The sequence below is a fragment of the Cervus elaphus genome, chromosome 20 (genome assembly GCF_910594005.1).
Source record: "Cervus elaphus chromosome 20, mCerEla1.1, whole genome shotgun sequence".
Classification (NCBI taxonomy): domain Eukaryota; kingdom Metazoa; phylum Chordata; class Mammalia; order Artiodactyla; family Cervidae; genus Cervus; species Cervus elaphus.
In genome coordinates, this window is record NC_057834.1 from 127,088,693 (window position 1) to 127,232,353 (window position 143,661).

At 42.2% G+C, this 143,661-nt stretch overlaps 4 protein-coding genes, 1 long non-coding RNA gene, 2 other non-coding genes and 1 pseudogene across 11 annotated transcripts; 6 read left to right on the forward strand and 2 right to left on the reverse strand.

Annotated features, from left to right (window-relative positions):
* The first annotated feature begins 228 nt into the window (after positions 1 to 228).
* On the forward strand, positions 229 to 338 carry LOC122678515. Its single transcript, XR_006336178.1, has one exon. It is a non-coding gene; the product is annotated as a U6 spliceosomal RNA (small nuclear RNA).
* Positions 339 to 7,985: 7,647 nt separating this feature from the next.
* Positions 7,986 to 8,057, reverse strand: TRNAA-UGC. Its single transcript has one exon. It is a non-coding gene; the product is annotated as a tRNA-Ala (tRNA).
* A 7,578-nt stretch (positions 8,058 to 15,635) lies between these two features.
* RHBDL2 (rhomboid like 2) lies at positions 15,636 to 69,812 on the forward strand. Of its 4 annotated transcripts, none has more exons than XM_043875600.1 (9): positions 15,636 to 15,866; positions 16,547 to 16,625; positions 38,338 to 38,603; positions 41,430 to 41,578; positions 43,270 to 43,382; positions 58,555 to 58,655; positions 60,254 to 60,314; positions 68,414 to 68,475; positions 69,240 to 69,812. In XM_043875600.1, exons 3-9 carry the CDS (start codon positions 38,358 to 38,360, stop codon positions 69,417 to 69,419), a joined length of 912 nt encoding a protein of 303 aa, XP_043731535.1. In that variant the 5' UTR covers positions 15,636 to 15,866; positions 16,547 to 16,625; positions 38,338 to 38,357; the 3' UTR covers positions 69,420 to 69,812. The 4 variants fall into 4 exon arrangements, with proteins under 4 accessions (XP_043731535.1, XP_043731536.1, XP_043731537.1 ...); XM_043875601.1 differs by having other exon boundaries at positions 16,550 to 16,625; XM_043875599.1 differs by lacking the exon at positions 16,547 to 16,625 and having other exon boundaries at positions 15,638 to 15,866.
* On the reverse strand, positions 23,995 to 76,538 carry LOC122676410. Its single transcript, XR_006335579.1, has 3 exons — positions 76,248 to 76,538; positions 25,916 to 26,008; positions 23,995 to 25,071 (listed from the first exon to the last, which is right to left on the reverse strand). It is a non-coding gene; the product is annotated as an uncharacterized LOC122676410 (long non-coding RNA).
* On the forward strand, positions 46,370 to 48,883 carry LOC122676407 (annotated as a pseudogene).
* Positions 73,719 to 75,635, forward strand: GJA9 (gap junction protein alpha 9). Its single transcript, XM_043875595.1, has one exon. It carries the CDS (start codon positions 73,996 to 73,998, stop codon positions 75,535 to 75,537), a length of 1,542 nt encoding a protein of 513 aa, XP_043731530.1. The 5' UTR covers positions 73,719 to 73,995; the 3' UTR covers positions 75,538 to 75,635.
* Positions 76,539 to 76,734: 196 nt separating the features above from the next.
* Positions 76,735 to 83,697, forward strand: LOC122676408 (MYC binding protein). Its single transcript, XM_043875603.1, has 5 exons — positions 76,735 to 76,868; positions 77,063 to 77,135; positions 80,840 to 80,888; positions 81,079 to 81,208; positions 82,454 to 83,697. Exons 1-5 carry the CDS (start codon positions 76,785 to 76,787, stop codon positions 82,496 to 82,498), a joined length of 381 nt encoding a protein of 126 aa, XP_043731538.1. The 5' UTR covers positions 76,735 to 76,784; the 3' UTR covers positions 82,499 to 83,697.
* A 3,041-nt stretch (positions 83,698 to 86,738) lies between these two features.
* Positions 86,739 to 109,499, forward strand: RRAGC (Ras related GTP binding C). Of its 2 annotated transcripts, none has more exons than XM_043875598.1 (7): positions 86,739 to 87,091; positions 88,822 to 89,025; positions 89,980 to 90,179; positions 92,628 to 92,742; positions 93,700 to 93,842; positions 95,535 to 95,683; positions 109,343 to 109,499. In XM_043875598.1, exons 1-7 carry the CDS (start codon positions 86,855 to 86,857, stop codon positions 109,450 to 109,452), a joined length of 1,158 nt encoding a protein of 385 aa, XP_043731533.1. In that variant the 5' UTR covers positions 86,739 to 86,854; the 3' UTR covers positions 109,453 to 109,499. The 2 variants fall into 2 exon arrangements, with proteins under 2 accessions (XP_043731533.1, XP_043731532.1); XM_043875597.1 differs by lacking the exon at positions 109,343 to 109,499 and adding an exon at positions 99,658 to 101,205 and having other exon boundaries at positions 86,744 to 87,091.
* Positions 109,500 to 143,661: the final 34,162 nt, after the last annotated feature.

A 143,661-nucleotide genomic window follows, 5' to 3' on the forward strand; every position in this document is an offset into this window, starting at 1 on the left:
TTTACAGAATCTGAACACCTTTGGAAACAAACATGATGCTGTGGCCTAGGCAAACAGGGCGGAACAGAAATAACACTTCTTAGTCCGCTTGTTGAACTCAATGGGGATGTGCAGGCTTAATATGAAGTGACATAGCCCTGCCACAGAAAGTGCTTCTCCAAGACAGACTAAATTTCAAGTTCACTTAGCTGACATGAAATCTGTGGAATTCAGGTAAACAGGTAGGTGTTGCTCACTTTGGCAGTATATATACTAAAATGGGAACAATACAGAGAAGATTAGCATGGCCTCAATGATACTCAATGATTTTTGTGCTCAATGATGACACAAAAATTCATGAAGTGCTCCATATTAAAAAAAAGTGAGGAAGATTGCATTAGTCAGAACAATCTAAATGTTCTGCAACCAAATGGACCTTAGTTCTTTACTTACTTCAAAATATTTAAGCAAATGATCTAAATGAGAAAATACTATAAAGCCTCTTCCAGAAAAAATTTATAAAGATCTTTTTAATTGACCTTGATTTATACTTGATTTTTTTCCCCCTTAAACACACAAGCACAGAGTCTCCTATAAGAAAGGATTATTAGCCTTAATTTGCTTGAGGACACTGAGAGGTTAATAGAGCTTCCCAGGTGGCATTAGTGGTAAAGAACCCACCTGCCAATGCAAGAGAGGTAAGAGATATGGGTTCAATCCTTGGGTTAGGTAGATCCCCTGGAGAAGTACATGGCAACCCACTCTAGTATTCTCGCCTGGAGAATCCTGTGGACAGGAGCCTGGCTGGCTATAGTCCATATGGTTGCAAAGAGTTGGACATGACTGAAGTGACTTAGCATGCACGCCCTCACTGAGATGTTGATAGACTTTGAATTTCTAAGTATCTTCCACTATATTCCATTTTGCATGTAACTTGCATCCTATCAGTCTAGTAAAAGTCTTTTTTGTTTTGTTTTAGTTTTTGATTCTTCAACCACAAACTTAAAGAACATGAAATGTAGAATAGATGGAATCCATTTCTGCTTATAGATAATCTGACAGAAAATGAGGACAGAGCCATCGTTTAAGGTGTAATCAAGACAGAACTTCAAGGAATCCTTGAACAATAGTAACTTGCCAAGAAAATTCAAGACACCTTCATTAACTCTCAATATTCTTTATTCTTTAGTCCCATTCAATTGTATGTACATATTATTTTCCAGATTATTATGTCATAGACTGAGGTGAGAGGGAAATATTTGTTTTCCAACAATATAGTCCAACAACTTTGGTAGCTAGGCTCCAAGATGGTACCCAATAATCCTCTCCTTTTGATACTTATTTATTTGTTATTTAAAAAATGTTACAACCAAAAGGTATTAAGAAGCCCAAGTGTCTGTCCATCAACTGATATATGGATAAAATATAGTAATTCTATACAAGGGAATATTTTTTCAGAAAAAAAATTTCCCAGTTTTATTGAGATCTGATTGACATGTAATACTGTGCAAGCTTAAGGGACATAACTTGATAATTTGGTATGCCTATATATTGCAAGGTCTTCCCTCATAGCTCTGTTGGTAAAGAATCTGCCTGCAATGCAGGAAACCTGGGTTTGATTCCTGGGTTGTGAAGATCCCCTGGAGAAGGAAATGGCAACCCACTCTAGTACTCTTGCCTAGATAATCCCACAGGCAGAGGAGCCTGGCAGGCTACAGTCCATGGGGTTACAAGAGTTGGACACGGCTTAACAACTAAACCACCACCGTATATTGCAAAATGATTGTCACAGTAATTTTGTTAATAATTTTGTTAATGATTTAGTTAACATCTCTTAAACTACATAATTACTTTTTGTGTATGTATGGGAGGTGGGAATATTTAAGATTTACTCTCAGTAACTTTCGTGGCCTTGTGATATTCATTCTCTTGTGTTCTTCCGCTCCACGTTTAATAAAGACTGACTTGTGAGATCTTTAGAGTTCTCCCAAAGTGATAGTATGAACCTACTGAGCGGAGGTCATAAAGTAGGTCTTCTGCTTTTTAGTCTCTTGGGTAACTTGCTTTTGAGGAACAAGTCACTATTTTATGAAGATTCTAAGTAACTCTGGGAGATACTCACATGGAAAGGAACTGGGACCTCTTACCAACAGCTGACACCAACTTTGCCACTTGGAAGCAGATCCCATAACCCCAGTCAAGCTTCCAGATGACTACAACTTTAGCTGACATCTCAAATGCAATCTCATGAAAGATTCTGAACTTCCCTGCCAAATTGCTCCTGCATTCCTGACCCACAGAAACTGCAAGATGTAATAGTTTATTGTTGTTTTACCCCATTAAATTTTGGGGTAATGTGTTATATAGCAATAGATAATTAATATAATCTCCATTTTCAAGAATAATGACAGAAACCCTCAGGAAAGCAAGGACCTCAGGCCGGCAACTATAAGGAACTGAACTCTGCCAACACGCAGTGAACTTCAGATGAGATTGTATTCCTTTTGGACACCTTGATTGTATCCCACTTCAACACTGTGAGATACTGAACAGATGACTCAGCTAACTTGTACCCAAACTCCTTACTCATGGAAACTGTGAGATAATAAATTTGTGTTGTTTTAAAAAAGAAGAGTAATGGTAATCAGGGGAGCCTAGCCGTAATGTGGTCTGTAACAGTATAACAAAATTGCTGTCTCCAGATTTATCCCTAAAGATGTATTAAACAACAGTACATTTATTTTTGTAAGTAAATTTGGGGAAAAAATATCCTATTTAGTCCACAAAACTACTCCAAGAAGGCATTGCTAGTTTTAGGGGATGAACTATTTAGCAGATATTATGAGAAATGTCACAGGAAAGAGGTCTGACAAGCTTGGGAAGTGCTAGGTGAAGCAAAGCTGAACAGACTTCTCTTTTGATACAGGACTTCTTAGAGCCTCATGATGCTGACATGCACTATGACTCTTCAAGGGAGGATTATAATATGAAACACTTCCTTTGCTTAATTAACCAAGGGACCCCTTTTTTGGGAATCATCTAATGAGACTAAAATTCACGGAATATACTTGGGACACTGGCCAAAGAGAAATGACCCATACTGTACAATTCCCTATTATCAATATTGTCATTCAGAACCTTCAGAGATAACTGTGTCTGCTTCGAGTATACAGAACAAATAGAAGTTTAAATTTTTTCTTGTATAGTCTATAATAGAAAATAATCTGAAAAAAAATAAAAAAAATTAAAAAAAAAGAAAATAATCTGAAAAAAAATGCATATAAAACCAAATCACTTTGCTGTAGAGTTGAAACAACATGGTAAATTAACAGTACTTCAATTTGTAAAGAAAGCTTTAAATTTTATAAAACTGTAAAATATGGCAATAGAAAAATGAAATCATAGAACTCTGCAAAGAAAATAGAGATATTATGAACAGCCTGGGCTTCTGTGGTGGCTCAGATGGTAAAGAATTTGCCTGCAATGGGGAGATCTGGGTTCAGCCTCTGGGTTGGGAAGATTCCTTGGAGAAGAGAATGGCTACCCACTCCAGTATTCTTGCGTGGAGAATTCCATGGACAGAGGAACCTGTAAAACGTCTTTTGCTGGGCAAAGACAGCTTCTTCAATAAATGGTGCTGGGAAAACTGGATAGCTACATGTAAAAGAATGAAATTAGAATACTTCCTAACACCATACACAAACATAAACTAAAAATGGATTAAAGACCTAAATGTAAGACCAGAAACTATAAAACTCTTAGAGGAAAACACAGGCAGGACACTTGATGACATAAATCAAAGCGAGATCCTCTATGACCCACCTCCTAGAGTAATGGAAATAAAAACAAAAGTAAATAAGTGGGACCTGATTAAACTTAAAAACTTCTGCACAACAAATGAAACCATAAGCAATGTGAAAAGACAACCCTCAGAATGGGAGAAAATAATAGCAAATGAAACAACCGACAAAGGATTAATTTCCAAAATATACAAGCAGCTCATACAACTCAATGCCAGAAAAACAAACAACCCAATCAAAAAGTGGGGAAAAGACCTAAACAGACATTTCTCCAAAGAAGACATACAGATGGCTAACAAACACATGAAAAGATGTTCAACATAGCTCATTATTAGAGAAATGCAAATCAAAACTACAATGAGATATCATTTCACACCAATCAGAACGGCCCTCATCAAAAAGTCTACAAACAATAAATGCTGGAGAGGGTGTGGAGAAAAGGGAACCCTCTTGTAGTGTTGGTGGGAATGTAAATTGATACAGCCACTATGGAAGACCATATGGAGATTCCTTAAAACCTAGAAATAAAACCACCATTTGACACAGCAATCCCACTCCTACGCATATACCCTGAGGAAACCAAAACTGAAAGAGACACATGTATCCCATTGTTCATTGCATTTACAATAGCTAGAACATGGAAGCAACCTAGATGTCCATTGACAGATGAATGAATAAAGAAGTTGTGGTACATATACACAATGTGATATTACTCAGCCATAAAAAGGAACACATTTGAGTCAGTTCTAATGAGGTGGATGAAGCTAGACCTTATTATACAGAGTGAAGTGAGTCAGAAAGAGAAAGAGAAAGATCATTTTCTAATGCATATATACAGAATCTAGAAAAATGGTACTGAAAAATGTATTACAAGGCAACAGTGGAGAAACAGATATAGAGAATAGACTTATGGACAGGGGGAGAGGGGATGAGAGGGTTAGATGTATGGAAAGAGTAACATGGAAACTTACATCACCATGTGTAATATAGACAGTCAACAGGAATTTGCTGTCTGGCTCAGGAGACTCAAACAGGGGCTCTGTGTCAACCTAGAGGGGTGGAATGGGGAGGGAAATGGAAGGAAGGTCCAAAAGGGAGGGGATATATGTATACCTATTGCTGATTCATGTTGAGGTTTGACAGAAAACAGCAAAATTCATAAAGCAATTATCCTTCAATAAAAAACAAATAAATTTAAAAAATGTCTTTTGCCCATTTGTCTGTTTGGTTGCTTTTCCTTTCATTCTCTTTGATGAAAAGCCATTCATTTTAAAGTGGCTAGATTTATCAATCTTCTCCTTAATAGTAAGCATTTATTTACATCTTTAAGAAATTCTTCTTAGCCAAAGTTCTTAAAGACACTTTGTTATATTTTCTTCCAAAAGTTTAGACTTTTTGCCTTATTTGTTTCAGTTCTTTGTATATTTGGAATTTAATTTAAAAATGCTTTTATTTTATTTGTTTGGCTACAGCAGGTTGTAGTTGCAGCATGTAGAATCTTTGGTTGCAGCTTGTGAATTCTTAGTTGCAGCATGTAGGATCTAGTTCTCTGACCAGAGATGGAACCTGGGTCCCCTGCAATGAGGGCATGGAGTCTTAGTCACTGGACCATGATGGAGGCCTTGAAAAAATGTTTTTAATATTTTCACTATTTATAGTAGTAAGCATTGGAAGGATTGATGTTGAAGCTGAAACTCCAATACTTTGGCCACCTGATGTGAAGAGCTGACTCATTTGAAAAGACCCTGATGCTGGGAAAGATCGAGGGCAGGAAGAGAAGGGGACAACAGAGGATGAGATGGTTTGATGGCATCACCGACTCAATGGATATAGGTTTGGGTGGACTCCGGGAGTTGGTGATGGACAGGGAGGCCTGGCGTGCTGCGGTTCATGGGGTTGCAAAGAGTCGGACACGACTGAGCGACTGAACTGAACTGAACTGAAGCTCCTAATGGTCTTTGAAGGTCCTTACCACTTAATATTCACACCCTTGAGTAGTTTCCTCCCTGAGGGAATCAGGGCTGATTTCTATGATGGTAGTAGTGATGATGTGTGACTTTGAGAGTAGATTATAAAAGGCATTGTGGCTTCAACCTCAGTACCTTGGGATGTTTGCTCTGCGGTAAATCAGCCAGCAGGTTGTGTGAACTCAATCAGCCCTGTGAAGAGGTCCACAAGGAAAGGAATGGAGGCCTCCTGCTAACAATGTGTACCAACCTGCCAGCAAGATGAGTGAGACACTTAAAGTGCATCCTCCAGCCCCAGTCAAGCCTTCAGATGACTGCAGCATCATTAGAGATTCTGAGGACCATTCAACAAGGCTGTTTCTGAGATTAAATGTAAGACATAATAACTGTTTGCTGTTAAAACTGAATCACTAAGTTTTGGGGAAATATATAGCAGTAGGTCATTAATACACTATTTAAATATATTATTTCTCTGTAAGTACTACTTTTGCTGCATGTCAAAAAATTTGACCTGTAATATTTTGGTTTCAAATATTTCCTTTAATTTACTTTTTAAATTGAAGTGTAGTTGATTTACAATGGTATGATCTATTTTCTAGTTTCCATGATGATTTCTTCCTTGACCATCAATCATTTGAAAATAAGTTTTTTAAATTTCCAGATTTTTAAATTTATCTTTTTGGTATTTTTCTTTCATATTTTATTATTCTGCTAAAATACACATAATGTGAAATTTGCCATTTGAAGCAATTTTAAATATATGATTCAGTGGTATTGGTTATATTCACCATGTTATAAAACTATCACCATAAAACTAAGATCATGGCATCCAGTCCCATCACTTCATGGCAAATAGAAGGGGAAAAAGTGGAAGCAGTGACAGATTTTCTTTTCTTAGTCTCCAAAATCACTGTGGATGGTGATTGCAGCCATGAAATTAAAAGATGCTTGCTCCTTGGAAGGAAACCTATGACAAACCTAAACAGACTATTAAAAAGCAGACATCACTTTGCCGACAAAGATCTGTCTAGTCAAAGCTATGGTTTTTCCAATAGTCATGTACAGATGTGAGAGTTGGACCGTAAAGAAGACTAAGCATCGAAGAATTGATGGTTTTGAATTGTGGTGCTGGAGAAGAGTGTTGAGAGTCCCTTGGACTGCAAGGAGATCAAATCAGTCAATCCTAAAGAAATCAACCCTGAATATTCATTAAAAGGGCTGATGCTGAAGGTAAAGCTCCAATACTTTGGCCACCTGATGCACAGAGCTGACTCATTAGAAAAGACTCTGATGCTGGGAAAGACTGAAGGCAACAGGAGGAGGTGGAGGCAAAGGATGAGATGGTTAGATAGCATCACTGACTCAATGGACATGAGTTTGAACAAACTCCAGGAGATAGTGGAGGACAGGGAAGCCTGGTGTGCTGCAGTCTATGGGGTTGCAGAGTTGGACATGACTTAGTGACTGAACAACAAAACATCAAGAACAAAGAGAAGACTTAAAAAGCAATGAGAATCCACTGGGTTGTACACTTAAAGATGGTTAAAATGGTAAATACTATGTTACGTATATATATATTTTTTATTTGTATAAACCTAACTTCTTTTTTTTTTTTTAATTTTTTATTAGTTGGAGGCTAATTACTTCACAACATTTCAGTGGGTTTTGTCATACATTGATATGAATCAGCCATAGATTTACACGTATTCCCCATCCCGATCCCCCCTCCCACCTCCCTCTCCACCCGATTCCTCTGGGTCTTCCCAGTGCACCAGGCCCGAGCACTTGTCTCATGCATCCCACCTGGGCTGGGGATCTGTTTCACCATAGATAGTATACATGCTGTTCTTTTGAAATATCCCACCCTCACATTCTCCCACATAGTTCAATAGTCTGTTACGTATATTTTATCAAAAAAAGTTTTGAGAAGCTTAACTAAGGTCAGCAGTTCTAAATCAAAACCTTCACCAATCTCTGTAACTTGCAGGCATGTGTGTGTGTGTATGTGTGTGAGCACGAGCATACTCAGTCAACTACGTCCAACTCCTTGTGACCCCATGGACTGTAGCCTGCCAGGGTCCTCTGCCAATGGAATTTTCCAGACAAGAGTACTGGAATGGGTTGTTATTTCCTACTCCAGAGGATCTTCCTGAGCCAAGAGATCAAACCTGTATCTTGTGCATCTTCTGCACTAGCAGGCAGATTCTTTATGACTGAGCCTCGTGGGAAGCCCAAAATATGGAGATGCCGGGGATTGAACCCGGGGCCTCATACATGCAAAGCATGCGCTCTACCACTGAGCTACATCCCCTGACTAGCTTTTAGTATGGTGAATTTCAATATGGTGAATATAGCCAGGGATCACGCTGCATATACCAGTCCTTCCAGTTACCCTACTGTTGGTTTTTCTGGCAGTCAAGAGTTCCTAAATTTCTCTAAGTGAAATTAAACAAAGGAAAATGCCCAGGATTTTCAGACTCTCTTGTTACTTGCCTAGACTTCCAGTCATTGCTATTTGCTTTTTCTTGGTTGTAGTTTTAATTCCCTCTAATTTATTGCAACATATTAAACATAATTAAATTATAGCTTATAGTTCAAAATAGCAGTATCTCAGTACTTTCCTGGTGGTCCAGGAGTTAAGAATCTGACTTGCAGTGCTGGGGACACAGGTTCAATCCCTGGTCTGGAAAGATCCCACATGGCACAGGTCCCCACCCACATCCCACTAATCCTGTGTATCACAGGTATTGAGCCTAAGCCCCAGATCCTGGGGGGCCGCAACCATTGAAGCCCAAGTGTCTAGAGTCCATGCTCTGCAACAAGAGAAACCACTGCAATGAGAGGCCCAGGCACCACAACGGAGAGTAGACCCCACTCACCGCAACTAGAGAAAGCCCATGTGCAGCAATGGAGACTCAATGCAGCCAAAAATTTTTTTAAAAATTTTAAAAAAATATATATTTCTGATCTTTATGGGTATGATCCTCTAGCTGGTTGTTTCTGCTTGTAGGGATTTGTTTCTTCGAGTAGTCAGAGACTTTTTAAAAAAATTGTGAGTCATGTTGAAACTTTGTGGGAAATATTTGAGGACTGAGTTTAATCATATTCTTCAAGAGGAAGTTTGGGTTTGCTTCTCCCAGCTGTCTCTCTGTCCTGCCAATCCAGAAACACTCTAAATTTTCATCTTGGAGTGTTCGGTTCATACAGATAAGGAGAGTATGTCCCTAGGTAAACACATATAAGTGGAGGCATGGGATAGAGAATTCTCAGGAGAGGCAGTTTTGTGTTTATTTTTCACTCTTCTCTGATCCGCGTGAGGATATGTCTTCAACCCCACTCCCACTCTCCCAGTTTTTGTTTTTAGTTTGCCCGCTGCCCACTGAGGATATTAGTGGCTTGGGTGCTGGAGAGGTGACTCAGCCTTGCCCTCTGACTTTATTTTCTGCTCTCTTTAGGCCCAGGATGGGCTTCCCTGTAGCTCAGCTGGTAAAGAATCCACCTTCAATGCAGGAGCTCCCGGTTTGATCCCTGGGTAGGGAAGATCCCCTGGAGAAGGGTAGGCTACCCACTCCAGTTTTCTTGGGTTTCCCTGGTGACTCAGATGGTAAAGAATCTACTTGTAATGTGGGAGACCTGGGTTCGATCCTTGGGTTGCAAAGATCCCATGGAGGAGGGCATGGCAACCCACTCTAGTATTCTGATCTGGAGAATTCACCACAGTCCATGGGGTCGCAAAGGGTCGGACAAGACTGAGTGACTTTCACTTTTACTTTTCCATACCTCCATGGTCCATGAAAACACAGATGCTGAGTCACTAAGAATCTGTATATGACATCGGTACAAATATGACTCTCACACTGGCTTACTCCTGTTTTCTCCTAGAGACTCCTCACATTCCAGTCTGGGTCAGTCATGCATTAAAAATATTTTCTTTTCATTTTATCTAGTTTCTTTTGTTTGTTTTTGCTTTTTTTTTTTTTTTTTGAAGTGGAAGTCCTCAGTCATGTCTGACCCTTTGCGACCCCATGGACTACATAATCCATGGAATCTTCCAGCTCAGAATACTGGAGTGGGTAGCTGTTCCCTTCCCCAGGGGATTTTCCCAACCCAGGGATTGAACTCAGGCCTCCCACATTGCAGGTGGATTCTTTACCAGCTCCACTGTATTAGATTTTCTGTACTTTTTCATAGATGAGTATCTTTTTAACAGTTTATTTGTCTTTTAGACATAGAATGCTAAAACCTATAAGGGAAGATCTCTTATTGGGAGACTTCTCTTTGCAGTTCATCTAACCTGTTTAGGCAAGAGCTCAGCATTCGGGAAACATGCTACTGGGAATCCGGAGGAATACGAGGAGTAGCTTGTTGCAGCCTGAATTATACCACTTTTTGTTAGAGCCTGACACCCTGGCCTTAGAGTTGTCCGGGTGTTCATGCTTCCTACCTCCAGTGACTCACCTGTACTTTTACCAATCGCTATGGATCGGACAAGGAGCTTGGTAGCCAGAAGCCAGAGAGACATGTCCTGACACCTGCTGGTGGCTGAGGGAGTCTTCACCTGGGAAAGGTGGGAACCTCATTTTTGGTGCCCAGTTTGAAAGTTCAACAAACATTCATTGTTTCCTACTTCGTGTCAGATTTGGGGCATAATTGCGTGGATACAAAGATGAAACAGTGAAGGTTACTGTTCTTGAAGAACTCATAATCCCAGGGCATACTTTTTAGCAGGGAGAGAGAGACACACACACCTAGGTATTGTAACTACATTGCGGTAGGTGTTATGGTGTGTGTGAGAAAATAGAACCTATGTGTGGGTCTCTGCAGCCAGTTCCTGGCTCAGCTGCTGAAACCCTTGTAGTTTCTTAATAGATAAGAGCATCTTTCTTTCTAATGGGGCAACTCTGAGTGGGCTCCTGGACGGGAGCTGGTCACCAGAAAGACCAAGCTATGGTTAGAAGCTTGGAATTTTCAGCCCTGCCTCCACCCCCACGTCTCCAGTGAGGGTAGAGGGCTTGGAAATGGGAGTAAATAATTGATCACGCCTATACAAGTAAGCCTCTGTAAAATGCCAAGAGCATGGGCTTCTGAGAGCTTCCATGCTGGTGAATGCAGCCAAATACTGGGAAGGTGTGTGCCCTAACTCCATGGAAACAGAGGCTCTTGCTCTTGGGATCCTCCCAGACCTCATCCTGTATGTCTTCACCTGTCTCTTCATCTGTATCCTTTATCATATAATTTTTTAACAGACTGGTAAATGTGTTTCTGAGTTCTGTGACCCACTGTAGCAAGTTAATCAAATCTGAGTAGAGGAATGCGGGAATGTCCAATTTGTAACCAAGTTGTTTAGAAGTTGTGGGTAACCTGTTATTTGGGACTGGCATCTGAAGTGGGGACTGTCTCATGGGACTGAGCCCTTCATCTGTGCCATGTAACACTCTCTTCAGGGCAATCATGTCAGAACAGAGTTCATTGTAGGACACCCAGCTGGGGTCATAGAGAATTGCTTAGTGGTCACACATTTGGTGACCAGAAGTGTCAGAAGTTGTGTGGCAAGTTCAGAGTGCCATAGAAAAGATTTGTTAACTCCGCATCTCTTCATAAGGAACTCTCTGTAGCTCCCAGGCTTACTTTTAGTTACAGCTATAAGCAGAGACAAAGTGGAGTCTCCCTTCCCCTATGGACATTTTTAGGAAAAGGAAACAAATTGACCCAGCCTGAGTCAAATGTCCTCTTTCTGAGGACACTGAAAAACCAATGCAACAAATTCTGGGTGCAGATTACATATACGATAGCCAAAGTTTTGAGGGATGAATGAGGAGGAGCTGGGCGTGGTGAGCTGGAAAGGTGCGTGGCCCTTGCCTTCCTATAGCACCCAAACCCAAATCAGTCCTACCATCCTACTACGTTCTTTGCCAGAGCAGCAAAGCCCAGTCCTAAACACTGGGCTGCCTGGGAATTCCCAGGCAAAAGATCTAGATCTCATGATGTTGGTGGGATGAGGAGGGATGGTTCTGGGTATGTTACTTTACAAAGAAGAAGCCTGGTTCACTGACCTCGAGGGGCCATGATCTTTATATACAATGGAATACTACTCAGCCATAAAAAGAATGAAATAATGGTGTTTGTAGCAACATGGATGGAGCTAGAGATTAACATACTGAGTGAAGTAAGTCAGAAAGAGAAAGACAAATACCGTATGATATCACTTATATGTGGAATATAAAGCATGACACAAATGAACTTCTTTGCAAAACAGAAACAGACTTGCAGACATAGAGAGCAGACTTGTGGTTGCCAAGGGGGAGGGGATGGGGGTGGAGGGATTGAGAGTTTGGGATTAGCAGATGCAAATTATTACATGCAGGATGGATAAAGAAGGCCCCACTGTATAACACAGGGATATTCAATATCTTCTGGTAAAACATGATGGAAAAGAATATGGAAAAGAATGTGTGTGTATATATATATAAGTATATATATATATAAGTATATATATATATATATAATCACTTTGATGTACAGCAGAAATTAACACAATCTGTAAATCAACTATACTTCAATAAAATACATTTTTAAAAAGGGAATGAGTATGATTTTGGTGAATTCACCACAGTGCAGGACCAGGCTCTGAATTTTGCAGGTTTAGAAACATGAGCTTGTCAATGTTTCAGAATCGACATGATTTGTAGGTACTGATCCATATGAATGGGGTTCAACAGCAACCAATACACAAATCCTAAACAAGAATTTTACAAAATGTATTTAAGGGCATATCAGTCTTCCCCAGATCTGCTTTTCAAATACCTTTTTGAACCCCAACTGAATGCTGAACCCTGTCCTGGGTGCTAGGGACACAGAGATCAATTAGATACAGGCTTTGCTCTCTGAGAGCTCCCTAATTTAAGTGTTTGTTGGGTGTGGGCAGACACCTTCCCTCTGTGAAATCACACAGCTTGAGAAACCAAGTCATAGTCAGGAAGCAGCTTGTTGAGGGTGAGACAAGAACAAGGGAGATTGGTTGGAGGCTGGACTGCACTGTGGTGTCTCTGACAGCCTGGGTCCCGCTTTACTTGGTGGGGAGAACTGGATCCTGGAGTTGAGTTGGCACAGCCACTGTTCCCGTGCAGTTCTGCAACCCAGCACTGCCACTGCTGGCCTCAGAGGCTCTTTGCACTTGTATGGCTGCCCATAGTCCCTTAAAGCAGGACCTTTTCTCTGTAGACGGTTCCCCTCTTATGGAAAATCTCCCCCCAGATCTGGGAGCTGAACAGTGTTGGTGGCATTCCCCAAGAGTCTCATCCATTTCCCACTGATCTTACCATCATGTCACTTAGGACAGCAGCTGCCCTGAGGGCCCCTCAGCCTTGCTTCCTTGTTAATCTGTGTTGTTCTTTTTATTTAAGGGCGCAGGCTCCGGAGTGCATGTGCTGAGTAGTTAACAGCACCCAGGCTTGGTATCTTTGTTTCCCGACCCCAGATCAAATGTACATCGCCTGCATTGGAAGGCAGATTCTTAACCCCTGGACCACCAGGGAAGTCTCCACGTATATGTGTTGTTCTGATTAGACTCTCCATACTCCTCTGTGAGCCTCTACATTACTTTGGTCGAGTTTCTCTCCTCCCAATAGTTTTTTCAAACATTTGACAATTCCCTTCAATCTTCCACCCAACCTTTATCCCTCTAACAGGTGACCGTGCCACCTACTTTAGTTAGGAAATAGGAGTGGGGTGCCACTCCATTAAGCTCCTGAGGAAAGGCTCAGCTATCCATCTTTAGTGCTTTGGGGCATCTTCCAGGGCCACCCCTCCTCACTTCAGCTTACTTGCTCTGTCCACTCCAATTTGCATCTGTTTTTCTGGCCTTTCTGCTCAACCCCTATAGTGGGGCCGTGTTCCCTTTCCAGCCAGTTCATGTGTTGAAGCCCCAAGCCCCCATGTGATGGTACTGGACATGGAGCCTCTGGGGGGTAATTAGGTCAGGAAGGTGGAGTCCTCATGATGAGATGAGAGCCCTTCTGCAAAGAGATGCCAGAGAGCTTGCTTCTCTCTGCTTTCCACCAGGTGAGGACCTAGAGAGAAGGTGACTGTCTGCAAACCAGGAAGAAGGCCCTCTCTAGATACTGATCTGCCAGCACCTTGATCTTGGACTTCCCGGCATCCAGAACTGAAAAATGAGCTTGTTTAAGCCAGCCAGACGGGAATTTGTTTTTAACTTCTGGCTGCACCCTGCGGCTTTTGGGACCTCAGTTCCCCAACCAAGTAGCCAATTCATTGGAAGGTGGAATCTTAACCACTGGACTGCCAGGTCCCTATAGTATGTTGTTACAGGAGCCCAAAGTGACTCAAACCCTTGGCGCTCACTTCTGGCCATTTCCTCTTTATTTATTCCCTCTTTATTTATTTGGCTGTGCCAGGTCTTAGTCACAGCATGCAAACTCTTAGTTGCGGTATGTGGGATCTAGTTCCCCGACCAGGGATCAAACCTGGGCTCCCTGCATTGGGAGTGTGGAGTCAGCCACTGGACCACCATGCAAGTCCCCTTTCCTCTTTCTTTCTCCTACCCTATGCTCTGCATGTCTCTTGGTATTTCCTAGGGTCCTGTCTTAGATTCCCTTTTCTCCTTTCTCTGGTTTCTCTCCCTGAGTGACCTCACTCACTCCCAGGGCTTCAGTTGCTATTTCTGTACCACTCCTAAATATCTTTTTTCCAGCTGTTTGGTTCCCCTGTGTGAGATAATAGGGGAACTATTACCTGGTCTCTGTCCCAGGTTCCTGGTTTAGAGAGAGCGCCTAAAAGTCTTGTAATTTCCCAAGTGATAAGAGCGCTGCCAGCATCTTTTTGTTCTAATATTTGGTTTTTGACTCTGTCCCTGACACAAGGCTCTTAAAACACTTGTAAAACTTCTCAGTCCAGATAAGAGCACAATGAACATCTTTTGTTTTAACGAGGTCACTCTGGGTGAGCTTCTGAATGGGAGTTGGTCACTAGAAAGACCAAGCCAGGCAGTGTTAGAAGATTGAAATTTTCTATCCTCTGACAGGACAGAGGGGCTGGACATGGAGTTAATAATTGATCATGCCTATGTGAGGAGGTCTCTATAAAATCCCAACATTAGGAGTTCAGGGAATTTCCATGTTGGTAAACACATCCACCTACGGTTAGGGTGTTGCATCCCAACTCCACGAGCACAGACACTCCTGTGCTTGGTAGTCATCCAGACCTCACCCTATAGATCTCAGGAAGGGAACACAGGAACCTCTGATGTGTAGCTAAGTTGGATGAAAGTTGTGGGTGACCTGGGGACCTACTTCTTGCAATTGGCTTCTGAAGTGGGCAGCAGTCTGAGCCCTTCACCTGTGGGATCCGACATTCACTTCAGGTAGATTGTGTCAGAACTGAGTTAAATTGGAGGACACCCAGCTGCTATTGCAGAATTGTTTGGGGTGGGTTAAATCCACACATCTGGTGTCACAGTGTTGGATGGTATTCCTATGTGAGTAAAGAAGAAACACAGAAGGGAAGACCGTTTTTTCCTTAGACCCCCCCTTTCCCCCACCATCCATTTTCTGTCTGGTTCTGTCTTGCTCTGGGTCTTGGGGCGCGGACCCCTGTGGGATGCATCAATAAGTTCTCTTGCTCTCCAGCATCTTTTTGAGAAGGAATCAGGAAATAAGAAGGGGGGAAAAGAAAGGGGTCCTCCGGCTGCGGTCTTTCTCCAGAGAGCTGCGAACGCAGAGCAAGAGACCCGGGAGGGTAGGACTAGGAAGAGGATTGGAGTTCAGGGCCGGGGCCAAGGAGAAAGAGCAAAGGGGCGGTCACAGGCTCCCTGGCTAAAGTCCAGACAGGCGGAGCGAGAGGGCTCTTTCATCCAGGGCCAGCCCAGGGCTGAGGTTGCCGAGCTGGCTGGCCCAGCCCAGGCCCTCTCCGGGCTGGGAGGGGATTTCCTCGGGATCCCTCCCCCGGGGGCTGGGCGAGCGGGAACCTGTGCGGAGGATTTTAATTTGAGGAGCGACCTAGGAGTGTCTGGCAGGGCGGGAACTTCAGGACACCTGAGGCAGCCCCTTGGGCTGGAAGGCAGGGAGCAGCCTGTCCTGCCTGGGTCGCACCTTGGCCTCCCCAGGTAAGCTGCGGGCGCTGGGAGCCATCGATCCGGTCCCTCCGTCGGGCGGGTGGAGTGGGGTGGGGGGGGAGCGCCCGAGGCCCAGGGCCGACCGAAGAGTTCTCCCTTGGCAGCCTCCTTCCGGAGGAGGCTTCAGGAGTGTCCGCTCCTGCTACTTTCATTTTAAAAGTTGGCAGCAGGTTGGGCCAGGAGTCAGGGGGCTCTGACTCACCCCTCTCCTCGATGGTAGGAGGACCAGGTAATGCCATTGCCCCTCTGAGCCTTGGTCAATCTCTCGCCTTCTTTCTCTTCCTTCATCCTGTTCTCCTCAGTAACCTGTCCCCAACTCCAGGCCCCCAGAGCTCTCCTCCCTCCAACTGAGCCAGATCCTAGTCCTCCCTAGAATTCTGCCCCAGGGGGCCACAGCCAGGGCCGGGCTGTCTCTGGCTGCTTCCTACCAGCAAGTCTCCGAGATTGTTTCCTCCTTCCTGCTATGGGTGTCTGAAGGATTCTGTGCACTCCTTAATATGTTACTTTTTATTCTTTATTCATGATTCTCCCCCGGGGGTGGGGTGCCGGGGGTGGGGTGGCGGGATGGGGTGGGGCATGGGTGACGTTATGGGTGGGACACACAGTTTCCCTCTGCCTGGGAATAAGAGGACTGAAATTTATTTCACAAATGTATGGTGATCATCTATAAGCAGGTGGCCAGCGTGACAGAGTGGAAACATTTTGGAGTCTTAGAGGCATTTGGATTGATATCCCCGCCTCTTCCTGAAGGTCAGTTTCCTTATCTCTAAATAGTGTTGTTATGAAGAGGACATGAGATGTTGTTGTTGTTGTCGGGACTCCATGGACATGAGATGATACATATCAAACACCGAGTCCAATGCTGGGCACACAGCAAGGCCTCCAGAAACACCTGTGCTTCTTTGACCGCTTCCTGCCATGACCCGCCCTAACTGCCGCCCTTCCCTCTTTATCTTGTAAAGATGTAGCAGACGCCTTTGGCCTTGAAGGCGCTTGAGCCGACCTGTAAACCCTGAGCTGGGAGTGAAGGGGCTGAATAGGGAAAACGCCGCCTGCCGTTTGAGGTTAGAACAGCATCAGGGCTGGGACCTCTAGCTGGAAGGAAAGGAAGGCTCTCCCGCTGTGTTTCTGAAATTGTATATTTAGTGATGGGAACTGTCAGTTCCTATGACCCACTCCGCCTGGCCTCAGGTTACACCTTTTTAAATGGGTAATCTCATTTAATCATAACCCTATTATATTATCCTCAGCCCCATTTTACAGTTGAGAACATGAAGATACAAACAGACAAAGGGATTTGCCTAAGGTCACATGGCTAATAATAAGTAGTGGATCCAGAATTCAAATCTAGGTCAGACTCTGGATTTCTTGCATTTTGTTCAAATCCTTATTGTCCTTCAAGTTTCTGTGTATCAGAAAGAACAAAAGGCCATCAGCCTTCCCCCAGCTTCCTCGACACTGGCTTCTCACTTGCTATACATCAGTTTATCTCCTGCTCTGGGCTGCTTCATCCAATTGGGAAGAGCATAGTCCTCCCCTGATTCATTCATTCAGTCACTCATTCACACTTCATTCATTCATTCATGTGCTCTGTTGGTCCTATGTATATGTTCACAGCTTATAGTGAGCACCCTGTATGTTTCTGATACAGAAATGTTCAAGGAATCTTTTGTGAGTAAGTTAATTCAAACAATCGGATTTGTTCTGTGGGTTCCATAATAGGGATTCAAAGATGAATAAAATAGGTCTTCCCTGGCGACTCAGTGGTAAAGAATCCTGCCAATGCAGGATACACAGGTTTGATTCCCTGATCTGGGAAGATCCCACATGCCGTGGAGCAACTAGGTCCATTCACCACAATTATTGAGCCTATGCTCTAGAGCCCGGGAGCTGCAACTACTGAAGCCCACTCACCCTAAATCCCATGATTTACAAGAGAAGCCACCGCAATGAGAAGCCTGCACACAACAACTAGAGAATAGCCCACACAGCAACAAAGACCCAGCACAGCCAAACATAAATAAATAACTTTAAAAAGATGAATAAAACAGAAGTTCTATCTTCAGGGCTTTCAGAGCCTTGTGGAGGAGACAGTGATAATACAAAGAAGACAGTGGTACCCTAAGGGGCATTTAATTCTTCCCTGTCTGCTTTATTCATTACTGTATCCCTTGCTTAGCACAATGGCAAGTGCATAGTAGAGGCTTAATAAGGCTTTGCAGAGGAAATGTTAGGACAGAGTCTTGGAGGGGGTGTTAGGACTTGGCCAGGAGAACAAATTGGGGAGGGAAGATGTTCTAGCAGAGAGAGATGCTCATGAAAAGGCCTAGTGGAGGGTGGGAGCTAGAATTGCTAGGCTCTCAGTAAGACCAAAACTAGCAGTTACCAGTGGGGAGAGAGAAAGGGATCGGGCAAGATAGGAGTAGGAGACTGAGAGGTTCAGGCTACTATGTGTAAAATAAACAAGCTACAAGGATATATTATATAGCACAAGGAATATAGCCAATATTTTATAACAGCTTTAAATGGAGTATAACCTATAAAAATTCTGAATTACTATGTTGTACACCTGAAACTAACATATTATCACAAGTCAACTATACCTCAATAAAAAATTAATTAGAGGTAACAAGGAAGAAAAGAATGAAGGTGGATTCTCTTACAGACAGAAGATTATTCTGTTTGGCTGATTGATTTGACAGTGAGGACTGGTTTTGACAATTGGATTATATGGCAGACATTTTCCATAAATTGAGCAAGCTAAATCTGTAGCTCCAAGGTTTGGAGGAAGATATATCTAAAGCATGTCTCTAATAAAGACTATGCCAGAAAGTTCTATCTTGCAACTGATTTTAATTTGTGAGAAATAATTTATTGTTGACTTAAAAATGTATGAGAGTAACATAGCTTATCCAAAATTCTTATGGGGCTTCATGAGTAAGACTGTGAACACTACAGGTGTATGGCACACACAACATCATTGGCCAGGGATATTACAGTCAGGACTGATCAGGTGAGGTGAAGTGACTTGTCCGGAGATAAGCAGGAGGCAGAACTGTAGCAAGGACCAGGGTTTTCTAGGTGTGGCAATTCAGTGTTCTTTCCAAATCTCCTCCTTCTTCCTTCTTCTACTCACTTGGTGGTTTATTCAGCAAACAGTAAGCATCATTAGATGGGATAAAAAGGAAAACGTCCTACTTTCCTGGAGCTTATATTCTAGTAGAAAGAGACAGACAACAGATAAACAAACCAGATTTTTATTTTTACTTATTTATTTGACTGCATCAAATCTTAGGCAGTGAAAGGAGAAGAGAATGGCAGAGGATGAGATGGTTAGATAGCATTACCGACTCAACAGACATGAATTTGAGCAAACGCCAGGAAACAGTGAAGGACAGGGAAGCCTGGCTTGTATGCTCCAGTTTACGGGGTTGCAAAGAGCTGGACACACACAGTGATTGAAAACGACAACAACATTGAGTCTTAGTTGTCATACCAGAGATCTTCTTTGTTCCGTGTGGGACCATTATTGATTGTGGCTGTGGGCTTCAGTTTGTCGCAGCACGTGGGCTCCCAAGCTCTGGCTCAGTAGCTGCTTAGTTGCCCCATGGCATGTGGAATCTTCCCTCATAGCTCAGTCAGTAAAGAATCTGCCTGCAATGCAGTAGACCCGTGTTTGATTCCTGGGTTGGGAAGATCCCCTGGAGAAGGAAATGGCAATCCATTCTAGTATTCTTGCCTGGAAAATCCCATGGACAGAGGAGCCTGGCGGGCTACAGTCCATGGGGTTGCAAGAGTTGGACAAGACTTAGCGACTAAACCAACCAACCAACGAATGTGGAATCTTAGTTCCTTGACCAGGGATTGAACCCATGTACCCTGCATTGGAAGGTAGATTATTAACCACTAGACCACCAGGGAAATCCCCAAGCCAGATATTTTTAGATAGTTAAGTGCTGAAAGTGAGTTAGAAGGGGGATGTGATAGAGTATATGGGGTGGGCAGAGGTTGGGCTGCCACTACAGAGAGGCCAGAAAAAGAGCTAGCCTTGAGTGTATGTGCTGGGGTGTGGGGGGTGGGGTTTGGGGGGTGGGGAGGAGAAAGGGTTAGGTAGCGGGAACAGCAAGTGCAAAGACCCTGAGACAGGAGAGAGCTTGGTGTGTGCTTGAGACAGAAAGAAGCCCTTCTGGTTGCAGCACAGAGATGTTGGGAGAGTAGTAGAAGGTTAAAAGAAGGCTGGAGCTAGGTGTTGCAGGATTTATCAGCCATGCCAAGGATCCTGTATTTACCTTGAAGACAATGGGAAACCCTGAAGAATTTTATTTATTTATATATTTATTTATTATTTTATTTATTTATGTATTGGCTGTGCTGGGTCTTTGTTGCTGTGTGTGGGCTTTCTTTAGTTGCAGTGAGCAGGGGCTACTCTCTAGTTGCTTTGTGGGGACTTCTCATTGAGGTGGCTTCTCTTGTTGCAGAGCATGGACTCTAGCGCGTGGGCTTCGGTAGTAGCCACACATGGGCTCAGTAGTTGTGACGCATAGGCCCATTTGTTCCAGGGCATGTGAGATCCTCCCAGACCAAGGATTGAACAGGGTTCCCTGAATTGCAAAGTGGACTGCCAACCACTAAACCACCAGGAAAGCCCCCCACTGAAGGATTTTTAAGCAAACAGTTGGTGTACTCTGACATGATTGTGTTTTGTTTTGGAAGGGGGTCAGGAATGGAAACAGATGGCGATTAACTGAGAGGCTCTTTCAGGTAAGATAGCTGCCGTCCACTCTGGTAGGGGGTGTGAAGATGAATGGTGATCACGGGAAGGCAGAATGGTGTGGAATGTCATGTCATCCTCTAGACCTGATGAGGGGCTCTAGTAACTGTTGCTATATAACAAATCACTATAAAGCCTAGTAGCTTCCAACAACAGCCACTTGATTTTGTCATGAGTCTGTGGGTCTGGAATTTGGGTTTAAGTGAGGAGTTCTGCTGCATGTGGTGTCAGCTGAGATCATGCCCTTGGCTATATTCAGCTAATGGATGAACTGGGCTGGAAGGTCCAAGAAGGCTTCACTCATAGGTCTGGCATTTTGGTGCTCTTCTACGTGGTCTCTCTCTCCTTGTGAGTAGCTTGGACTTCCTCATGGGATGGTGGCCTCAGTGGAGGTCATTCTTCTTATATGATGTCAGACCTCAAAGAGGGAACATTCCAAGAGGAACAGAAGTAGGGCTGCAGATATTTGCAGGCCTGGCCTTGGGGGTATCCGGCACGACTTCTGCCTCATGTTATCAGTCAAAACTAGTCACAGGTCTGGCCCAGATTCAAGGTGGGGAAACAAAACCACCTTTTAGTGGAGAAGCAGCAAGTAATACGCTCCATCTTTAATCTACCAGACTGAGCTTCTGGAAACTGAATAAGCACAGCTGCCCTGATGATACTGACCCACCTTAAAATCTAAAGCACCGTTCAGTAGCGCCCTCTTCTTACCTGAGGTTTTGCTTTCCCCGGTTTCAGTTACCTGAAGTCAACTTCGGTCTGAAAATATTAAGTGGAAAATTCCAGAAATGAACAATTCATAAATTTTGAATCGTGCACTCTTCTGAGTAGCCTGATGAAATCTCAAGCTGTCCTGCTCCATCTGGCCCAGGACGTGAATCATTTCTTTGTCTAATGTATCCTGCCCAATCATCTAGCTGCAGTCTTGGTTATCAGTTGAGGTATGCCAAAGTCACCCTTATTTTACTTAATAATGGCCCCAAAACACAAGGGTAATAGTGCAATTAATTGGCATTAATAATGCCAATTATCTGTGGCAATTCGGATATGCCACAGATAAGCTGTAAAGTGCTTCCTTTAAGTGAAAAGGTGAAAGTTCTTGACTTAATAAGGAAAGGAAAAAGGGAACTTCCCTGGTGGTTCAGTGGTGAGGACTCTGTGTTTCCACTGTAGGGGGCACAAGTTTGATTCCTGGTCAGGGAACTAAGATTCCACAAGTCACATGGTGTGGCCAACAACAACAACAACAAACAGTGGTAAGAAAAAAAATTGCATTCTGAGGCTGCTAAGATCTGTGGTAAAAATCAATCATCTATCTATGAAATTGTGAAGAAGGGAAAAAAAAATTCATGCTAGGTTTGCTATTTCACCTCAAACTGCAAAAGTTACAGCCACAATGTGTGATAAGTGCTTAGTTAAGATGGAAACAGCATTATATTTGTACAATAAGATATTTGGAGAGAGAGAGAAAGATGACAACATTCATACAATTTTTATTACAGAATATTGTTTTAATTATTCTACTTTATTATTAGTTATTTTTGTTAATGTTTCATTTATAAATTAAACTTTACCATAGGTATGTGTGTATAAGAAAAACCATTGTATAGATAAAATTTGGTGCTACCCACAGGTTCAGATATTCCCTGGGGACTTGGAATGTATTGCTGTGGATAAGGGGTGACTACTGTATCCTGTGTTGGAACAATTTATAGATCTTTATTCTCCACTGGGGAATAAAGAGGGCCTGGGGAATAGGAGGTGGTTTTGTTTTTGCTTTTTGGTGTGTTTCCAGAGTGTAGCATATACAAGGCATTCAGGGTATGTTGTCCAATAAATTCACACATCACGTAAGAAGTCATTGGTTGTCAATCATAGCATATATGAGAATCCCCCAGGGAGCTGTTACAACGACAGGCAGATTCCTGGGCAAGACCCCAGCCCAGAATACAAATTTCTAGGGCAGGGGGTTTCAACCTTAGCTGCACATCAGAAAATCCCAATGCCCAGGCCCTAGCTCCAGAGGCCTTAGTTCAACTGATTGGGGGGGGGGGGGTGGGGGGTGAGCTCAGACATTAATACTGCTTTACAATCTCCTCAGACAATTCTGATGTGTAGCCAGGGTTAAGAACCACTGCCCTGGGATTAGAACCAGCCATCTCCACTTGACTTTTTCAGATGATTCTGTAGGTGGTTTATGTCAGGGTGACCAGCTGTCCTTGGTGTGCTCAGGACTGTCCTAATTTTAGCACCCTAAATCACTTATCCCTAGTCCCATGCAAAGCAGCACAGTTGCTTATCATCAATGGACCATTTTTTAAGAAACATTGAAGATGAGGCAGTGAAAACCTTTTTGAAGAACACCTACAAATACCTAAAAAGAGCAGTGATTCTGCCTTCTTACTGAAGGGACTGAAATAGTATCATAATGTTATCAAACAGAGCCAACTCCTTGAATTAAGGAGGTTGGGAGTTTTCTTTCAGCCCTGTGCTCTGGTGGGCTAGGTTATTGCATGCTGCATGCTAAGTCACTTCAGTGGTGTCTGACTCTGTGTGACCCCTGAACTGTAGCCCGCCAAGGCTTCTCTGTCCATGGCATTCTCCAGGCAAGAATACTGGAGTGAGTTGCCATTTCCTCCTCCTCCAGGGGATCTTCCCAACATGGGGATCAGACTTGTGTCTCTTACGTCTCCTGCATTGGCAGGCAGGTTCTTTACCACTAGCACCATCTGGGAGTTTTCCTTTAGCTCTGTGCTCTGGTGGGCTAGGTCATTAGCCTAGTTAAATAGTGTGTCTGTCTTTGGGACTTCTTCCATATTCTATTTCTTAGTGTGCATGAGGCAACTTTGAAAGTCTGATCACAATCAACAAGGAAAATGTGTTGAGAATAGTATGAGATACAACATAAAGCTTTGGTCTTTACAGTATGTATTATCATTACTATTATTTATTATAATAGAAAACAAAAATGTTATAATAGAGTACTTAAATAGCTCTGTGGGGAGGCAGTGGGTATACTAATAGTGGAGAGGCTCAGCATCTAGCCTCAGAAGAATGGGACAGTGCTCTGGCTTTGCTTTTGATGTGCAATCACAGGTACCTCTTTTTGCCTTAGTTGTTCATCTGTAAAATGGGAATAAAAATGGTGTCTTCTTCACAGGTCAGCTAGGAGGATTCACCGAAATACCACAAGTGATGGGGATTCCCTGGTGGTCCAGTGGTTAGGACTCAGTACTTTTACTGCTGTGGGCCTAAGTTCGATCCCTGTTCAGGCAACTAAGATTCTGCAAGCCTTGAGGTGTGGCCGAATGAAACAAAAACAAAAAATAAACTAAAAACCCCACCAGTGAAAGTAGTTCTGTGGATTGGGAAGGGGCAGTATCATGATGGTCTTTGAATGGGAGAGACACAAAGAAATTATTCCACTGAGAGGTCTTGTACATGACCAGAGTCTTGGTCCCCCCACCTTGAACCACAGCCACAGTTGTGGGATTCCAAAGAAGAATCTTTTAACACACAGTAGGCATGCAGAGACCTCAGGAAGAAGAGCATCCCTACCTTAGGTGCCCTCACAATTGAGGGCAAGTGTGTTTTGCTTCAGGAAGAAGGAACACTTTTGGAAAAGGGGATTTGTGATGGTACTTTCCATTTCGTTTTGAAATCTTTTGCCTATTTATTTCAAGTGTATTCTTGGAGATGTAGCGAAAAGAAAACAACCACAACCACAAACCCATAAATTGGAAAGGCTGGTTCTTAATTTCTGTAGCTAAAAAAGCCCTCTTTCAGGCTATAACCACAGAGAGATTGCTGCAGGACTCTGGAATGAGGCATAATGATGGTCTGCAGTATGATGAAGGAGGCTGTTCGTCTCTGTGGCCCAGAAGCCCAATCCGTGGCCTCTCCAATTAGCCAGGTTGCCCGGCAACACCACCCAAAGCCTCCCCACCAGGCCCAGCTGGGCAGCAACTGGGTACACCCAGCATAGTCTGTTGCCCAGCCTTCTGGACACCCCGGCCACATCAAGGCTGGACTCAGCCTCTGCAAGGGCCCGCCTGGTACCAATGAATGGGTGGGGCCAGCTGTTTAAAAAAACAATTCAGATGTCTGAAACCTATTTGTTCGCGTGCAGCTGGGAAAGCAGCACAAGTTAGTGATCGAAAGCCTCTTCTGCCAAAGAGGAGTTGTCCTAAGGTTGGTGGCCTTGGCAGTGCTCTCCTGGGTGAGGTGAAGAAGGGAAGGTGACCCTGACTTAGTCCTCGGGTTCTCAGAGAATCACATCCTTTTTCTTTCCTGGACGTCCTTCTCCATCTTGACTCTTTGCGGCAGTGATGGGAGTGGTGGGTGTTCCCAGTCCTGCTTGCCAGTTCTTCTACAGCTCCCATCTGGGAACTCTCAGGGCCTAGTTGGAATCTGATTGGAGAGCTGGAGGAGGAAGTGGGAGGAGGAAGGAGGGAAGGATGGGATGAAAATACTCAAAACTATGCACACTTCTTGAACACTTGTTACATGGAAATCACAAGGCAGAGGAACACATGGGATCTTTGGAGTCAGATGCCATCAAAGTCTCCTGTTCCAGCCTTCTTCTCACTAGCTCTGTGACCTTGAGCCAGGTACTTGGGAAGCCTGAGTTACCTTATCCATAAATTGAGGATGTTATTATCCCAACTTACAAGACTGTTGTAAGAAGTAAAGAAGAGTGTGCTCTTAAAGTGTTTGGCATAGAACCTGGCACACAGTAAGTGCTCACTATTATGGCAACTCTTAGGATTTCATTTGATTCTTACAATAATTCTGTAAGACACTGAGGGGAGTAGAACTCGAGTCTTCACAGTGCCAAGCACAAGGAATAGTGCTCCCTGAAGACAGGTAACAGTTCTTTTTGTAACCAATACAGCATGGTAGCTCTGCAGTCTCGATGAAGGCTCAGTGGTGGCAGAATGATGACAGTGGGGGGGTGTGCGGAGGAAAAGGATGAGAGAAGTGCTTCTCGGTTTAAGAGAAATAACCAAAACTCTTAGTTAATATGCTGTACATGGAATTCCTCTCTCCTTCCCTCCCTCCTTCCAGTATTTATTTCTTTTTTTTTTTCAATTTGTTTCAATTGTTTATTAACGGACCAGATTACAAAAATAATCCTGGTAGATACCTTAGTTCATCCTTCTAATAAGCCTGTTGATCTGGTCTCCGGTATTCTTTTAAATAAACTTTGTATTTTAGAACAATTGTAGATTTACTAATACATCATAGTTGCAGAGAGTTTGTTTACCTTTTACTCAGATACAAGTATTTTCAAAACACCTTCGATGCATCAGGAACTTTCTGGGCTTGAGGAATACGGCAACAAAACCATGTCAGCCTCCTGTTGGAAGATCACAGAGATTGTGAGATAGAGTGGACCTCTAATAGTACTCACACTTCTGACACCAAATGTGTGGGTTTTCCATGTCAAGCAATTCTGATGCTGACTACCCCACAGACTAAGGACTCAGTCCCACAAAGCTGCTACCTATTTCAGATGCCAGTTGCAAGCCTAGGCTTCCAGGGCTTTTGACCAGATGGCTATAATTTCAGCATTTCTGTCACCTCCCTCCTTCGGTTCCATAATTTGTTAGAGCAGCTCACTGAACTCAGGACAGGACATTACCTACTATCGTCAGTTTATTATAAAGACTACAACTCAGGAGCAGCCAAATGGAAGAGATGCATAGGGCAAGGTATGTGGGAAGGGACGTAGAGCCTCCACACCGTCTGTAAATGCATCACCCTCCCAGCACCTTGAACTGTTCACCTAACCTGGAAGCTCTCCTAACCCATTTGTTTAGGATTTGTATGGAGATTCAATTACATAGGAATGATTGATTAAATTATTGACCACTGGTGGTGAAACTCAGTTTCGAGCACTTCTTCCCATCCCAGAGGTGGGGGACTGAAAGTTCCAACCCTCTAGTCACATGGCTGTTTCCTCTGGCGACCAGTCCCCATCCTCTAAGAATAACTTCATTTACATAAACTCAGGTACAGTTGAAAGAGGCTTATTAAGAATAGCAAAAGATAGTCCTCTCACATCTATCGCTCAGGAAATTTCAAGGGTTCTAGGAGCTCAGTGCCTGGAGCTGGGGAGGAAGACCAAATATATATATTTCTTAATGTATTGCAATGTCATGGTAGATTACAAGATCACTGGAAGGAAATAAGCAGAAACAAAGGAAGTCCAGGCAGTTGGAAGTACACCAAAATTACAGAGCCAGGTAGGCAAAAAGAGCCACCTTGTCGCTGCTGCATGCTCACTGCTTCAGCCTGCATGAAGCACACAGCTGGCATTGGACGCTGGGTACCACACTGACCCCAGTGGCAGGCTGGATGGACACCAGATACTGCTGCCATTGCTTCAAAGTGCACCATGTGAAGAATCTTCCCCACCCACAGCTCCAGTCCTCCACATTTTAAGCAAATGCAACTGATTGCTGAAGCCCAGGTCACATACCTGAGCCTAATAACCTGGAAAAGTGGGTATCGGACATTTTTAGCTTTTGTACTGGGAAGTGGTCCCTGCTGCCCACCCAGATTCATGAAATGAGAAAATTATATAAGCATTATCAAAAGAATACAGTGGAAGTGTTACAGAACCAAACTTGGGTCCACTCACCCACGCACTGAAGCCAATCTACTGACTCTGGGTTGTGGTGAAGGAAAGTGCTGTGTTTATTGCAGGGCATCAAGCAAGGAGTCCAGGGTGGCTAGTTCTCAAAACACCTGAACTCCCTAATGGGTTTCAGCCAAGCATTTTTTTAAAGGCAAAGTGAGGAAGGGGCGACCCAGGGTATGTGATCAGCTGGCACACAATTCTCTGATGAGGTACCAGGGTGGTGCCACGGGGTTAACATCAATCCTTAGGTTCAGTAGGCCTGGGGGCTCTGTGCTCATGGTCATCAGGAGTCAACATCTTTCATCTGGTGGGCGTTTTAGTATCTGCAAAACAACTCAAGAAATGTGCATCAGATACTGCTATCTAGGTACTTTAGAGAGGAGCTGAAGCAGAGGATATGGCAGGGAGGTCTATCCTGGGAAGGCCCCAGAGGGTCCTGCTCAGTTACAGAAGTCCTTAACTTACATTTTTTTGACTTAATTTATAACAAAATTTTGAGAAACACTATATTGAAAATGCTATATGGCATTTTGAGGGACTCCAAGGAGTCCCAGTCCTTCACGTCTCAGTGCAGAAAGAATTCAGTGAGAGGCAAAGTGATAGATAAGAAGTAATTTATTAGAACAGGATGCTTGTGAGGCTTATAAGTGGGCAGGCAAAAGGTGCCCCACCCCAAGAACTTAATGGGCTACAGTTTTATAATCAAAGGAGAAGTCAGAAAGGGAGAAAACCACTTTCTTCCTCATTCTTGAGCAGATGTCATGCTTCCATCGTCACCTCCTCCTCTATGTCAGGTGGGGGAGTCTTTTTTGTCCCTACATGGTCAAGACACTATGACCGTAACTATGATTGTCATGACGCTATGGAAAAATTATCTCAGATCTTAGTACCTTGAGGATCTTTCACTTTGAAATGTTACCTTTCCATAAATTATTGTTTTTTATGTGTGCAGAGAGCATGTCCTAGGGGTCATTAACTTACCAGGCTCACTGGGCAAGATGCAGGTCTCATGCCACCATGGTTTACTGTCAGGGGGCATGTCTCATGCTTCTGTTGTGTGGTTTTGTTGCTAAGCAGCCCTGCTTGGTTTTGTGGTTAAGCAAACCTGCTTTCTTGAGTGATCATTAACTTACAAGGGTCTCCCATACTTTTTTCTTGATTTATAGTCCCCTAGTGGGATTAACTATTTAATTACCAACTTTGTCTCTTTACTCTGTCCCTATCAGTATTCTCAATAGTGAATAAGGGCACCTAAGAGGTCTTTGGGCTTCCCTTATAGCTCGGTTGGTAAAGAATCCACGTGCAATGCAGGAGACCCCAGTTCGATTCCTGAGTTGGTAAGATCCACTGGACAAGGGATAGGCTACCCACTCCAGTAATCTTGGGCTTCCCTTGTGGCTCAGCCAGTAAAGAATCCGCCTGCAATGTGGGAGACCTGGGTTTGATCACCTGCAGAGGGGAAAGAATACCCACTCTAGTATTCTGGTCTGGAGAATTCCATGAACTGTATTGTCCATGGGGTCACAAAGAGTCGGACATGACTGAGCTTCATGACTTTCACTTCACAAGCGGTCTTCAGAAAAATCCCTTGCCAATGTCTAGAGTCTCCTATGTAAATCCTCTTATGGAAATCTCTTTTTCTACAGATACATATTTTTTAAAGGCAGATCACCTATTCTGGGTAAATGAGCACAGCCCTCCCCTTTCCAGTCGTTGGCCAGCACACTGGCTCCATGATTCATAACAAGAGCAATGGTTATACCAGGTAAGGTCAGGAAGTAGAAAAGTTCTTTCCATTTTTTCTCTTTTTGAGAATAATTGCTAACTTGAAGGGAAGGTCTTCAGTTCTTGCATGTAGGGGAACATCTCCATTTTTAACCAGAAAGTTCTGAGTGTTTTCTACTTTTCCAGTATTCTTTTTAATAATCTACCCCAGTTGTTCTCTAAGTGTAGGATGAGAACATTTCACAGCAGTTCCACCCAGTTTTGATCTGAATGTGTGTGCGTGTGTTCGTGTGTGTGTGATTTCAACAGAGTTGACAGCCAATTGCTGCAGATAAAAAGTAGCAGCTGAGGCATATTATCAAGTTTACATTCAAGAAAGCTTAAGAAACCTGCATGATCTTTGCTTAATGAATAAGGAAGCAGTCAATGTAGTAAACAATTCACTCCCTGAGTAACACTGATGAGAGTGACGAAGTAAATAATTGGATAGCTGTAGATGTTTTTATATTTCTGAGACTTATAATGTGTTGTAATCATTGCTGACTTGTTTTGAGATCTTGTGCTATGGACTGAGCCTCCAGAAATTCTGATAATTCGGAAAATTCAGATAATCTATCCCAACTTTGATTTATAGAACCCATGGCGTATATAGGCTACACCCTCATGATTAATGACATGACCCTAGCTTAGACTTGCTTTGTGAGGCCCTAGGGAGGGGAACCTTTGACCCAGGAAGTGCTGGTGAGCAGATTTCAGCACAGTATTAGGAAGCAGAACTATCAGAAAATACAACAACCTGATTAAAGTACTTTAAGGTTCTTTGTAATTTTTCACTACTCTAAATGGTTCTGCTCTGAACATCTTTGAACGATAGCCTTGAGTACTTGCTCAAATACATTTCTAGAAGTAGATTTCTAGAAGTAGAATAAGTCTGTTGAAAGGTATATGAATTTCATATTTTATAGAAACCGCCCAGTTGCCTTGTGAAAGCCTGCATCCATTACACCTCATAAACAGCACCCATTTCCATATAGCCTCATAAGTATGGATCAGTGTTTTTCATTGTTGCCAGTCTGGTCAGTAGTGTTTCCATGGTGGTGAATTGTGTTCAGAAATTCAGCTGTGGGAGCAGAAGGTAAACAGGAGTGGGAGGGACAGGGAATGTCGGATGAGAAGCAGCACCCGTGGAGATGAACCAGAGGGAGGCCTCAATATTCATGCAACATGCGCACAGGCAGGTACGGAAGTCAGAGTGTGATAGTGTTTGAGAAGAGAGATCAAAACAAAAGGCCGCCATCTCTACCAACATGTTCATCTGTTTCTAGAATCTACTACAGTAGGTAGACCTAGATGTCAGATCCCTTTACTGCATGGACCAAAGAAGAAGGTCTTCCCTGGTGGCTCAGACAATAAAGAATCTGCCTGCCATGCAGGAGACCCGGGTTCGATCCCTGGGTTGGGAAGATCCCCTGGAGAAGGGAGTGGCAACCCACTCCAGTATTCTTGCCTGGAGAATCCCATGGACAGGGGAGCCTGGTGGGCTACAGTCCATGGGGTCGCTAAGAGCTGAACACGACTGAGTGGCTAATAAACACATACCAAGGAAGAAAGCAGACACAGAGTGAGCTCAGCTAAACTGAATGTGTCAGATACTTTTGCAACACAGGAAATATATTTCACTAAAGTAACTAAAATGATGGCCTTGAGGTCATAACATTTCTGGAAATTTTGAAGTCTGGAAAAAAGAGAAAAATTGTGGGGGGAGATTGGGGAGCTTGTTTTTCTAGCTTCTTTTGTAGGGGCGTGTGTGTTAGTCACTCAGTTGTGTCTGACTCTTTGTGACCCCATGGACTGTAGCCCACCAGGCTCCTCTGTCCATGAGATACGCCAGGCAAGAATACTGGAGTGGGTTGTCATTCCTTTTTGCAGGGGATCTTCACAACCCAGGGATTTAACATGGGTCTCCCAGATTGCAGGCAGATTCTTTACTGTCTGAGTCGCCAGGGAAGCCCTTTTATAGATGTAAAGTTGTGTTATTAACAATGTGGAATTTTATTTCCTCATGAAATGATCATGTATGACTAGGGCTTATTAACACAATGTTAATCACTCCTACTAGAACTTATTTTTTTAAAAAAATATTTATTTATTTACTTTGCTGCATTGAATCTCAGCTGTGGCATGTGGGATCTAGTTCCCTAACCAGGGATTGAACCCAGGCCCCCTGCATTGAGAGTGTGGAGTCTTAGCCAGTGAACCACCAGGGAGTGAGTCCCTGAACTTCTTTTAAAAGTGCCTTAGTATTTGCATTTAAGAGCTGCTGATCTTAAATCCATACTCTGTTTCGCCATTTATGAGACATGAGACAAACTAGAAATAATCATCAATATTCAAGGAAAATTAATAAAATAATGGATTGGCCAAAAAGTTCATCCAGGTTTTCCACAAAATGTTGCAAAAAGCCTGAATGAAATTTTTGGCCAACCCAATAGTTATCTCTATACACTTAGAGTCTGACCCTCAGAGACTGGGTGAGTATGAGGGAAGAAGCCTTTATTTTCAGTAAAGTTACTGGGAAAATAGTAATAAAAGGGGACTTCCTTAAATTTATTAACTATAATCTATTATAATGTACGACCTTGCCTAATGGAATGCATTTGAAAAAAAATTAAATGTGACCTAATTCCTAGTAACTTGCAGTGTGAAAATAGACCCCAGACCCAGTCCCACCCTTCCTTCTAGCCATCTATCTGCCTATCCACATACCCACTCATCCATCCATAGCTGATAAGACTAATAATTAAGGTGTGTTTACTAAGTGCCAGAAACTGTTCTAAGGCTTTATATGTGTTATCTCAAATAATCTTCCCCAAAATGCTATGAGGTGGCATTGCTAGATGCAAACTATTACGTTTAGAATGGATAAGCAAGGGCCTACTGTATAGCACAGGAAGCTGTAATCAGTATCCTGTGATAAGTCATAATAAAAAATAATACAAATAAAAGATTGTCTGCACGTGTATAACTGAGTCACTTAGCTGTACAGCAGAGATCGGCACGACACTGTAAATCAACTATACTGCAATAAAAAAATTAAAAATGTCATGAAGTAAGTGCTATCCTTATTCCCACTTTTTTTTTCCCCACCTCATTACTTGGCTTGCAGGATCTTAGTTTCCCAACCAGTGATCGAACTTATGTTCCCTGCAGTGGAAGTGCAGAGTCTTAACCACTTTATTTTTTTTATTATTTTATTTACATACTATTTATTTATTTATTTTTAACCACTTTAAAATGGGATCTGAAGATTTCCTGAAAAATTAAACATAGAATTACCATATGATCCAGCAATTCCACTCTTAGGTATATACCTGAAAGAATTGAAAACATGTATTTAAATAAAAACTTGTATCGGGATGTTCATAGCAGCTCTATTCACAGTGGCCAAAAGGTGGAAAAAATCCAAATGCCCTTAAACACATGAGTGGATGAACAATGTGGTTTTATTTATTTATCTATACAATGCAATATTATTCAGCCATAATAAGGAATGATGTACTGACACATGCTACAACATGGATGAACCTTGACTTTAAGTGAGAGAAGCCAGGCTCAAAAGACCACATATTTTATAATTCCATTTATATGAAATATCTAGAATAGGTAAATCCACAGAGACAAAAAGCCTATTAATGGTTGCCAGAGGCTGGAGGGATGGAGCAATAGGGAAGGGACTTCTTACTGAGTATGAGCGTTTTTTCTGGGGTGATGAAAAAATTTTGGAAATAGATAGTGGTGATGGTTGCACAACACTATAAATGTATTTAATGCTACTGAATTGTATACTTTAAAATGGTTAATTTTAGGGACTTCTCTGGCAGTCCAGTGGTTAGGACTTTGTAATTCCACTGCAAGGGGCCTGGGTTCAACCCCTCGTTGGGGAGCTAAGATCCCACATGCTGCTCGATGTGGCCCCCCCACCCCCCAAAAAAAGAAAATTCCAGTGAAAAAACTTAGAGGGTTTCCCAGGTGGTGCTAGTGGTACCACTTGGGAACATGTACCACCTCCAGTGCAGGAGACATAAGAGACGTGGGTTTGATCCCTGGGTCAGAAGATCCCCTGGAGAAGGAAATGGCACCTTACTTCAGTATTCTTGCTGAGAGAATCCTATGGACAGAGGAGCCTGCTGGGCTATACTCCATGGGGTCGTAAAGAGCCAGCCATGACTGAGCATCTGAGCATGTGCATGAGAGGAAGTTTAGCTACATTGGACTAAGCAGAAAATGTCAGTAACATTGGGTACTGTTGATTAAGCACATGCTGATGACAAACAGTATATTCTATCCAGTCTTTCCAGTGACCTTGAAAATTTATTATTATTATTTAGTTTGTGTGTGTGGTAAAATACACATGACATAAAATTTACTATTTTAACTGTTTTTAAGTGTATAATTAATTCACAGCATTCACATTGTACAACCATCACCTTCATCCATCTCCAGAACTTTTTCATCTTCCCAAACCGAAACTCTGTACCCATTAAACATATACTTCTCCATTCCCCCTGCCTCCCACCCCGCGAAGCCCCCATTCTATGGCTCACAGTCCCAGATCCAGGGCTATTTACTGGGGTGGCATATAAAAATAAGACATGGCCATTCCTCAGATCTGTCCAGCCTGTGTACCTGCCCTTTAGCGACCTCGACACTGCCTTTTCCCACCGAGTTAGAGAAGGCCAGTTGCAGGAGGACAGTGTCACTGAAGCGCGCAGGGGGATGCCTGTGGCTGGGTAGTGGGGAAAAGTTAGCCAATGGAATGTGGTTGGGATGAAAGGCAGGGATGAAGGGTTTTCAACAGGAAGCTCAGTTAGTAAAGTGGAAGGTGAGAATTGGGAATATTGCTTGCCTTTTCTTCCCAGATTGTTCAAAGGAGTACGTGAGATTTGCATGATGATGTGCTTTGAAGAGACTGGGCTGCTCTGCACACTTTGTTAGAATTCACATTACAACAGAAGTGGATTTGTTTAAAGGGCATAACGTAGCAGAGCAGTTTCGATCGGGGTTGCAGATGACAAGGTGTTTAGTGGGTACAAACTCATCTTTCAGACATTGACCCACAAGGGAAGGGAAGAAATAGTACAGTGCTTGAGACTTTAGGGTCCAGCAAAGGTCTCATACAGATGGCTCTGTTTTTATTATATATATATATATTTTAAGTTTAAGGTGTACAACATAATGATTGTTGTACAACTTACATATATCATGAAATGATTACCACAGTACATTTAGTGAGCATCCATCATTTCATATAGACACAACATTAAAGAAATAGGAAAACAATATTTTTCTTCATGACTAGAACTAGTGGGATTTATTCTAACAACTTTCATTTATAATGTACAGCAGTGTTAATTATCTTTATGATGTTGTAGTGTTACATCCCCAGTACATATGTATCTTATAACTACAGGAGAGGTAAGAGATGTGGGTTCGATCCCTGGGCTGGGAAGATCCCCCTGGAAGAGTAAATGACACCCCACTCCAGTAGTCTTTCTGGGAGAATTTCATGGATAGAGGAGCCTGGCAGGCTACAGGCAATGAGATCGCAAAGAGTCGGACACAACTGAGTGAGCAGCAGCAGCAGGAATTTGTACCTTTTGACTACCTTCATCTAATTCCCCTTCCCACCCCCACCTTTGGTAGTCACATGTATCTGATGTGTCTGGTCTTTTTTTCTATGACTTTATTTGTTTTTGAAATAATTGACCCACAACACTGTTATTCCTGGTATACAGCATAGTGATCTGTTATTTCTATACTTTTCAATATGATCACCATGAAAAGTCTAGTTGTCATCTGTCACCATACATAGCTATTACACAGTTATTGACTGTATTCCCCACACTACATTTTATTCCTGTGACACTTATTTTGTAACTAAAATGTACCTCTTTATCTCCCATCTTTTTCTTACCTCCTCCCAACCTCCTCCTCTCTGGCAAAAACCTGTTTGTTCTCTGTATCTATGACTCTATTTCTGTTTGGTTGTGTTTGTTCACGTGTTTTACAGATTACCCATATAGATGAAGTCATACAGTATTTTTCTCTGCCTGACTCATTTCTCTTAGCATAATGCCCTTTCAGTCCATCCGTGTTGTTGCATAGCAAGATTTTATTCTTTTTCATGGCTGAGAAATATTCCTCTGTGTGTGTGTGCATGTGTATGCATACCACATATTCTTTATCCATTCATCTATTAATGGGCACTTAGATTGCTTCCATATCTTAGCTACTGTAAATAATTTAGCATTTAACAGAGAGGTACCTTTTCATTTTCTTTGGATAAATGCCTAGAAATGGAATTTCTGGATCTAATGGTAATTCTACTTTTCTTTGAGGAATCCATATACTGTTTTCCATGGACTTCCCTGGTGGCTCAGTTGGTAAAGAAACCACTTGCAGTGCAGGAGACTCTGATTTGATCCCTGGGTCAGGAAGATCTCCTGGAGAAGGAAATGGCAACCTACTCCAGTATTCTTGCCTGCGAAATTCTGTGAACAAGGAGCCTGGCAGGCTACAGTCCACAGGGTCTCAAAGTTGGACACAACTCTCAAGAGTTGGACACAACTTAGCAACTACACCACCACCATGTACTATTTTCCACAGTGGCTGTACCAATGTACATTTCTACCAACAGTGCATGAAGGCTCTCTTTTCTCAGCATCCTGGCCAACACTTGTTATGTTGTCTTTCTTGATAACAGCCACTCTGTCAGGTGTGAAGTGATTCTCATTGTGTTTTGATTTTTGTTTGTTTATTTTTGTCTGCACTGCATGACTTGTTGGGTCTATTTTCCTGACCAGGGATTGAACCTGGGCCACAGCAGTGAAAAATGTGGAGTCCTAACCGCTGAGATGCCAGGAAATTCCCCTTGTTGTGGTTCTGATTGTGTTTCCGTGATGATTAGTGATCTGCATCTTTTCATGTGTCTATTGGCCATCTGTATGTCTTCTTTATAGGAAAAATATCTATTCAGGTCCTCTGTCCATTTTTCCATTGGGTTGTTTGTTTTTTATGTTGGGTTGTATTATGAGCTGTTTGTATATTTTGGATATTAACTCCTTGTCAGACCTATCATTTGCAAATATCTCCTCCCATTCAGTAGGCAGCCTTTTCCTTTTGTTGGTAGTTTTCTTTGCTGTGCAAAAGCTTTTTAGCATGATATAGTCCCATTTGTTTATTTTTGCTTTTGTTTCCCTTTCCTGAGGAGACATATCCAGAAAAAATATTGCTAAGACTGATGTCAAGGAGCAGACTGCCTGTGTTTTCTTCTAGAAGTTTTATGGTTTCAGGTCTTACATTTTAGGCTTTAATCCATTTTGAGTTTATTTTTGTATGTGGTGTGATGCTATCGTTCCCCCATTGTATATTCTTGCTTCCTTTGTCATAGGTTGATTGTCCATATAGGTGTGAGCGTTCATTTCTGGCCTCTGTTCAATTCCTTTGCTCTGTATCTGTTTTTGTGACAGTACCATACTGTTTTGATTACTGTAGTTTTTTAAATTATAGTTTGAAATCAGAGAATGCGGTACCTCCTGTTTTGTTCTTCTTTTTTAAGATTGTTTTGGCTGGGTTATCTGCGATACTAACAAAGCTTAAGCTTCAGATTTCTACTTACACAGGCTTCTTCTAAAGCACGCTAAGTACTTTTATAGTTTTTCTATTTTATAATTTTAATTTTGTTATTTTTTCCAAAGAACACCCCTCCCCCATATTGTTTAAGCTTCGGCATCCACAAAATATGGACCCACTCCTACATAAAGGGCAAAAATCTAGTGAAATCCCATCATGCAAATATCATCATGGTTAATTCTCCAGATTTTTTCCCTGTGTATCAATACATTACTTTTTTTAAAAAAAATAGATTGATTGTACTCTATGTAGTGTCTGGCAACATTATTTTCTTCCTTTAATGTATTTGAGCCTCCCCCATCCCTGCCAGGGGCTCCTCTGGTGGCTCAGTGGTAAAGAATCTGCCTGCAATGCAGGAGACCCGAGTTCGATCCCTGGGTTGGGAAGATCCCCCAGAGGAGGTCACAGCAACCCACTCTAGTACTCTTGCCTGGAGAATCCATTTTTTGACTATGAAAATACTTGATTAAATAGTTCAACCAGGAGTAAAATATAACAGAACTAACTAAACCAAAAGAAGAAAGACGGTACAGACAGCACCATGACACCTGGAGAGGAGGGAGTATGTGGTCCAGGCCTCGCTGTTGCAGACACGCTGCCTCAGTGACTTCTGCATCTGCTTGGTGTCTGTTAGCATAGCTGTAACTACACAATTATTTGTGTGATTTTCTTGACCTCAGCCTCCTCCATGACACTGTAAACACTTTGGGATAGGAATGGTCGCCTGATACATAGTAGGTGTTCAACAGCTATCTGTTGCATAAATGCTTGAGTGTTTGGATATTGAGGATTGAGTTCAAGGGGATACTGGCTGTAGAAATTAGTAGGAACTCAGCCAAGAGTGCCAGATGTCAAAGAGTTGTTGGGAAGATGTGTTTTAGCGAGAGTTGCAGCGCTGCCCCTGGAGGACCAGGGAGCAATGGCCCACTTAACTCATGTGCCGCAACGGCAGCGGTGGCATGTTAGAAAGGACACTGATAATTTAGAAAGAGAAGATGTGGCTTTAAATCTGTTTTTTTGGGGGGGGTAATTTTTAAAACTAAAATGGGTGCCTGATACTTAGTACCTCTCAGCATAGTACCTGATACATAGTCGATGCTCATTAAATAATTTTTGATTTGGAATCAGAAACCAGAGACAGGTGTTTGGCTCGGGAGTAGAAGCAAGATGAAACTAAGAGTTGAGAGGAGACTAGTCAAAACTGAATTCGTTTACGCATGTGCGTGGCTTAGACTCTGAGATGCATTGCCTCGTGGCAAAGTTCTCTTACAGTAATGATTGCCTTGGGAGTCCGTGGCAGAGGGGAGGGAAAGCATGTATGAGGTAGAGCTGCCATCCCAAAGCTCCAGTCCGCCCTTTGGGCGCTGACAGTAGGTAATTCCATAAGTGACTTCTGGGGAGTCCTCTTCCTCAGCTGGGGAGAACTAACTACTTTCTCACAATTATACCTGGATGGTAACGGTATGGGTATTACATGTATTTGGGCAACAGATCTTCAGCCACCTTCTCCTGACTCACTGGGAAGGCACTGGAAACCAATGGTTGTGCCAGAGAGCCCAGGACAGAGCTACGGCCCGAAGACTATAGCGTCATCTGTTTTCCCCTGACAGTCTTGTTCCTTTCAGGTGGAGGAGGACCCAGGACAATGGCTGCTGCTCACGATTTGGAGATAGAAGAGGCTGTGAATCTGAATATGGATAGAGAGATAAAGGAAGAGCTGGAAGAGGAGAAAATGAGAGAGGGCGGGGCAGATAAAGACCGCTTCAAGCCTAGAAAGGTCCACAGGATTGTCTCAAAATGGATGCTTCCTGAACCGGTGCGAAGAACATACCTGGAAAGAGCCAACTGCTTCCCGCCCCCTGTGTTCATCATCTCCATCAGCATCGCCGAGGTAAACATGCCGGGTGGTGTGCACCGGTGTGAGGACTCCGGGGGGGGCTGCAGATACACTGGGGCTTTGGGTCAGATCTAGAGGAAAGACTGGGAAACATGAAGAGAGCTTGGGGGTGGCAAGTGCGGCACACACTGAACCCGACTTCGTCCTCCTCAGAGTTCCGTTCCTGGGTTCCTCCTGCCTTCCCAGGCACTTTCAGTCAAGTGTTGAGTTATTTTTCAAACAACTCCTCTGCCCAGCAGTGACCACAATCGCAGTGGCTTCATTTCATTTTAGTTGGTGGGGGCTTTAGAGATCAAATGATCTCTGGGTTTCCAATTGGTTTGATCTCATGAACCAACTTTGATTGATTGGTAAGGTCTATCAGGAGCTGTATGTTTAAAAGAGTTATAGGTTGCCTCCAGATTTCAGTAGGAAAAAATGGGACTGGGATCTTCTAATGATGTTGGCTCTGGGCAGCATGCAGTGAGTATCAGACTCTGGTCCAGTCAGCTGTTTTGTTTTCCAGAAAAGAGTGGGGTGACTTGCCCAAGGCCACATACTTAGTTATTTGACCAGGACTGGGTTTCTCCTGAGCCTTATCTCACCCATCTTTTTCTCCCACACCATGATGCCTCATAAAGGAACTGACAGGATGGCTGCCTGTGGGATGTGACTTAGGAGCATTGAGTGTGTGTGTGTGTGTGTGTGTGTGTGTGTGTGTGTGTGTGTGTGTGTGTGTGTGTGTGTGTGTGTGTGTGTGTGTGTGTGTGTGTGTGTGACTCAGTCATGTCTGACTCTTTGTGACCCCGTGGACTATAGCCCTTCAGGCTCCTCTCTCCATGGAATTCTCCAGGCAAGAATACTGGAGTGGGTTGCCATTCCCTTCTCTAGGGGATCTTCCGGATCCAGAGATTGAACTCAGGTCTCCTGCATTGCAGGTGGATTTCTTTACCCTCTGAGCCACCAGGAAAGCCCCGACTTAAAGAGTATTAGGAAGTTCCTAATGTTATTCTCTTAGTTCCCACTGATGCCTCAACTTTTTTTAATCAAGGACTATTAGTCAGGGTTCTTTAAAAGAAGCATCATCAATAGGATGTACACACACACAATCTATCATCTATCTATACACATATGTGGAGAGAGAGAGAGAGATTGATTTATTTTAAGGAACTGGCTCATGTAATGTGGAGGCTTGGCAAACTTACTACCTACAGGGTGGGCCAGCAGACTAGCAGCCTGGGGGTGAGCCGAAGTCCAAAGGCCACTTGTTGGCACAATTCCTTGCTCAAGGAATGCTTCTTCTATCAAGACTTCAACTGATACGAGCTCACCCACATTACGGAGGGCAGTCTGCTTTATTCAAAGTCACAGAAACATGTAGGGTGATATTTGACCAAATACTGTGGTTTAGTTACCTTGACATAAAAATTTAACTATCACAGGGACCTGACCTCTTATGGCTTATATAAAGATAAGGCCAAAATGTGGTGTTCCTGAAAGAAGCTTTTGTCAATGCTGTTTTGGTTAGGGCAGACACAGAAACCAGCCCTGATTCACTGAAGGAGGAAACTATTCAAGGGTGTGAATATTAAGTGGTGAGGACCCTTGAGGACCATCTTAGGGGCTTACTACTACAAACAGTGAAATGTTAAAGTCGTTTTTTCCTTTAGAATCAGAAATAAGACAAGAATGCCCATTATCACCATTTCTACTCAATATTTTGCTGGAGGTGATAGACCGTACATTAAAAAAAGAAAAGGGGGAATTCCCTGGCAGTTCAGAGGTTAGAATTCAATACTTTTACTGCAGGGGCCTGGGTTCAATCCCTGGTCAAGAAACTAAGATCTTGCCGACCGAGTGGTGCCGCCAAAAATTTTTTTTAAGGAAATTTTTTATTTTGGAGTAATTTTAGCTTTATAGAAAAGTTAGAGATAGTAAGACAGTTCCTTATGCCCCTTACCCAATTTTTCCCAATGTTAATATGTTACATTTCCATAGTTTTACATTTGTCATATTGATTTATTATTTATTATTATTGTCATATTGATATATTAGTATTAACTAAACTCCAGGCTTAATTTGAATTTTGCCAGTTTTTCCATCGGTAACCTCTTTCTGTCCCTTTTGTACTTTCGAACCCAGGGTATCACACTGTGTTTAGTTGTCACATCTCCCCAGTCTACTCTGATCTCTGACCCTCTCTCAGTCTTTTTTGCTTTCCATGGTTTTGATCGTCTCGAGGAGTACTGGCCAGGTATCCTATACAATGTCCCTCTGTCTGGGTTTGTCTGATATTTTTTCTCATGGTTAGACTGGAGTTATGAGTTTGGGGGAGGAAGACCACATAAGTGAAGAACCCTTCTCATCACATCACATTAGGGAATGGGGGACATCCCCATGACATCCCTGTGACATGAGCCTTCATCACTTGGTTAAGGCCATGTTTGCCAGGTTTTCCCACTGTAAAGTTACTATTTTTCCCTTTCCCTCCTCTATTTTTCAGAAGCCAGCAGTGACCTAATTTCATATTAAGTTGTAAATGAATGGTCAAATGGTGAAGGTGGGAAGAGGAGGGCAAAGGAGGAGGGGAAAGTGGGTGTAAGAAAGATTCTTTGAAGTTGGTCTAGGGCTGCTCCTAATTGCTGGAGGAAGTAGGAGATGCCTACAGTTACATGGTCCAGATATACAGCAGGGAATTGAATTCCTGCCATCTGACCACATGCTGTGGAGCGGCCCTCTTAAGAGCAAATTGTTTCAAACAGAGGTTGTGCCCGTGGGCTTTAATGGGGCCGCTTTCTGCAGCAGGTATGGTTACCTTTAGTGTCTGTCCCTCCCTGTCAGCTGGCGCTGTTTATTTACTATGCTGTATGGAAGCCTCAGAAACAGTGGATCACCTTGGACACAGGCATCTTGGAGAGTCCTTTTATCTACCGTCCTGAGAAGCGGGAGGAAGCCTGGAGATTTATCTCATACATGCTGGTTCATGCTGGGTAAGGAATGACAGTTGAGTCACTGATGTCAGAGGTGACTGTAAGTAACCATAACCCTGAACATTTGTTGGGTACTTTATTAACTTTTTATTTTATATTGGACTATAGTTGATTAACAATGATGTGTTAGTTTCACGTGTACAACAAAGTGATTCAGTTATACATGTACATGTATTTATTCTTTTTCAAATTCTTTTCCCAATGAGGTTGTTACAGAATATTGAGCACAGTTCCCTGTGCTATAGGTGGTATATTATTGATCAGGTACTTTTATATCCATAATCTTGTTTGATGCAACCCTTGGACTAGGCAAGAACTGCTTGTGCTGTTTTATGTGAGGCTTAAGGGATATAGTCATTTGTAGAGTGAGATCTCAACCCATTAGTGTTAACTCCAAGTCCAGTGTACTTTGTATTGTATTGTAACTGCCTACTACTGGTATTTATGTAGGAAAATAAATGAGGAGAGACCAAATTATCACCAAACTAGAATTGTGTCCCCCAAGTTGTGTGGTGTTAAATGTTCCCTTTAAAATGTGAATTGCCAGTGCCTTCCTCCCCACCTCTGCCAAAGTTAAAAACGTAATTCATCAACATTTTGATGGGTGTAAAATAGTTTATTTAGAATAATACAAGCAATAGGTGATGCAGTGCCTGCCTTTCAGTTTTGCTTACAGTCTCTTAAATGCTAATAGCCTTTTATGACCTCGCTCAGAATTCTGATTCACCATGCCCCCTCAAAAAAACTAAAGCATTTTGCTACATAGCAACTAAATTAAGGATTACCGTTATATGGAAATTTGCCAAATGACATTCAGAGAGTTTCCATAGATGCTTGTGGGGTTTGACAAGCAAAATAATGTCAATTTCACTTAAAAATATTTTTCCATGTTTATAAACTATAATAAAAAGCATTTCTACTCAACAATGTTATATACCAAATTATAGTATATTTATGTGAGAGAAACCAAGTTTAGCTAGTGTTACTAGGTAAACATTTTTTTTTTTCCATTCTGGTAAACTTAAAACCTTTTAAATACAGAACTGGGAATGGGAATGAGGTTTCTCCTGCCATATCTGTTTTATTTATTTCTTTGGCTGTGCCAGGTCTTAGCTGTGGCATGTGGGATCTAGTTCCCTGACCAGGGGTCAAATCCAGGCCTCCTGCATTAGGAGCAAGGGCAATCTTAGCCACTGGATCACTAGGGAAGTCCCACCACCTCTGTTTTATTAAAGACTACCCTGAGCTTGCAAGAGATGTTTAAAAACCTACTGAAATTTCAACTCAATATGAGTGAATTAGTATTCTCTCAATATTACTGTGCAACTAAAACAAAATCAAGTGCTGAGGCTGACATGTGATGGCAACTGTCAGCTAAACCCATAACTGCAAGCTTATATTCCATTCCTTGAAGCTTCCTCACTGCTCTCTGTTTGACATTATCAGTAATTATTGTAAAACAAAACTTATAAAGTAAATGTATATTTCTAAAATGTCCTTTTATCTGCTTCACATATTGAAGCTCCATGTAAGATTTTATCTCTTTAAAAAGTCACCTAAAAAAATTAGAAAATGGAATTCACATTAAGCATGTTCTTAACTGGAAACAACATATCAATGCCTGTTAACCTCCCAAGGAAATAACTGCCTGTGCTAGTCATAATGTTTGACAATGGTGTTTGTCTCCGCAGAGTTCAACACATCCTGGGGAATCTTATTATGCAGCTGAGTCTGGGTATCCCCTTGGAAATGGTCCACAAAGGCCTCCGAGTGGGGCTGGTGTACCTGGCAGGAGTGATAGCAGGTTAGTGTTCCGAATATAACACAGAATCAACATCTTTGGACTCTTAGGAGTTAATAAGCAAAGGTAATAAACTTTTAAATCAAGATTTGTGGCATTCTTAATATATGCTAGGGCACCTGGTAAGTTTAGAAGTTAGTTAACTAGAGATAAGCATATTGAGAGGTCTTTGTGCCCATTCTCAGGTACCTCAGAGTCAGAGTTCTGCACAATTGGAAACTGTGAGTAAGTACTTTGGTGTTCAGGTGTATATACTGGATAAAGGATAAAGCCAGAAGGTCCTTATGTCCCAAGACTAATGATTTTGGGAAATAACATGATCAAATTTGCATTTAAGAAAGATAACTTCAAGAGAACACTGAGAATAGCTAAAGGAACCCAAAGACTGGGTAGGAACTAGCATCCTGAGACTAGCAGCATATGCCAATGATCTCTCAAATTGAGTATGCCAAAAATTCATTAGGGTGTGGGCAGGAAATATAAAGAATTCCTATCTATCCATTTATTTATTAGAAACTTCAAAAAATTAAACTTTTTGAGATAATTATAAATTCACACTGTAAGAAAGAAATACCTATAGGTCTCATATACCCTTTAACTAGTTACCCCCAATGATAACAGCTGACAAAACCACAGTACAGTATTCTAATCAGGATGTCCACACTGATACAAAGTACAAAATATTTCCAACATCACAAAGATTCCTCACAGTTTCACTTTTATAGCCATACCCCTTTTTCTTCCATCCCCCTGGCAGCTCCACTAATCTGTTCTCTGTTTCTATAATTTTCTGACTTCAAGAATATAAATGGAAAAAAAGAATATAAATGGAATTTATATAAATGGAATAACATAGTGAATAGCCATTTAGGATTAGCTTCTTCACTCAGCGTAAGTCTCTGGAGAGTCATGTAGGTTGTTGCATATATCAATAGTTTAGTCATTTTTATTGCTGGGTAGTATTCGATGGTACGGATGGAATACTACCACTAGTTTAATTGTTCACTCACTGGAGGATGTCTGTATTGTTTTGAGTTTCTGGTTATTACAAATAAAGTTCCAGTAAGCATTTGTGTACAGGTTTTTAAAAACGCAAGTATAGTTTTGTGAACTTGAGTCTTCATTTCTCTAGGATAAATGCCCAAGAGCAAGTTAGTTGAGTTGTATGGTAGTTGCATATTTAGTTTCTTTAAGAACCAGCCAAAATGTTTTCCAGAATGGCTGTTCCATTTCACTTTCCTCCCAGTACTGTGTAAGCAATTCAGTTTTAAACATCCTCACCAGCATCTGGTGTTGTCACTATTTTTTAAAACATTTATTTTTGGCTGAGCTGGGTCTTTGCTGCTGCACCCAGACTTTCTCTAGTCGTGGCGAGTGGGGGCTACTCTGGCTGTGGTGTGCGGGCTTCTCACTGCGGTGCCTTTTCTTGTTGTAGAGCACGGGCTCTAGGCACGCAGGCTTCCGTAGCTGTGGCACATGGGCTTAGCTGCCGGGCAGCATGTGCGGTCTCCCTGGACCAGGGATCGAACCTGTGTCCCCTAAGTTGGCAGGTGGATTCTTAACCACTGGACCACCAGGGAAGTCCACTCTCACTATTTTTAATTTTAGCTGTGCTCACATGTGTGTGATCTCATCATGGTCTTACCTTGCATTTTCCCTAGTGGCTAATGATGTTAAACATCTCTTCATGTGCTTATTTGCCATTTATGTATCCTCTTCAGTGAAATATCTGTTCGTGAATTTTGCCCACTATCTAATTAGATTTTTTTGAACTGTTGAATTTTGAGACTTCTTTACATATCCCAGACCTAGTCCTTTATAGAATATGTAGTTTACAGATATTCTCTTCAGTCCATAGCTTATGTTTTCATTGTCTTAGCAGAGTCTTTCACAGAGCAAAAGTTTTTAGTTTTGATGAGGTCTAGTTTATCAGTTTTTTCCTTTTATGAGTCATGCTTTTGGTGTCATGTCTAAGAACTCTTCATTGAGACGTAAGTCTTGAATTTATTCTCTATGTTATCTTCTAAAGTTATGTTTTGCACTTTACATTTAAATATGTGATTTATTTGAGTTGGTTAGTTTTTGCATAAAGCATGAGGTTCAGATTTTCTTTTTGTCTGTGAATTTCAGAATAAACTGCTGGAAAAGTCCATTCTTCCTTCACTGAGTTGCTTTTATACCTTGTCAAAAATCAGGTGGTTGTAGTTTCATGGAACTATTTCTGGGTTCTCCTTTTTGTTTCACTGATCAATGTGTCTCTCTCTCTACCAGTACCACACAGTCAGTACCACTGTAGCTGTAAGTCCTGAAATCAGCGAGAGGGATTCCTCTCATTTTTTGCTCATTTACTGATTAGTTGATGTATTTTTCCTTTAAAAACAGTTGGGTGTCTGTTTTTCCTGTGATAACAAAAGGCTTTCACTAGTAAGCTACTTTACAGATGTTGAAAAACAAACACAAAATATGTCCCTTTGAAGACATAATAGTATTTTTCTCTTAAGAAGTGAGAATGTAACTGCTTTTCCAAAAACACGCCTGCTCTGAAAACGGCATTTTGAAAACTGGCTATTGGAAATCATTCCATCATAATGTGGTTTTGCTGCTGAAGAAGATGAAGTAACTCTTTTAAGTTCACACTTAAAAAAGCCAGCAAACACTTTTCTCATCTGATTTAAAATTTCTCAGTGGAGAGTTTTAGTCAATTTTAAACTTACTGATTGTTAACACTTTCTGATTAGTTTGCAAGAACAACTGACTGATGTTAGGGAAGGTGGGAATTAATTGCCATATTACAACAAATTTTTTGGATAGCTAGAATAAGCATAGACAATGACGGGGCTTCCCTGGTGGCTCAGAGGGTAAAGAATCTGCCTGCAATGCAGGAGACACAGGAGACGTGGGTTCTATCCCTAAGTGGGGAAGATCCCCTGGGAAAGGAAATGGCAACCCACTCCAGTGTTCTTGGCTGGAGAATCCCATGGACTGAGGAGCCTGGCGGGCTATAGTCCATAGCCTCATAAAGAGTCAGATGTGACTGAAAAGACTGAGTGTGTATGTGCGTGCATGTGTGTGTGCACGCACACACACACACACACACTGATGCAATTCTTCCAGCTGAAACTGGACATCACTTTTTTAATTTCATATTTTAAGTGATTAATAAAAAAATTCTATGGAAAATAACTGAACTTAAAAGTACATCTTTGCGGGGCTTGGTGGCGGCGGCTGTGGAGCGAATGCAGAGTGGTGCCAATGTGGGGGCCCAGCTGGGCACACTGGGCTACGTGGCCCTCTCCTCAGTCTGGCTCCAGTGCAGCCTCCTCGGGAAGCTGTTCCACTGCTTCGCTCCGGCCATCAGGCTCCAGAGTTGGGACGGCAAGTACCCGCTGTGGCTCATCAAGGAGGTCATCAGCCAGGACACTCAGAGGCTCTGCTTTGCTCTGCCGTCACCCCAGCACATCCGGGGCCTCCCCGTCAGCCAGCACATCTACCTCTCTGCTCAAATCAACAGGAACCTGGTCCTTTGGCCCTACACGCCCGTTTCCAGTGATGACGACCAGGGCTTTGTGGACCTGGTCATCAAGGTTTACTTTAAAGACACCCATCCCACGTTTCCCTCTGAAGGAAAGATGTCCCAGTACATGGAAAGCATGAAGACTGGAGACACCATTTGAGTGCTGGGGCTCCAATGGGCTGCTGGTCTACCAGGGCAAAACAAAGTCTGCCATCTATCTGGACAAGAAATCCAACTCTGTCTTCAAGATGCTGAAGTCTGTGAGCATGATCGCTGGAGGGACCGGCATCACCTCAATGCTGCAGGTGATCCATGCCATCATGAGGGACCCCAGTGATCGCACCATGTGTCACCTGCTGTTTGCCAACCAGACCAAGGACATCGTGCAGCAGCCCGAGCTGGACAAACTGAGGAACAAACATTCTGCACGCTTCAAGCTCTGGTACACGGTGGACAGAGCCCCTGAAGCCTGGGACTACAGCCAGGGCTTCATGAGTGGGGAGGTGATCCAGGACCACCTTCCATCCCTGGAGGAGGAGCTGCTGGTGCAGATGTGTGGACCCCTGCCCATGAGCCAATGTACCTGCCTGGACCATGTGGGCCACCCCAAGGAGTGCTACTTTGCCTTCTGATGGATGGGCCCTGGCCGCTGGGCCCACCCCGCATTCACTGTGCCCTGCCCTGTGCAAGTCTGTGCCCACTTGCTCTACCACTGTTCATTACCACCACTTTCCCTCGCCTCTCCTGCTGTGGCTAGGTTCAGCCTGGCTTGCCCATGCCTGGGAAGTCCCAGGGCTGGCCCTTTGCCTTTGGGAGCAGGGCTCTCTTACAGGTGGGCCGCTTCGGCCACCTTTAGGGCAGGTTCCTGTTTGGGCCTCACCACAGGTGCTTGGGCCTTTGCCCTTCCCCGCCCCACTCTTGCCCCCAACACACACACTACTGGGTAGAGGCTGCCAGCACCATGTGCCCCACCTTCCCCAGAGCATCCCGCACTCTGGAAATAAACATGAAGGTACCGGCAGCCCCTAGCAGCAGGTGCCAAGCCCCTACCCCCTGCCTCGGGACCCTTGCCTCCTCCTCCTACCTGCTGTTCCACCCTGGCAAGGAGCCTCAACAGCCCCTCACTCTCTCTTCCTAAGGCCCAGCAATCACAAATCCACCCCCTGGGAAGAATGACAACCCTGTGCCGGTATAACTAAGAGTGTCTTGGACAGTCACCGTTTCACGTGCATTTGGCTTATTTCTGCTTCAGGGCCACTGCCAGGCCTCAGCATCTGACACTGCGTGGCAGGGGACACCAAAATGTCCCTTAGGCAGGGGCTGCTGGGGTGAAAGCCTGCCCCCATCCCAGGGCCCAGCAGGCCTGGCCAGCAGGGAGTGAGGCTCTCCCTGGGGCTGGAGTGGGAGGAGGGAGCTGGCTGAGGGCCCTTCCAGCTGGCACATGGGCCCTCCCAAAACCTCAGCCTTTCCCTCAAAGACCCAAACCTTTGGGAGGCTTTGGAAGTTCCAAGCAATCGACCTCCGATCATGTGCCTTGGGGTCCTGGGCCGCCAGCCCTGGTGGCAAAGCTAAGACCACGTGTGTTTATTTGTCTGTCCCAGTACCCCCTTCTGGTGCTCTTGCCCCAGGTGGGGGAGATTTAGAGTAGTCTTTTTCCTGAAGGACGTTCTCAGTGGCCTTGACGTTGCTTTAGACCACAGCATGTTAGTCTCTTGCATATCAGCTTTTTCAGAGTCATTTATGAGCAAATATAACATTAAAGTAAAACTCTGCTGAGTTGAAAAAAAATCTCTGCATTTCTGTGGCATGATATTTAACCAGGGTTTTAAAATACAATAATGCTTATTTAATAATGTGCATACGTGCTAAGCTGCCGCAGTCATTTCACTCTTTGTGACCCTATGGACTGTAGCCCACCAGGCTCCTCTGTCCATGGGGATTCTTCAGTCAAGAATACTGGAGTGGGTTGCCAGCCCTCCTCCAGGGGATCTTCCCGACCCAAGGATTGAACCTGTGTCTCATGTCTCCCGCATTGGCTGGAGGGTTCTAACGCCACCTAGGAAGCCCTTATTTAATTAACACTGCTCATTGAAAGATTTTTTTTTAAGACTAATTTTTAGAGCAGTTTTGGGTTCATGGCAAAACTGAGAGGACAGTACTGAAGTTTCCCATTCATCCCCTGCCCCAACACCTGCATAGCTTCCTCCATTATCAACAGAATGGTACATTTGTTACAACTGATGAACTTACATTGATGGCATCATAATCTCCCAAAGTCCTTTAAAACTAGGGTTCATCTTTGGTGTTGTACATTCTGTGGTTTTGGACAAATGTACACTGACATGTATCCATCTATATATAGTATTATAAAGGGTATCCTTTTACTGTCTCCATTGTTTCCTTTTCCAGAATGTCAAATAGTTGGAATCATACACTATGTAGCCTTTGCAGATTGGTTTCACTTAGTAATATGCATTTCAGTTTCCCCCATTTTTCTTATTTCTTGATAAGAACTTTCTGTATCATTAATGAAGAAAAAATAATTTAAAAGTATCATGTTACCAGTATGTCCCATCCTTAAAAATTCTATGTTTGTGATTTTACAAAACATTAAAGTAGTAGTACATACATAAATATGTGTAATTTATAAGTGAATATACCTATACTGGAGAAGGAAATGGCAACCCACTCCAGTATTCTTGCCTGGAGAATCCCAGGGACGGGGGAGCCTGGTTGGCTGCCGTCTATGGGGTCGCACAGAGTCGGACACGACTGAAGCGACTTAGCAGCAGCAGCAGCATACCTATATTGCAGAGGGTGGTTGTATTAGTTTCCAAGGCCAATATGACCTCCTCTTAACCACTCACATCTGTAACAATCCTGTTTCCAAATAAGGTCACATTCTGAGGTGCTAGGGTTTAGGACTTAAACATATTTTGGGGAGGGGGAGGACCCAATCCGACCCATGGCAGTGCTCAAAACTTTACCAATCACAACTGTGCCTGCTTCCTAGAGCAGTGGGGATGGAGAGTGGGAAGCCATGGCAAAGATGCAGTAAAGAGATGGGCTTGGCCAGTCTAGTGACGCAGCTGCCCAACTTACTTCCCTCCCGCCTTTGTGGATGCTGTTGTTCCACCTCCTCCTTGTGTTCCTGCACACGCTCGTTTTTCCTGGCTCCAGCATCTTCCCCCACAGCTGGGTTTCAACCTGTGGAATCAGCTGTGCCCCAGTTTCAGCGTAGAGAGAACGTGAATAACCTGTTCACATCCCCTGCCTATTTTTGCAATACCTTTTGGCAGGTATCTCTTTGCTGTGTCGGTCTCTCCCTCACACTGCTGCTGGTCACCTTCCTCAAACACATCCTTCCTAAAACATTTACAGTGGCTGATAGAAAGTTGAAACATCCAAGAATTTTTTTTTTTTGGGGTGGGGAGGGGAGCTGGGCTGGGTCTTCATTGTGGCAGGTGGGCTTTAGTTGCCATGGGGCAACTAACCCAGGTTCCCTGCATTGGAACATGGATTCTCAACCACTGGACCAGAAAGTCCCTGAAATGTCTGAGATTGCTCTGTATTACCCTCCACCATCTGGCCCCACTGCCTTTATTCTTTTCTCCTTTTTCTTCAGGGAAAGAATATATATGAAGATGTTAGACATGTTTATATAACATAAAACATTAAAAAATCACTTTTGAGGTGTAATTGCCATACAAAATTTTGTATATATTTAATGTATACAACTTGACAAATCTGGAGAAAAGTATACACCCATAAAACCATCACCACATTCTATGCCGTAAACACATCTATCACCTATGAAGTTTCTTCCTGCTAGTGTCTTTCTTGCTTTGCTTTTTATTTTTAAATGAGGGAAGCAGTCTCCTAATACTTTATTTTTACCTTTTGACCCCTTTCACCTATTTCTTCCATTGCTTTGCTTTTTTCCTGGATTCCTTCATATGTAACATAATTCTAGTTTCCCTATCCTTGCTCCCGGCAGTGTGATCACTGAATCAGCAGCACTGGCCTCAACTGAGATCTTGTTAACATGCAGAATTTTGGGGCCCCACACCAGACCTACTAACCAGAATTTGCATTTGGACAAGTCCACAGGTGATTCATAAAAATTGAGGACCACTGGCTTGCACTCCAGACCTGGGTCCCCCAATCTGACTGACCATCAGAATCACCTGAGGAACTTGTTACAACTAAAATTATTCAGATCGCACCCAGATCTACTGAATCAGAATCTCCAAGAACATGGCCCTAGGATCTGTGGGGTTTTTTTTTGCTTTCTCATTTTCCTGTTCGGTGAGGTTTTTTTGTTGCTGTTTAGTTGCTCTGTCATGTCTGTCTCTTTGCCACTCCATGGACTGCAGCCTGCCAAGCTTCTTGCATGGAATTTCCCAGTCAAGAATACTGGAGCAGGTTTCCATTTCCTTTTCCAGGGGATCTTTCTGACCCAGGGATCGAACCTGCGTCTCCTGCAAATCTCCAGCACTGAGCCACCAGGGAAGCCCTTAGAGAGGTATAATCAACATATAATAACTGCTGACCTTTAAAGATTATTTATTTTTGGTTGCGCTGGGTCTTTGCTGCGAGACGCAGGCTTTCTCTAGTTGTGAGTCTTCGTTCTGGTGCGTTGGGGTGACTTCTCTTGTTGGGGGCACAGGCTCAGCTGCTCTGCAGCACGTGGAGTCTTCCTGGACCAGGAACCCACGTCCTCTGCGTTGGCGGGTGAATTCTCATCCAGTACCACCAGAGAAGTCCACTGCTGACGTTTTGATACGTGTATATAACTGTGAAACTATCCACAGTCAAGGTAATGAACATTACTCCCCTCAGAGTTCCTGGAATCTGTGGGAATCACTTCTTCCTGCCTCTCCTTGTCCTCCTCCTGCCTTCCCCTGGCAACCATTGATCATCACAGATTAACTTGTATTTTCTAGAATTTTATATAAATGGAATCATGAAACATGTACTGTTTTTGGTTACTTATGTTATTCAGCATAATTATTCTGAGGTGTGTTCATGTTGTTGTGTATAAACAGATGATTCCTTTTTGTTGCTGAGTAGTATTTCATTGTGGGAAATTTGTTTATTCACTCTCCAGTTGATGGACATTTGGGATGTTTCCAGTTTGGGGTTATTACAGATGAAGTTAGTATGAACACAGTACAGTCTTTGTGTGGACAAATGTTTTCAGTTCTCTTGGATGCTTACCTAGGAACAGAATGGCTGGATTCTATCATAGGGTTATATTTAACTTTTGAGAAACTATCAAACTTTTAAAATAGCTTTTCTAAGATATATCAATAATTCATACAACCTATAATGTGCCCATTTAAAGTGTATAATTCAATGTTTTTTAGTTGATTTACAGGGTTATGCACCCATTATCACAATCCAAATTTAAAACATTTTTGTGCTCCAAAGAAACCCTGTAGCCATTAGCAGTCACTCCCCACTCCTTACCCCAAATCCCTTCCCTAGCCTTAGGCAACCACTAATCTAATTTCTGTCTCTTTATATCTACCCATTCTAGACATTTCATATAATGAAATAATAAAATATGTGGTCTTTTCTTGACATCTTTTTAAAGCATAATGTTTTCATCCTTCACCCATGTTGTAGTATGTATCAGTACTACATTCCTTTTTATTGTTGGATGATATTCCATTGTATGGATATACCACATTTTCTCTATCCATTCACCATTTGGTGGACATTTGGGTTGTTTTCACTTTTGTCTATTATGAATATATTCTGTCAGGAATATTTGTGTACAGGTTTTTATGTGGATCTCTTGTGTATATATATTAATATCTGTGAGTGGAATTAAGTCATATGGTAACAAAGTGTATAGTTTTACATCCCCACCATAAATTTCAGCTCCTCTATATCCTCATCAACACTTGGTATGATCAGCCTTTTAATTTCAGCCAATCTGTTAGGTATATAAAGGTACTTCATTGGGTTTAAATTTGCATTTCCTAATGACAATGACGGTGAGCATCTTTTAATGTGCTTAGTTGCTACCCATACATCTTCTTTGGTAAAGTATATGTTTAAATCTTTTGCCAATTTGAAAATTGAATTAGGGACTTCCCTGGTGGTCCAGTGGTTAAGAATCTGCCTTTCAATGCAGGGGACACGGGTTTGAGCCCTGGTTGGGAAACTAAGATCCCACATGCTGCAGAACAACTAAGCCGCAACAAACCACAGCTAAGATCTGACACAGATACAAACAAATATTTTTAAAAATTGATTTACATTCCTTATATATTCTAAGTTCTTTATCAGATATATGACTTTTGGATATTGCCTCCGAGTCTGTTGCTTGTTTTTGCTCTTAATAGTATATTCTGAAGACTCAAATTTCTGAATTTTGATTAAGTATAATTTATCAGTTTTTAAATTTTAGGAATTATGCTTTCAGTGTCATATTTAAGAAATTTTGCCTGATCTAAAATCACAAAGATTTTCTCTACATTTTGCTCGAGAAGTTTTATAATCTTAGACTTTACATATAGGTACATGATCCATTTTTTATACATGGTACAAGGTATGGACTGAAGTATCACGTTTGTGCATGTAAATGTCTAATTGTACCAGCATCATTGGTTGAGAAGATAATCTTTTCTTTAATGAATTGCTTTTGCCTCTTGTCCAAATCAGTTGTCCATATATATATATATGTGGGTTTATTTCTGGACTTTCTGTTGTGTTTCCCTCATATATTTGTATATCTTTACATCAATTCCATTCTATCTTGATTAAGTAGTTTTCTCTTAAGTTTTGAAATTGGGACACCTCAGTGCTCCAACTTTGCTCTTTTTCAAGTTGTTTTGGTTATTCTAGGTCCTCTGCATTTCCATGTAAACTTGAGAATCAGTTTGTTAATTTCTATAAGATTGTCTACTGGGATTTGATTTGGATTGCAATGTATCCTTAGATCAACTGGTGGAGAATTGACATTTTAACAATATCAGAGTCTTCCAACTCACGAACTAGGTATGGACTTCTGTTTATTTAGGTCTTTCAGAATTCCTTTCAGCATCTTCTTTAGCTTTCAGTATTGAGGGCTTGCACATTTTTGGGGTCATATTTATTTCTACATTTCATATTTTTGATGTACTGCAAATGGTAGTACTATTTTTAAAATTTCTATTCCTGATTTTCATTGCTATTACACAGAAATACAGTTGATCTTTTCGGTATTGATCTTGTACCCTCTAAGCTTGATAAATTCACTTATTATTTCTAGTAGTCCAATAGTTTAACTGTTAAACAATGAACTTGTAAAGAGATTTAAGTAATAAAAAAATCTTGTATATTTGCCCATGTTCTTACCATTTCTAATGCTCCCTTATCCTTTGTGTAGCTTTATTTTTTCATCTAACATCTTTTTCCTTCTTCCTGAAGATTTCCTTTAACATTTCTTATAGCATGGAAATGCTAGTCATCAATTATTTCAGCCTCTGTATGTCTGAAAAAGAAAATCTGTCTTTTGCCTTCATTTTTGTAATATATTCTGAGGTTTGGAGTCCTAGCTTGACAGTATTTTCCTTTCTTTACTTTAAAATGGTGCTTTACTGTTTTCATTTGCATTGTTTCTGATGATAAATCTCTCGTCATCCTTATTTTTGCTTCTCAGTATGAAGCCTTTTACTGTTAAGACTGTCACTGTTTTGAAGATGTGATTTTGTTACGCCTTGTAGTTTTCTTCATGATTCCTGTGCTGGGTTTGTTGAGGTTCTTGGATCTGTGCGTTTATAGTTCTCATAAAACTTTGGAAAAAATTTGGCTATTATTTCTTCAAGTAATTTTTATCTGCCTTCATTCTTCTTTTCTGGGGACTCCAATTATGCACTTATTATTATAGATATTATGAGGCTGCTTGAAATTGACCTATAGCTCATTGATGCTGTATGTATTTTAAAAAATATTCTTCTTTTTTTTTAACCCCACGGCATGGGGGATCTTAGTTCCCTGACTAGGGACTGAAACTGTGTCTCCTGGAGTGGAAGTGGTGAGTCTTAACCACTGGACTGCCAGGGAAGCCCCTGTGTGTTTTATTTTGGACAGTTTTATTGCCCCATCTTCATGTCCACTAAGCTTTTCTTTTGCAATGTCTAATCGGTCAATCAACTCAACTACTTTATTATTTCATCTTAGATGTTGTACTTTTCATCTTTAGAAATTTGATTTGAGCCTGTTTTATTGCTATTTAACTTTTGAACACATTGACTATATTTGAAATAATTATTTATTGCCCTTATTTGCTAAATCTTACACCTATGTCAGTTTTTTAAAATTACAATATAGTTGATTTAAAATGTTATGTTAGTTTTAGGAGTACAGAAGTGATTCAGTTGAACACACACACACACACATTCTTTTTCAGATTCTTTTCCCTTATAGGTTACTACTAGATATTGAGTATAGTTCCCTGTTTTATACAGTAGGTCCTTGTTGGTTATCTATTTTATATATAATAGTTGTATATATTAATCCCAGACTCCTAATTTATCTTCCCCCTTCCCTTTTGATAACCATAAGTTTGTTTTCTATGCCTGTGAGTCTATTTCTGTTTTACAAATAAGTTCATTTGTATCATTCTTTACAGATTCCACATATAGACAATATCATGTACTTGTCTTTCTCTGTATAGCTTACTTCATTTAGTATGATAATCTCTACATCCACCTGTGTTGCTGCAAATGGTATTATTTCACTCTTTTTTATGACTGACTAATATTCCATTGTGAGGCTTCCCTGATGGCTTGGTGGCAAAGAATCTGCCTGCAATGTAAGAAATGTGGGTTCAATCCCTGGGTCAGGAAGATCCCCTGGAGAAGGAAATAGCAACCGACTCCAGTATTCTTGCCTGAGAAATCCCTTGGATAGAGGAGCCTGGAGGGCTACAGTCCAGTGGGTTGCAAAAGAGTCAAGACATGACTTAGCGACTAAACAACAATATTCCCTTGTGTATATATATACCACATCTTATTTTATCCATTCATCTGTCAATGGATATCTAGGTTGCTTCCATGCCTTGGCTATTGTAATTAGTACTGCAATGAACACTGTGGTGCGTGTATCTTTTCAAGTTATCGTCCCCTCTGGGTGGGATTGCTAGATCATAAATAAGTTTACTTTTAGGTTTTTTTTTTTTAGTTTTGGTAGGTTTTAATTGATTTTTCTCTCTTCAGTATGGGTCACAATTTCATGCTTCTTTGCATGTCTTGAGTTTTTGTTTGGATGCTAGACATTTTATCTTTGGATGGTGGGTATTATTGTATTCATGTAAGTATTCTTTAGATTTGTTCTGTGACTCAGTTAAGTTACTTGGAAGGAGTCTGAACTCTAGCTGCTGAGCTCTATATAGACCTAGACTCTAGACTCTATCTCATCAACCTGAAGTTTACTGTTATCTGCCTAGGTTTCCCCTTCATGCCCAGCTACCTGCAGTTTCTCTCAAGGCAGTAAGCTGGGCAATTAGTCAACTCATTTATTTCTTGTTTCTTAGGGTTCATTGTCCCTTGTTATCTGATGTCCAGTATCTTTAAGACCACTAGTTCATATATTTTGTCCATTGCTTTCAAGCAGGAGGAAAAATCTTGTCCCGTTACTTCATTTTGGCCAGAAGTGGACATCTATATTTTAAAAATAAATTTCTCATAACTAAGATACAACTACCCCAGCTCTAGCTTGTAGGTTAACATTTGAGAACAACTGCTTTAACCCTAACGGACTGCTTCTCACTGATCTTTAGTAACCCATATAACTTTGTTTCTATGTCTTTGCTTTTCCAGATCCCTAAATCCTGGCCTTCTTCCCCCTTTTTTTCCTGTCCAAATCTTAAAGTGTCTTCAGAATTTAATCAAAATGCTGTCTCCCCGTGTGTACCCCAATGTTCACTGCAGTCCTGTTTACAATAACTAGGACATGGAAGCAACTTAGAAGTCCATCGGCAGGCAAATGGATAAGAAAGTTGTTGTACATATACACAATGGAATACTACTCAGCTATTAAAAAGAATGCTTTGAGTCACTTCTAAAGAGGTGGATGAAACTGGAGCCTATTATATAGAGTGAAGTAAGTCAGAAAGAAAAACACCAATACAGTATATTAATGTATATATATAGAATTTAGAAAGATGGTAACAACGACCCTATATGTGAGAGAGCAAAAGAGACACAGATATAAAGAACAGACTTTTGGACTCTGGGAGAAGGCGAGGGTGGGATGATTTGCAAGAATAGCATTGAAACATGTATATTACCATATGTGAAATAGATCGCCAGTCTAAGTTCGATCCATGAAACAGGGCACTCAAAGCTGGTGCGCTGGGACAATCCAGCTGTGGCTGATTGATGTCAATGTATGGCAAAACCCACCACAATATTGTAAAGTAATCAGCCTCCAATTATAATAAATAAATTAATTAAAAAAAAAAAAGCTGTCTCCCTCCTCTCAGAGTAGCAGGGCCCCCACCTTTCTGCTCAGAAAGTCATTCTTTCTTAAGTGCTTCCATAGCAAATTTATCATATTAAAAAAAAAAATCACAGTAATTATTAGAGTCTGCATTTTTTGATAACTGTTTGATCATACATTTGTGATTTCTAAGGTCAGACACTTCCCCTTTTTTGCATTAAGTAGCTACTTTTTAATGAGAACTTTTTAAAAAAATTATTTAATTTCTTTTTGGCTGCGCTGGGTCTTTGTTGCTGGGCTTTCTCTAGTTGTGGTGAGTGGGGAGTTGGGGGTACTCTGTAGTTGGCTTCTCATTGCAGTGGCTACTCTTGTTGCAGAGCATGAGCTCTAGGGTATGGCATGTCGGCTCTTCTGGGACCAGGAATCGAACCTCTGTCCCTGCACTAGCAGGCAGATTCTTAACCACTGGACCACTAGGGCAGTCCTAAAGTAGGTACTGAATTGCACTGTATCTTAAAAAATGAAGGAGGGACTTGAAGGCAAGGGAATGACAGAACTAAGCAGTATAGAGAACACTTCAGAGTTCGCATAAGGTGGTTTTAAAGACTTATTTTGGTTCAGACAAGGTAAGATTGAATTAGCAAACAGAATTTCATCTTGCTTGGTGAAACTGATTGAATGGTATATTAAGAAGGATTCTGAGACTACATCTTGACTCCATGAGAAAGCTAGCCCATAGATAATAAAATATTGGAATGTCTCAGGTATTTTGATAGTTTTGGTTAAGCGTGTAGGATATTTTGAAACAACAGCTAACAAGTATATAACACATGTCAGAGTATTCTAATCATGATGTACATGTAAACTCGTTTATTTCCCCTGACAACCCACTGAAGTAAGTTTTATTTAACACCTCCATTTTTATAGAAAGGGAAACAAAGGGAGACATTAAAAAACTTGCTCAAGTCACACAGTTGCTAACTCTGGCTTCAGAGTATTTGTTTTTGTCACTGTTATATTGTCTTCATATTGAACATTTAATGTTTCATAATAATTGAGAGAGATCACATGGCTATACTTTTCTAGTATGGAAGGAACAAAGTGAATTTGTTGTTTGTTAATATAATGGCCCAAGCTTCCCCAACTTTTACCTTAGATTAGAAAGATTTATCCTTCATGATTCTTATAGTCATGTCTGAAATTCTTTGTGTTTCATTTCTTTAGGATCCCTTGCCAGCTCCATCTTTGACCCACTCAAATCTCTTGTGGGTGCTTCAGGAGGAGTCTATGCTCTGATGGGAGGCTATTTTATGAATGTTCTAGTGGTAAGAATTTTGGGAAACAAATCTATGGACCTTAAGAAATAATTTTAAATAATTACTGGTATTTGGTTCAGGGACTCTTGTTTATCAATATTTACTAAGCACACATCTTCCATCTGACCACAAGAGTTTTCCTTTCATCTCTGATCTCAAAAGTAATAAATACTAAATAATGTTCAAAACTGAAAAACAGAAAAGTCAAAGCCCCCAGTTTAGTATCTGTTACCAGTCTGATATACATCTGTTGAGATGTTTTCTGTATGTATTCAAAATTCTACCAATAGTAACACTACAAAAATGGAACTACCCTTACATTATTCTGTATCTTAACATAAAGTATCCTATCTACTCATAGGATACTTGAGTAGGACACAGAAATCCACCTCAGTCTTTTCAAGTGCTCCACAGCACCTTCTATATAGTAGCCCTACTTGTTCAATTTTTAATTGAAAGAAAAGATTCAGGGTGATGACAGCTTTTTACATTTCAAAACAATGCTGTCAGAAATGTTCTTTCCCCTGTCTTTTTGTAATTCCTAGAAGTGGATTTACTGGGTGAAGGCTTTACATTTTTATATATAAATGCCTCCAAAGTTGGCATACCATTTTACACAACCATGATATAGTATGTGAGATGCCAATAACTTAAAAACAGGATAAAATCCTGATTAAATTATCCCTTTAACCATGTAGGTGTGCCTTAAAAATACTCTAAGAGGAAAAATTTGAAGCAATTAAAAAACTGTTCCAAAACTAGAAGTCATTTAGAAAAGTGTTTTTCAAACTTTGGGTTGCATCACATTAGTGGTTGTGAACTCAGTTGAAGGGACTGTGAAAATCCTTTTACACAAAAATTTCAGTATGCATCATGTGTAATAAAGAGTAAGTACTGTTTGTGTGTGTGCTGGATTGTTAAGTAAATTGTTACTGTAGGTCTTGGTCACAACAGTTTGAAAATAATTGATTTTTAATTAACACAGATGTTTTAGCATCTCCCTCTGGGAAGAGAGCTAATAACTTTAAAGGGAAGGGACAGGTAATTTGGGTTGAAGTGGAGGTGTCTTTCTGAGTCTGCTTGGTCCTCTAGCAACACATGAGGGTAATGCAAGTTGGTCTGAGGCTTTTTGAAACTAAAATTAAACTGAGTGTTTTTGGACCAGTGTTTTAAATTTTTTAAAGATTATCTTAAAAAAAAATCAAGGTAATGCTCAAATTTTAGCTGTTTTTGCTAACTCCTACTTAGAAGGAGGGTAAAGCTGTATCAAGTGAATATTAAACCAAAAACCTGGAAATATTTTCACCAGATTTAGTTTGACAGCATCTATTAACTATTTGTGACATATTAAGAGTTGATTTTTTATTACTTATAGAGTATTTCTTGCTATATCAAGGAACATCATGTTTCATTTTCACTCCAAAGTATATTGGCATTGTACTTCCCAAATACATTTGAAAACAACTGTTAACACCGGTGCTTTGATTGGCAAACATCTGACACACTTTATTTTAAATGAAAAAGCAGATGGAGGGGGCGTACAGTTGAGATTTCCTTTGCCAATAGATAACTTATGTTATTATTACTGTCATTTATCTCTTTGTAAGAATTTTAAAGAAATGATTCCTGCTTTTGGAGTTGTCAGACTACTCATCATCGTTCTTATAAGTAAGTGTGTTTTGTGAATACTTCACATCTTCAAGTTTATGGGTTCAACCTTCAGAAGGCCTTATTTCCCAAACACATCCTACACATCCTGATGGACATGTAGGATGACCGTTAGCCCAGAGTCTGAAACAGTGGTTCGGCTACTAGCCCGAAGTAGAAAGATATGAGTGGAATTTTCACAGACCCTTGTGGGTGGTTCTTAGAGGTGCCTGTTTCTGGGGTGTGGGGAGTTAACAGAGTAGGGCTCGAGGCATTCCGTCCACTTCATCCACAATACCATCACTTATATTTTTATTTTTTAAAAATTTTTATTGGAGTATAGTTGCTTTACATTGTGTTACTTTCTGCTGTCATTTATTTTTTATTAAATTAAAAAATTAATTATTCAACTTTACTTATTTTGGTTGTGCTGGGTCTGTTGCCACGTGGACTTTTCTCTAGTTATAGGGGGTGGGGGCTACTCTCTAGTTACAGCGCTTGGGCTTCTCATTCCAGTGGCTTTTCTTGTTGAGGAGCAGGAGCTCTAGGATGTGCGGGCTTCAGTAGCGGCAGTTCTAAGGCTCCAGAGCACAGGCTTAATAGTGGTGGTGAATGGCCTTAGTTGCTCCATGGCATGTGGGATCAAACCCGTGTCTCTTACATTGGCAGGTGGATTCTTTACCACTGAGCTACCAGGGAAGCCCTATTTATTTCTGACTGTGTGGGCTCTTCATTGTAGTGCGAAGGCTTCTCTAGTTGCAGTGTGTGGGCTCAGCTGCCCTGTGGCATGCGGGATCTTCATTCTCCTACCAGGGATCCCACATTCTCTGAATTGGGAGGCAGATTCTCACCCACTGGACAACCAGAGAAGTCCCTGTCATTTATTTTTTATACACTGGATTTTTCTCATTCATAAACTAGATTCTGTATACGATTTTGTTTGAAAGGGAAAACTTAAAAGCTATTCAGGTTATCCATTTTCTTCTTCAATTTCTACATTTTCAGATTAAAAACAGAACTGATCTAGGATGTAAGCATGGAGCGGTGGCTGAGGACTGAAGACCTGAGCAGAGGTGGAGGAAGAGAGGGGTCAGGGAATCGGGGATGACTGACATGGCTTTGGAAATCTCAAGAATGGTAGTGGGGAACGACATGCTCAAGGAGCTTAGGAAGCCTCATTCTGGAGAAGAGGTGGAATTTAGGTGGGTCTGAAAGTCAGGATTTTGGATGATGGCAGGCCATACAGAGCAGAAGCAAACAAGATCAAAGGCAGGGCTTGTAACTTGTATTTCCCAGCCTGCTCCTGCTGCAGTTCTATCTGCACAGAGGGTGTGGGGAAAAGGCTGACCTTAAGGCTCAGACTTGAAGACAAAGACAGAAGTGACATTTGATACAGGCTACTTTTGGCTGTCAGGGCTTCCCAGGTGGTGCTAGTGGTAAAGAACCTGCCTGCCAATGCAGGCAACGTAAGAGACGTGGGTTCAATCCCTGGGTTGGGAAGATACCCCGGAGGAGGGCACGACCCACTCTAGTATTCTTGCCTGGAGAATCCCGTGGACAGAGGAGCCTGGTGGGCTACAGTCCATGGGTTGCAAAGAGTCTGACATGACTGAAGAGACTTAGCACACGCACATGCAATGTTGGCTGTCCACATAGTAGGAAAAAAATGATCCTGCAAATTGATATCGAGTGTTCCAAAAAGAGACTAAGTTTAGTTTATGAATGGCATAATTATAAAACAGTATTTCACCCAGATAGAAAAGAAGTGACTTGTTTGTAGTTTATACCATAGCATATATAATGTTTTTCTCCATAGACATCTCTGAGAAATTTAAAAAGAGGGGAAGTAGTCAGCACAGGAAGGAAGGCAGATGTCTGGGAGTTAGTTAAGAGGAGTCACTGTGTGGGCTGAGCTATATGAGTTGTTAAGGGTCACAACCAGAACCAAGGAACAAGCCCTTAGACAGAAAAATATTCTTATACAAGTTACCTAGGTTTTCAGTTGATCTGTTTCAAATAATGACTTTTGTAAAATAAGCCTCAAACTCTCAGTGGGGAAATGATTTTAATTCTCTAATACTCTTTAATGGTGGAGTAAAAACCCTTTCCTCATGCACAAAGTTATCTCCAAATACAGTTTATGTAACATTCCGTCATTCTTGAGGTAAGTAATACAGTCGCTGAATAATGTGTTTTTTTTTTTTTTTTGCAACTGACTCATACATGTTTATTGAGCTAAATCAATAGGGCACAAAAGAAGCTCAGAAACTTTCCCACAATACAGAAAAAATTATGGGCTCTTATCATATCCTACAAACACAGGTAGGACAGCTAACATCAACCTTCCCCACATGCCATTTTTTGGCCTGGTTGGGGTTTTCCTGGTGGCTCAGCTGTAAAGAACCTGTCTGTCAATGCAGGAGATGCAAGATGCGGGTTGGATCCCTGGGTTGGGAAGATCCCTTGGAGAAGGAAAGAGCATCTGCTCCAGCATTCTTGCCTGGAAAATTCCATGGACAGAGGAGCCTGGCAGGTTACAGGGGTCCTGCCTTTGGGGTCCGAAAGAGTCAGACACAACTGAGCATGCATGCAGACACACCTACAACAAACTCCAGATTAATGAAACACAAATACATTTTAATTTTAAACACGTTTCCTTGGGAAAATTTATAGCTTTTTTTTAAAAAATGGTAAATATTATTCTTAATTGTGAAGGACAGTTGGCCTTAAGGACTTCCTTCATTAAGCACCAATTTTTAAATGTGTTTTCTAACAAAGCAACTGAGCTTCCCTGGAAAAAGTTCAGGACATCTCGATTTTCATCCTTCAAAAAACCCAAATAAAGGTAACTCCCTTAAAATGAGTGTCAGGTTTTACTGAAGATAATGATTTGGTTTATTGGAATAAGGGCTTCTTTTCAGGTGGGAAGACAGGTCTCAAGTTTAGAGACTGCAGCAGTTTATAGGTAAACTCCCCTTGGAAGCAGAAAGGGCCAGGCAGATACAAGTCAGAAGGCAGGAGACAAACTGAATGGAGAAACTAACATGCTAAGAGTTACATAGTTTTTGAAAGGAGGCCTCCTACTGTGAAAGTCTAGACCACAGTAACTGTTTCTAGTAAGTCTTCCTTGTGGTGGTTTTCTTACGCTTTCCTAGCACTGTATCTGTTATTTACACTCCATCAGGAAATGCAAATGACTTAAATACAATAATAGCCATATTTATAGCATTTGGTGTGATAGTCATTTACAATTAAATTAATATTGAGTACTTCCTCGACCTCAATTCCTACCCAGTGACTTCGGGGTCAATATTATATTGAAAGGGAAGCTAGCCAGAACACATGGTCCTGATGCTATTTTCCCAAAGGCAAGGACTAGGTCTTTCGGTCTCCTAGGACACTCACTAAGTAGAGCATAGGGTATTGGGGGACGGGTGTGGAATGTGACAGTTGCAGGACATGTTTCCAAGCACACATGTAGGGCAGAGTTCTTCTAACCCAAGAAGCCTGGAAGGTCCTTTAGCATCACCAACATGACTTATTTAAGGAATGTCTAAGTTCTGGCTCTTACTGTTCCATTATTGACTGTGGAATCACTTCCTTTCTTGGGCTGTCTTCTGTATTCCTGATGGTAATTATGAAAGGGTTAATGGGTAGGCAGGTCTCACTAAGGGGGCCAAAGGTCCCCAAGCTGCAGAAGGAGAAAAATGGCAAAGGATTTTTCTACATTCCTTTGCTCTGGCTTTAGCCAGGTAGGAGACTCCTTTAATTCTGTTGCAATCGGCTGTTCCTCAAAGTTACTTTTTCCCAACCTTGAGGGGCTGATTGCCCAACAAAATAATACATCTTACTCATGGGAGTGTTTTTCTTAGGCTATGTTAATAAAACAATGTATCTTGCTTGGAGGTCTGTTTTCCTTTAGTATCTTGCCTGGAGACATCTGGGTCCAGAGATGACTCCCCTTGCATAGATATGTTTGTTGTGGGAGAGACTGCACCCGGTACAACTCTCTGAGCCTTGAGGTGTTTCTTTTATCTATGATCAACTGCTTGCTAAAGCACATAAGATGACTTGCAAAAAACTGGAAAGGGGCTACTCTCCTGCCCCCTTCTGATGTCTATGTGAGAAGCTTTCTCTATCTCTTTTATACTTTAATAAAACTTGGCTACACAAAAGCTCCAAGTGGTCAAGCCTCGTCTCTGGCTCCACATCAAAATCCTTTCCTCTGGAGGCCAAGAATCCCAGCATCGTTCACGGCTCAGAGCCACAACCTTTCATCTTAGGGGCTCGCTCGGGATCTTCAAGACAAGGTGTAAGCTTTCATCTTTTAATTTGGGGTGATTAGGTGGGTGAGAGTGAAGCCCCCACAGTCAGACGGCTTAAGGTTCAAATCCCACCACTGCCTCAGAGCTATGTGGCCTTGGTCGAGTACTTAGCCTGTGTGTCTTGGTTTCTTTATGTATAAAACACCAGGTCTTTCCTCACTCGAGGTGGTGCAATAGCAGTAATTAGTTTGTCTGCCTGCTTCTGTCTTTGCTACTTTAGAGTATGACGGCAGCAAGAATCAGCTTTTAAAAATGTGAGTCAGGGGGTTTCCCTGGTGGCTCAGTGGTAAAGAAATCGCCTGCCAGTGCAGGAGACACGGTTCGATCCCTGATCAGGGAAGATCCCACATGCCATGGAGCAACCAAGTCCACGCGCCACAACGATCGCGCCTAGGGGGCTGCAACGACTGAAGCCTTGAGCCCTAGGGCCTGTGCTCAGCAAGAGAAGCCGCTGCAGTGGGAAGCCTGTGCACTGCAACTGGAGAGTAGCCCCCACTGGCCGCTCATGCATCAATGAAGGCCCAGTACAGCCAATAAATAAATAAATAAAAACTATTAAAAACCCAAGTCAGACATGTCACTTCTGTGCTCAAAAGCTTTGGAAGGGTAAAAGTCAAAGTCCTTACGAGGGTCCATAAGACTCTACGTGATCTGCCATCTGCCATGGTTTGATCACCTCACCTACTTGAGTCCAGAACCATCTGCAGGTCTTGGTAAAGCACAGACTGTCGAGTCGTACCTGTAGAGTTTCTGGTTCAGTAAGTTTGGGGTGGGCCTGAGAGTTTTCATTTCTAGTAAGTTCCCAGTGAAGCTGGGAATCCCCAGTGGGAAAGGGAACCATCCTTTGAAAACTGTCGATGCCATCAGATCAACTGCTTTGGTATTCCTCACACACTCCAGGCACGGCTGGTCCTACCTTAGGGACTTTGTACTTCAGTCTGCCTAGAAGGCTCTTTATTTTTTTAATTAATTAATTTATTTATTTCTTTTGTCATACATTGACATGAATCAGCAATAGATTTACACGTATTCCCCATCCCGATCCCCCCTCCCACCTCCCTCTCCACCCGATTCCTCTGGGTCTTCCCAATGCACCAGGCCCGAGCACTTGTCTCATGCATCCCACCTGGGCTGGTGATCTGTTTCACCATAGATAGTATACATGCTGTTCTTTTGAAATATCCCACCCTCACATTCTCCCACAGAGTTCAAAAGTCTGTTCTGTATTTCTGTGTCTCTTTTTCCTTTTTGCATATAGGGTTATTGTTACCATCTTTCTAAATTCCATATATATGTGTTAGTATGCTGTAATGTTCTTTATCTTTCTGGCTTACTTCACTCTGTATAAGGGGCTCCAGTTTCATCCATCTCATTAGGACTGAGTCATATGAATTCTTTTTAACGGCTGAGTAATATTCCATGGTGTATATGTACCACAGCTTCCTTATCCACTCATCTGCTGATGGGCATCTAGGTTGCTTCCATGTCCTGGCTATTATAAACAGTGCTGCGATGAACATTGGGGTGCACGTGTCTCTTTCAGATCTGGTTTCCTCAGTGTGTATGCCCAGAAGTGGGATTGCTGGGTCATATGGCAGTTCTATTTCCAGTTTTTTAAGAAATCTCCACACTGTTTTCCATAGCGGCTGTACTAGTTTGCATTCCCACCAACAGTGTAAGAGGGTTCCCTTTTCTCCACACCCTCTCCAGCATTTATTGCTTGTAGACTTTTGGATAGCAGCCATCCTGACTGGCGAGTAATGGTACCTCATTGTGGTTTTGATTTGCATTTCTCTAATAATGAGTGATGTTGAGCATCTTTTCATGTGTTTGTTAGCCATCTGTATGTCTTCTTTGCAGAAATGTCTGTTTAGTTCTTTGGCCCATTTTTTGATTGGGTCATTTATTTTTCTGGAATTGAGCTGCAGGAGTTGCTTGTATATTTTTGAGATTAATCCTTTGTCTGTTTCTTCATTTGCTATTATTTTCTCCCAATCTGAGGGCTGTCTTTTCACCTTACTTATAGTTTCCTTTGTAGTGCAAAAGCTTTTAAGTTTCATTAGGTCCCATTTGTTTAGTTTTGCTTTTATTTCTAATATTCTGGGAGATGGGTCATAGAGGATCTTGCTGTGATTTATGTCGGAGAGTGTTTTGCCTATGTTCTCCTCTAGGAGTTTTATAGTTTCTGGTCTTACATTTAGATCTTTAATCCATTTTGAGTTTATTTTTGTGTATGGTGTCATTTATGATTAAAACTCTCCAAAAAGCAGGAATAGAAGGAACATACCTCAACATAATAAAAGCTATATATGACAAACCCACAGCAAGCATCACCCTCAATGGTGAAAAATTGAAAGTATTTCCCCTGAAATCAGGAACAAGACAAGGGTGCCCACTCTCACCACTACTATTCAACATAGTGTTGGAAGTTTTGGCCACAGCAATCAGAACAGAAAAAGAAGTAAAAGGAATCCAGATAGGAAAAGAAGAAGTGAAACTCTCACTGTTTGCAGATGACATGATCCTCTACGTAGAAAACCCTAAAGACTCTACCAGAAAATTACTAGAGCTAATCAATGAATATAGTAAAGTTGCAGGATATAAAATTAACACACAGAAATCCCTTGCATTCCTATATACTAACAATGAAAAAACAGAAAGAGAAATTAAAGAAACAATACCATTCACCATTGCAACAAAAAGAATAAAATACTTAGGAGTATATCTACCTAAAGAAACAAAAGACCTATACATAGAAAACTATAAAACACTGATGAAAGAAATCAAAGAGGACACAAACAGATGGAGAAACATACCATGTTCATGGATTGGAAGTATCAATATTGTCAAAATGGCTATTCTACCTAAAGCAATCTATAGATTCAATGCAATCCCTATCAAGTTACCTACGGTATTTTTCACAGAACTAGACCAAAGAATTTCACAATTTGTATGGAAATACAAAAAACCTCGAATAGCCAAAGTAATCTTGAGAAAGAATAATGGAACTGGAGGAATCAACCTGCCTGACTTCAGACTCTACTACAAAGCCACAGTCATCAAGACAGTATGGTACTGGCACAAAGACAGAAATATAGATCAATGGAACAGAATAGAAAGCCCAGAGATAAATCCACGGACCTATGGACACCTTATCTTTGACAAAGGAGGCAAGGATATACAATGGAAAAAAGACAACCTCTTTAACAAGTGGTGCTGGGATAACTGGTCAACCACTTGTAAAAGAATGAAACTAGAACACTTTCTAACACCATAGAAGGCTCTTTAAAGGTCAGCATGGCTTGCTCCCTTATCCTCATCAAATGGCGTATTCTCCTTGAGATCCTTCCTGACTCTCCGGTTAAACACCACACCCTGCTCCCAGCATTCTCAATTCTCCTCTTTGTGCACTCTCTACAGCACTAAGCACCCTTTGACAATACTGTATGTTTTACTTATTCACTTGCCTTCCCCAGCTAGACTTTCAGTTCCATGAGGCAGTCTGATCTTTTCTTGGCAGTATATCCACCACCTAGAATAGTGGCTGGCACATGGGTGATCATTACTAAATACTCGTTGGATCAATGCATCTATAAAATGAGGTAATGACAGTACCAATTTCATGGCATTGTTGTGAGGATTAATGATACAAAGGTAGTACATGTAAAGTTCTCAGAACAGTACCTGGCACAGAGTAAGTCTCAATAAATGTTACCATTGCTAGAGGGGAACCAAAAATAACTGGTACGCTGTTGTGGAGATCCTGGGGCTTCATCAGGCTGTTTTCCCTTTTAGTTGTGTCGGACATGGGATTTGCTCTCTACAGACGGTTCTTTGTTCCTGCAAATGGGTCTCCGGTGAGTTCAGTTTATTATTTTTTAAATGAAAATTTGTTTACCTATGATATCAATAGCTAAAAAGGGTCACAAAATAGGGGCAGCAACAATTCAGAGATTTAAAGCTGTCAGATTTCCATATGGAAGTTAAGAAAATTCCTGAGCAAACTGGCCTTTGGGGTATCCTTTTCACTTCTCTCATAGCCCAGATAATTGGCTCTAGTTCTCTGTACCTGCTATACGGGTAGCTATTCCAAAAAATGGGAGTGAAGGGACTTTACTGTCTATGGAGAATAAAATGCAGATTGGAAAGCAGCAATGATATGGGTCCAGATGAATTTATAATACAAAGAAAACTGACAAAGATTTCCAGTTTTATTGAAATTGGTTCCTGAATTTGGTAATTTCTGAGTATTTGTGTGTGTTATTACCTGTGTTTTAATTCAGACATTCCATTTGTGTGGGATAGATTATGCTCCTGTAAAGAACCCTCACTAATCTCAACTCTTACTCTCTTGGCTGGCCTTGTACAGAACCATCCTAAATGTAATGATGGCCTCAAGACAGACAGGATGGCTGTTGTGTGTACCCAAGAGTCAGTGAAATGACATTTCTTTTAGCTTTGCATGATGGGGTTTTGTTGTCTCTTTTGTCTCACTACCTTGCTGTTCAGACTTTAAGACTCTTTGACTGGGATGGTATTTGTTCTCTAGTAAGAGAGATGCAGCTGAAATATACAATTACGATTTTCTTCACTTATTTTCATTTTCCCCTTTTCTCCCAAGGTGTCTTTTGCAGCTCACATTGCAGGTGGATTTGCTGGAATGTCCATTGGTTATACCGTGTTCAGCTGCTTTGATCAGGCACTGCTGAAAGATCCAAGGTTTTGGACAGCGATTGCAGCTTATTTAGCTTTTGTTTTATTTGCTGTGTTTTTCAACATTTTCCTATCTCCAGCGAACTGACGCCCTTAACACAAACCAGTGAATAAAAAGGGCCATCTGGGGGGAAAAAAAACAAAACTGGAGAACTCTCTATGAAGAAACAGAGAAGTCCCAGCAAACGCTAACAATTTGATAAAGAGAACACCCCTGAAGTTGTCGGTTTCAAAGACTGCTTACAAAAGGGGTTACGGTTTAAGGAAGAAGCTCTTCTGAGGGAATGAAGGGGAAGAGGAAGAGAGAAAAGGGAAGGGAAGTGAGAACCAGAGACTGGCTCTTTTCTAGGCATGCCATGTCAAGGGTATGCATTCTTTAAAAGAACTTGCTCTTAGGAGGATATGGTATAGAGACTGCCTGATAGAATCCACAAATAATGTACTCTGCTGATAATAAAAACTTTTCATGTCTGTCAGACTACTGATTATCACTTTCCATCACTGTTTGAGTCAATAGGTCACTGTTTGGGGTGCTTTATGTGCATTATTGCTAATCTTTTTAACAACCCAGAAAGGCAGCTGTTACTCTGCATCTTAGAGAGGAGGCTATGAGAACTCTTAAAAAAAAAAAAAAAATCAAGTAATTTGTCTAAGAGGGGGCAGGACTTAAAGGTTGCAAATGACAGGGCTTCCCAGATGGCTCAGTGAGTAAAGAATCCATCTGCAATGCAGGAGACACAGGAGACGTGCATTTGATTACTGGGTTGGGAAGATCGCCTGCAGGAGGGCATGGCAACCCACTCCAGGATGGAGAATCCCATGGACACAGGAGCTGACGACAGTCCATGGGGTCACAAAGAGCGGGCCATGACTTAGTAACTAAACAAAAAAGATGTGCTATTGTTTCCTTAACCATTCCTCTTACTGAACACTTAAGTTGCTGCTGATTTTGTACCATTACCAACACTGCTATGTGATCACTCTAGTATGTATGGTGTGTCTTTGAGAATGATTGAATGAATAGATATTTCAAGCATCCAGAAGCAGAAATGTTATGTTACTTTTGATAGATTTTAACTACCTCTTTTTTTTTTGGCTGTGCCACACAGCTTGCAGGATCTTAGATCCCCAACCAAGGATTGAACCTGGACCACCACAGTAAAAGTTTTGACTTCTAACCGCTGGTGTGTGCTAAGTTGCTTCAGTTGTATTCAACTCTTTGCAACCCTATGGACTGCAGCCTGCCAGGGTCTTGTGTCCATAGGATTCTCCAGGCAAGAATCCTGGAGTGGGTTGCCATGCCCTCCTCCAGGGGATCTTCCCAACTCAGGGATGGAAACCCGGTCTCCTGCATCTCCTGCACTGCAGCGATTCTCTACCGCTGAGTCACCAGGGAAGCCCCTCTAACCACTGGATGCCAGGGAATTCCCTAAATTACCTTTTAAATAGTTGTATCCATTTATATTCTTACTGATATTACATGACAGTAACCATTTCCTCATACATTTGCCAAAAGGTGGCTTTATAAATCTTGAAAAAATTTAATTTTGATTAAAAAATAATATTTTAATTCATATGTAACACTAATGAAGCATAGCATTTAAAAATTTATTAATTTACTTATAATTTATATATTACACATAATATATAATTTATATAATATGTAATATACAAGTATGAATATATATATATTTCCTGATGAAAGGGTTGAATTTAAACTGAAAAGTAGCTATTAGATGGCAAAGAAGCCCAAGGAAGAAATATTTATCTGCCATCGCCAACCCACCAGGTCAGTACTCTGGAGATCTTTAATGACCTAAAAGTGCAAAGTAATTGTTAATAACAGAAAACTAGACAGAGAAACAGGATTCATCTAACTATGAAATCGGACATGACCCATTGATTATTAAGACTGATGACTAAGAAGTTATTATCTAGTTAGGTTATTTTGGTACTAGAAACATTGTTTACGTTACCAAAAACAGTGATATCTTTCTGGGTCTCCAGGGGGCAAAGTTACCATTAAAAAAGCACACATGTCTGGCATTTTAAATTTGACATTTCTGAATAATAGAGGAACCATTTATTCAGCTTAATTTGGGGCTTATAGTTTTAGTCTTCTAAACTGTGCTGTATTAATTAGAAATATTGGAAATATTCTTTCTGTGGGCTGCCCAATAAGGTAGCAACTAGGCACATGTAGCTGTTTACATTTAATTCAAATTAAATGAAATTAAAAACTGTATCTCTGTTACACAAGCCTTGTAGAAAGTACTCAATAGCTATGTATTAATAGTGGCCATCTGATTGAACATGCAGACAGTACTCCAACACTGCTGCAAAAAGTTCCACTGGATTTAAAAAACTTCCATTGGGTGGCGCTGTTTAAGAAGCAAGAATGAAGGCAGGGAGATTGAGTTTAGCTGATGGCTGACTCACTGCGCTGAACCAAACTGAATCTGCTCTACACCTGCAAAGGGACACATTCAGAAAACACGATGAAGATGGCTGTGGTATAACTTTTAAGCGTGATCTGCTTCAAATTTACCTAAATCAAGAAAGGTCTGTGTTAATCTCTCTGTCTTAGCTAACGAAGAGTCATTTGAAATATTTTTTTCTTTTGAATTTTATGGTACTGTATCTGTGTATATTAGTATTCATGCTATTTGCTATGAAAGCTTTAGGACCTAAGATTTGAAGCTACATAACAGTACTTCCTCTTTCAGAAAATACTATGCACTTGTCCTTTCAGAAAAAAAAAACAACTTTAATTTTCTTTGGTAATTTTAAAAGTAAAGTGCTCATGGTAAAAGAAATTAAACATATATATAATTATAAAAAATTAAGTCAATTATTATCATTCTACCCATAGATAATCACAGTTAATATTTTGATGAATATCCTTCTTAGGCTTTATTGTATGCATCTCTACATATAAGTAAATTTACAATAATGGGGCTCTATTATTCTGTTTTATAACCCGAATGTCACTGAAACAATATATCCAATGTCTTTTTATATTAGTATATATTTATTATCTCTACTGGTTGCATAGTACCATACTGTGGATGTATTATTATTTATATGTACAATACAGTCTTATATTGATAATTATTTTGGATAGTTTCAAGTTATAATTATTATAAACAGCAATAAGAATAATATCTTTGCTTATATTTTAAAGTGCTTTTGACTGTGGGTCAAAGAGTATACTGCTATTAACATAATAAAATCAAATACAAAATTTCTCTATTTCAGGAATACAGCTCAATTTTAGAAGGTTGATGCTTTTGCAACTCTTTTGAACTATATAAAGCTTTCAAAAAGGAACTAAAGACTCTAGAACTTGTTATTTAAAAAATCAAAACTTTCACTATTTGACATACCTAATTTAAATAATTAAAATTATAAGAGAAAATAGGTGATTTCTTAATATATCTTTCATAAAAACTTCAAGTGTGTTTAGAGAAGAAAAATAAGTTTAGTAGAACAGTTAAGAGGTGACTTTAGAACCACATTTATCTTTGAATACCAGTTCTAGCTGTGTGATCTTGGGTAATTTAAGGTGTACCTCAGTTTCCTCATCTGTAAAATGGGGAAACAATATACCTAGCTCACAGGAGTTTTGTGATGGATATATCTTGTAGCTATAATATCCCATTATGTTGTTTGATTGTGTAACATTTCCCTTTCTATGAGGAATACAGGACATGCATTTACATATCAAATGAAAATGAATGAAAACATTCCCCCATTTTTTTCTTTCCTTTGAGATGTATTTCCTCTTAGATATCCCAGGGTATCAGCTCTAATATGGAACCTACTGGCTGATAATCCAAGCATCTAAATTATAACTTGCCCTAATGCTCGCTCCACAAAGCAAGCTATATGTCTTAAAAGGGTCAAATACTGTTGTAATGAAAATTTCTATAATACTACCAACATACCAATGATCCAAGCAATATATAATAACATCCTCATAATAATTTTTCATAGCAAAGTACAGTAATAAATAAATATTCATAAATATTTTTACTGAAATGATTTCTGAAAATGCTCAAAAACGGCAAGAAGCTAGAATTTAGACACTTAAATGTGGATTAAAAAACTGATCTAAATTCTTATAGCAAGAGCCAGATCTGTTTCCTTCAGTTTCATAAAACGCTGTACCTTACTGGATTATGAAATGAAACACATGCCTTTTTCTTTGTACTGACATTGGTCACAGCTTTCATATTAAATAATCTTAATAAATAGGTTTGTAAGATCAAGTCAGTAGTCTCAGGAACCTCTCTAAGAATTCTCAGGTTAAAATAACAAAGCAAAAAGCCCAGTAAGACTCCTTTCTTCCAGGAACTCCTATAATTCTATTCTTCATAGAGAATACATACACCCCTCCTCCAGGTATCTTTTTTCCCCCCACTGCATTATAAGGTCTAAATGTAAGTGACCTCCTATTCTTGACATCTTAAGCATATTCTTGGTAACATATTATTACAACTTTCTAGGGAAAAAAGAGAGCAACCAGCATGCTGAAAGAGTGATGCTTTGTTCATATTTTGGCCACAGGTTTGCTTAAGAAATAGCACACGCTTCAGAAATGGAAGAATGTATCTGCCTCCTATTTGGTGGGGTTCAGAGATAAGATGACTGACTAAATAAACATGGGGGACTGGAATTTCCTTGGAGGCATCCTGGAGGAGGTTCACATCCACTCCACCGTGATTGGAAAGATGTGGCTCACCATCCTGTTCATATTTCGAATGCTTGTTCTGGGGGTAGCAGCTGAAGATGTCTGGAATGATGAGCAGTCTGGCTTCATCTGTAACACAGAACAACCCGGCTGCAGAAATGTATGCTATGATCAGGCCTTCCCTATCTCCCTCATTAGATACTGGGTTTTGCAGGTGATATTTGTGTCTTCACCATCCCTGGTCTACATGGGCCATGCTTTGTACCGACTAAGAGTTCTGGAGAAGGAGAGGCAGATGAAGAAGGCCCAACTGAGAGGTGAACTGGAGGAGGTAGAGCTTGAAACACCTGGGGATCGGAGGCGACTGGAGGAAGAACTGTGTCAGCTGGAGCAAAGGAAAGTAAATAAAGTTCCACTCAGAGGAACCTTGCTTTGCACTTACGTGATACACATTTTCACTCGCTCTGTGGTTGAAGTTGGGTTCATGATTGGACAGTATCTTTTATATGGATTTCACTTAGAGCCTCTATTTAAATGCCACGGCCACCCATGTCCAAATACAATTGATTGTTTTGTCTCTAGACCCACAGAAAAGACGATATTCCTATTATTCATGCAATCCATAGCGACTGTTTCACTTTTCCTAAATGTTTTAGAAATTTTCCATCTAGGTTTTAAAAAGATTAAAAGAGGGCTTTGGGGACAATGTAAATTGAAGGATGAACATGATGAATTTTGTACCAAGTCAAAACAAAACCTTGCCAAATATCAAAACACATCTGCAAACTCACTGAAACGACTCTCTTCTGCACCTGATTATAGTCTGTTAGTGGACAAGCAAACACACACAGCAGCGTATCCTAGTTTAAATCCCTCTGCATTTCAGACAGATCCTGATAACCATATTGGAAATGATGACAAAGGCATTTTGGATGAACAGGAAACTCTACTTTCTGAGATGTGCACATTTAGTATGGCTTGTGGTCATCTTCAAAATATCAGCTCAAGTAATAAAGAAGACACTTATAAACTATCTGGAAAAGAAGTTAATGGTAACCAGTTGAGGGGAAAAAGAGAAACTGATGGCAAAGACAGCAAAAGAAATCACTACTTGAAAGGTCACTGTTCTAGTCCAGGTGATGCTACAGAGCTTAACAACCACGTGGGACAGTCACCCCAAACAGCTTTCTCTCTGCCAGCTAACTGCACCTCGAAACGGAAGTGGCCCCGGGCTACCCGGGGTCCCTCTGCAGAAAATGAAAACCAGGCATTACCTCCTAAAGGTAACCTCAAGGGCCAGCTCAGGGAGAGCACAACCAGAACCCTTCCTCCTTCACAGGGAGACTTTCAACCACCTGACATTCCAGACACTCCTGATTCTTTGGGAGGGCTGTCCTTTGAATCCGAGTTGGTCAGAACCTGCAGTAACCCTACGGCTTGTACTCCAAATCATTTAGTGTCACTGACAAACAACCTCATTGGAAGGCGGGCTCCCACAGACCTTCAGATCTGAACATCCGTTGGCGCTTAGACATTCTACATATTACATTATCACAGAAGTAGACTAGTGATGGTGGAGCACAGAAAAAATAGATAGGGCAGCTCTAAAGACCAGCTGTTTATACAAACGACTACAAATCCATTTTAAAAAGGGAAAATGGCTCTAGTTCTGAACTGGGAAGGATCAGTTTCAAGTTTAAAGACACAGAGTTACCAAATCAGGTTTACTTTTTTGTGGGTTCCCTTCAGAAAAACACTGATTTTGGGAAAATCTATGTCAGAATGAAAGCTAAATAGAACCAGGTTTTTCCTTGAAGGGAAAACAGCCTTCGGAGATTGTTCTTGATCTATGTAATTCCCTCTTTTAGTTATTGATCTTATTTCTGGACACTGATTAAACTTTGTTTGCCCTTGCTTCTTAACTTAGTTTCCTTATGGACTGCAACCCGATGTGTCCTGGATATAATCATCATGTTGCTTCTAGTAAATAAAATGTTAAAAAGATGTCGCTTTCTTTTACCAGTTTATAGCATCGTGATTCAGTGCCAGGATCCGAGTCTTGGCTCTACTACACTGGCCACCTAACCATTACAGTTTACTAACAGTGTCTACCTTACGGGGATGGTGTGAGGATTAAAATAAGAAACACAGGTGTTTAACGCGCTGCCAGGCATACAGTAAGCGCTCAAAAGTGCTAGCTATTATTATTACATTACTGCTCACCCTCTGGAGACCCACATCAAGTCGGCCACAAAACAAGGAGACTCCAAACGTCAGAGCTGGAGCCCAAACAGACGATTCTAAGCAGTCTTCCAGCCATTGGAAATGCAAGGGTTGCCCTCGACGGTCGCGCGCCCTCTTCCAAGACGAGAGTCTACAAACCAGTATCGGCCGGCTGCCACTGCTCCTGAGGTCCTAGTTGAGACGGGTCCGCCCACTCTCGGCGTTAGGAGTGAGTCCTCGCGCTCCAGGGCTCCGCAGGCCCCGCCCCCTGGCGCCACGCCCGTCTTCGGCCCCACCTGGACACTCGCCCCGAGTTACCAAAACCTAGCCTCCAACTAAGCAACCAAATCTTGGCGAGGACCGGAAGAGGAAGGAGAGGCGAGGCTTCGCTAACCAGAGGGGCGGGTGCACGCAGCCTCCCTCGGCTCATCTCAGTATGGGGCATTCAGAGCGTCCTGGTCGCCATGAAAACAAGCCACACCCCGGCGATCCCGGCCCGGGGATCCCAAGTGCGCAGGCGCCCGTGCCCTTCCGCGCATGAGCAGTGCTGCTCCGAGCCCGCCAGCCACGGTCTCCGGCGCCAGCTACGCCGCTGCCGCTGTCACTATGGCCCATTACAAAGTGAGGGGGGCGCGGCGTGGCTGGGGGCGTGCGGGCGGTAGCCAGCCGCTGGTCGGCTCGGGTGGGAGTGGGGGCGTGCGCGCAGGTTTGGGGGGCTTGAGGTAGTGAGGCGCAGGCGGCGTTGCCGGACTCCCAGCGCCTTCTTCCTGCTCTGGCCCCCGGGCTTCGGCCACTGACCCGCCGTGTCTCCTCAGGCCGCCGACTCGAAGCGCGAGCAGTTCCGGAGGTACTTGGAGAAGTCGGGGGTGCTGGACACGCTGACCAAGGGTGAGCATGGGCCAAGAGAGGGTTCCTCATGCCGTCGTCGTGTTCCTCATGCCGTCGTCGTGTTCCTCGGCGCGGTGCCCCGAACGGGTCGTGATGTGGGGCAGGAGGGGAACAGGAGGGACCCACCCCGGGTCCAGCGAGGTGGGCCTCGGGGGTCAGCGGGGACCGGCGCACGCCTGGCTGCCGGACGCTGCCCGGGTCGGGTAGCCTCACCCTCCCCGTGGTGAGTAAAACTCTTGCAGCTGTTGCAAAGTCCCTCCAACTTCCGTTGCTCTGCCTCTAGCCGCCGCAGTGAGCATGTTGCTAGAGACCTTGGGAGAGCCCAACTCCTCTCTCCTGACAATTTTTCCCGAGCCCTCCAAATCCTGTACAGAAACATTTCCCCTCGAACAAAGGACAAATGGGGAAATGACCAGATTTGAAAGCAGCTTATAAAGTAGCTAAGTGAACCTAATCCCTAAAATAGCTCTTTGGATGTGGCTTTTCAACTGAACTCCGTTTTGTAGTCTATATCAACTCCTACATTGTGCATATTTCATAATTAAAGTAGAATTACAGTTTAAAGAACGTGACGACACATCAAAATGGTGCTATTGTTTTCACTTTTTAAAATGAAAGTCGTTACACTGTATCTCTTAATCTATAGTTCAAGATCTAAGTAGATGAATAAGGTGATTGACACTGGACGGTTCCAGGAGCTAGTGTGGGTACTGCTTATTTCATCAGCTAGGCTGTAAGGCGAATGCTGTTATCTATCACTCAGCTCACTGACTGGGCCTTTCAAGGGTGTGGAACAGAAGAGCTGGCAGGGATGATGATTTCGGTCCATATGAGAAGTATAGTTTAAGTATCTGGAAATACTTTGGTACCTGCTCTTTGTCCAGAAGCAAAAGTTAGGAAAAAACTCTGGGAGAATAACAACTCTGGGTCTTAGCAGAAAGCAGGGCTTTTAATTCTCAAGCCTGGGTTGGTCATTTTGAATTGCTACCTACCTTAGGTTCAATTTCCTATCTCTTTGCAAATTTCAGTCAACATTAAGGGAGTGTGAAAGTACTGTGCTGTCATCCTGGAAAGTATCACACTATTAGAATTTCATGGACCTCCCTCTCCCCTCAAAAAACTCCACAAGCACATTTCTTTAATTTATTTCGCCATTTTATTCAGGTGTCTGTTATAGGCACTGAGTATACAACGGTGGGGGTGGGGAAGCCCGTGCTCTAAATGAACTTATATCCTAGTTGGGGAAGACAGATAATAAACACAGAGTGTCAACCAGTGGTCAGTGTTGTGAAAAGAACGTTGCTGACAGAGTGATGGGTGTGGCATTTTACCTAGGGTGGTGGGGGAAGGCCTCTCTTAAGAAAGTAACCTTTGAACAAAGACCTGAAAGAAATGTGCTGTTGAGTTTCAGGAAGTGTAAGGAAGCCAGAGTGGCTGGATGGAGTAAATGAAACATACATTGGTAAAGGGTAGAGAAGTGGCCATTGTAGGAGGTAAATGAAGATATTAAGGCTTGTGGCCATACCTGGATTTTCCTTCATGAAAAACTAAACCTTTGGAGGCTTCTTTTCCCTCGCTGACATCTATTGGTATTCTCCCTCAACCTTCCTGGGTTTTCAGTTTCTTAAGTAATATCAGACAACAGAGTATCTACTGATGATCTATTTAACATTTGATTTTGTGTACTTCACACAGATTTAACATATAATTTTTATCCAGCTTATTTCCAAGAGGATTTGAAACTCCTTCTAACATTAAAACACTATAAGGATGGCTAAAGATAAGTCATTTAGAAGAAAAGGCATTTTAGTTATCTTGAGCACTGTATCAACCTCTAAAAATCCGGGCTGCTAAGACAAAAAGGGAAACACTGGGTATAGAGTTCTTGTCTGTTTAAAAGGAAGTATATTTCATCTATAGAAAAACACAGGAAACTTGACATTTACATTATGTTCTGTAATTACCAAACTTGTAAGTACCACTGTCAGAAATTTAGAAGCTAAAAGAAAGGGTAGGAGAAAAAGAGGAAGAAAGGGTAAGAATATTTATGTCTTATAAAATTAGAACTTGGTAGGGATCAGTGGGAATTAATGGAAAAAGAAACATAGGGTTGAGTATATAGTTTGAAGAAAAAGGTAGTAAGTAGAGGAATACAGTGTCCTGTAACACTGAAAGAAGAGGGAAAGAGAGGAGAGGGTAGTGGTGAAATAAATAAGCCAATTTCTCAAAAAATAGTGCTGTAAATACGTTTAAAAGTTTAACTATCAGAACTTAATGTAAGTTGTTTGTAGTAGTTGAGCATTTGATTTTTTTATGATGTCTAAATTATTTTGATGTTATTAAAACTAAAAGAGCAAAGCATGTTGGTTTACAGGAGTTCTTAACTTGGGGCCTAGATATGCATGTTTTTCGTATATAGTTACAGCTTTTGGTCTTTGATCAGATTGTTCAGTTTTGTGCACAAAAAACTTAACCACTGATTTAGAGAGATTTTTATCTGAGTTACTACTCAGATCCTAGAAGGAATGTGTTCAGTAGACTATGAAAAAGGTAGTGCTGACATGAATTACTGGATATGAAACCACTAAAGTATGTATTTTAATTTGAGCACTTTGATTACTGGTAGTTTTTGGTTGGTGGTTATTTAGCATGTAGTGTGTGAAACTTCATTCTTGAAGTGTATTTTGGATTCAAAGCTTTCTTCCAAAAATTAACCACAGCCTTATTGATTCTCTAAAAATTTTTCTCAAATGTATCTACCTTGCTTTCATCCCTCTATTACTCTAGTACAGGTCACTTCTCTTTTTTTTGGTGGTGGTGGGGGATGCCACGTGGCATGCAGGATTTTAGTTCTCTGACCAAGGATCGGGCCCATGCCCCCTGTAGTGACAGCTTGGAGTCCTAACCACTGGACAGCCAGGGAATTCCCAGGTCACTCTCTTTTTAAACTGATTAGCATGTTGTTGTTTAGTTGCTAAGTTGTGTCTGAGACTCTTGCGAGCCTATGAACTGTAGCCCACCAGGCTCCTCTGTCCGTGGGATTTTCCAGGCAGGAATACTGGTTGCCATTTCCTTTTCTAGGGGATCTTCCCCACCCAGGGATTAAACCCCATCTCCATTAACAGGCCGATTCTGTACCACTGAGCCATAATTGCTCTTCTTGCGTTTAAATCGTTGTCCCCCTTGTTAGCCTACTTGACTCCACACAGGAGTCAAGAGTGATCCCGTCACTCCGCTGCTTAAAACTGTTTTAATTATATGCCATTTTGTTTTTAGGATAAAGGTCCTATTGAACTTGCAGGATCCTCCAGTCTCCTCCCTAACCACCTTTTCAGCTTCCTTTCAGTTCACAACTCCATCTAGCCACATTTGAATTTTCAGTTCCTGAATACATTGTTCTTTTGCCCTTGGCCTTCCCTTTTTATCTGAAACCTTCATTGCCTAGGTCTTAGGTCTTATTTCCCTTCCCTGGGCTGAGTTAGGTGTTCTTCCAGTGTGCTCCCATTACCCTTATTGATGCTTGATACTCTTTTGCACTAGACTGTAAATACGTTGAGAACAGGGACCTTGTCTGTCTTGTTCACCATGGTATGTCCTAGCGATGTGTGTGGTGTATAATAGATGCTTAATATTTACTGAGGTATGGCATATAATTTTGGCCATTTTAAGACTTTAATTTTTTTTTTCTGCTTTTTGATTTGCAGTATTGGTAGCCTTATATGAAGAACCAGAGAAACCTAATAGTGCTTTGGAGTATCCTTTTCATTTTTCAAGTCAGAAAAAGGCCTTTATTCTATTGAAAAAGTTACTTTGAGTATTTGGATTTTGATCTCTGGGTAAATATTGGTGGTAGGGTTGGGATGACTCTCATCAGAGTTATTTCAATAGAGGGCTATTTCATTAGTTTTAATGAGCTCAAGTAAATCCTTAACTTTTATATTAGTTTTTTAAAGCATCACTTAGGAGCTGCTACCCCAGAAAATCCAGAAATAGAGCTGCTTCGCCTAGAATTGGCAGAAATGAAAGAGAAATATGAAGCTATTGTAGAAGAAAATAAAAAACTGAAAACAAAGGTAAAATTTTTGAAAGAATTCATGTTAAAAATAATTTCACCTTTAATGATTATATGATCAGAACCTCACTAAAATGGACAGTAGAGGAGGGAGGAGGGCAAATATCAATCTCAGCTAACTGCAAGGAGTAGCTGATACCCTGTCTAGAAAACCACAAGCAAATTGTAAACAGGATGAGCAAAGTGTGGTCAAGAAGAGGTTCTTGGGAACCTTCATCAACAAAAAGATGAATTTACTGGTGAAGAATACTGGTTTGTAAGTAAATGGAAATTTCTGGGAGTCTTAGGCAGTTAAGTAGGTCAGTATGGGGCCACTGCTTTGCGAATGGCACCCCTCAAGACTGTGCAGTGCATGATCTGTATAGTTATGTGGTGGCCCTGACATGTGTTAACTGTAAACTTGTTTGCACTTAAGCTCTGTACATTTGTTTGCACTTAATTTTGTCTAGTGCTGAAGTTTTTTCTTTGTTTAAACTCCCGTGAGAATTTTCATAAACTTTTAGTCAACTAAGCCTTTGAGGTTTTACTGCATTCTGAATCACATTTCACATGACTAGGCATTTCTCATAATGTGTTTTATCTTCTCAACAACTTTGTGAGATAAATGACACAGGTACACAGACCATTTTATAGGTGAGGAAACTAAAGCACAGTGAAGTCTAGCTTCTCAAATCTGACAGCTAATTGGAACAACTCATATCTCAGTGTTCTTGCAGTAAACCACAGTTCGGTATAAGAGATCATTCAGTATCTTAAATTAGCCAAGATTCCAGTGTATAAATACTAGATAACTTTTTTGGCATCTTTTACAGTCAAAGACATTAGCTGCTATTTCATTAACTGGCTAGCTTAATATATATCACATGCTTATTTTTTTTTCCTACTTTCTAGAAGAAAGTTTTCAGTAAACTTATGGTGGAGAGGAAGAAAATACCTTTACTATATAAGCCACAACATCTTTGGGAAGATATGGATTATTGCATAGCAGATGTTTGTGCAGTGCAGTCATGAATGAGAATTAAATTTTAGTTTCCCAGTAATTTTTAAGGTTTATACAAAAAAAACTTTCACTAGGTTTGATTGTATTAAATATTAAAAAAATCACTGGTTTAAAAAGGCTAGGATTTTATAAACTGATTCAGTCATTGAACAAAGTAGTTGACTCATTTTGTTACTGTTAAAAGTTTTCTTTTTTACCCAATTTAGAATAAAATTCACCTAAACACCTCTGTCTTTGCCCCCATAGCTTGCTCAGTATGAACCACCTCAGGAGGAGAAACGTGCTGAATAGGATTCATCTCAATTGAAAAGACACTGAAAAAAATGGTTTTGTATGACTCGAATAGTTTGTACAGTATATAATCTTTTCTGAACAGATGCTATAGCACTCTTTTAAATATGTTAAATTCACCTATCACACGTTAACTGTTATAAACACATATACTTAGAATCACCAATAAAAACTCAGTATAACTTTCTTTGGGTCTTAAAAAAGCAGGAGAATCAAAAGTGCATCCTGAAAGAAAAAAAAAAAATCTATAAACACAGCCATCAGATTCATTACCTTAAAAGACATTCTATCAGTCTGACTAGGAATGATGGTACTGGTTGTATTTTAGCCAAGGAAGTTTAGCACGGAGCTATTCCTTGGTTTAGCTCAGGATTATGAGCACAGGTACAGTCATTCTTTAAAATGAAGATGACACTGTCGTTTTATATTCTCTGTAGGCAGCTGGAGAGATCTGTGTGATACACGATGCTATTTCATGAGGATCTGTCTCATGAATCTTCTGCTTTGTTTATACTAGGTGGAACGAATGACTCTTTGCCACCACTTTGCCTTAGATGACTGTGTGTGCCAGTGTGAACTCTGACACCACCTTTCCTTCTATGCAATCATGCCCTATCTGATAATGTTGCCTTGCTTTACTGTGCTTCCCTGGGTCCCAGTTGCACATTGGCCTTTCTGTGTTGTTTTTCAATTTCCTGTAATAGCAGTTGCCCTGACTGTAATTTATATAAACTTAAAGAGAATCACACTGTTCCCCCTGCCTGCCTTAGTTGCTTAGCGGAACACAGAACAGAGGCAATATAAAATTCTGGGTTCACGCACAAGCCTGGATGACAAGGGGAATGAGCCATATATTGTGGAAAATTATAGTTTGTGGGTATAATTATATAGTGCTTTTTTCCCTCAAAGTATTTTTCTAGCTTTGAATTCATTTTATCTTCATTATCCCTGTGAAGTAGGTAGGCAAGTGTGAGGGGAGGTGGGGTGCTGAATCGTTAGGCCAAAGACTGATATGAATACCAATTATTTACCAATTGTAGAACCTTGGGCACATTAGTTAATTACTCCAAGACTCACTTTCCTCATCTGTTAAATGAAAATAATATCTGTGCTGCCTACCTCACAGGGTTGTTGTGAGGGTCAAATGGAATGTATGTGAAAGATTTGTAAATGGTAAAGCACTATATTCTTGTTTGTTAGTCCTTTTTCCTTTCTTGGAAGACCTACAGTCAGATGTTTTTGTGTTCCTCATCACTTATTTTCCTTATTGATTGACCAGCATTATTAAGAAGTAGCCCTATTTCATGTATTCTGTCCCCAGTGTTATAGAAATGTCTATTTTTTGGTCAAAACACACAGAAAACAATACAGTGAAAGCTGGTTTTTAACTAGCAAAAGCCTCAGCACCTGCTAGAAGCTGTGACCAAGCCAATTATAAGGGCATTTTAATCAGTCACATTGGCAGGAATGTGGCAGTGGTCTGTCTCTTCCAGTCACAAGTTTGTTTTTGTAGGGGAGTCAGATACGGCTGGAAGAACACTTACTTGAATTGGTTTATCTTTTACCAGTTTGAGTGCTTCCTACAGTGACAGCTGTGGGCTGAGTATTATAAAGATGAATGACTTGAAGTTAACTATGAGACATGTGTATAATCACAATGTGGGATAGGATGTGCTAAGAATGATAAATAATAATAAAACATGGCCTCATGGGGGGTTTTGGAAGAGAGGGAGACATGACTTCTTTAAGCAGTTGGTGTGATAGTCCCTTTGTGGACAGGCAAGTAGAATTTTTTTCTGGCAGCCAACCCTCATTTGCTTTCTTCCCTAATGAGACTGGTATTAATATTTATGTAAATCAGGTGATTGCCTCCTGTGCCATGGCAATGGCAACCTGTGGGTTGGATAATCAGACTTTTGGGGGGAACTGACATGCTTACACTGCTGTATCAGTCAGTGCTATGTAAGAATTCAGGGTGAGCCTGGCCTCTGCAGGTCCTCTTCAACATTTCTATCAAGGATCTGGATGAAGACAGTACACATGATGCTCAATGGAGTAAAAAAAAGGATCCGATCTGTTCAGTTCCTGCTGTTCCAGCTGCCTTATCTGTAAAATGTAGATTTCATATCTTGCCTATCTCACAAGGTGTTATAAGGATCAAATTAAATGTAATGGATGTAAAAAGTATCTTGCAAATTGTAAAGGACTACACAGGGGTCAGATGGTAGTAATGCTAATTCTCTAACTGCCACAGAGTTGGAAGGGCTGGTGAGTAGACTATATGAGATTAGCTTGAAAATGATTCACAACTTGGGAGTGCCTAAACTTCACAGCCTAAACGAAAAAGTTGAGATATCAAGTCTTACGTTTAGGTTAAAAATGCAGCTGTACAGGCTTAGGCACTTAGGGAGCGCTGCCAAAGTCCTGGTTCCAGTGACTGTTAGTGTGAACCACTTACAGTCTGTATATTTTTTTTTTAATTCCATTCTGGAAAGCATTAATAGAAATATTGTCCAGGTGCTAAACAGTCACCCTGAAGGCTCTATTGGTCCTTATTGTGTTGTAGGTGTCAGACATTTGATGGATGTTGACCAGCTCAATTGCATATAAATGTGGAGAGTACGTTTGAAACCACAAAGCTGTATTGTCCAACATGGTGGCCGCTAGCCGCATCTGGCAAGTAAAATTAAAAATTTAGTTCTTGAGTCACACCAGCAGTAATTGAAGTGCTCAATCCACACTGGCTACTATGTTGAGCAGCATAGATGTGGGACATTTCTGTCATCATTACTGGAGAAGCCCTGGCTTAAGTATGTTTTAATGTGGAACAGAGAAGACAGTGGGTAATGAAGACTGTAATCCAATATCTGAGGTGCTGTCATAAAAGAGATGACCACTGCTAATAGGCTGTGGTGTATAAGCTCCAAGGAGCGATTTTTGGCCTGAATAAGAGACTTTCAAGCCAAGTTTTACCACAGTGGAGTTGTTTGCCTATTGAGACAGTGCCCTGTCTTCCCTGGGCTCTACTGCAATGTACACTGCAAATCTTTCATGCAGCGTCAGAGACGCTGTACAGTGGATTCTTTTTAGGTGAGAGGTTGCACTAGATGACCTCTAAGGATGTCCTACCTTTAACTTTGAGATTCAGACAAAACCAACTTTCAGATTTGCACACCTGCTTTCCCTTCATAGTCAAAAAAGTTTCCTTGAAAGACCAATACCACCACCCATGTCCACTTTAAGAGGAGGGCCCTCTTTGGTTAAATTTCCAATTCTAAAGCCGCCCTGTGAAGAGTAAAATTCCTCTTGCTTTCCCATATTTTGGTAACAAGTATTTGTTCTGGTTTGCTTTCATTATTCATTCCTTTGGTCTCTGATCTGAAGGAGGTCACACAAGATGCAATGTTCCACGAGGTGATGGAATTACTAAAGAAGTAGACACTGGGTGGGGAGGAGGGGGAGTCAGATCCTGATGAGTGTGAAACAGTAGCAGTATTCATTGTCCGTGATTTGCTGAAGAAAGAGCGTAAGACATTCTAGCTTGCTAGCATTTGCTTTCCTATCAGGGTCCAGCTACCTGCTAGAACAAACTATCTCACCGATGACTCTACCTTGTTTGAGGTTTTGCCCTCACTCTGGCTAGCTCCTCCTCCACCTTTGAACATCCCAACCGATGCCATCCTTCCAGACCTGTTCAGACGCCAGCTCCTTAAGAGATGCTCTCACCCACCCATGCCGAGCATTTTTATCTGCACCTTTGACCTTCCCACTTCCTATCTCATACAGAAGCTACTTACTCAGAGGTCCGATCTCCATTAACCTTGGGGCAACTTGAGGGCAGGCAGGGTCCAAGGTAGGTCCAGTTTTGTGCCCCAGGACTTCGCGGGCATAAGTATTGGTTGGGCAAGCACAATAGTAGGAGGAGGATAATCAATTCTCCCAAGTGCCCAGAAAGCGTCACTCATTGCGTTGGCCTCCGGAGTCCCGAAGAAGGCAGAACGGTGAGGAGCAATGCGCGTGGCTGGGTCGGACCGAAGTGCGGGCTGGGGCGGAGGGCAGAGGGCTCGGCCCGGCCACCCTCCTCGTGACTCCTCCTCCCCCCTCCACGGCTCCGAGTCAGGTGATTCCGGGCACGTGATGGGCACCACCTACCTTGCTGCTCCCGAGTGGCAGCTCAGGCGACCAATGAGGGGCCGGGATCGGGCGGGGAGCCTATGAGAGCCGGACGCCGGGGGGCGGGCCGCACAGCGGCGGCGGCTGCCGGGGGCGGTGGCGGCGGCGGCGGACTGGGGAGGCGGCGGCCTGGCTTGGCCTGGCCTGGCCTGTCAGGGCACGGGTGGCGGCGGCGCCAGCACCATGTCCCTGCAGTACGGGGCGGAGGAGACGCCCCTCGCCGGCAGTTACGGCGCGGCGGATTCCTTCCCAAAGGATTTCGGCTACGGCGTGGAGGAGGAGGAAGAGGAGGCGGCAGCCGCGGGCGGCGGGGTTGGGGCGGGGGCCGGAGGAGGCTGTGGCCCGGGGGGCGCTGACAGCTCCAAGCCGAGGATTCTGCTCATGGGCCTCCGGCGCAGCGGCAAGTCCTCCATCCAGAAGGTGAGTGGGGCCGTTCGGGCCCTCCGCCCCTCCCCCTCCCTCCCTCCCCGGGGGCGCCGGGGGCCAGCCGGGAGGGGAGGCCCTGAGGAGGGCGGCGGCCGGGGTGGCCGGCTGGGTTGTCCCAGCGCGCTTTCTCTTCTCCTCTGGGAAGCAGAGCCCGGGCGCGGTCGCGCCGGGACCCCGATCTCGGAGTCCACGCCCAGGTCAGCCGAGGCCGAGTGGATCCCCGCGCTCCCCGAGTGGCCGGAGCGAGGCAGGTGCCCGTGGCCTCACCTCCTGGGACCTCACTTCCTGGGACCCAGCCCCTGTGCCATTCACGAAACTGAGACTTGCTCCCCGGTTCTAACTCGGAGAACTTTTCCACACTCCCTCCCCGACCCCGGCTGTGTGTGTGCCTCTCACTTCAGGTGACCTGAGTTTGCAGGGCTTCCCAGGTGAGCCCCAGGCAGCAGCGTCAGAAAGAGTTGTGACTAACTCCTTGGCCTTTGTAATGCCTGCTCTTGTTACTAGTACGAAGGAGACTTCACTGTGGCATTCCTTAGTGGGAATGGGGGCTGTTCTTCCACCTGTTTTAGTACTTTTAGCCCGGTGAGTATAATTAGTAGTGATTTCCCCCTGTGTGTGTGTGTGGCTACAAAAGTCTTGAGACCTGGAGAATATTTACAGACCTTTGTACATGTGCTTTCACTTGGGAAGTGGCAGGGAAGGATGGAGGGCTATTCGCTTTTTTAGTAAGGGGGAATAGAGGCAGGGTTGTCGACCTCCATCAGCCATTCGTCTTAAACGCAAGGTGAGCTGGCGATAAAATGCCAGATACCTGGCCTTTTGCTCTTTTCACTCTGTGGCAAAGATCTCCAAAATCAATCTCTGCGTGATATTCTGTAGACATGATGATTTTAAAAAGTAGCCTTCCAAATGTATGGGATTACTGTGTTTTACTTATCTTTTCACCATTACAGCAAAATTTGAGTACATCGATGGCAGGTTTTAAGCAAACTGATTTTGATTCGTTACATTGTTTCTCACCGTCTAAACCTCAGGAGTAACTATCCCTTTTTCTCATCCAGCGAATAGAGAGGGGGAAATTAGTTCTGTGTTGAAATTGTGTGGATTGTGATAATTGTGATTCTTAACAATTGCGTTTATTTTTTTTATCATGGGAGCTGTCTTTTCCTTGTCAGGTCCCATTCGTCCCCTCCTCACAAATATTCCTTCTCTATCAATATGCCTTTTCCTATTTGGTATAATTTGCCTTTGTTTTATTTCTTCCACAAGACTGCAAACCCATGAAGGACAGGGTCCAGTCAGTTTCTTTTCTGACTATTCATTAGAACCTGATGTGGGCATTCTGATAAATTTTCAATGAACAAAACTTCTTAAACTTTAGCTATAAATTTTCATAATCTTAGAGCAGATTTTGGCAGAATTTATACAATGTAATGGGGAGAAAAAAAAACTGAGGAGAGACATTGCTACTGCTAGTATTGTATACGAACAAAATAGAAAAGTTTTAGCTTTTCTGGGTGATTTGGTTTTAATAATTTGGTGTGTTCTGTTCTGTTAGAAGTTAGAAGATAGTGAATACCAATGGATACCCCATTCACTTTTCATCTCTTTTAAACTTTTTGCTATAGGATCAAATTTTTTATGTTAATTCCGGGTGGAGTTTTGTACTTACTTTAAATACAAAAGTGGAAGAGTCATTAAATTGTCTTTTTTTCTTTTAACAGGTGGTGTTTCATAAAATGTCACCCAATGAGACCCTCTTTTTGGAAAGTACCAACAAGATTTACAAAGATGACATTTCTAATAGCTCCTTTGTGAATTTCCAAATATGGGATTTTCCTGGGCAAATGGACTTTTTTGACCCAACTTTTGACTATGAGATGATCTTCAGGGGAACAGGAGCGTTGATATATGTCATTGATGCACAGGTAGTTGGAAATGATGATGTTTACTTTTCTTCTCTGATGGCAGAAGATGTAGGAACAAAGGAAGGTTGTTTATCTTGTCATGTGCTTCTTACAGCTTGTTTCTTTGCCACTAGATTTCCTAACTGAGAGAGATGTACCTGCAGAGGTGCTTTAGGAGTAAGCATGCCTTTCTTCTGCAAGTACAGAATATGAGATGACTAGGAGATAGGATTTATATTTCTTGAGTTCTAGTTAATGAGCAGTGTTCCATTTTTGTTAATAGTAGATACTGCTATATTTTTATTAACTGTTGTAATGTTGTCACCCACTGAAAAGGTCTTATCAGTGCCTGTAATGAGGAATGTGAGAACTGAGTCAGTAAATATTAAATGAATAGTTTCTTTAGTTGTCCAAATTCAGTTTAGCTCAACTAGCACTTATTGAGGGCCTAGCAAGTGGGAGACACTCAGATAAATGGGACATGTCTCTATCTTTAACAATCTTAATTTTTTCTAAGCTTAAGCATTAGCTAGGAATGAGTTCTGAGGTACAGATTCTGTTATGAGTGTGTTCATACATATGACCTAATTTAATTTCTTCACAGTGTTGTAAGGTAGGTATCGTAATTACAATTCAATGGCTGAGTAAACTGAGATCACAGAATTTAAGCAACCTACTTAAAGTCACACATCTAATAAATGGCAGAGCTGGGATTACTTAAAAAAAATTTTATTGGGAAGAAGTGTCCATTTTCATTTCCTTTTCTTATCAGTATTAAAAATTATAAGCATTAACTTGGTAGTTGAATTCTTTATCAAGAGATTGAAGATCTATTTAGTGGTATAAGTTAATGTAGTTGTTTGAATACTTATGAATGATTAGGGTAATATATACTCTGTGGTTGGGGAAAGAGGTGGTTTGAGGCTTTCCTAACATAAGATTTCTTTTTAAAAAATATTTTGTTCTGACTTACAGGATGACTACATGGAGGCTTTAACAAGACTTCACATTACTGTTTCTAAAGCCTACAAAGTTAACCCAGACATGAATTTTGAGGTTTTTATTCACAAAGTTGATGGTCTGTCTGATGATCACAAAATAGAAACACAGAGGGACATTCATCAAAGGGCCAATGATGACCTTGCAGATGCTGGGCTAGAAAAACTCCACCTTAGGTAACAACCTGTGTGTTTGATATGGGAGCCCTGAAAAGTGTGTAAATGTATTCCCATCTCTGTCATTACAAACACGTAGCTCTCTGTTACTGGTATACCCTTCCCAAATGTGTAATGTTTTTGATCTCTGTTGAATTCAAGCAGTTTTGGGAGCCTGATGTTATTGAGAAGTTAGTTCCCCTGCTTTTTTTGCATTTTCCCAGAGGTTGAAGTCATGCAAGGTCTGTTTCTGTAGGTGTGTTTACAAATTCATCTCAAGAGACTGGAGTCAGGCTATTTCCTCATGGCATTAAATCTGCTTTGGGATTCCCCTTTCTTGTTTTCATTCCCCCCCCCCCCCCCCCCCCGCTTCCTTGCCTCAGTTCAAGGAATCTCACATTTGTTGTAGAACTCTGTAGCTTGATCTTTCACAGTATCTCTCTCAGTAGGAAGAGCCTTTTAAAGAGGGCACATTTTAAGTGTGGATTCTAATGTTTCTTGTTTATGTTTTTTAAAACACTTTATGCTTTTATGAACCTCTAAAAATTGGGTGAAGTGATTGTATCCATGAAATCTGCTTAGGGTTGCTATCAAGTTAACTGCTGATTTGTAATTCTCATTGCAAAATTAATATTAAAGAACACTTACTAGATAAGCTCAATGGTTTGTATGCTTGTATTTTAAAAATATGTGAGAATTATTTCCTGCATCTTATTTTTTTATGGTTTAGGTAGAAATGAGTAATAAAAAGTACCCAAGAAAATGTTCTTTTGATGGTACAAAAAACTTAAAGGGGAAGCAGTGGAGAGACAACCGTAGCTATTTCCTTATCCATGGTCTATTACAATGACTTCCCTCTAGGCTTAAGCCAACCCCCATCCCTACCCTAATTTTCCTTGGGGCCTCTGGCTGCAAGATCTTTTTGTTACTCTCCTAGGAAACCACATAGAAAAGTCCCATTGACCTTTAGCCTGGATTAAAATATGTACAAGTAATTCATGCTTTTAAAGAAATTCAGCAGTATTTGTAGGAGAAGGTGAAAGTATCTTCCAATAAAATTCCTCAGTCTTATTTTTCTACCATGAATGATGGATTTTAAGCTATGATTGTCCTGTGTTCTTCAGGACCCATAGGAACCCTTCTGATCCTCTTAGCATCATGTCCGTGTCCCTTTCCAGAGCACCCACCTCAGTGGTATATACTATCCCTTTTTCCAGTTCTCTGTGGGGCCCAGGGCCTTGTTAACAGCATTAAACTTTTATTAATTACTAGCAGACCTATGGATGAGGTTCTTTTAATTTCCAGTTTCCAGAAACTCAGCTTCCTAGAATGCCCTGTACCTTGGGAGGTTTTTCCTGTCCCCATCCACCTCCAAACCTCACAGTTCCTGCAGGACCTTCTTACATTGCTGACCTAAAATATTCCTTTACCTTAGTGCCTGTTGGATAATCTTCCATTGTTCTAACACCTAGATTAGAGCCCCATCTAAGATAGGTTCTTAGGTGTACTCTTTGAAAGTATCTTTGAATTATGGTAAAAAGTGTGGTATAAACAGTTCTGTCTCTGACTTTGTTATCTGTGTTTATAATTACGTAATGGATACAGCTGCGTAACTAAAGAGTATACTTCCTGAGTGAAAAGCAAGTAGAGTTGACCACACTGTTTAAGTTGTAAAAGCCTCTCTCTCTCAAGTACGTGTTTTGTTAAATCTACAAATTTACTTCTTTGTGTATCCTTTTAGGCCTCCAGATAGCTGTCCCTTCTCTCTAGAGCTCCTGCTCTCATCTTCCTTAGCATGTTATTTACATAAATTCTAAGTGCCAGTTTTATTCATTTGTTTACTCAACAAATATTCATAAATACTCTACAGGGCAGTGGGCATGCAGCTTCGAGCAAGGCTGACGGCCTTTATTCTCATGGAGCTTACATTCTGATGAATGAGACAGCTCAAAAGCACATAAACAAACATATAGTGTAATTTTAAGTACTCATCAGTACTATGCAGAAAAACAGGGGGAAGAGGTTGAAAGCAAAGGGTACAGGAGTATGATTTTAGGTAGGGTCAGGAAGGAACTTTCTGAGGAGGTAACATTTTAGTAGAAACCTGTACTGTATTCTTACTTAATAAATGTCACCTGTCTCCTCTAAGCTTTCTCTTGTTTTTTGGTCAGTTGTGGGCTTAAGAAACCAAGCTTTTTGGATCAGATTGCAAGGACTTAGGTGAATGTTCAGGTTTCTGAGCACTACCTCAGTTGCCCTCTGTGTAAATGTATTAAAGGGATGGAGAGCTACAAGCCAGGTGGGAAAATTGCATATGTCATCTTGAGTGAGGGAGATGGTGCACAAAATAGGCTTTATTTGAACTTACTGAAATCAAATGTGAAGAAACTTAAAATTTTATGTATTGTGATAATTGTTGCTGGACTTAAGATATTTTTCAAATTAATCAAACTATGTTGTGTCTTTCAGCTTTTATTTGACTAGTATCTATGACCATTCAATATTTGAAGCCTTTAGTAAGGTGGTGCAGAAACTTATCCCACAGCTACCAACCTTGGAAAATCTATTAAATATTTTTATATCAGTAAGTGTGCTATTTAATATTCACTGTCGTTTCTGGTTCTGTTTTTGTTGAATATATTTGTATTATCAAATTCTCCAAAAAATGCCTTGAATTAATCTGAGTCAAGCTTAAAGACTAATGATACAGTTAAATATTAAATAAATAATAGAAACATTTAAAAAAATGGCTTGAGTTATTGTCTAAAATTTTCCTTAATACTCACCTTTTTTTGTCTTAAAAGGCCCTGATGAAAATTTTTTCATGCTTTTCTTAATTAAAAATATCTTCGTGATCTCTTTTCCTGAAGGAAGAGTAGAAACTGGGATATACTGGGTGTTGGGAATTAGACTCAGTTTAATCTCTGCCTTATTGGAGGTCACATTGAAAAATTGATCTTTGTTAACTGTAATCTCAGTGTCATATTTCACATTTCTTATTTTGAGGATTCAGCTTAATTAAAAAGGATATTCTTCCCATCAGTTTAGCATTCAGCGATCGTGTTTTCCAAACACTGCTTCGAAGGACTCCGTGTGTAGTGACCCCAACTCTTTGGGCTTTTGCACTATGCTAGATGTTGATGTGAAACATTGTTTGCTGAGTGCTCCATCAAACCTTCCTGGTAGCAGGATCGTTTGAATCAGAGATTGATTATTGTCAAGAAAAGGATTATCAAAAATATAGCATGGCTTGATTTTTGAAGGATTTTTTTGTTTGTTTCTTAGAAAGTAATTCATTTAAGTAAAGAGGATGAAAGAAGAACAAATTTGAGTGTGCTATTATGTCAGTAAATCAGAGCAGAGAAACAGTTTGACTTTTCTCCTTTGGATAAGAGAATTGTCTCCTAAGCAAGTACTGTTTATTCTTGGTATTGGATTGTATTGTTAAAAATTCTCTTTGATGTTAATGATTCAGGATCTTTGATAAGTTTACGAATTGTGATTCTTTAAAAAATGAACACTTGATTTTGTTTTTTTCAAGAATTCAGGTATTGAAAAAGCTTTTCTCTTCGATGTTGTCAGCAAAATCTACATTGCAACAGACAGTTCTCCTGTGGATATGCAGTCATATGAACTTTGCTGTGACATGATTGATGTTGTAATTGATGTGTCTTGTATATATGGGTAAGTTGTGTTCGTATATATTTTTGTAAGATCTCAAACAAGTGGAAAACCACCAGTTTGACTTGCTGGGGGGATTAATTTCTGAGGCATCTAGCAAGTACTGTATGAAGTAGAATTGTTCTGACCATAGTGCTTCAGTTTGGAGCATAATTTCTCTGTGAGTGGACTGCTGGGTCTTACTGTTTCCGAGTGGATGGACAAGAGCAGTTGAAAAGATGTGACTAGTGCCAGACTTAATTATCAGTGAAAGTTTCACCTGCTTTAATTTGGGGGGTTTGTACTGTGTCTTCCTACTACTGTGACTTTTCACTACTGTTAGATCAATAAACTAGACTAATTTATTTAAAACACTGAACAACACGAGTATGTACTGGTTCCTAATTTGATTTCAGGCTCTGTGGAACTGAGGAATCCTTAATCTTTCAGAGAATACAGAAACAAGGAATGTTTGACTTATACATCTCCATTTCTAAGAAGTCTCTAAAATATAAACTCTTCTTTTATGCAAATTAACCACATTTTATACAGAAACTTGTAAAGAAATGGTTTTGTAGAATAGTTCAGAAGACAAGTGAAAACTTTGGTGGATTTACTAATAATCATTTCAAAAGCCAGTAACCTCTGCAGCCTCTAATAGTGATGGTTCGTCTTGTATGTTAATGTCAGCCCTCCCAAGCACTGTCCTGGTGCTCTGACATTACCTTTGCTTTTTGATACCTGTGTCCTTGATCTCTTGTTCCTCTGTGTTCCACCTAGTCTAAATTCCTCTTTCATCTCTCTGTCCCTACCCTGCACGTTGGTCTTTCTACCTAACTTGTCAGTATCATTCTCCAGCTGCCTCGGGGTAGGAGAATGCTTTTGTCTTAGCTCTTCTTTACGTGTCTATTCTTGTTTTCCATTCCTGTCAGTTTTGTGATTACATGCTTGCCTTTGTTTTTATTCTTTCCCCAGCAAAAATGTGATTTTTGTCTGTAGATCATGCAGAAAAGTTTCATGTTCCCGTTCCTAATTTTAAAAATAGATGAGCAGAATGTATTTTTTATAATTAAAGAATCAAATTTAGTTGTAAATCTTATTTTCGGTATAAGGCACATTGTAAACTGCATTACACATGATAAAGTGCATTATAAAAAAGAAAAGAAACAGCCATTACTTCATTATTATTAACCTGTGTGTGAAACTGTATGCTTTATTGAAGTTCAGTTTGTTGTTTACTTGGCTCTTGATTTGTGTTTTTTGAAGGGGGACTCCATATAATTCTGACAGTCTAATCTGATAAATGAAATAGCTTTCAGACCCTGTAAGGCTCACTTTGCAGGCATCTGGATTCCACAGTATCTTTGATAGACCATATTTACTTTAGTTTTTGTACTTACTCCTTTTTCACTACTGACAGTTTTCATATTTCAGGTCCTTCTTTATTTGCGGAGGGTGTCAGCACTGATTAGTGTGAGGGAAAATTAGAAGTGTGCTGCATTCCATGCATCCTAGGTCAACAAGGTGGTGTGAGCATGGAATGGTTATGCAGCAGGGGCTGGGCACCCACAGCTAAACACGGCTTCTGTTCCACTGTGGTCAAGCCAGCATGTTTTCTTAAAAGATATTTAGGAAACTGGGTAGAAAGCCTTGTGCAAATGTGATAAAATGCCCAGTTGGGAAACCTATAATGAGCAATACTTTGTATTAAAACAGGTTAAAGGAAGATGGAAGTGGAAGTGCTTATGACAAAGAGTCCATGGCCATCATCAAGCTGAATAACACAACTGTCCTGTATTTAAAGGAGGTGACTAAATTTTTGGCACTGGTTTGCATCCTTAGGGAAGAAAGTTTTGAAAGAAAAGGTAATGACATTTTAAAAACCGTCTTTATATAAAGGTCTTTGTCATAATTTCTTAGGTTCTGGAAAACAAGAGAAAACATTGTTGCAGTGTTAGAGGATTTACCAGTTAGTTTGATCCCCTGGAAAAGGGCATGGCAACGCACTCTAGTATTCTTGCCTGGAGAATTCCATGGACAGAGGAGCCTTGCGGGCTACAGTGTGTGGGTTCACAAAGAATTGGACATGACTGAGTGACTTAACACTTTCACTTTCATGACGTTTTCAACTACTTTTGTGCCTTTCCCTCCATGTACAGTCCATGCTTTTTCCTGCCTTCTTTTGGTCTTTTATTTTTAAATCACATTTTTTATTCCAGCCTCTGATTTCACGTCCTTCTGTTACGTGTCTGCCTGTATTTGGCTTCCACCTGAACCAGTCTGCTGAGGTGGTTTGAGAAGTTAGCAGGTCACCTTCTTGCCACATTTGGTGGCCCTTCCTCTTCAGCCTTCCAAAGCATGTGACCCTATCATCCAGTCCTCCCAGCTCTCTTCTCTCTGCTTTCCCAAAGCAGAACTCTTTGGGTTCTTCTGTGTGTCTGTTTCTCTGACCACCTGTTTCTTCTCTTTATTTTCTCTTTTTCTCAGTTCTGAGTGCCCTTCAGAGCCAGGGCTTCTGGCTCACTTCTTCACTTACTCTCCTGCTCAGCACATCACATCTCTGGCTTCAGTTAATCTCCGTGTAGTTGACTGAAAAATTCACCTCTCCAGCTCTGACTTGGGCCTGTTTCCATCCCATGTTTGAAACTGTTAGTACGGCATCTTCACTTAAATATTTATCTTTCCATGGTGTCAAAAACTGATGAATATTTTCCCCATTGTTTCATGACTCTCCTGGCTACTCTACTTCCGTTACTAATTATGCCTTTTTTCTGGTGTCCGTGCTTAGCTGTGTGCAGTCTGGTGGTATAATTGCTTCTGAGGCCCTTGCACAGCATCTCACAGAGGGTGTTCTTTGTTTTCCTTTTTCCATTCTTTTCTGTGGTTTTCGTTGAATCTTCACCAAATCTTAACATTTGTTTCTTGTGGAACTTTCTATGGTGTCCTATCCATTTCCACTCTTGGTGTCTCCAGTTCAAGTCCTCACCCATCCAGGCCTAAGGTGCTGCATTCAACATATTTATTGAGGGCTCCGTCTGTATCGTCTTTTATTCTAAAGGCAGACTAGTTTTCAGGATATTCCTTTTATCATGTTATCTAACTATTGAAGGATCTATAGTAGCTCTGTTACTCACTGAAACAAGTTCCTGTTCTGTCTGGGTTTGTGATATTAATTAATATTGAATGAGTTAATATTATTTCACTGATGCTCATATTAATGAAATATTTTAGATATACAAAGTTTTTTTGATAAAACAAAAATGTATATATTCCCCTTGAGCTTAAGATCTGAAACGTGACCAATAAATATTTGTCTTTTGTGCATTTCTCATTGAAACCCTCACTTGTGCTCCACTGAATGTAGCGTTTTCTTTTTCCTGTGTCTGAATTAGTCTTTTACTTCTTATCTATCCTTAAACTATATAAGGTATTATGTATCTGTGTAAACTATGTCAAAATGTAAGTCTTCTTCTGCAACTTGCTTGTTTCTCTTCATTCAAGATTGGTTTTGAGGTTTATCCATATCAATAGCATATTGCTTCAGTTCATTCTTTGTCACTGTGGAGTGCGATATCATAGTTTATATTCTTTTTGCTGTATGTTTAGATGATTTTTAAGATTACAAATAGTTTTGCAAGAAATGTTGGTGAACAAGTTTGCCTTTGCGCGTACGGGGAATTTCTCTATTATAGAAAGTATTTAGGAGTGGAGTTTATGGAGGGCATACACATTCAGTTTCATTGTTGTTGTTCAGTTGCCCAGTCTGACCTTTGTGACCCCACGGACTGCAGCCCCCCGGGCCTCTGTGTCCCTCACCATCTCCCAAGGTTTGCCCAAGTTCATGTCCCCTGCTCAAGTTCATGTCAGTTTTATTAGGCGTTATTGAATTGCTCTCCAAAGTGGCTTTATCCTTTTCACTCCAGACAGTGCTTTGTGAGAGTTTCTGTCACTTCATGTCCTTGCTAATGTTTAATGTTCAGTTGTTGTCAGTCTGGTAGGTGCGAAACGATGTCTCATTTGGGTCTCATTTTTTCTCTCTAATTACTGGTTAGAGCAAGTGTCTTTTTCATTGCAGGTCCTCTTTCATGTCTGTTTAGGCTTCTTCTCTAGTAATTTATTTGTTCCTATACTTTTATCTTTTTTGTATGTCTTAGGAGTTTCTTACTTTTCTCCATTCTAATCTTTAAAAATTTAAAAAAACTTTTGGTTCCTGGAAATTTTCAAGTAAACATAAAAGTTGAGCAGCACAGTGATTCCATGTACCTGTCTCTGCTTTCAGAGTCATGAACACATGGTCAGTCTTATTTCCTGTATATCTTCATTTTTTTTAATCCTTTGTTGTGGAAACTGTCAAGCATAAAACAGAGAAAATAATGTAATGAAGCCCTTCTTCTCTATCACCCAGATTGAACAACTATCAAAATCATAGCCATTCTTATTTCATCGCTATACCTTTCTCCTATTGGGTTATTTTGAAGCAGATCTCTAACATCAAATCATTTTGTCTGTAGAGATTTAAGCAGGTATCTCTAAGAAGTAGTGCTCTTTTTGAAGCATAATAGTATTACGACTAATAGATGTTTAAAAAAAAATAACTGATTTCATATCATCATCACATATCCACACATTGTTCAGGTTTCCTTGATTGTCAGTTTAATTTTACCATTTGCAGAGAACTCAATTTTAATGTAGTTGAACTTATCAAAACCTTTATTTTTTCCTGAATCTGAAGAACTCCTTAATTTGACTCTGACCTGCTTCTTCAGACTCCACTCCCAGTACTTCTCCCAAGAATTGTCTACTCCCATCTCCAGTCAGACCAGCTTCTTTCCTGTCTTCCACCTGTGTGCTGTGTTCTCTCAGTGCAAACTCCCTGCTGTTTTCTTGTGATTTTGCTCCTCTTTCCTGCCTATTTAAATCTTGCCCATATCCTCAGAGCCTTGTCTCCACCCTGAAGTTTTCTTGGCTGCTTTGGCCTTGCACTTGACTCTCCTGCCTATGGGCTTCTTCCCCATCTGTAGTCACTTTACCATCAGATGCTTGTGGTTTGTTTCTTGTGTGTTGTCTTTCTGTCCCGGTATGCTCGAGGACCCAGGTGCTTCTCTTTCAGCTCTGCTGTTCTCAGCACTGGCTACTAGTTTCAGGTTCTTCTTGTGATGTGGAAGGACTTCTGGATCTCCAGCAATCTTGTGCAAATTCTGGGCACTAAGGAGGATTTAGGGAGGAATAGGGAGCTCTTCCTTTTAAGGAGGTTCCATGGAAGTCTCACACACTTGTACTTTTCTTGGTGGCCGGAATTGGTCATATGTCCATATGTACCTGCAAGGAACCCTTTGACTAAAATCTGATTTGGAAGCCAGTTCATAAGCAGAAAAGGACAGAGTTGCCCTCCCTCCCCTCTGAGATAGGGGAGCTGGCTTCCTGAGACTCTGCCCTATGGGCCTTCCTGATACCTCCCATCCCCATGGCTTTACTGAGCAGTTTGCCCAACTATTGTTCCAACTGTTTCCTTCAGCTTTTCTTTGCCTGCCCCAGAGACTTGTAAAAGGAAAAACTTGATGTATCGAAAGTATTTTACTTTCACTTTAGAGTTCATTGTAAATTTTCTTAGCAAATTTGTCTTCCTAATTGCTTTTTTATTTACCCTCTTCATTCCCAGGCCCAGAGGTAATCAGTGTTAACAACTTGGGCATATGCTTTATCATGCTTCCATTGTAGAGAATTTCTCAATTGGATGTATGTTTTAAAATACATACCAATTATTTCTTTCCGTCACCAAATGTTTCCTAGCAGATAGTTGACATTCAGGGTGCCTGATCTCCCTTTTTCTCTCCTGCAGGTTTAATAGACTATAACTTCCATTGTTTCCGAAAAGCTATTCATGAGGTTTTTGAGGTGGGTGTGACTTCTCACAGGAGCTGTAGTCACCAGACCAGTGCCCCCAGCCTGAAAGCGTTGACACACAACGGCACGCCACGAAATGCCATCTAGCCTGGACGCCAGCGATCGGGGCTCTGTGCCAGCTTATTCTTCACTCCAGGGTCAGATGCCACGTGCGACAGGACATGGGAGTTGCCGCTAATGGGAACCTGGTACCTGTCCCTCTAGAGACAAGGGGTAGAGTTTCTCATTTGGATGAAAACCCCTTCAGCCAGTGGTGTGCAACTGAAGCTACTATTTCTTTAAAAAAAAAAAAAAAAAGCAAAAAAGAATTCCAGAGACCACAGAAGTGTGTGTCTTTCTCCTCTTGGGGGCCCTACTTTAAGTAGTTGGGATGTCTTGGACCTGGAGATAACAGCCCTTAACCTGTCCTTACCAGGGAATGTTGCCATCAAATACCAGTTGAAAATAATAGAAAGAACTGAATTTTTATATGCTTCACTTAGATTTTCATTTGAGTAGTCTCTAAAAATCCTGCCTCGCTTAAGTTCTAACACTGCCTCTCAGATTTCAATTTTGGACCTTGCACACCTCAGACCTTCTAAATGCATTTGCTTGCTAACTCAAAAGACACATGGTCTGACTACAGCAAAAAAGGACATTCCTGTATTGGTTTCTGAAGAAATGAGAAAATTTTGTGCTGCATCAAGTCTAGAGCAAGTCTCCAACAGTGGCTGCTGCATTCGTTCCCTCTGAAGTGTTGAGGAGCAAACTTTGAGACAGAAGAAAATTTTGCACCTGTGTTTTGGATACCAGATACCTGGGTTCCTTCCCTCACATTTGATAAATGATTCTGATCACTGTTTTAAAAAAAAGGGAATTAAAAAAGTTGTTTCCCCCACAATCTCTTCCTCCTCTTAGGAGGAAAACTCATCGTGTCATTGAAATATTTAGCTCATTTTTCTTTAAACTTGATACCAGTCCCCACATACCTTTTATTCTAAGCTGTTGAGATTCTTTTAAGAATTGCTGTTTTGTTGACCCTGAATGACCCAAAGGCACTGGTGGACTGTCCACTGGGGGTTGAAGAGAGCATATGACACCATGACATGTGTTGTTAAACATACTTCGTCTCCGGTGTTCCGACACCAAGTGTCCGCTGTGGTACTTTCTTCACCTAGGATGTTGATTATAATTGTCTTTTTTGTTGAAGGTTGATACCCTTTTCATTGACTTAAACTTACACATTACTTTTACTCCACATGCCCAGTTGTTACGTATTCCAAAGCCACTGGACCACTTGAGTACGTAAGTGCCACTGTTGTATGAAGTGTGTGTTCAGGCCTGTAAACCCCACTGTGTGACTTGGCGTGCTTCCTGCAGGCGACTCTGACTGTTGAGTACTTACATGGACCATGGTGATATCCAAAAGAAAACGCTTTTATATTTATAGGTTATTTCATTGAACTATATAAAATGGGTATCAATAAATGTATTTACTCCAGAATCAGTTTTTTATTTGCATAAGATATGGAGGGTTGGGGCAATGAAATGTTGGCTTGTCCCACTCTGATTTTATTGTCCATTTCTTCTTTTGTTGCCTCATATGGTTAAGATGCTGTATGTTTCAGGACTTAAAGTTCTGTCCTGATGCAAGGATTTCATGCCTTGTGTCCAGACATCTCTCTTTTGCCCATTTCTGTTTAGGAGATCTAAACATAGGTAAAAATGCGTCTTTTGGTTGTGGTGGTTCACGGTGGGGACTATCCAGGGCCTCTCATAATTGATGTATGCTATCTAAGCCAGGAAGCATGTGAAGGAATGAGTTAAGTAGAGCACATTATACAAAATATGTGTTGATTGCAGTTGAATTTTCATTTCTTCCAGTTTCTGAGATACTCATTATTGACCCTTAAATGTCTGTTCTGCTTATATAGTTAGGTTGGATCTTAACTGGTTTGGGAAAATATATATATTAGGACGGAGGTAGGTCGAGGTTGAAAGATCTTTAATTTTGTGATTGGGCTATTTAAAAAAATGGAAATCACAAAAACAGATTAAAACAGCAACAAAAAAACCCCTTAAAGTACTATCTAATCCTATATCCATTTTCAAATTATGGAGACTGAAATCCAGAGGAGTAAAGAGCCCTGTCTAGGGTAATAGATGGGATGAACATTGTAACTTAAACTCTAAACCCAGGGTACTGTTGAGAGTGAGAGGGATGTGGTTAATAACTACACCAGAGCAATGGGTGTGTACTGTGCTGTTGGGGTAAACCAGGTGGCCGCTCGGTCACAGATGCAGTTAGTGAGGAAGGGGCGCCTGTGCCCCAGACCTGGCAGCCCTGTGCTGCCTGCTGCATCTCCGGCCTTGGGCTCCCGTCGACCCAATGGAGATGATAATGCCTTAGGAGGGACACGGGTGCCCATAAAATCCTCTTTTTCTACTACTATGGGAAGTTATAAATCCAGGGAGTGATAAGGAGAACAGGTGAAAAATGGTGAAGCAGACTCAGGAAAAAGGAGACTTAAGTCAGAAAACTTAAGGATTTGCCTGCAATGTCTTGCATCTCCATGGATGTTTATGTGTACCGGGCTGCCTCAGAGCGCTGGCAGAGATGCTGGAAAACCTTTATCCTTTGCAGCAGGGTGTTTGAACTGTTTCACATAACACTGCCTTTCCTGTTCACACACATTCATACATACATGTGCGTGTGTGTACACAGACACACTTATGTAATAATGTCTCAGTAACCGGATGCTCAAGGTATTTGGAATTGTATATATTTACTTCCTACATTTAGGATTCTGTGTGTACACACAGAAACAAATGACTTGAAAGATAAAATTATGATTGTCACAAGCTTAATGTGTGTGATTCGTGGGCTTTGTTAAGGTTCTGTATCGGTCCTGTTTTGTTTTGCAAATGCTGAAGCTCTTGGAGTTCCGTCCAGAAGAGGTTAATTAGTGAATTCGTTATTTTTCATCTAAGCTACCAAAGTAACTTGAAATTCTCGCCTTTTATCCCCCAGAGACCTTGAAAGGAGCACAGTCTTCCAAGGGACTGTAGGCGGCAGCTGGGCAAAGCTGGGGTGTATTTCCATTAGTAGTGCTTGAACTGGTGGTATGGAGCCGAGAGTCTAGCCATAAAGAGCATGGAGGGAGGGACATGAAGGGGCAGCAACTACTACTTATTTCAGGTGTTTTCTCTGTGTATTACCTCATGTAATTTTCATAGTACCTGGTGAGGTAGGTCCGCCAGTTCTATTTGCAGATGGGGAAACAGGCCTGTGGAGGTGTAGTGGTGGAGCTAGAATTGAAATCCATGCAGTTTGATTCAAGAACCTGCATCCTTCAACCACCACTTTACCTCACTTCCTTCATAGGGAGGGAGGGTTTGCTCATGGAAAGTTGTGCAGAAAACAAGTTCTGTAAAGTTTGGAAACAGCATTCTGTAGTTCGTGGAGATTTACTATGTACAGTGAAATACTAAATTCTTTAAGAAGACCTGCAGTAAAGAAGTCTGATTACCTTTGTTTATAGCTCATGTTCCTAAATTTGATGGTTTTAAGAAATGCCTTTTCGAGAGCATGGGCTTCACAGGTGGCTCAGTGGTAAAGAAACTGCCTGCCAGTCCAGGAGACTCGGGTTTAATGCCTAGGTTGGGAAGATCCCCTGGAGGAGGAAATGGCCACCCACTCTGGTATTCTTGCCTGGAGAATCCCATGGACAGAGGAGCCTGGCGGGCTATATAGTTCATCGGGCCGCAAACAGAAGGGCATGACAGCATGTTAAATAAATAAACAGAAGGACACTTTACTGGCATGTTTTCAGTGGGATTGGAAATACGATTTTTATTCCATTTTCCAAGTGGCTTAGTATAACCTGTAGTGAACTGGTGATGAGTATATCTTGTATATTTTCGTAATTGAAATTAGTAGTTCTTGCTGTTCCCTCAGCTCGGAATCTGCTTCCCTTGGCTTATAGAAATTCTGTTCATCCTGCCAAGGTCAGCTTAAATGTCCTATCTTCTACAAAAGCCCTCTAACCACTGAGCCTCCCTAGCACCTTGACATGGGTGGGTTTGTTCTCTGCCCCCCTTTTTTGGTGACTTGTTCAGCACCTGTCTTTGTAGGTAGTGATGGGGGAAGCATATTTTATACTCTGTAGAATTTCTCCAATATCCCATATGTTGAGGAAAACCCAGACTCATTTGAATGTCTCTCATTGCAGCTTTGATGTGAAGGCAATGGTGTTTTTCCTGGCTGGGCAGTAAGCTTGTCAAGCTTTTTACCGGGTTTGCCTGCAGTGTCCAATTCCTCATTGCTTGACCTCTAGGTGGCGGTGTTGTATCATTTAAACTCAAGCTTTCAGGCTCCCAGAAGTTGGCTGTGTTTTCAAAGTTTCTCAATTGCCTGTATCACCCAAGTGTACACCTAACTTAGAGAGTCAAAGGATTGTTGAAGATATTTCCCCTGAAATCATACTCCGTGCTGATTTGAGACAGTGTGTTGGAGGCGAAGCAATTTGTGATTTTCACTTTCTCTGTTCATTACCAGCTTTTTAACAAGGGGTTGGATAGGATGAAGGTCATAACATCATTTTCTACAGTGGATTACAGGTTACAAAGGAGCTTTAACAAGCCCATGGTGTCCTTATGCCTGTAGCAGGCAGAACGACTTGCTCACCAAGCCATCTGCTGTAGATGAGTGTGCTCTTGAAGGAAGGAAATTTGCATTTCTCTAATAATTAGCAATGTTGAGCAAAAGGATGGTTTTTGAAGTGCAAGGGTCTTAAAGTGGAAGTTGCAATACTTTTCTAACGACACATTAGTAGTAATGGGCACTAGGGGCGGGTAGTAATGGGCACTTGTTTGGAAGGAAATGCCACATGTTTGATAATTTCTGCATTCATCACTTTTTTTTGCCTCAGATGAGGTTTGTTGTAATTATTTCACACGAGAACTAAAACACTGCAAAGGAAAAGGCTGCAGCACATTATCCTTCCATGGGCATATCCTCTTTCCACAATCCCAAGCTGTGACTTTGTTCCACAAATACAAATTTTAATGTAAAAAAACTAGATTCATCAGTGTAGCTTCAGAACTGTTTAAAATATAACCGAGAAAATTGCAAAAGGACAGTTATAATGAGGAACTGAGGAGAAGGAAACCAGTTACCCCTCGATCTCCCCCCGCACCCAGCGCCCATTAATGCCACTGTGTCGTTCAAAAAGTACTGCAACTTCCACTTTAAGACTCTTGCACTTCAAAAACCATCCTTTTGCTCAATATTACTAATTATTAGAGAAATGCAAAGCAATGAGGAATCACCTCATGCCAGTCAAAATGGCCATCATCAAAAAGTCTATAAATAATAAATGCTGGAGAAGGTGTGGAGAAAAGGGAACCCTCCTACAATGTTGGTGGAAATGTAAATTTGTGCAGTCACTATGAGAGCAGTATGGAGGTTCCTTAAAAAACTAAAAATAGAGCTACCATATGAGCCAGCAATCCCACTACTGGGCATATAGCCGGAAAGACTGGAAAATCTAATTTGGAAAGATACATGTACCCAATGTTCATAGCAGCACTGTTTACAGTCGCCAAGACATGAAAGCAACCTAAGTGTCCATCGACAGATGAATGGATAAAGATGTGATATGTATGCAGTGGAATATTAGTCACGAAAAGAATGAAATAATGCCCATTTGCAGCAACATGATGGACCTAGAGATTATCATACTAAGTGAAATAAATCAGAGAAAGACAAGTATCAAAGGATACCACTTAAATGTGGAATCTAAAAATGGATACAAATGAACTTATTTAAAAAACAGAAACAGACTCACAGGTATAGAACACAGTCTTAGGTTAACAAAGAGGAAGGAAAGAGGGATAAATTAGGAATTTGGGAGTAACAGATACATACTACTATATATAAAACATAAATAACAAGGACCTACTGTATAGCACAGGGAACTATATTCAATATCTTCTAATAACCTGTAATGGGAAGAATCTGAAAAAGAATATATATATATGTTTGTGTAACCGAATCACTTTGCTGTATGCGGGTGGTGATGGTGGTTTAGTTCCTAAGTCGTGTCTGACTCTTGTGATCCAATGGACTGTAGCCTGCTAGGCTCCTCTGTCCGTGGCATTTCCCAGACAAGAATGCTGGAGTGGGTTGTCATTTCCTTCTCCAGGGGTCTTCCCAACCCAGGTCTCCTGCATTGCAGGCAGTCTCCTTCACTGCAGGCAGATTCTTCATGGACTGAGCCACCAGGGAAGCTATATACTTGAAACTGATACAAAGTTGTAAATCTACTATAGTTTGTTTATTTTTTTTTAAAGCAGCTTTTGAGCTAAAGTGATCAAATATCAGAAGGGACACTGCAGATAATTAAAATTTGGTTTACTACAATATAGATAGGCGCTTGGGTTGTAAAAATGGAATATTGATCTTCTATAATGTTCTTTTTGCTGTTTTTGTTTTTTAAGAGAGGTGCTGTTACACTCACGTTAGTAAGTTGTGTACATTCCTTCCTTTCTTTTCATTGTTCTCTCTCCTGTCTCTAATGAAACAGGCATGCAAAGTTTGTGTTCTAGGTAATGAGTCAGCTGAGAAGGGAATGTTAATTTATTTGAGCCTGAGTGTGTGGGTGCTAAGTTGCTTCAGTCGTGTCTGACTCTTTGCAACCTTAAGAACTGCCAGGCTTCTCTGTCCATGGGATTCTTCAGGCAAGAATACTGGAGTAGGTTGCCATGCCCTCCTCCAGGGGATCTTCCTGACCCAGGGATCGAATTCGCTTCTCTTGTGTCTCCTACATTGGCTGGCAGATTCTTTACCACTAGTGCTACCTGGAAAGCCCTTATTTGAGCCTATCTTACTCTAAAAAGCAGTACTGGAACTCTCTGGACTGGAGCCTTGTCCCAGACAAGGTATTGGCTTTACACTTTTGCAAGATGAACTAAGAAGTAAGCTTAGAGCCCCACGGACATTTTCTAATACCTGTCTTTGGCGATTAGAGCTGTTTGCCGTTCCGTGCTTGGAGGATGCTTTATAGCTGCCCCGCAGCTCTTCCTGGTTAGTTGCTAAGACTGGAAGTTCTCTGGGCTCTGTCCTTACTGCATGACCCTTGTGGCAGGGTAGTGATAGAAATGGGATAATTCAGAAAGGCAGCCTATTTGCAAAAGGGAACTCATTTAGGTGTCAGAGGTCACAGGATCTTAGTGGAAATGTTCCCTGGTCAACTTGAGTGACAAGGCTGAGCTGGAGGGTGAGCTGAAGTTTGAGGGAGGGATTGGGTGCAGGACTGAGTGAAGGCATGGTTGCTTAGTGGAAAGAGGCTCGCTGGGGAAGAAGTCAGAATGATCCTTGCCGTGAGAAGAAAACCAGGTAGATTGTGAAATGTGACACTCAGCAAGAGATGTGAAGGGTGAGAACAAATAGATCTTAATTTTACCTAGAAGTACTGGAGACTTGGAAAAACCTCTGAACTGGAGATCTGGACCATTTGCAACTTCTATAGGTTCTTTACTTTCCTCTCCCAATGTATTGTTAAATCTTGAAATCATTTATTTTTTAAAAAATCTTTTGGCTGCACCACGTGGGATTTTAGCTGTCTGACCAGGAATTGAACTCTCACTCCCTGCACTGGAACCGCAGAGTCTTAACCTCCTGAGCTACCAGGGAAGTCCCCAAACTATTTATGCTTGATTTCTTTCAGATCCAAGATAATGGTTACAAAAGTACTTGTTGAACACTGGAATTCTTTTTCATTTTACCCCAGGCCAAACCTTCGTCACACTTTATCAAAATTCTTACAGAAGCCTTGGCTTATCTCTTAGATTCTTCATTTACAAAATCTGGACTAGCCTATAAAAAAAGGAAGTGTAAAAAAAAAAAAAAGTAAGTGAAAGCGAAGGTGGTAGTCACTCAGCCGTGTTTGACTCTTTGTGACCCCACGGACAGTAGCCCACCAGGCTCCTCTGTCCATGGAATTCTTCAGGCAAGAATACTGGAGTGGGTAGCCATTTCCTTCTCCAGGGAATCTTCCCAGCCCTGGGATCGAACCCAGGTCTCCTGCATTGCAGGCAGATTCTTTACTGTCTGAGCCACCAGGGAAGCCCCATAATAATAGCTCTGTTTTTGTTATGAGTATTATTAGCAGTAGCATTGGTATTAGATTATTTGAGTGCTTACAACTCATCAGCCATCAGGCTAAGAACTTTACTTCTGCCTTCTCATGTAGTCCACCAATGTTATGTTGCTATTGTTGTCTGGTCACTAAGTTGTGTATGACTCTTTGCAACCTCATGGACTGCAGCACACCAGGCTTCCCTGTCCTTTACTATCTCGAAGAGTTTGCTCAAATTCATGTCCATTGAGTCAGTGATGCCATCCAACTATCTCATTCTCTGTCACTCACTTCTCCCCCCTCCCTCCCCATCCTCAGTCTTTCACAGCATCAGGGTCTTTTCCAATGAGTTGACTCTTTGTATCAGGTGGCCAAAGTATTGGAACTTCAGCTTCAGTATAGTCCTTCCAATGAATATTCAGGGTTGATTTTCTTTAAGGTTGACTGGTTTGATATCTTTGCAGTCCAAGGGACTCTCAAGAATCTTCTCCAACAGTTCAAAAGCATCAATTCTTCAGCGTTCTGCTTTCTTTATGGTCCAACACTCACATCCATACATGACTACTGGAAAAACCATAGTTTTAACTATAGGGACCTTTGTTGGCAAAGTAATGTCTCTGCTTTTTAATATGCTATCTAGGTTTGTTAGAGCTTTTCTTCCAAGGAGCAAGCGTCTTTTAATTTCATGGCTGCAGTCACCATCCACAGTAATTTTGGAGCCCAAGAAAATAAAATCTATCCCTGTTTCCATTTTTCTCCATCTATTTGCCATGAAGTGATGGAATAGGATGCCATGATCTTAGTTTTTTGAATGTTGATTTTTAAGCCAGCTTTTTTCACTCTCATCTTTCACCTTCATCAAGAGGCTCTTTAGTTCCTCTTCGCTTTCTGCCATTAGGGTAGTATCATCTGCATATCTGATGTTGATATTTCTCTGGGCAATCTTGATACTAGCTTGTGATTCATCCAGCCTAGCATTTTTATGACGTACTCTGCATATAAGTTAAATAAGCAATGTCATGAGGTTAGAGCTATTGTTGTGGTCCACTTTATAGATGAGAAAACTGAGGTGCAGAGATGAACTTCCAGGAACATATTGCTCATTACTGGCAGAGCTTTGATTTGAAGTCTCACTTGTCTGATGCCTGAGCAAAGGGCTTCCTTCTTGGGAGTGGCAGAACTCCTTAGAGCCTGAGTCTACAAAAGGAGGAAGAAAAATGGCTAGTGAGGACTCTGAACAGCTTGCCCAAGAGCAGTTTGAGAATAGCTCTAGTCATCCATCGTGGTTGAGGCAGGATACATGTTCACCAATAAGCTTTCTCCTCTTGGGCACAGGGATAACATTTCCAGCCTCCCTTGCAATTACAGATAGTTGTATGATTGAATTCTGCAGATAGTTGTATGATTGAATTCTGGCTGTAAGAATGTGAGGGAGTGGTGCACACCACTCCAAGTCTAACCCATAAAATCCTCTCTCTCATTATCCTTTCTTTCCACAAGATGGAAAAAAGAGCATGACAACTCTTCAGAAAATGCAGAGCTTTGATGTGGATGGAGCCTGGATTCCTGGACAGACTGTGAGAGCCTCATCTGCTGACCAGAAACAGTAGCATTGGAATGTTACATAAGCTCTGAATAAATGATGTGAAGTCTTCGAGATGACAGACTTGATTTGTTTTTTGTTTACTTGACTGCATCGGGTCTTAGTTGAGACATGCAGGATCTTCATTGCGTCAGGCAGGGTATTAGTTGAGTCGTGCCGGGCTCACTCATTGTGGCACGTAGGCTTCAGCGCATGAGGGTTCAGTAGTTGCCCTGGGACATGTGAGATCTTAGTTCCCAGACCAAGGGAGCCGAACCTGCATCTTCTGCATTGGAAGGTGGATTTCTTAACCATTGGACCACCAGGGAAGTCCTTAGACTTGATGTGTTATAGCAGTTGGTATTATCTTAACTTACACACCTACACACTCTTTTGGTTGTGATTCTTAGGTAGGAACTTAGACAGGTAGTGAATGAAAAAGGAAATCATCTCTCGAAAGAACTGGAAAGATTCAGATTTTGTAGCCAGTTGCAAAATGCCCAAAATAATCCTTTTCAGGCCAAGGAGATTATAATAATTACAGAATTTGAAGGCTGCAGTTTGCTGGCTACTCTTCAGGGTCAACTTCTGATGCAAGGGGTTCACTGTATGACCCTAGGAGTCACTGAATGGGCTACAGGGGTTCTGAGAGCTCCTGCATTTGTGTGCAAAATTACATATACCAGAAGGAACCCCATGGACAGAAGGAACCCCACTTTTCTTCTCCAGTGTGTCTGTGCTCAAAAAAGTGAAGAATCAGTTGTGAATCTGAACATAAACCACTTAGGTTGATTTAGAGCTGAAATGAAAGCCTGACTTTGCTGAATGTTCTGGATTTCACATTTTTTCCCTGGGGTTTCCAATCCTAAGAGGAAAAGGAGAGCTTTTCCAGAAACCAGTACACTAGCATATGGCATGATTGCCAGTGAGCAAGTAAAATAGCCTGGGTGAGGGAAATCATGAATATATAATACAATAGTCTTGTGGTCAAGTAGCACATTAGGCCAATAGTCTCAGGAGTAAAATCAAGCCTGGGTCCTTGTTTACCATCTGGCCTCGAAGCCTCCTTGCTTCTGCATGTTGAAAGAGTCTTCATCCTTCAAATCTCTTGCTGGGGGCCTCCTTCTTTAACAAGCCTTCCAAGGTTCTGCTTTTCCCTTCTTGATCTCACTTCTCAGTGAGACTCCTGGCCCACATTCTGGCTCATCTCATCTCTTTTAATTATTCTGTACATACAAGGAAATCCTACAAGAGCTGTCACTAGGCTGAAGGCAGAGTTTGTGCAGTAGCCCTCTTTCATATCCACCAGGGATGCTCAGAACAGGACTATCCTCATACTAGACACTCAATACATACATTACTGTACTTGGGGAATCATGGCAAAGATGTAAATGGCGGGACTACAAGATACAGATTCTGACGGGTTAAGACAGTGGCATCTGGGCTTGCTGTGAGTGACCACAATGTGTTGATTGCCTGCTCTGGGCCAGAGTCCAGGCCAGATGCTTATCCACTCATTTAACAAATATTTGTTGAGTGCCTACTGAGTACTCTGTTTTAGATCCTGAGGATGTATCAGTGGGCAAGTTCTTGCCATTAGAGTGGTGACTGAATTTCATCCTGATAAAAGCTGGGATGCTGATGAAGGAAAACAGATTTAGAGACATGAAATTGGGCGCCCTCAATTAAACCCTGGTAAGTGACTATTTAAATGATCTTTTGACTCCAGGTCCCAGAGGCTTGTCGACACACATAGTGTAGGGAGGAGAAATATGCAAGATATTAGAGGCAATTTAACAGAATTCTGTTTGTTGTCTGCTCCCCTCCCCCTCCGTAAGAATGGAAAGCTTTTTATGTCAAAATGTACTATAAGCAAAACAGGAGAACCCAGGGAAAACGTTCACTAATGTGTAATAGACAATGTTAATGTTCTTAATGTAATTTTATAAAATGTAAGAAACACGTTCCAAAATAGAGCGAGGAGAAAAAATGACACGGACACAAAGCAGAAGAGGCCCAGAACATGAAAACCCGCAACACCTCACAAGTGATAGAAAGAAATGCAAAGTATAATAACAACCGGCTTCCCGTTCCCCTATCAAATGGGCACTTTTTCCCAAGGGATGATGCTGGGTGAGCATCTAAGAATGGGATCTTTCACACATGTGTTGCTGTCAGATCATTTTCAGTTCAGTTCAGTTCAGTTGCTCACTCATGTCCGACTCTTTGCCACCCCATGAACCACAGCACGCCAGGCCTCCCTGTCCATCACCAACTCCCGGAGTTCACCTAAACTCATGTCCATTGAGTCAGTGATGCCATCCAGCCATCTCATCCTCTGTCGTCCCCTTCTCCTCCTGCCCCCAATCCCTTCCAGCATCAGGGTCTTTTCCGATGAGTCAACTCTTCGCATCATGTGGCCAAAATATTGGAGTTTCAGCTCCAACATCAGTCCTTCCAATGAATACCCAGGACCGATTTCCTTCAGGATGGACTGGTTGGATCTCCTTGCAGATCATTTTAGGATGGTTTAAAAGTGATTGATTCTTGTACTTCTTTAAAATAACAGATTTAAAAAAAAAAAAATAACAGATTTGAAAATTCTTCCATTTTTTTACCTTTTTAATAGTTTTCCAATTTTTCCACAATGAATATGTATCCTTTTTATAAATAACTATATATATATATACACACACACATGGATTTAAAAATATCCTATACAAATTGAAGGGAAGATGAGGAGGAGCGGTTTTGAGATTTCTAACATGCAGTAGAGCATGGTCCTAGACTCAGAACAGTGTTAGGGCTTCCCTGGTGGCTCAGACATGAAAGAATCTGCATAGGGGACCAAATTTGTTGTCTGTAGTTTCCAGTACCTCACATTGCCCCTCTTTTATGCATCCTCACCTGGCCAATGTATGGCTCTTTTCCTTTCCACTCCTAGTCAGAGCCTGATCATCAAGCCCCCCAACTTTCTGAGTGTGGTCTGAGCAGTTTCTATTGTTGTTGTATGCCTTTTAAGCAGTGATTCTGAACCCCAGCTGTACTCCAGAATCACTTGGGGCTGATTTAAAAAAAGTAGTGAGACCAGGTTGTCCTAATAAGGCTGTCCCCTTGTGACTTGTTGTCTTTTAGTGTTGTTGAGATCCTCTGGATCCAACCAAATCTAGTTACTCTGGGTGTCCAGGTTTAGGTCATGAACATAATACATGCTTGTTGAATTGAGTTAAATAGTTTTGGTCTGCCAGCTCCTTGATCACAAAGAATTCGGATTTTGCCAATCTTTATTATTACTGCTATTTTTTGATGCTAACTCACGTGTCGATAGAGACACATGAGAGGTGTCAGATGTATATCTGCTAGTCTGTACACTGTTCTTTTTTCTTTTAACTTCCTGGGTTGCGATAGCTCAAACTGTCTGCAGTTATTACCAGGTTTACTGCAAAAATTTCAAAGCAAGATGAAGTTTGATTCACTTGGTTAAACAAAGAAATATATTGCATTGCACTATTTGACAGAAGCAATCATTAGCCCCCAGAGAGAAGTGACTGTATTTATCTATCTCTGGCACTTGATAGGTGCCCAGTAAATATAGGCAGAATGAATGAATGAGTGAATGAATGAATCACAAAATTGAAACCCTGGTAGTACAGTATATTTATCTCTTATAAGGGTCTCTAGCTCCTCCAACTACTCCCAGGCTACCTTGCACCACTACATTATTATTTTGGACGGAATATTATTGTTTTGGTGGTGTTTTACCCCAAACAACTTTCAAGCACTAAATATTCTTCAAAGGAAACCAGTTCATGGGCTAGGACAATGCTCAAGAACATTCCCTCTAGAACTGAGGTTCCTATAGATGGTCTGTCATTTTCTCAAACACCAGCATTTGCTCTCACACAAAATTTCCCCTTCCTCTCTCCTCTGACTAAAGACTCTAAAACACAGGTAGGAGCCTCATCAAACTTCTCCTGTTACATTTGCTCTGTCGGCAGACGTGGTACTGTGAAAGCAAATGTCACTGCAGCAGCCATAATTTAAGACGTCCTTTTAAAAAATTCCAATTTCATCATTTCACAGAAGAATAGATCAATATTTCTACAGTTAAGAGTTTAGTTAAAAACCCTGCTGTGCAATGAAATAATGCATCTGCTATTGGCGTAGAGCGACTGGGATGTTAATTCCCTGGTTTTGTGTCAGTTAAGGGCAAATTAGCCTTCCAGCACCAGTCATGACTCATTATGTCATTATGTAGAAGGCACTTACTGTACCTCCACTACTATGCAATTTAGATCCAATAAAAATTGTGACAGCGTTTTTATCCACTTCATTAAGCTACTAATTTCTTGTAAAAAAATGTACATTAATCTTTTTATAGCTTCATGCAGAGTGGCATATTTTTAGACTCTAACATTGATTAGGTCCTGGTTAAGAATAATTTTCACAGTACTTTTAAGAAATGTAAATAAAGTTACAATAATTTAATTTTTCAACATAGTTATGACAGTATTGATCTTAAAATGAACATGTTGGCTGAATTAAATGTGGAGCCCAAATGAAATACAGACTGAATATTTAAACATGCAACAAATTACAAAGCGTGGCTTAACAATACCCTGCAAACAGAATGAAGAGAGGGAGCGTGAACCTCCATGGAAAATATTAATTGCTCACATTTTAAAAGATGTAAATGGGGATTTTTTTTTGACATCTGACTTTTCTTACCCAAATGTTTAAGAAATACAGTAAAAAATTGTCTTTTTCCTTTGATTTTTCATTCCTTGTGAAGTATTAATGACTCTTCTGCCTGAATGCATTAGGGAAAAGTAGAAAAGGGAAAAGTTCTCTCTGCCAGGGCTGCGGTTTTAGTAGGTTAGAGTCGAAGAAGGATGTGCCCAAGGTTTTCAGAGGGTCCAGTGCATGTCAGGGTACCGGCATGGGCAGGGGCTGCTCCTATTCACTCCAAGCACCCATCCTCTCCGAGCTTTTCTGAACAGGGCTGACCAAGCCATGAGTCAAGTCTTCATTGGCTGTAAAGGTGAGCTCTAAATGCTGGCTGGAATTCGATGCAATCACACAGATTTTCCACTAGATCCTGACCTGCCTTGCTGGACTTACCTTCTTGCTCTGGACTCAGAGCTTCTATCTGACTTTGCTCCCATCTGGCAGTGGTGTCTTCTGCTTTCCAAGGCCAAGGAACTCCAGTTCTGTCCTGACCTCCAAACCTCCCCCATTGTAGCCCTTGACAAGTGTCCACTATGCTGCCCCCAAGAGGCATATAAAGAGGGAGAAGGTCTGTGGGATGATTCCGCTTTTATCACAGGAGCTACATGCAGTAGAGGCACAGAGGACTTAGATTCTTCCAGGAAATAACGATATCTCCTCTCCGAGTCTGTCCCTATCTCCCATGTGAAGGCTTTGTGCTGGCCGATTACAAAGGGTGGCTATAGCGCTAATTTTCTGGGACTGAAGACTTTCCTATCAATGAAGCAGTTCCTCCCTAGAACAGCACTTGGTGGGCTGTGAATGGATGCTTCCTGTGTTGGGAAGCTCACTTCTTTTTGTTTTGTTTTTTGAATTTATTGAGCCCTGTATCTCTCCCAAAAGGATTTAAAATGGGATTAGAGAAGAGCTTCTTGCCTTACGATTACTTTTTCACTTTTCATTGAGACAGTATAAGTCAGAGCCATTCTAAAGACAGCATAGGTCAGAGCAGTTCTAAGTGCCACTGCCGGCCAGTCACGTCTCAGTATGAAAGGCCTGGCAGCTGTTGCTAAGAGCAATTATGTTCCCGTTACCGTTGTCCAGGTTCCTGGTTCTGGGAGTCCGTTGTTCCCAGATAGCCCCAGTTCCCATCTCTCTGGCCCTCAGCAGCTCTCTAGCAAGCCCATTGTGGTTGGAAGCACTTGTTCTGCTTTTTGGCTGCCTCAGACCCTGGGCTCAAACAGAGCCTCCTTCCCTGGTGCGTCCCCAAAGCCACTCATCTTTGCAGATGCTGTTGCTGCTTCCCAGCTGTTTACTGCTGGTCCACACTGCTCTCCTAGGAGCAAGGCTGGGGGTTGCTCTTTTCATCTGTGCAGTACTTTACCCATTAAGAGCCGTTAGTCTTAGCCTTCATCTCCGAAGAGCATCACTGCCACTCTGTGAGGCAGAAAGACAAACTTTGACCCAGAGAGGCAACGTGACCAACCCAAGGTCACACAGCTAGCAGTCAGTGGGGCTGGGACTGAAACGCTGGCCTTCTAATTCAAGATCCTGTGCTCAGTATATCAGAGCTTACCAAATGCTTTTGGGAGGAGGGCGGAATAGTGGTCAAGTACTTGGGCACTAGAGCTGGGTAGATTTGATCTCAAATTCCAGCTCTACCAGTTAGTAGGTTACTTAGCTAAGGTGAGCTTAGGTAGCTCACCTAACTTCTCTGAACCTCTGTTTCGTCTTGTATGAAATGGAGATCAATACTTTTTAACATGATTGTGGTGAGGATTAAATGATAAAACATGAAGCACTCTGCCTTGTACCTGAATATACTCCATAAATGGCAGCCATCAACATCATCACCATCATCATTACCACTTCACTCAAAAGCTCACCGTAACCCCATGCAACAGGTATGCATTGATTCATTTATAGCCATTTATTCCCAGGTAGCTCAGTGGTAAAGAATCTGCCTGCAATGCAGGAGACATGGGTTCCATCCCTGGGTTGGGAAGATCCCCTGGAGAAGGAAATCATAGCCCACTCCAGTATTTTTGCCTGGGAAATCCCATGGACACAAGAGCCTGGCAGGCTATATATATAGTCCACGGGGTTGCGAAAGAGTCGGAAATGACTTAGTGACTAAACAACAACAGAAACATAATCATAATAGCGACAGTTAATAGACAGAAAAAAATGAGGCTTGGCATGGTTTGTGAGGATCTCCTGAAAGCCTGCTCTTGTGTTTCTTTCTGCCTGTGCTCAGCACCACTTTGACGAGCCCACACCTACAAGGCTCCCGCCTTCTCCGTTGCCTTCACATGCCCAGGCTCAGGGAGGATGGCCCTATGGCCTGGTGACCCGTGATTCTCAGGGGGCCATCTGGTGACACAAATGCAGTGGCTGAGGAAACGGGATCCAGCCCCGAGGAGGAGCTGAGCTGTGCCCCAGGCACCCAGCCTCTCTCTCCAGGAAGAACTCGTGTTCTGGGGTCACCTAATTACTCCCCGCAGAAAGCTCTTTCAACTTAAGTATAGGGTTCTGGAGATGACGCTGTCTGCAAGGCAACCCCAAGGACCGGCAGGCGGTTAAGTTCTGTTTCTCTTCCAAACAATGATTCTTTCGAGGTTTATATAAATACTCAATCAGTTTCCTATTATGACAATGTGGAGGAGCAGTTGACTGCATCTTCATAATTAAGACTTGAAGAAAAGTCAACGGCAGTGAATAAATTAGATGTTTTTGCTCTTCCTGTCTTGCTCTTCCTTGTGTATATATACCTCAGTCTCCTCCCGGGACCAGCCTACTAGCTGGGCCCCGATTCCCTGGCGGGCCTGTCCCGAGCATCAGGCTACAGGGGGAGGAGGGCTCTGGGCCGCCCTCACCCCACCAGGCTGCCAAGTCCCGGAGTAGGAGGGGTTAAGGCTCAAGGGCTTCTCTGCCAGATGGCGTTTGATACGAATATTGACGTTAATGGCGTTTGGATAATGACGCTGTCTGTGGCAGGGGCTTTATTACTGTTATGAACAGTGTGGTCCTGGAGGGAACCATTCCGATTAGTTACCTTTGTGTGTGAGTTGCAAATGTTTAACAGACAATTATCAGGAGACGGTGTTCTAGGGGATTCAGGGTATCCCTGGATTCCCAGGCAGGTTCTGAAAGCAGTTCGTGCCGCAGAGCTCAGCGCCTTGGAGAAGTCGGTTGGGGCTGCCTGAGATCATTGCGTTGTGTGCAGAAGCCGGTCACCCCGGTCTTCCCTGTTTGTCCTCTGACAAGGCTTCCCCGTTCTTGGAGGTTCTGCTTTGTTGCAACCTCTCCACATCAGATACATCAAAACCCTACCTCTTACACTTCCTGGGGGAGTCTGAGCCTCTTCCTCCTATTAAAAATGAATAATAAAATCCTCCGCTTTCATCCTAATGGGGTTAGTAGGAGGTGTTTAGCTTTTTATAGCTACCTAGATGATGGAAGGAGGCACATGAAGCCATCACAAAATTAAGGAAGAGGTCATCATCAGAAGGCCAGGGACTGAAGTCTTTTAAAAGCATTTCTGGTCTTAATTCAAAGCATCTCTCTGGAGAGCTTCAGTGAGCAGAGGCCATGGGTTTCCTCTGTTGGAACCAAAGCTTTGGCAACACGGGGATGTGTGTATAGCAGGTTTCTCTGCAAGTCCTGTGCAAGGAGCAGTACCTTCAGAGCGAACAGGACCCTTTCAAGATGGACTTTCTGGTGGAGGGTTAGGGCCGTTTCCCTGCATCATGCAAAAGCCTTTTACCCTTGTGAGAAATGAATGAATGAATGAATGAATGGGACCTTAGGTGTTTGGTGGGTCCTGGAATGGCTTAAGAGCACAGGCTGGCCTTGGCTCTGGATCAGATGCTCCCGGGATCCTAGCTCTCAGGCAAAGTGGGAAATCAGGAGGCTGAACTGAACTTCTGGAAACAGCATAAAAATGGATTGTTGTGTGTGCTCCCAGTGCAGCTCTAAATCTGAATACAAAATAGAGAAGATGCTCTTTTGCTCCTTTCAGACTAATGATTTTGTCCTTTTTCCCTCTCCTCCTCATTTTATTTCTTCATCTATAACATCTACAAGAGGGCAGCCAGACTAATAAAACTGTGCTAAGCTCGCCTAATGCCAGCCATTGATCCAAGGGTGGGACCCGATTAATCAATGAGATTTTAGCAGTGTTCATGTCCCCAAGGGCCATCAGGCCCAAAGACAGCTCTTGCCTTCACCAAGGGGAGACATCTGAGAACTGAAGGCACTGGGATTCTCTGGGCGTGGATGCTGGGAGGTGGTGAAAGACAGGGTGCTTATGGCAGTTTCAGACAGCCACCTGGAGTGTTTGATGGCCTTGCTTTCAGGATATGCACTCACTTCCTCTGCAGTGTGACATCACTGTGAGATTTGCTGGGCCCCACAAGTATGGGTCCTTTGGGAGATGGAAGGGGATTTCTAGAATAGAGAAAACCTCACTCAACATGCAAGATGCCTCTCACATAACTACAGACCTGGGGAATCGTCTCTTCTAACCCCCTCATTGTGTACTAGAGGAAACTGAGGCCCAGAGAGGGAAGGGACTTGTCCAAGGTCACACAGTAAATTAGTAATACTACAGAACCAGAATTCCAGCTCCTGGGCTGAGCTCTTCCTCATCTGTGTTATCTATAAAGCTGAGTCAGGATTAGAATCTGTTGCTGTCACGTGAGAGAATCAAAGGGTTGATACAGCTGTTACAGAGAATCCAGGAAGGGTATAAATACTCAAACTGAAGGATTCAGTTTGAAAAAAATTGTAATACATTAAAAAATAGGTTGGATATTACTTTTCTACCTATTTCTTGAACACGTTTTTATTGTGAGCTATTGCACATATATAGAAATGTGCATAAAGCAGACATGATTTGACAATTAATATATAAAGCAAATAATTTTGCAGCCACAATCCACGTTAAGAACTAGAGTATTACCAGCTCCCTCAAAGCCCACTGTTTGCCCCTCCCTTATCTCAACCCCCTCCCTCCTAGAAATAATCCCTTTCTTGACCATTATCCTTCCTTTCTTCATAATCCTACCCAAATAGCTTATTGCTGTTTGCTTTTAAACTTTGGATAAGTGGAATCATCTTATATGTATGTGTCTTATTTCTTGGTTCCAACATTATGAGATTCATCCATGCTGTTTCCTATAGTTGAATTTCATTCATTTTCATTGCAGGCATTTTTTCCTTTTACATGGGAATTACCTTAAAGAAACTTATTAGAACCCAGCCTTGTGAAATAAAGCACGATAAAACTCAGCTTACAGGGCAGGAGCTGGAACAAGGGTGCCTCAGAAAGGTTATTCTTTGGACTTTGGTTCTGGATGCTCTGATCAAATGCCATCCTCTTTTCATAGCATTAGGGACCTGATTGCTTTATGTATTCCCTCAGAGCATACACTAATTTAAAGGACACAGGATTGTGCTGGGGTCCAGGTCTCCACACAGCCAGGCCAGGGAAAGGGAATTCCTAATTCCTTGCTTTGCAAAGCAGAAACCAGACTTAAACTGTGAGCCCCCTAAGGGCAGGAGGTGTTTTATTTGCCTTACATCATCAGGACCCAGTATAGAGTCAGTCCACAAGTCACGCTAGTGGTAAAGATCCTGCCTGTCAATGCAGGAGACATGAGATTTAGGTTCAAACCCTGGGTTGGGGAAATCCCCCTGCAGAAGGGCATGGCAACCCACTCCAGTATTCTTGCCTGGAGAATCCCATGGACAGAGGGCTACAGTCCATGGGATCGCAAAGAGTGGGACACTAGACTGACACAACCTAGCACGCATGCACAGTAGGAGAGCAATAAAAATTTGCCCACTGAAGGAAAGAATAAAAGTTATTCAGAATAACCCTCTTTAGGATGCCTGAATTTCCTCAACAATATAGCCTTTAGTGACCAGTGAGGGAGGAACTATTTCCTTGGTGGGCTGATGGAGGCCCCCCAAATGCAAAAACCAGCTTAGTGATGGAAGCAGGAATCTGGATCATCCTTAGTGCATTTGTGTCTTATATTCAAAAAGACCTTAGAAAGGTCAGTGTTAACCAGAGACTCACCATTTCTCAAGAAATTACATAAAAGGGAGTGCAGGGAAGAGAGGTTTATTAAAAACAAACACAGCCTGCAAGGTGCTTTTGCAGGGAGCTCCGGCGAGCTGGGTGGGGCTGCTCCAGGTCTCCTGATCTGAGGGGTAGGGTTTGTAGCCACTGCAGCTTCTCCCGCTGGCACTGAGCTTCCTGCTTTGTCGGGAGCAGCATAAAAGTGAGGCTCTCTCTGCTGCTTTGTGGGTTGCACTGGTTGGACAGCAGTCTGATGGGCTATCTGTGTTCTCCTCAGACTAAGGGTGCTCAGTGATCCCCACCTTACCCAGCCAGGTCAGGTATCACCATGGCTACCACGTGCAGCATATGTCTATACATATTGTTGAATTGTTTTTAAGCTTTTTTTTTTTTTTTAAAGCTCATCCGTTGAAGAAATACTGTGAAATATTTAGGCTACTCAAAGATCAACCCTTAGCCCCACCCTCCAGAGCCACTGGAAGCTTCCAGAACTTTTATCGACTCCATCCTTGGAAGTTAAAAATCTATACTCTTGCTTTTTTTTCTGTAATTTGCATGGATTTATTTCTAGGACAGTTCATTAAGTCAAACTTACCCAACCAGATGTGAATTCGGTGTCTGTTTTGATCACCAGGTTTTAGCTAAGGGTTTGGTAGGTACTTGGTGATGGGTAAATATTTGTTGAATGAATGATGGGTGAATGCTGAGGGGTCTGACTCAGCTGCGGACTGAAAGAAAAAGACCAGTCCTCCTCTAACCCTGTGCAGGTCTCAGTCAAGGGCAGTTCAGAGCTCTCGGCCGGGAACCACCGCCTGGAAGCCCCGGGTGAGCCCTGGAAGGCGCCGCGGGGAGGCCCGACTTCCTGGAAAGCTTCGCTTGGAATTGTCTTCAAAAGCTGCGACGCAGCCCCCGGAGTTTGAGCACGAATAAATCATTAGCATTTTATTTACAATTCTGGGTTTACAATTCCTAGAAAAGGATCCTGCTGTTCAGTGCGGATTCCTGCTTTGCTGGCTTTCCTCAGCGCCGCCTTCTTCTCCCGTCTTCGGGGGACTGGGTTTGCTCAAGACTCATTTGGGCAGGAGTGGGGTGTGAAGGAGGCGCGCGGAGGGCTGGCCTGGAGGAAGGGGCTGCACCTCTCTCCCCGACACATCTTTCCCGACGACCCTGAGCGGAGAAGTCGTTCCCTCTCCGTTTTACCAGGAAAACAGGTTTGATTCAAAAAGGGTCGGGGGCTTGTCCAGGGTCACACAGCTTGCGGTGAAGTTTGCACCGAGTCCTTGGCTTCCAAACCCTGCCGGGCTGCAGCGGACCCCGGGATCCCCCCGGCTCGGGTCCCCCCGGCGCCCGCCCACCGCGCCCGCTAGATGGCAGCCTTGGTCTCCGCCGCGCGCGCGGCCAGCTAGGGCTCAGCGGGCGCCGCCGCCACGCTCCAGAGGGTCCGGCCGGAGGCCCCGCGGGCTGCTCCCAGGGAGGCGCTGCCGTGGGTATCCAAGGCCGGGAGACAGGGTCCAAGTGACCAGCGGAAGAGGGTTGCTGGAAGCGGTCCAGGCTCCCCTGCCTGGAATGAACGGGGTCTTGTTCCGGGCTCTCCTGGCGCGGGGTCCGAGAGAGCTCCGGGATTCTCCGCGGGGTGGCGGCGCTTTCAGCCCTGGCAATCCAGGGCGCGCGGGCGCAGGGCCCTCAGGGAGGCCACCTAGCCTGTCCTAATCCGATCCCTTTAGACGTGGCCCACGGTTAAGCCTTCCCCCTTCTCTCTGCCCCAGACTTGAGCGTTCTGAGCCTCACACTAGGGGCGTGGTGACCCTGGGCCAGTCCCTGCTGGCCTTTCAGTCACAGCGAAGCTTGGTCCACCAAGACCCGCAGGGGCCGACAGAGTCACCCCTCCTCTCCCCATCCCCACAGCCCCACCTTTGGGGAGCAGAGACTGGCGTGTCTCTGAGGCTAGCACACCTTGGGACCTGGGCCCAGCCACTGGAGAAAGACGTTTGTGTAGAGAAGGGGGCCACGGTGGTCCTGGGTCAAATCCTGTCCTTCCTGAGTAGGGGGAAGGTAGGATCCAGGGGCCTGTGGTCAGTCCTGTTGTCTCTGGAGTGTGTGATATGAATTTTTGAATTTGTTTCATTGGCCTCTTTCTTTTGGGCTCCAAGGTTTTCTTTTGGGAGCAGGTGAGGTTTACAAACACCCTCTCCCCTCCCTTCTCCAGTCAAATCCCTTCTCTCCAGGTGCCTTCTCTGCTTTCTAGAAGGAAGGGGGCTGCACTGGAATTTGTCTTGGCCTAGCGGCCGTCTTTATGCACTAGTCAGGGACAGACCTGATCTGCTTCAGATTCTGAGAAATTGGGCCTTGTCGTGGCACTTGCGGGGAGGGGTGGTCACTGAGGACCCTGGAGAAGGCCTTTCTCAAGGTCACTCCCGGGCATCCATGTGTCCCGCACAGCTGCAAGCCTTGTTCCAAAGACTTTTCTACTTTAGATCTGAGAGCCTTGCAAAGTTCTGCAGTTTGCTTTGGTTTGGAGAAGCATCTGAACATTCTTGGTAGAAGGCCTGGGTCTAGGAATTGGGTCAGGCATGGAAGGGACATTGTTTCCCCTGCTGTGGGTCTCCAGGCCATGCCTTCCCCAGTCTCGGCCGTGCAGGTCAAGTCCAATGAGGACAGGTCTGTGGAGTTAGGTCATGGTGATGGGTTAGGTCAGGGATGAGAACAGCCCCTGATCCCATTAGTGAGGCAGGGAGAGGGGCCTGCCAGCCAGTGTAGGCTGGTGCAGGTAACTGGGTATCCACCACATCCCCCTCTATTAAGACCACAGTTTCCATGACACAGCCGCTCTCTAATGGAGCCTGTCAACTCAGAGCCCTGCGAAAGTAGGATACCGGGCGTTAACCGAGCCTTACCCACGCAGGACGCAGACGGCGGTTTCGAAGGGGACTTGGACTTGGCACCTATCAGGCCCGCCATCAATTACTCGGTAATTATTCCGCACAACCTTGCAATCGGCCCGGGGCCGGCGTGCCCACCGGCGGACAGAGCGGGGAAGGTTGAGCGTCCCCCGGGGGCCCCAGCGCGCGCCGCGGGCGGAGAGGGCCTCTCCGAAGCCGCTGGAAAGGCCCCCTTTGACCGCGTGCCTGGGCCTAGCGCCGCCGTCTTTATTGGCAGCCGCAGAGGCTGTTTGGGGAAATGGAAAAACTTGTGTCGGCGGCGTCAGTCTTGCAAAGAGGGTAGCCAAGCAGTTTGCAGCGCGTTCTGTTCCTCGCGCTGCCGCCACCGCCCCGGCTCCTCGGAGCCTGCAGGGGAAGGGAGAGGGGGAGGAGGTGACCGAGTTCACGTCCCCGCCGCCGCCTCTCCCGGAGTGATGGATGGCTGTCTTCCCGGGCGGGGGAGCGCCCGCACAGCTCCCTCTGCAGGGAGCGCCGCTCAGCCTCCCACACCAGGCGCTGTGGCTTCAGCAAGCTCCCTTTCCCCCAGTGCTCGGGGAAGATGGGCTCTGGGTCAGTTAACCTGGCCGGTTACTTTGTGTTAATGAGGCCAGTCTTTTCCGTTTCATCCCGACCTGTGCCAGTCTTGCTTAAACGTCCGTCTCCCTCTCCGGGCTCCGCTGACCCCACCTTTTACTAGTACCAACCCTTGAGGGTCTTCTGTCCTCAGATGCCTTAGGCTCAGGAGGTAACGAACAGTACTCACCTGAGTTCCCTTGGGATGGCACTTTGCCCTTGGGCTAGGGAACAACTCACCCCTGGGAAGACAGATGAGAGATGGTGGGTATCCATCCCTCTCTTCTTTAAGAGATTCCATTAATTGAAAGCTCTAGTTAAGCAGTTAATTACAGAAATAGATTCTATTTTGTCTTTCTTTTCTCCCTATCCCCAAATGGCCTTAATAAATCTTCAGTAGCTGGGAATTCCGAGATCAAAACCAGGGGGTGGGGCTGAGGGTTGGGGAAGAGAAACCCTTCCTATTGGAAGGTGCCTTTATTTTGCAGTTTGTCTCCTGTTAGGAGATCCTTGGGTCTAGCTCATGAGGCAAAATCAAATCCCAACTGTTGGTCTCAGGGCAGGATGTGTGGATGCTATTGCATTTGGGGGCCAGTGTACTTGAAAATCAACCTCCCCAACAATAATGATGATGAAAATAATAACATGAGGCAGCTAACATTTCTTGGGCACCTAGTATGTGTCAGGTACTGTGTACTCTGTCTCCGGTATCTTATTTAATCTTCAGAGCAGACCTATAAATTAGGTGCTATTGTCATCTCCATTTGGCAAGGGAGGAAATTGAGGCTCAGAGAGGTTAATTAACTTGCTTATGGTGACACAGCTGCAAAGGAACAGAGGTGGAACTCAGCCTAAGTCTTTCTGATTTCAAAACTCTGGACTTATTCGCTCTGCTTTATTGTTACAGAAACTTGCAGTTATTTGCTGCAAAGCACATTTGTATGTTGGGAAATACCCTTTACCATTATTTTACAATTTTGCAATGAGTGGCTGTTTGGTTTTGCCGTTTCTCTCTTTCTCTTTCTCTTTTTTTCAAAATAGAGTGAAAAAAAAAAAAAAAAAAGCCCCAGCTCTTACTTTCCAATGGGTCAGCCAGCTCAGAGGAGGAAGAAACTGCTGAGTTTCATTGCTGGCTTGTATAACAGAGAAGTTGCCTTACAATTATTTGTCTTAAAAGTGATCGATTAATTTAACTAATATTTAATGCACTTACTGTGAAGTCTTATGGAGTGTCTTCCTTTTGCCACTGTGCCTTTTTTACAGAGTGGAGCTGGATGAATCTGTCCTCCCTGGGTACCCACTGTACTTGCCCTTCACCCTCTGTGAGGATGGGGAGGGCTACCCAATGAGAAACCTCTGCACAAGCTGTTCAACCAAGTTGGCTGTGAGTTGGCCCAGAGCCATGGAGAGTGAGAAACTTTCAAATTTCAAAACTGCCCTGGGCCAATTTAATAAACTTCTGCCACCTCCATCCTCTCCACATTTTTGAATTCTCAAAAATGCACTCCCATCTAAGATGCGTACAAGAGTGGAAGGATTTTGGAATATTAATAATGCAGACTTTTACAGCACAGCAAGGTGAATTCTCAAGGGGTAGCGGTTAACATCTGCTTTCTCTTTCCCAAGATAACAATGGGGAAGCCTGTGCTCTGCACACACACACACACCAAGCCAGGACTGTGAGAGCCGAATTTTTCTCTCAGCAAAGAGGTATATTGTCCCTATATCTGGCACTAGAAACAATAACCAGAAAACTTGGATGTAGCAAGAGTGACAGTGATAGAAGTTAAAAAAAACCAACAAAACAAAGCCAAATCTCTCATGGGGCTGTGAACAAGACCCTTTCTTGCAGGGGGTCTGAATGATGGTAAGAAGCTCTCTGTTTCCTCCCAGTGGGGCAATTCTTAGCAATCAGCATCAGAGTTGTGGTCCTGACATGTCCCCTGGGGAGCAGCAGGATGCTTTGTATCAGGAGACAAACAGAGATTCAGCCTCTGGTTCTAGACACAGGCTCTGGGGCATTCTGAGGGGGTCTTGTGCATGTCTTCTTTGAGGGTTTCTCTGCTTCTGCCATCATCTCTGCTCTCCATGGTAAAGACTATGGCTGCCAGTGAACTCTGGAAAGAGAGGAGCCTGGGTCCCCATCCCAGATCTGCCCATGCGAACCTCAATAAGTGAACTCTCTAAGCCTCTGTCTTCTTAGTTACAAAATGGGGATAGTAAAACTGGCCTGGTGGGTTGTGGGTTGCTTAGCACAGAGTATGGCTCAGTACAAGGTAGCTATTTTTTAAAAATCACACATAAATAGCTACAGTCCACACTTGTTTTCTAAGACCCATTTCACACCCTTTGAGCTGTTCATTTTAGAGAATAAAATGCTCTGTAACTTGGGAAGAAACTAGGTGACCCAGAATATAATTTCTGATCTAGCCTCACCCTATAGATTCACTTGAATAGTTTTATGGAAATGATCCAGAGTCAAATCTAGAAGCGGTGCAGATATTCTTTTAAAGGGAATCTCTTGGTTAGTTTTATTAGTTAAAAAAAAAAAATGACCTAGAAGTTATTTTTAAAAATGAAGGGTGCCAACCTCGTGCTTGTAGCTACCTAGGGACTCATCATGCAATTTTGGGGCTGAAACAAATATTCTTATATGTTGCAGCAATATCTTGTGGCTCAGAGAAATGTGAAGAAATGGTCAGGCTTCATCATACAAGTGCCAGCCTAGCTGAATATTGGAAGCCCTGAGCTCGCATACTGGCTTCTTGGTTTCTATCTTTCGCTTGCATAATGCAATTTAAATCCCTTGTTAATTTCCAGGTCGAGTTTCATTCATGAGGATAATCTTTAATTGATGTTAAATATAGGGATCAAGTTAAGTGCATTATTTCTTTTTTACAAAGTGCTAATTGTTCATGTTCTCATAAATTATTTTCTCTTCTCATGTAGCAGGTTTTATGAAAGAACTTTTCAGCCAGTGCTTTTAACCTCATTGTATGAATATTATCCTGTAATCAGCAGGTCGTTCAGATCCTTCCTGTGCTGGTGATCTTTATGTCACCCTTCAGAGCAGAAAGGAGAAGAAAAATGAGCTCGTTTGGAGCATATGAATATATGAGTGGCTCATGGACATTAAAACAAATTTTATACCCAAATATTTGAAACTTTAAGAGCATCTTTTCTGCTGCTCTGTTCCTACTAAGACTCTTCAGGGATTCAGCCTATATCTACTCTTTTTTTTTTTTTAAAGTCTGAGCAAGTTATTGATTTTTATCTTATTTAGTTTTGTGATAAAATATACATTGCATAAAAGTTACTATCTTAACCATTTTTAAGTGTATAGTTCAATAATGTTAGTTACTTTCACGGTGTTGTGCCACCAATTTTCTGAATGCTTTCTATCATGCAAAACGGAAACTGTATCCACTAAACAACTACTCCCCATTCCTCCCTCCTGGCTTCCCCTGATACCACCATTCCATCTTTGCTGTCTATGAATTTGACTACTCTAGGTACCTTGTATAAGTGGAATCATATAGTTAATATTTTGTGACTGGCTTATTTCACTTGGCATAATGGTCTCAAGGTCCACCCATCCATATGTCAGAATTTCCTACCTTTTTAAGGCTGAATAATATTCTATTTTATGTAGATACCGCACTTTGTTTATCTAGTTACCTGTTGATGGACTCTTGGGTGGCTCCCACTTTCAGCTGTTGTGAAAAATGCTGCCGTGGACATAGATATATAGCCTGAAACTACTTCTGATTGTTTCATTTATTCTAAAAATGTTTAAACCATGCTCAGGAAGGACCCTGTGTTGAGCTGTCAGGAGGAAGATGCTATGTCCTCCTTCAAGGTACTTGCATCAGGAGAAAGACAAGGCGATAGTAATACCAACTGTTTATGGGGCTTTAACGTACATCATTTTATTTAATCTTCACCAAGACCCTCTGACGGAGAGGCTGTGTTACTCCTGTTTTGCATCCTAGGAAAGTGAAATTCAGAACCATTATGTCACTTGCCCAAGATCATCACAGTCCAGGAAACCAGGATTTGAACCTAGGTCTATTTGACTCAAAACTTGCATCTTTTCTTTTTGCTACGCCTGGCTTGCAGGATCTTAGTTCCCTGACCAGGGACTGGACCTGGGCCCGCTGCAGTAGAAGCACAGAGTCCTAACCACTGGACTGCCAGGGAATTCCCCAAACCTGGATTCTTGACTCAAACAATATTGTGCCTTTTGGGACAGCATAACCTGCCCCACCACCCCAGGAAACAAAAAAGAGGGGAAGACCACCGACATCGTGCTGGGAGAGTGCGGAGGGGATGAGATGTCCTCTTCTTGGGACTGGAGCAGGCTTCTTGGAGGAAGTGATGTTTGGGCTAGGAGAAGCAGGAGGATGTGGGTGGGCAGAGATGGGAGGGAAGAAAATGTCACAGAAAGGATTATCATGAACAAACAAAGGGGAGAGAAAGCATGAGGATTCAGGGCAAGGCAAGTCCTTTGGGTGAAGTGTGAAAGGCTGAGAGAGGGGGCTGCAGAGAGACCCATGAAGTCTAGCCGTTAGAGCTGGAAGGGCCGAGGGATGTGGACGCTCTTTTCTCAGAGGAGGAAGTCAAGGTCCCAGGAGGAAAACGAAGTTTCAGATAGCCAGACTCCAGACCAGTGCTTGCTCCACAGCAAATTGGAAAAAGGTCGAGGGGTCTGGCTGTGGGGATGATGGGAAAGCCTTGAAGATGGTTGAGCAGAAGTATGATGTGGTGTGGACTCCCTGGGCATTTGATCTTGTATCCTGAGCCCCAGAACCCCAGGGTGGTCCGAGACAGTGAGGGGCAGTATTACCCACACCAGGGCTGTTGTGACTCTGCCCCTTTCTGTTGCTCTCTGGGCCAGTGCTGAGTAGCCCCCTCCCCCAAATCCTGCTGTTGTGTGTGTGTAGTCGCTCAGTTGTGTCCAACTCTTTGTGACTCCATGGACTGTATCCCTCCAGTCTCCTCTGTCCATGGCATTCTCCAGGCAAGAATACTGGAGTGGGTTGCCATGCCCTCCTCTAGGGGATATTCCCAACCCAGGGCTTGAACCCAGGTCTCCCCCATTGCAGGTGGATTCTTTACCTTCTCAGCCACCAGGAAAGCCCCCAAATCCTGCTAGAAGCTAGTAATTGTCTCCCAGGAAACTAGTGAATTTTCTTCTCCCATCACAGGTAAATTTCCAGACTTTTAAAAAACCACTGGAGGCAGTATGTGTGAGGGAGGTTAGGAACACAGCCTCGGGAGTCAGACAGATGCTAGTTGAACCCACTTCTTTGTGCTATAATTTTCTTGGTGTCAAAAGAGGAATGCAGGGACTTCCCTGGCAGTCCAGTGGTTAAGACTCCTCGCTTCCACTACATGGGGGCTCGGGTTGGATCCCTGGTTGGGGAACTGAGATCCCCTGTGGTGAAAAAAGAAAAAAGAAAAGAGGAATGCAGTAGGACTGTCCTGCAGATTAAGTGAAATACCGTTTCAAAGAGAGGAGGGTGCTGGGCATTCAGAAAATAGTGTTTAGTGTGCAATGTCAGGACGGTTGTGGGTATTCCCAGGATGGCAGCAAGATGTTTTCTCTAAAGTAGCAGCCCAGTTGGGGCAGTCAGTGCCGGCACTCTGGCTGCAGATCCTGCCCTTGGTCTAGAACAACAGAGAAACCAAAGAGAGACCAAAGGCCAATGTCGGGTATCAAGCGACTGAGTTTTGGATTTTGAAGGCCTTACTTGAGTTGGAAAAGCTTGCTGCTGGGACTGAAGAAGCCAGACCTTTCTCTTCTTTCCACAAATTATTATTTGCCTGCCACGCCTCCTGTGGCAGGGCATTTCTCAAATGATGTTTCCACATGGAAGTAACTGAAGCCACGCTCAGGCTACATAACTCCTACCCTAGGCCTGGCCCTTCGCAATCTAGTAGAGCTTTTTTGGTACATGCTTGTGGCAGGATCTATTTTTGACATATGAATGCATTTTGCTTTTTTTTTTCTTTTTTTTCCCCTATTCTCCAGTCGTTATGCTCTAAGCCAATAGCATGGCCCTTCAAATTCCTGGGGCAAAGCAGGAGTTGATTGAAGAGAGGGCTCTTGTTGTGTAGAAGCCAGAGTTACTTGAAAACGTGATGTTGGCTGGCTTAGAAAGTAGGGACTGCCTTGAAAAGCACCGAGAGAGGGAAAAGACAAAGGCTTCATGGGCCTGGGGTGGGAGAGGGTAGTGGATTCCTCCAAAGGGATCCCAGGGACCCATTTCTGGGAAAGAGAACACAGCCTTAGAAGGCTGGCAGAGTATGGGGGTAGCAGAGTTGATCTGGCCTAAGGGACTGTAAGGCTGGGCCTCCTGGCACATCCTTTGGAACAAGTAGGGCAGGTAGTGACCAGAGGGCCTGTCTGAGGCTTGATCCTGCCCAAGACGCCGGTATCCTGGAGCAACCCTGGGGCAAGGAAGAGACCTAGTCATGCCTGTTTAGATTTCCAGTGGTTTAGAGGGCTGGGTCTTCAGAGCAGGACTTAAACTTATTTAAAGAAAAGAAAAAGATTCCTTGGCCACTTGAGTGTGCAGACTGCACTTAATCCCTGCCACACTCCATTTGAGTCACTCGGCCCGGGCAGGGAAATGGGCAGGCACTGCTGACACTGTGGCGGATGAGTAAACGTGCTCCAGGAGGGCAGCGCAAGCTCCCACAGCCAGGAGATGGGGAGCCAGGCAGCGTTCTGTCTGTGGTGCCCCCCGTGCTTCAGGGTAGGTCTTTGCTTGTGCCTTGAGATTTTCTCCAGGGACCCAGGGGAATGTGGATGGCAGCTTTCAGCTGAAGTCACTCTTTCACCTTCCATTTGGTCACTCGTTCAACATGGATATAGACCACTTCCTATACCTGGAGACAGTGCTGGCTGAATATTTCGTTGTACTCATATGTCATATTTTATTTTTCCATTCATCAGTTGATGGACATTTGGGTTATAACACATGCGTGTGTGCTAAGTCACTTTAATCATGTCCAACTCTTTGTGACCCTATGGGCTGTAGCCCTCCAGGCTCCTCTGTCCATGGGATTCTCCAGGCAAGAACACTGGAATGGGTTGCCATGCCCTTCTTTAGGGGATCTTCCTGACTCAGGGATCGAACCTGAGTCTCTTATGTCTCCTGCATTGGCAGGTGGGTTCCTTACCACTAGTGCCACCTGGGAAGCCTGGGTTTTAATACATTTTGGCTATTATGAATAAAAGCTGCTGTGAACATTCATATACAAGTTTTTGTGTGGACATATGTTTTCAATTCTCTTGGGTATATACCTAGGAGTAGAATTGCTGAATCATATGGTAACTCTATGTTTAACGGTTTTCCAATCACTACAGCATTTCGTATTCCCACCAGTAGTGTATGAGGGCTCCAGTGTCTCCACATCCTGCCTGTTTGGCTATAGCTATCCTAGTGGGTGAGGTAGTAGTTCATTGTATTTTTAATATGATTTCCCTGATGAATGATGTTGAGCATTTTTTCATATACATTTGGTATATCTCTTTTGGAAAATATCTATTCAAATTCTTTCCCCGTTAAAAATAATCAGGTAGGTATCTTTTTATTATCGAGTTGTAAAAGTTCTTTATATATTCTAGATACAAGTGCCTTAACTAGATATGTGATTTGCAAATATTTTCTCCTATTTTGGGGACTGTCTTTTCTTTTTTTACCTCAAATGTTTCAAATTTTGATGTAGTTCAGTTTTCCTTTGTGCATATGCACACACACTTTCAGTATCATATGTGAAAAACCATTGCTTAACATGAAGTTACAAAGATTTACTCCTATATTTTCTTCTAAGAATCCTGTAGTTTTAGCTCTTACATTTAGGCCTATGATCTATTTTCAGTTCTTTTTTGTGTATGATGATGTGGCTATCCAGTTGTGCCAGCACTATTTGTTGTAAGGACTGGTCTTTCCCCATTGAGTTATCTTTTTTAAAAAAAAATTATTTATTTTTAATTGAAGGATAATTGCTTTACAGAATTTTGTTGTTTTCTGTCAAACCTCAACATGAATCAGCCATAGGTAAACATATCTTGACTCCTTTGGAAAAAATCAGTTTACCAATAATGTAAGGGCATGTTTCCGGACTTTCATTCTCTTCCATTGATCTATGCCTATCCTTATGCCAATGCCATGCTGTCTTGATTACTGTAGCTTTGTAGTAGGTTTTGCGCCCCCTTCTCCAGTCCCTTTCCCCAGGCTATGGGCAGGTGCACCAATGGTGGAAAGAGGCAGCTGCTCTTTTTAATTGATGCTGGGGCAGCAGATGCATGAACACTTACATTTGAACCAAGCATAGCCTTCTCCAGCCTCCTCATTTAAACTCGTGGGCCTGAAAACTTCAGTCGCAAAGGGAACGCCTCAGTCTACCTTAGAGACAAATACTTCTGCTCTTGGCTTCTTCCTCCAGCCGTGCGGTAGCTCCCTAGCTGTCAAGACCTCTGCCACTTCACCCCTCTGAGCTCCATTTACTTTGACAGTATTAATACCCACCTCTCAGGATTGTTGAAGAATAAATTAGATAATGTGTCAAGCACTAAGTGCTTTAGAAGCATTTACTCCGATGAGATATGTACTCAGCTTCATTTTTAAGGTGGGGAAATCGAGGCACACAGAGACGAGCCTGTAGATCAGGGCACCATATTATTTCGTGGCAGAGCCCGGACCCAAGCCCACTCCGGTCTCTGGAGCCTGTGCGCCCCCGCCGAAATTGCAGAGACCACGGCCCCCGCTCAGGGCATATTCTGCGGGGAAGCTTGTCCCTGCCCGGTTCCCTTCCCAGCCTTTTCTTCCCTGGAGGGCCGTCCCCAAGGATGTCTGGTCGGGCAGGGCGGGAGGCAGGGGTCCTCCGGAGGCCACCGGGCCCCCGGCCGGTGCGCCTTCCCAAACGCGGGCAGCCGCGTTCTGCCTCGGTGGCCCCGCTGCTAAGGACGCGGCCTGGGATGTGCTGAGCATTCGGGCTGGAAAATGAGCACAAAAGAACAAACAGGAAGGCCTCGGAAATGCTAATGCGGCGCCCGCGTGGCTGGCGGCGGCGCAGCCCGGGGCCGCGGTCACGGCGCTCTGCCTCATTATTGCTGCCGGGGGCCCGCGGCCGCGAGCAGCGGGGGACACGGGGCCGCACGCGGCGCGGCTGATGGTGGCGCTGATGGCGCGGCGGCGAGGCCCGCGGGCTCAGCGGGCGCCCGGCTTGCCCGGGCCGCACGCTCCGGGGCCCCGCGCCCCCAGTGGCGGTGTCCCCCCCCGTTCTCTGCTCCCGCTCGCCCCTCTCCACCCCCGGTCCCCCTTGGCCCCCGGCGTCCCAGAGGTCCCCGCGCCCCTCTCCACCCCCGAATCCCCCGCGGACCCCTCCACCCTCGGTCCCCTGACCCCTTCCCGTCCCCGCGGCCCCAGTGAACCCGTGTGCCCCCCGCGGCCCTCCAGGACAGGGGCGAGCAGGGGGGAGGGCAGGGGCCGGGGAGCGGGTAGGGAGGTCTGTGTCAGGAGCTAGGAGTGGGCGCCTTGCCGCCCCACCTCCCCGGCCGCTGCAGAAGCCTCCCCCTGATTCCTCATTCCCATTAACTTTCTAATGAAAAGGACTTTACTTCTTTTAAAATAAAAAGTGATCAACGCTAGTAGTGAGAAGCTCGAACAATGCCGCGACGCAAGAAGTAAAAAGCGAAAGTCCTTCCAACCTGTATTTCCCCAAACTTCCTCTTCAGAGATAAACACCGTTTACCACTGGTATGGAGCCTTCCAGACTTTTTAATATAGCAATTTGATTTTAAAAAAATTCATAATCGAAACATAATATAGGTCCTCCCTCCCCGCAGGCTGCAATCCTGTTACGCATTCTGGTCTCTCACTTGATTTCTTCGCCTAAGAATGTGCCTGGAGATCTTTCCACGTTTATCAGGCCAAGTCCTGTGTAATTCCTTTCAAAACCATATAATAATATTCCAGAGCACCGGGGTATGATAATTAACTTAACCTTTCCCTTGCTACTACTAATTAAATGCTTGCTACATGCCAGGTCTTTAAGCACCTTACCTGCACCATGTCATTTAATCAGCACAACAGAAGGCAAGTGTAATAATTCGTTTTTTAAGGAATGAAGAAACAGGCCCAGAGAGGTGAAGGAACTTGCCTGAGGTCACACAGCTAGTAAGTGGCAAAGTGAGGATTCAAGTGGACTTGACTCTGAAGTCTTGTTCTTCTCCTAAAGCTCAGTGCCCAGCTAGACGTATCCTCTAGGTCACTAAGTGTTGGCAGGGGGGCTCTTTTGCTACTTTGCTATATATATAAATATTTTAAATCTCACACACAAGCTCTACATCTTTTTCTGTGAGATTCTGCTGATTTCATCATGGTGATTCTAGACTAGTGACTTTGATCTGAGGATTAAATAATTGAAATTGTATTGCATTCATTTGTTAAAAAAACAAGCATTAGTGGGTATGAAGTGAAAAGTAATTCTTTTACTCCAGATTTCTAGTTTCCTTATTAGAGAGGAAACTGCTGTTAGTAGTTTCTTATGTATCTTTCTAGACATTTTCAATGCATACACTTTGCCACATAAATAGCATACTCCACAGGCTTCTGAACCTTGCTTTTCCCCCTGCTAACATTGTATTTGGAGATCATTTTGTATTGGCATGTACAGATCGATCTCATTCTTCTCCTTGTTGTTGTTGTCTTTTTTTTCAATTCAATTTTGTTTTTGAAATAGGTAATACATTCAAAAGATTCAGAAATCAGAATCATTGAAAGAGGAATATATTGAGAAGTCTTACTCCTATCCCTGTCTCCCCTGCGGGTGTTCCCCTTCCACCTTGAGCTTCTGCTTATATTAGTGTCTCTTTCCAAGGTCTCTTTGTATGACGTTCACTATACTTCTTGAAGTGTTTAGCTATCCTATTGACAAATGTTTAAGTTTTTCAGTTATTATTATTTTTTTGGTGATCCCATAAAAAAGCTGCAGCAAACATACTTTTGGTGCATATGTGTGAGCATGTCTGTAAGAAAAATTCTTAGAGGCAAAATTGCTGGCTCAGAGAATAAGTAGATTGAAAATGTGAAACTTATTGCCAATTTGTCCTTCAAAGAAAGTTGTACCCATTTATACCCCTGTTGACAATTCATGAGCATGCTGGTATCTCCATTTCTTTGTCTACACTAGGTATTATTACATTTTTGATCTTTGCCAATCTGCTAGGTAAAAAATAATTCATTGTTTTAATGACTGAGGCTGAACATCTTTAAAAACATTTAAGTCATTTGTGTTCTTTTTATGATCTTTTTTTCTATTGGGTTGTTGGACTTTTTCTTCTTGGTTTCCAAGAGCTCTTACGTAATATTATGGAAATTAGCTGTTTTCCAGCTTGCCATTGTCTTTTGATTTGGTTTTTGTTTTGTCTAGCAGAAATTTTTACATTTTGGTGTAGTTCAATTGATTAATTTTGAAAAAATTCATCAGATGTGTATTTTACTTAGAAAGATCTTAAAAATATTTTTTACATTTTCAAAAATGTCGTTCATGTTTTCTTTCATATGTTTCTAATTTTATTTTTTAGTGTTTAAATCTTTCATCTTTTTAGAATATGTTTTAGTATAAGAAGTGAGGTAAGAATTTAATTTTTCTCCCCAAAATGGCTAGCCGGTTGTTCCAACGGTATTTATTAAAGAATCAAACATTTTCTCATTGTTTTGAAATGCCATCTTTATTATATACCTAATCCTGATATATGTTTGTGTCTATTTCTAGACCTTTTATTCTCTCCATTGATTGGTTGGTTTATTCATCTTTCAGTACCAAATTATTTTAATTACTGATGTTTTATATTTTAATGTGTAATAGGATCAATTGCATGCCATTATTCTTTTTTTCCCCAGAATTTTTCTGGCTATATTTATATGCTTATTTTTACATATAAACTTAAGATTTACTTGTCTTGTTCCAAGAATTATTCTTCTGATATTTTGGGATTATGTTACATTTATGACATAATTTAGGGAGAATTGATTTCTTTATTCTTTTCTGTCAAGGTCATAATATGATTTTCCTTTACTCTGGAGGAGAAAATGCTCAGCAAGTATTTAATTTGTTCTTCTATATTGTGCAGCATCTCGGATATAGTGGGGCTACCTTAACTGGTTCTGCCCAGTGAAATATGAGTAAAGGGGACATGTGACACTTTGGGGCTGAGACAATGACAAACCCACGTGTGGTTTTCTCTGTTTTCTTCCTTTGCTTTGGTTATTATAGAAGCATGAGGTATTGTAGGATCCAAGCAAGCCTATCGCTGAACCACATAGGAGGATAGCTGCTTTGACACTCAACTGACTTCAGGTGTGTTAACCCACGGAATTTTGGTGCCGGTTGTTTCTGCAACATAGTTTAGCCTATACTGCCTAATGCACCTTCAGTAGCTTTAAAGCTTTGTTCTTTTAGATCATGCTCATTTCTTTCTTTTGTTGCTATTATAAATGAAATTTTTTCCCTTCCTGTATATTTTCTAATGGCCTGTGATTTATATATAGGAAAGCTATCAGTGTTTATTATATTACATCTGTAATTACTCATCTTACTGAAACTCTTAGATGTTCTAATAGATTTTCAGTTGATTATTATTTTGGATTTACTTTCCTTTTAAAAGTTTTAATTCTTTAAGTTGAAATAGAGTTGATTTATAATATTATTTTAGCTTCAGGTGTATAGCATAGTGACTCAGTATTTTTATAGATTATACTCCATTAAAAGTTATTAGGGGATAATGGCTCTTTTCCCCTGTGCTATACAATGTATCCTTATTATTTACCTATTTTATACATAGTAGTTTGTATCTTTTAATCCCATGCCCCTATTTTGCCCCTCTCTCCTTTTTGGTAACTACTAGTTTGTTTTCTATGAGTCTGTTTCTGTTTTGCGTATACATTCATTTGTATTGTTTTCTGGGTTCCACATATAAATGACCCTCTTTTTCTTATTTATTTGCCACTCTGGAGGTTGATAACTAAGTGTTCTAGGGCCAGGTGTATTTTCTGTATTTGCAAAACAATTAAACCATCTTTTAAAAAATTGAGAGCTTTCCCACATACACCAAAAGCTGGAATCCTAGCTTCATGTGAAATTTTAGGTGATTAGACCACACTGGGCTGGTATTCCTGCAGGAGAAAATGCATTGGACCTCATGAGCTGCTGTCCTAAGACGGGTCAAGACTCCAGAATTTAACCTGTCCCTATTTTTTTAAACCGAATTCTCTTTACTTTTTTCATTACCTGCGTGGCCCCTGAAGGCATTTGAGTTTGTAACCTTGCCGGTACTTTCAGAAAGAAATTAAGTTAATATTGATGGATAGTGGATATCCTTGACTTATTTCTGATTTTAATGGAAATGCTTCTAGTATTTTACTGTTAAGTATGAAGCTGGCTTTTTCCTCTAATATTTTATTATGAAAAATTTCAAATATCAGAAAAGTGGAGAGAATTGTATATAGCAAACACTCATATACCCAGCACCTGGTTGCTACAATTAACATATTATTACATGTTTTATTACATATCTATCCATCTACCATTTGCTTCATCCATCCATCATTCTATTTGATTTTTTTGGATGCATTTCAAAGTGAGTTGAAGACATCAGTGCAATTTACTTCTAAAAATTTCAGCATGCATCTCATTAACCAGAGTTCAATGTTTGAGATGGTTCCTTTTTTTTAGGAGGGTAAAATTTACATACAATTCAATGCACAGATCCTAATTCTACCATTCTGTGAAATTAGATGAATTCATACTCTTCCATAACCTAAACTCTTATCAATATATGATATTACTATAATACCAGAATATTGTATTCATTCCTAGCTCAGTTCCCATCCCTCCACCTCAGTCAACCACAGTTGTGATTTTTTTCTTACCACAGATTAGTTAGATCTCTTCTGGAATTTCATATAAATCATTCTCTTATGTAAGCTTTATTTCACAAAGTGTTATGTTTTTTGAAATACATTCATGTGGCTATAGGTATCAGCAGTCCTTTTATTGCTGAGTCTTATTTCATGTTTAGGAAGTGAATGCTGTGTTCCCCCCAAAATTGATATGTTGAAGCCTCAGCCCCCAATGTGATGGTATTTGGAGATGGGGCCCTTAGGAGACAGTTAGGGTTAGATGAGGCCACTGTGGTGGAGCCCTGGTCTGATGGCATTAGTGCCTTTATAAGAAGAGACACTGCAGACCTCTCTCTCTCTTGCTCTCTTTTTCCTCTCCATGTGCAGATGCAATGAGAAGCTAGCCATCTGCAACCCAACAAAAGCACCTTTGCTAGAACCAGACCATGCTAATACCTTCACCTTGGACTGTCTAGTCTCCAGAACTGTGAAAAAATAGACTTTTGGGTTGTTTAAGCCACCAGTCCATGGTATTTTGTTATAACAGCCCGAGCAGACTAAGATATTCTTTACATGAATATACTACAGCTTGCTTAACTATTATCCTATTGATGAATACCCAGATACTTTCCAGTCTTAGGCTAATATGAATAAAGGTGTTATGAATATTTATGTAAAAGTCTTTTGGGGACATTTGCTTTCATTCCTCTAGAGAATATACCTAGGAAAATCGCTGGGTTGTAAGATAGGTATATATTTAATTTTATAAGAAAGTACCAGACCTTTTTCCAAAAGTTTGGCATGTCCACCAACAATATACGAGAGTTCCAGTTGCTCTGCATCCTAGCCAACACTCAGCGTTGCCTAAATTTTGTGTTGATGCTTAAGATGTATAAATCATGTTAATGAAGTATCTACCTATTCCTATTTTATTGAGTTTCTCTGTTTTAAAAATCTGGAATGAATGTTGAAATTTATAAACCTTTTCCAGCACCTGTAAAATGATCATATGGTCCTTATTCTTTAATTGGTTGTTATAGTGAATTATAGTAATAGATTTTCTAAAATTGAACCAGCCTTGCATTCCTGGGATGAACTCCATTTAGTCATGGTATGTTAATCTTCTAATATGTGGTAGGAGCCTGTTTGCTAATAATCTGTTTAGATTATTATTCAATATTCATGGATAGGATAAGATATTTTCACTCTTGGTTCTCTGTAGAGTTTTGGTTTTGATATTATACTGACTGTGAAAACAGATTTGGAAGCTTTTTAGCAGCCTCTACTCTGACCAGTGATTTTGGACTTGTGCTTTCTGTATGAATTTTTTTTTTCCAGCTTGTTGGTTGGTTGATTTTTGGCCTCATAAAAGTTACTGGTCTGAGTTCCATCCCTGGGTCAGGAAGATCCCCTGGAGAAGGAAGTGCCAACCCACTCCAATATGCTTGCCTAGTTAATCCCATGGACAGAGGAGCCAAAGAGTCTGACAGGGCTGAGCAGACACATACTTGCTGCTTATTGTGTAAGCACCATGCTTATAGCCACAATATCCTGAGACAGTGTAGCTAGGGATTAAGAGCACAGGTTCTGAAACCTAGTAGGGTCAAATTCCAGCTCTGCCACTTACTCGTGACTTGGGGCAACTGAGGCTCAGTTGCCAGTGACTGGGTCAGAGCACAGAGATAAAGAAGACTTTCACGTCTTCATCTATAAAACAGGGACAATAATGGTATCCGCCTCCCAGGGTAGTTAGGAGATGCAGTGACAGGTGAAGATTCCAGCAGAGATCCTGGTATACCATAAGCACATGAGAGATATGGCAAAGCTGGTTCCAACTCCTTGGTTGAGTTGAATCAGTCAAACTGTTGCATTTCTCTGCCCAGCCACAAAACTTGTGCAGTGTTTCCCGCCCTAGACATGGTGTAAAGATGTGAGAAAAGCCCATCCACATTTCCCTGATGTTCACCTGGGTTGATGATAGGAGCCATGTCCCAGATGTGTCCAGCTGGACTCACTCAGACCCATAGAGGGATGTCCTCTCCATCGCCTACTGCCTTCACTTGTCCCCATTTTTCTTAGAAAAGGAAAATTGACGAGTACTTTGGAGCAGGCTGTATTGTTAGTTTTTGTTCCTCTTTGTTTTGAATGATTATTTCTAATTTTAATTTTTTAAAAGCTAGCTCTGAGGCTTCCCTCTATTTTTTTTTTTTTTTTTGAGGCTTCCCTCTTATCATTCTACCTCAGTGGGTGTGAAAGTCTTCCTGGCTTTCCCCAGTGGAGAGGCAAGAAAGGGTAGAGGAGCTGATGGGGGACAGAGGCTACTTCATAAGGGAGTGAGCCCCCTACCACTGCAGGCGTTCAAGCAGAAGCAGGATGGCCACTAGATATTTGGAAGTTGCAGAAGGGATTCAGGCATTAGATGATGGGGGTGGGAATGGGAAGTGGGGTGGACTATGAAAAGCCAATGAGAAAAGCATTAAAGCTGGACAGAACTGAGTACAACTTCCTACCTCTGCAGTTCCGTAATAGTGTGATTTCTGGCAAATCACTGCTGAAAAGAGCCTCAGTTTCCCCATCTATGAAATGGGCACAGGCATATCAACTCCACAGGAGGTTGTGAAGAACAAATGGGGTAATGGGGAGAAAATGCTGTTTCTTTTCACCCCAAGATTCTGTGAAGTAGGGAGGATTCTTCCTAACTTTCAGGAAGATGAATGTTGTTGTTTTTAGCACTTGTCTGTCTTTGCAGCTCAATCCCATCTTTTCCACACAGCAAAAGGTATGCTTGGGTTTAAAGGTTTTCATATTAGAGGGTCTAGATTATATGAAAGCTGTGACTGTGGCCAGACCAGACCAAATATCATGATGAGTGGGTGCTGTTGTGTGTTGTGGTTTCTGTTATATTTGGCTTCACTGTCTACTTTTCCTAAGTTTTGTGAATTAGTTATTGAGGCATTATTGCGATGTCCAGTTTGGTAAAGTGACCTTCCTTGGACAAGAAATGCAGCTGCTTGGTCGCTTCCTGTGGAGCCGAGGAAAGTCAGATTGGAGTGTTAATTCTATTGTGCTGAAAAAAGAAACGCAGTTGAATACCATTGCAAACCATTACATTTTTAACACTTTAACAATTCACGATGCAGAAATTTCCAAGAGAGGAAAGATCTGGAATTTTGAAGGACAAGCCTGTCTTGAGATTTGATAGTTAAACATTACGTTCTAGAACTACAAGATGTAATAATAAAAAAATTTGGGAAAATTTCCCTATAATGGCAGATGGAGATTAAAATGCATTTGGGGACATTTCCAACATACATGAACAGAGTGGATGAAAGCAAGTCCTAAATGAGCTAACCTGTGGGAGCCAAGCTTGTCCTCACACCTCCAACTGAGGGGGGCGGCATTCAAGAGACCAAGGGGTCTTTAGCGAATTTGATTTTAAGGGGAGGAGTAAGAACTAAACCACCCCAGGTTGTTGAGATAAATTGATTCTGGGACAGAAAAATAGTTTTGGTTTGGAGTTTCAGTTATAAAAGATGGTGGCATTGGTAAAGATCCATTTAGTACCAGTATGGACAAAAAATGATGCCCATTCTTCAGCTGGGGTAAACTGAGGCTCAGAAACACACAGCTTTCTAGAGGCTACCTGAGGAGTGAGGCATATGTGAGACAATAATGCACATCTCCTTATCCTAGTCTTACACATGGATCCTCTCCAACTGGATCTCAATACCCTGTTGTTTGGGCTGGCATGAACCCCACCAGGATTATAGATTCAGCTTCAGCAGGTGCTAATTAGCAATGTGGAGGAGAGAAACCTTCAAATCCTAGCCAAAGGCTGTATCATCTGCCCCATGCCCTGCAGTTGGTCCTCCCAGGAGGCTGAGTGTGGATGACTCTGGGTGCTTTATCTCCCGCCCCGCTGCATAAACAATTCAGAGGCAAGAGTGCCTGCTGGAGGGAGTGTCACTGAGGTGGTGGGATGCTCATTGCTACTTAAAAGCTGTGGGATTGTCAGTGAACTGGTACTGCAAGATGGGGGAGGGGTGGCATGCTCTGTACTGTCTGATGCGGCCCCTCCCTCTCCCCTCTCCCCAGTTCCCTTGCTGTTACCGTCTTCATTGATTCTACTGAAACTCACTAAATGCTCAGAGTGAATGGATTTCCAGTGGACACCAGTCAAGTGGCTGAGTCTTTCACCTGGGGTGATGTGGGGCAGAACAGAGGCATGATGGGGGAGCAGAATTAAGACCACAGGTGTGTGAGTCTGGGGACACAACCCACAACCTGGGAAAGTTTGAAAAGCCCCTCTGTAGCTTCCCTAGGCTGGGGTTACATCTGACTGACATTATCAACACGCTTTATTTATGGTGGAGGCATCTGAACCTTGAGAGGTTGTTGGATGACTGGTCAAGTGTTGGATTCTTTTCCCATCTGGAGCTTTAGATCCTGCTAGCAACACCCTATCTCCTGAAATCTCTCCTGTCTGGAGAGAGACTTGGTAGGCTGCTGGGGGTCAGGTGGAGACCCACTGAAAGATGAGTTCCTTTCAAGGGGGAGTGAGGTTGTCCAGGAAACAGGACATTACCATGGGTCAGGCTACTCATAGGTTGATCATATTCTGAGGATTTTAGAGGCTGCTTTCTGGAAGGCTGAAACACCCAAGGACCTCTTTGTTACTGGCTAGTCAAAGGCCAGACCACTTCCTGCAGCAGCCCTGAGCTCCTGCCCATCACCTTGTACCCTGGGCCCCGGGCTCTGGGGGTCAGCTTCCATGCCAGCATCCTCACCAACCTCACGTGCATATATTTTTCAGTGGGAACAACAAAAGCACTAGAGAAAAGGGGACTCTTTTCTCTAGAGCATTTATTATTAGGGGCCAATGGTACCCGGAGGAAAAACACTGGCTTCCAAATTCTGCACTGGAAACCAAACCTAATTTAGGGAAGTACAACGTGCTGAAGAAAGATTGCCTCTTAATTTTAGATTCATGCGGAATGCAGGCAGGAAGGCAGAATCTCTTAACATAACACAGGCTTTTTGGTGGTATAACAGAATAATAAATCCTTGAGGAATTCCCCAAGCAAGGTAAAGTAGGATAATATACATTTCTTAATATTGCAGAAGTTTCCTTAATCTTATTGTTTAAACTTTTCAATAAACCGTAATGTTTATTAGAAGTTTTTCATTTCCAACTGTCAGATAATTCCTTTTGCTAAGTTGGGATAAACAGCCCCCCACCCCCAGTGCCTCTGGTTTTAGTTTCCTTTGATACAGATCTGACCAGACATTTGATGTAATAGAGAAGTATTGTGTTTTCTACTGTGGTGAACTTAAGAGGTTCAAGTGTGTTAATGCAATTGAATTGATTGTAATATTTTATAAAAGTTTCTCCAAATGGAAATATTGTTAGCAATTCGACTTCTCAGAGGTTATGAGAGAAGAGACGGAGGTTTGCTTGCGGTGCAGAAGGCTTCTGATTCAGCACAAGGGTGGACAGACAAGGAGGCTTGGTATTGGGGAGTTCATTTCCCCATTTTCTAGAAAGAACCTCATTGGCAGGAAGAGCAGCCAGGCTTTCCCCAGAAAGGTCTGCAGGAGGGACAAAATGCATTTTTATTTCGTAAGGGCTATGCGTTTGCCCACAGTGAGCACGGCATGGCTGCTTCCATATAAAATCTCCTTTGCTGAGCACCCCAGATTGGAACGTCAAGCAGACTACACCAAGCTGGAGATTAAGCTGAAGAATTCCAAGCCCCTTTTGCAGGAAAGGGGTGGGACATGGCAGTGATAATCACCAGTGAGAAAGAACTTTTTCTTTAGCAAATGCCCTAGAAGTACCGTTTTTTCTTTGCAGTAGCTCTGCAGGGGAAAATCCTGTCTTCAATAATCAGCACCAATGATGGAGAAGTTCATTTTTACCCTCTCTCTCTTTTTTAATTGATTTTTTTCCCCTCTTGAAAATGGCAAAAAATTTAACGTTGTTACTCCTTCTGCTCAACAGCAGAGAGGGAAAAAAAAAAAAAAAAACCCAACAA

Coding starts and splice junctions, on each gene's coding strand:
- RRAGC (XM_043875597.1), top strand. CDS start 86,855: ATGTCCCTGCAGTACGGGGCGGAGGAGACGCCCCTCGCCGGCAGTTAC. Junction 92,743..93,699: donor TATTAAATATTTTTATATCA/GTAAGTGTGCTA, acceptor GTTTTTTTCAAG/AATTCAGGTATTGAAAAAGC. Junction 93,843..95,534: donor GATGTGTCTTGTATATATGG/GTAAGTTGTGTT, acceptor GTATTAAAACAG/GTTAAAGGAAGATGGAAGTG.
- LOC122676408 (XM_043875603.1), top strand. CDS start 76,785: ATGAGCAGTGCTGCTCCGAGCCCGCCAGCCACGGTCTCCGGCGCCAGC. Junction 76,869..77,062: donor TCACTATGGCCCATTACAAA/GTGAGGGGGGCG, acceptor GTGTCTCCTCAG/GCCGCCGACTCGAAGCGCGA. Junction 80,889..81,078: donor AAACCTAATAGTGCTTTGGA/GTATCCTTTTCA, acceptor CTTTTATATTAG/TTTTTTAAAGCATCACTTAG.
- RHBDL2 (XM_043875600.1), top strand. CDS start 38,358: ATGGCTGCTGCTCACGATTTGGAGATAGAAGAGGCTGTGAATCTGAAT. Junction 60,315..68,413: donor ACTCATCATCGTTCTTATAA/GTAAGTGTGTTT, acceptor TTTCCCTTTTAG/TTGTGTCGGACATGGGATTT. Junction 68,476..69,239: donor TTCCTGCAAATGGGTCTCCG/GTGAGTTCAGTT, acceptor TTTTCTCCCAAG/GTGTCTTTTGCAGCTCACAT.
- GJA9 (XM_043875595.1), top strand. CDS start 73,996: ATGGGGGACTGGAATTTCCTTGGAGGCATCCTGGAGGAGGTTCACATC.